Source organism: Pseudopodoces humilis, chromosome 4 (assembly GCF_049639895.1).
Source record: "Pseudopodoces humilis isolate 2021_Gansu_Grassland_sample_001 chromosome 4, ASM4963989v1, whole genome shotgun sequence".
Taxonomy (NCBI): domain Eukaryota; kingdom Metazoa; phylum Chordata; class Aves; order Passeriformes; family Paridae; genus Pseudopodoces; species Pseudopodoces humilis.
In genome coordinates, this window is record NC_142203.1 from 57,044,493 (window position 1) to 57,188,671 (window position 144,179).

At 38.6% G+C, this 144,179-nt stretch overlaps 2 protein-coding genes across 2 annotated transcripts; one reads left to right on the forward strand and one right to left on the reverse strand.

The window, feature by feature from the left end:
- Window positions 1–1,415: 1,415 nt before the first annotated feature.
- Window positions 1,416–64,473, reverse strand: RNF180 (ring finger protein 180). Its single transcript, XM_014258835.2, has 6 exons — window positions 64,372–64,473; window positions 62,083–62,178; window positions 57,502–58,449; window positions 23,402–23,627; window positions 18,734–18,859; window positions 1,416–2,229 (listed from the first exon to the last, which is right to left on the reverse strand). Exons 1-6 carry the CDS (start codon window positions 64,471–64,473, stop codon window positions 2,027–2,029), a joined length of 1,701 nt encoding a protein of 566 aa, XP_014114310.2. The 3' UTR covers window positions 1,416–2,026.
- A 71,554-nt stretch (window positions 64,474–136,027) lies between these two features.
- Window positions 136,028–137,448, forward strand: HTR1A (5-hydroxytryptamine receptor 1A). Its single transcript, XM_005530108.2, has one exon. The coding sequence runs from the start codon at window positions 136,043–136,045 to the stop codon at window positions 137,279–137,281; it is 1,239 nt and encodes a 412-aa protein (XP_005530165.2). The 5' UTR covers window positions 136,028–136,042; the 3' UTR covers window positions 137,282–137,448.
- The last annotated feature ends 6,731 nt before the right edge of the window (window positions 137,449–144,179 follow it).

Below are 144,179 nucleotides of genomic sequence, written 5' to 3' on the forward strand. Positions count from 1 at the left end.
GCAGTTAGAATGCCAATCCTGGCACATATGAAAGAACTGTTTAAAGTTACGGATAATATTTTAGCATACACACCCACACATCTGCATGTAGCCAAACAGGAGCCTATGACTTACACCCCCTAGCTTATAAAAGACTTCCACCAAATGTTTTATTACAGCCTTAAAGATTTTGAAACACTATGCTTAATGCTACTAATAACAGCCAGTCACTCTTAGTCAGAGATGAAGTAACTAAGTGGATTATTATTATTACAAAAAAGCATTTTTGTCAAAATCATGACTATGTGGTGATGGTGAATTTCAGTTCTTGCATCTCTTTAAATTTGCATATATTAAAAAAGATGAAAAAGATTATTTAGTCTAATCAGTAGAGTTATACTTGTAAGTTTTAATTCTATTCATATGTTCTTGAAAAGATCATTTTGTACAGCCTGTAAGAAAACTAAATATTATAGTTGATTTACTGCTGGTTTTCAGATTACGTGAAAGTTTCTGGTCCTGATCCCTTTATAGCCTGTAAGAGGCTGCCCATGCTGGAGCTGCTCCAGTAAAGGAATACAAGCTCATGCTTAATAAAACTCTGATTTCATTCCATCACATTTGGCAGATGGCACCTTCCACAACACATTTTTCCTTGTTCTCTGCTAGAACAGAGTACACCAGTACCGAGGAGTACACCACCTACTGAAAAACCACAGATCTCCCACACAAATTCTGATACTAAAGGGACAATATACCTACACTCACATGCTTTTCTAGATGAAAGTACAGTGTACTTTGAAAAGTCATGCCACTAGAAATAAAAACTTCCTTGTACCTTCCTGAAAAGTAAAGCCCTAAACTACCTTGTGCCATTCTTCAGCACCTGATTCCCACATTAATTTCTAGTATCTTTTACTATAATTTAATAGCTGCTCTTTCACTTTCACTTGAAAATACTGTGTAATGCAGCAAGTATCAAATGATTGTTGAACTGGCTGCAGTTTGGTACATTAACTCATCAATCTATATCTAAAATAACTATAAAGTGCTTTAGAATAGTTTCACAAGAAAGATGCAAATAAATACTGTGCCCTCCTATGTACTCTCCTGTGAGACATAAAGTCCTGGAGAACCCACATTTAAAAGTATCCTCAACTATTACAGCAATTTACAAATTATACTGATTTCTTACACAGCAGAATGCTTCTGTCTCCAGTATTTATTTGGGTCATAGCCGGCAGGCTGCTTGCCCTCCATTAGCTGTCTTGCTGGACACGAATACACTCATTTGAATGGGTAAAAAAGGTACAGTACTACACTGGGAATCTGCACAAAAATGGTACTCTTGGTGTGCAGAACTTGCGGTTGTTAGTTGATTCCTTCTAATTGCTATTAGCTGAAAAGATGAACTGGCAACACACTGCAGTATAATTTTTCTTTTTACAGGCTAAAATATCCACAGCGGAATTCTAACAGATCTATCAATTGTCAAAATTTCCAAGGATTTTGATCACACCACTGAAACAGCTCTGATGGATGTCTATATAATGCATGGTACAGCACTGCTCCTGCTCCCAAAAGATCTGAGTAGAAATGGGAAGAATCTTTAGTGCTTTTATGTATTACGAATTGAAGCACCAATGAGTGAGGGAAGTGTGTCAACACAGTCAAACCCCTAATTGACTCTATAGATGACAGTAGTCATTTGTAGTACACAGACCTTCCCTAAAAACTGGGAGTACTTCTACAGAGTAACCATTTTATAAATTAGGGCTAAATTCTTTTTCCATCAAAATCCCCTGAAGGCAAAACTCCCACTGAATGAAGTATGATGTGGATTTCACATTACATTTGTAACAAAACTCGAGTACTTTGTCACATATAGCAGAAGTATCAAACAGCTTCACAGCATGCTTGATGCAGTCTATTCCAATTCTGAATTATAAAAATGCAGTATCAAACATTTTACCTTTTTCAGTATTTTTCTATTCACAATTTTTTGGTTCACATGACTGTCATTTTCCTTAACTGTTATTTCTACAGCCTATAGAGGGAAAAAGAAATAACAAAGGAAACAGAAAACAATAAATCCTATTATCCAGTTGACTGAATAAATGTAAATGATCACCATGTCCATATCAAAACGCCATCCACGGCTATCATCCTCGAAGTCCATATAGTCCATCCTGTGAGCAGCATGTGGGAAATGCCTCCTTGTTACAGTATTTGAGCGTCTCCGAAAACCTGCTGAAAAACAGACTAGGAGATAAAAATCTTTTTAAAAGGAACCAGATTGACTAGCAAAAAAAAGGTAACACTCCATCCTCCAGTTATCAAAAAGACAAATAGAAGCAGGAAATCTCACACCTCACTGCTAAGTTTCATCACTTTGTCGGACAAGAAGCTATCTGTGGAATTGATTTTCTAAGATTTAAAAAGTAACACTGTGTTCCATGTCTAGAAGATAATATGTTTGTTTGTTTGTATTTGGAATTCTCTACCATTATAAAGTAATGCTATCTGCTTATGTTATCCAGATCTATGACCATCTGTCAATTGGTGCCTTCTTTCACTGAGTTTAACTCAGTGATCTAGAAGTGAAAGGCTCCATATACTATAATCAATCTCTTCAGTAATTAAGCAGGGTTCCCTAAGTCTACTCATCTGAATTCTTCAGTAATCAAAATACATCCAGATTTGCACATACATAGTTCAACAACTGAAACACATTTGAATTCCTACTTCTAGAATCCGAGATTCTTTTTCAAAACTGTCTTCTAAATAAATTGTGCTTACTTCAATATGATGTTTATTATGTTTAATATAATGCAGACCAGGTTAAAATTCAATTTTTAAATCACTGTTTGTATGCTGATAACACTGCAAAAATATATAGGCAGATGCAAAGAAGGAAGTAAAAATCCTGTGACTCCAAGATGGCCTGAGTGCAGGGTCCTGCCAAAATGTCTGTCCTCTTCATTGTTCCCCAGACTTTTCCATGTAGCAAGAGAAGTACTGCAGAAGCACAGTTCTTCCCTATGTCAAGACATGAGGTTAGAGACAAGTCTGTGCAGCTGTGTCAGACAGTATGGTGTGACACAAAAAAAGAGCCTGGGAGCTGTGGTGCAAAGGCAGACAATCTGTCCCAGCCTGATAAAGGACAGCTGTACCCTGGATTTCTGCTCTGTTTTCATGTAATGAGCAATTTTTATGATTTCTATATTCTTTAATAAATTCTGACAAGAAAAATGCCTTCATATGTCTCTATCTCCAGCTAGAGTGGAAATAAACCATGTTTTTTAGCCACCTGCAGATAAAAGCTGAGAGCTGTAGAGTTCCTCAAAAACTGAACAGCAACGTGGAGTAGGGGTTCAAATTACGAAACAGAAGACCTAAGGGAGTATCAAATGCCTTCTAACATATTTTCTACTTCTTGAAAAAAAATCCTATCATATATAATTTTAATCCTCAAATAATACAGTCCCCAAATAATTTATTCACAGACATATATTTTTGAAAAAATGTATTTTATTTAATTTTCTTGCACATGCCTGCGTTGTTATACTCTGAACAAGAACTTCTACTCAAATCACATGAATATGCATGCACAGTGCCAGCAGAGTCTGGCAGACTGTTAGTGGGAACCTGTTACTAGATAACAAAAACAATGTTGTGTGCAAATCACACTTTTATATGCACCAAAGCATGCAAACCAAAAAGGATTTTCACTACAGCATCAGTAGGCACATCTGTTGTACTTTGCAACCTTCTGTTGAAGTACTAGCAAAACACAGAATGAAACTACAAAAAATTAAAATATTCTCCTAATTTTATAAATTGAGCTACTTTTTTTTTTTTAAACTTGAAAATAGAAGGTTTCAGATAGAAAATTTTACTCTAGAAATGTTCTCAAATGAATAATATGCAAGCTACAATAGCCATTTACATTATAAGTGCTCATGTAAAATTAAATTACATATGAACAAGTGTTCTGAGGTTATCAGATATACCAAGGTACATCATTTTGGCAGTCTCTTCTTTCTGCAGCAGATAAGATAGAGCTATTGAAAGACTGTGAGAAAAAATGCAAGTATAGACTGAGACCTTCCCATATGTACCCTTGCAGCACCTGGCAGCTCAGTGCACTAGATCTTTGGAAGCTGTTTTCAGAAAAATGTGTTAAACCAGCATTACATGTGTCTCTGCATGACTTTGGAGAAGATCTCACATTGACTTCATTTACTGCACTTTGTGTCCCTTGGAGTATTGGAGTAAATAAATTGTTTTCCTTTCAGGTAAAACTAGAAACAGAAGATGAACTCTAAGAGCTAAGAAGTGTTCCAGTAAAATGCTTCAACCACTAATGGACATCTAGCCCTTGGGATTGCAAGTTGCCTCACATGCAGATATAGATATCTGACCTCACAGCATCAATTTTTGTGCTCTATTAGGCTGACATAATTGCTAATGCAAGAATGCCTCTGAGAGACAATGAATAATCTTTCCTAAAACATCTTTATGCCATTCATAATTCTACAGACCTCTTGCATCTGTCTTCTCTAATATGCTTTCTAAACAAAAGAACTTTTGAATTTCCTTGGCATGGAAAACGCTTCTATACTTCAGACTATCCTTTTCACATTATGCTTCACCCTGCTTTATCCTTCTCTGAGATGATGTAATCTCAAATTATATGTAAAATTTGAGTTGTGGATCACCAAAAACCTAGGCAATGACATAATAGTTTCCATTTTGTTATGATTTTAATAATTCCTGCTTACCTTTTTACTGTAGCTGTGCATGAAATGTTTTCAGATTAATCCCAGTATTATCTAAATGTCTTTTTTTCAAATGGCAATAGCTAATTCACAGCACATCACAGTGAATACTATGCATTACAGAGGTGCATAATGCCTCTATGGGCACCTGCTCCATCATCACCTGACTGTCCTCATAATGAAAAGTGTTTTTCTTACTTGCAAACTGGACTTTCCATATCTCTTAATGTTCATCCTCTTGCCATGCACCACTGCAAACAGCTGGTCTGTCCTCTTGGTGGTCTTCTTAAAGGTATGACAAGGTTGACTGGAGATCCTCCCCAAAACCTACCCTTCCCCAGACTGAAGAAGTTAGTTCCCTCAGCCTCTCCTCCTGGGTCCCTGTTCTCCAGGCCTCTGAGCATCCTGGCTAAACCTGGGTTGCTCTGTTAAACCTGCTCCAGTCTATTTCCATCTTCCCTGTACAGGGGAGGAAGGCAGAACTGATTTAGATGTGGTGTTTTGGGCAGTAGGGGATAAAAGCTTCATCTACAGTTTTTCATACATCATATTCCTCTTCACAAAGCCCAGGATGCTGCTGCCCTTCTTTGCTGCCAGGGCACACTTCCAGCTCATGTACAGCTTGCTCTCCATCAGGATGCCCAGGCTCTTTCCAGAGATCTGTCCCCAGGCTTTCATGCCAACCTGCCTCATTGCTGGGGCTCTTTCTTCCCAGGTGCAGGTCTTAGCATTTGTCATTGTTGAATTTCAGAGTCCTTCCAGAACATTTCTACAGCTTGTCTAGGTATCTGAATTGTAGCCCTGTGCTGAGTCTATCAATCTGTCTTTAACTTTCCTGTTCTCTGCAAGCCTGATGAAAATGTATTCTGTTGCCTCCTCCAGGACACTGATCAAGAGAACTGTTACCTTCAAGTTCATATTTACTATCTCCAGTGAAGTGAATCATTTAATATCACTATAAATTTCACCAGCTGTATATGTATCACTTTCCCAAATCACATATGAATGTTCTGAACTACACAGACCACCGTGGCATTCCAAGAAGGTCTCAATTTGGCTTGCTAAGTGCTCTTTTACACTGTATTTTCCATCTTATAGTTGGGTCTTTTTTTCTTTTTAGGTGCCTGGCAAGAGGGACTTTGTCTGATGAAGCACCTGCATTTCTCCAACTTCTTGTTCTCTCTGAATAGCAGCCCCACTGAGTCTACCAATTTGTTGACACATGCAGACTTGATGACAGCATGGAGGAAAAGAACAAAATTTCTAAGTATTCTATAATTTTTCAAGTATACAGGTGTTTTTATGTTGCTTTTACGCTTTCACAAATGAGGTATCATCCCAAACTTCTTGCATAAATGCCAGCTTTCTCACATACACACATTAAGAGGCATTATATTCTGGTTATGAAAACGTAATAGCTAAATTGCAAGATTTTCTAGTTAAGATGAACTGTGAGATTTGTATTTCAAAGAAAGATAATATATTGCCAGAGAGGTTTATGAGAGAATAGCAGTTATCCTGTGTGAATGACTGCAGGCATGTCCCATTAACTTCTCATCTCATGCCCCAAGCTCTAACTCAGCCTAAAGCTCTCTACTGAAACTCAAGTTCCCAAAATATCCAGTTCCTTCCCCAAACCAAGGTCATTCAATGCAACCACCATCCTTCTCAAATCCAGGGATCCATGTCCTCTGTATGAAAAGCCTGAACCTTCACCTCTTGCCTCAGTATTTCAGCTTCACACACCTGTTGTCTCAGAAGTTTTTGTTCTAGAGAGACATACCAAATTACAAACTCTTCTTTCTCCAGGATGCATGCCAGAACCTTCAGCTTTCCTATGTTAAAACTTCTACTATCACCTTCCAAGACCTTTTCCACAGCAAAATAGTATTTTCAACTTCCCTCACTATCCTGCTCTTACCTTCTGTTCACTTTCTCTCTGCTCTCTTTGCATATTTCTCTGCTCTTGCCCTTCTGATTTCACCTGTGGGCTCTCACTGGCTGCCAGCACCTTATAAACATGACTAAACTTACATGATAGCCTAAACATCTCTCATTTTCCATCCCCAAAATCCAAGTCCTATTTTCTCATAGCTGTTGGGCTTTAGAAAACCTGGATACAAAATGTACTTAAGGTGTAAAAATGTACTTTTCTTTCCTGAAACAAGTTTTACATTTACTGTGGTCTGTCTTACTAGTTATAGACTTTTGCTGGGCTTTTGGTTTAAGTGTTGAATGCTATGAAAGTCACAGAGAGGTGAATTGTGTTTAAGCAGTAATTTGTGCATGCTTAAAATGTGATTTATTGAACTCACTGTGCATATGATACAGGTGCCCCTCTGCACACGAACAAATCAGTTGCATGCAGGCAATTTAGTGAGGAACACACAGTAACTGCTTTCTAACGGTGCCAAAGAACCCTGTCTAAAAAAGTCTAGATAAGCAACCAGTTACTGTGAAAATCTGAAAAAGCCATGTCCTGAAGGCTTTCATATGGGACACAAGACTCGATTCCATATGGGACACTCCTTTCTATAAGGCAGAGTTGGGAACCACTGTTACAGATAGATTTGTGACTTTCAAGGCATTGAACATGAAAAGAAGAACAATGCTACAGACAAAACTATGCAGAAATCCCTAAATGTGGGAACGTCACAGACACACATTTCATGTGTCAAAACAGAAAGCTTGTAAAATCCTCAGTCCTACAGAATCAAACACCTGGCAAACAATGCCTCTTGCTGTCTGGTATGAGCAAAACTATTGGCACTTATATCTAAGAGTAGTCTCCCCTCTTTTAAAACTTTATGAATCCTAGATGGATCTGGGAAGAGAATATGCCAAAATGAACCAGAAATATATGAAATAGAAAGGATTAAAAAAACCCAACCAAAACAATAAAAGTTTCTGTAGCAATGACAGCTCTCAAAAATATTTATTTCATACTGCTCTAACTTCCTATATTATTTTCAAAATTATAAGTACAAATTTTTTTTGGTAGCTCATATCAGAGTTTTTCAACAGAGATATGTATACAAAATAAACCCAGAATTTAAGGTTATTAACTACAAATCAATATATAAAAGCCATACTTGAATTTAGCATTTCTTTGGATCATTTATGGTGAATCCCTTAAATTAATATGCCTCAGACCTTTAGGACAAAGTGGAGGCAACTTGTCATTTGAAGATTTTCCTCTGTGAAATACTGTAAATTGCATTCCGTTACAATTACAATTGTTTTCATTTGACAGAGATTTGGTAGTTTTTCTCTTGATTGGAAATAAATATAAGATCTTTTTCCATTCAAATAGAGCTTGTCAGATTTCAGTAAGAATTATTTATAAGTGAAGTCTTTTGCATATTCCTACTATTAGTTTGAATACTAAGAAAAAATATAGTACCTCTTTACCAGTTAACAATGATGTTCAGAATACTAAGCAAATAAAGAAATAAAAGGTCTGAGGGCAGTTGCCTCTTGCTATTTTATAGCTAAATAATTCAGTTTTTACCAATTAAAATATGAACCCTATATGAACTATATAAGTTAGCTTGTATATCACGACAAATAAACAGATTGTTGGAAAAGAAAATGAGGAAGATTAAAAATCAGTGTAAAAATCCATAAAGCCACATTAAATGCATGCATACACATTTTACATTGGCTATTTTACATAACTAAGAATCTCATTCATTTATTAAGTAAGAAATATATTTACCAGTTTTATGAGAATTATTCAATAACTACTATGATGTCCAGTCCCTCTCACAATTTCAAAGAAAAAGTAGAACGGCTCAAAATTTCTGTCTTGGGCTGCCTATTTTCCTGAAAATAAGGGAATCAGGAAACCAGAGTACTATGGGAGGGCATAATGAGCTTAGAAAACAAGCTGAAGTCTATGATTATTATCACAGAAAATATAATCATCTGTGATTATTCTATAATTATCAATACTCACAAATAGAAGCCACTTGTCTGGCTTAACTGCTAGGATACATACTAGAATGGGAGTAATTAATCCACCTGTCACAGTGTAAAAGTCACTTGACTTTGGAACACTTGAAGGAATTTTTGAAGATAGTCAGCAAGCAAATGATTTTTAATTTTTTTTAAGTAACTAGGTGAATTACTTGTTTGCTTTTTCTTTCTTCCCCTACACCATAACACAAAAAGTATCAAACAGTCAGGACATTATGTAACAGCTGAGGATTGATATCAAGGAATGAAGCTGCATGGTCTCATGCATGTCATAGAGATCTAAATGCATAGGTTGCATACATTCTAGACCATAAAATGTCTTCCTTTAATTGTAAAGGTAGGATTTGTACATGTACATCGATGACATTGAATCACAGTTATGGTAATTTTCATACATTTGCCTTTAAGACAGGGAGTAGTAATCTTTTGTTCACATTTCCTTGTAAATAAATTGTATCTTAATTGTATCTTAACAGTGAATTTAACTTGTGGACAACTTCTCTCTTTGCCATGACAATGCAGACAATGAAAACCAGGGAATCCAAACAGCAAGTTGAGGTATTTAACTTTCTGTGGTATTTACATCAATAATGTGTAAGAAAAAATAATTTGAAAAAGTATTCAGAATATTCTAAATCATGTTTTTTTCTTAATCTACTTCCTGTTTCTCTTCTACTCTCTCTTCACCTAATCTCTTACTCATCATCAACATTCATCCCTCTCCTGCTGTTCCTGCATTTTATCACTGAACATTTCTGTACATCATGCTGTATTTGTCATCTTCCCAGATGACCAAAAACGGTATTTCAGCTGTCAGCAACTCTTACTAAGTTATCATCACAAAAGCCTTCACCTGTTTGTGTCATATTGCTGTAATGACATTGGCTCCCTCTAGTTCATTCTTTAGTTTTCCTTTTAGTTCATTCCCTCTAGCTTTGTTCTTCCCTCCTTAAGTACTTACATCCCTTTAGGCTCTGTTTGTACAGACTACCACCGCACAGTATATGGAGAGGCAAACACTATTGATATTTATAGCTAGACTTATTATATAATAAGAAATGACTGAATAAGTATAAAATAGCATTAAAAAAAAAATATGTCATATTGTTTCTTGTCTTTTCTGTGAATGCTACTTGGCCTGCTGCTTAATTCTCTCTAGATTCTTATTTTATGACCCTTATGATTGCTGTATTTTGTTGAAACATAATGTTTAATATTAATGATGATTTAATAAAAACTCTGCTGAGTTTTGTAACTACTGTTACAACCCTTTCAGTGCTTAAGGCTTTAATGTTTTAAGCCAATGTTAGTGATAACAGTAGATAATAGTAATGGAAATACTTTCTTAAAAATAAATTCATGAATTGGCCCTACTTCTCTTAAGCCGGAGACAGTATGACAGCAAAGGTCAAAGGGAATACACATAATAGGCATGCCTCACCATACCCCTCTGTAAGACAAGGTTCTGCACATTTACACAAAACATTTAGTTTATTTGCAAATCTGGCAACATGACTCCCTTAATTTATCCAGAAAAACTGGTGAGTGACCTATCTTGGAGCCATGCCACTGTCTTTAAAAAAGGGCATATTCAGCTTTTAGCTAATGTCAATGCCCAAAATTCCTATTTCACATCTGAGAAAGCAAAATAAATATTCCTCTAGATAACGGAAAATACAAAGTACAAGAAGTACAATTATCTTTAGAAAGTTGGCACAGTTTTTCTGAACTGAAAGTTTTCTGATATTGACAGTACTTAACCAGTTTTTAGGAACTTAGCCAAGATTTCATGGAAAGAGCTGTCTAAAAAGCCTTCATAGATGTTCAACAGAAAATTAAAAATAAATTTTCACAAAGCAGGGTTATTAAAAAGTTAACAAGAAGCTATTTGAAATACAAAGAAAATGCTTATGAACTGTTAAAAATTCCCTCCTTTAATCCTTAATTAGATGTGTAATGGTTTTTATCTCTGATTTTTTCTGATGCCATTTCAAACATTCAACTTTATCTACTCAGTGAGTATATTCACCAAAGCTCCTGAATTTACTCTGCTGTTTGCACATCTCTGCCTTCTTTGAGAAGGTGTGCCTAGTCTGGCTCTGAACTAATTAAAATATGATCACCTTTTCTTCCTTATTATTCTCAGACACTACCTTGAGTGCTTTCATGGTTCCTCTTTTGTCCTTCATCAAATTAAAATGTCAGCTTTTATTTTCACTTTAAAGTGTCTCTGCAACTCTGTATTGCCTAAAAAATGGTGCCTAACTTTTTAAAATTATGCTGTGCTATAGTAAAGTCAGAAAGTACCTCGGACTTCATTAGCATAAGAGATCTGATAGACAAGATGCCTTGGCAGGAACAAACAGAGCTTTGAAGATTGCAAGAAGATTGAATGAAGTAGAAATGTTGTAAAATGTGCAAGTTTGTCGTTATGTTTGTATGATATTTAACCCAATCACTGTAGTAAAAAATTACTAGCATTCCTAGAATGGTATATAAGCTTATGTATCCCACAGTAAAATTGGATTCTGATCATCATTCAGTTATCCCCATCTCTCTCCATCACCGATACTGTGCAATCACCATATTCTTCCAAAAAACTTGTCAGGTTTCTGTCCAATAAATGCTCCAGGATCAAAGTGAACTTGTGTTTATATCCAAATTTGGAATGGGCACAGAGCTATCTGTCACTGGTACAGACATATGAAATAGTAATCACAGGCATGTTAGGCAGGAAAAACACTGTACATGGTTGTCCTGCTCTCTTTTCTGTCAACTCATTGACAGTGATGATGCCAACTGATATATCTACCATCTATTATCAATCAAAAATTATTATTTTATAGCAAACAGGGTTTCTGCAAGGTATCAAATCAATGGACTGAACACCAGGCAAACTCAACTTTTGAGTTAAGATGTATTTACACCAGCAGAGTTGAAACTCTTTAGTGGCTACAAACTGCTCTCCTAGACACTGGAGTTCAGTGCTGGGCAAGAATGCACAAAATAAAATTTACTAAACATAATAGTTAACAGCTATAGCTAACAGCTAACAGATAATTAAGAATAAAATATAACAATTTTTTCCCTATTCCCTGTTCTTCTTGACATAGTTGGCATGGATTATTCCCCACTTCCATTAAAACACATAAAAAACACACACTTGCTAATTCCTGCCATTGGTGAAGAAAAAAGGCATCTTTGCTTTGACTTGTTCACAGAGACCAATCCAAACCTGAACTAATTATAGAAGAATTTTACACAAAACATAAATATTAAAACCAAGAAATACTTTATGCTCCGAACAAATTCTGTAATGAAAGACTACCACTTCAAAAATTAGTAATTTAAAGTTTACCTAACATGGTTAAACTAAGATTATGTAGTGTTTTCAATTGTCTCTAGAGAGCAAACAGCAAATATTTACATGCTCTTACTTAATAAATAAATAAAATCCTTTTATAATGGCTTAAATAAAATTGCAACGGAAGACGCTATTTTATCAAACTGCAGAACATCTTATAAAACAGGAATACTAAGTAGTCTAAAGCTCTTCCTACTCTATCATTCTTCCTCTGACAGTCAAGTTATGAGGAATTGGTTGGGACTGAAAAAATGTAAGAACAAGGCAAGCATATTCAATAATTTTCTCTCTCAATCCCAGGGACTTGCATTTCCAGGATCTCTGCTGACAAATGTGGTATCTTTGAGTTTAACAGGAACAAGAATACGTCATTATTTGAACTCATGCTTTGGGGTAACAATAATTTTATTTAATGTCTTTTAGTTCTTTTGCGGAGTCTTAGTTCTTTAATAATGAGACAGTGAATAACAGCAGCAGATACACTTCTGTCACGCCTTTCATGATCTTAATTGCCGCAGTCATTCCCCCTCTTTTAGTAATCTCTTTCTTTGTGTGAAGCATTCTAGTCTATTTACATATTCCTCATCAGGAAACAATTTAAAACTGACTTTCTCTTTTATCTTGTCTGTACCCTTCATGATAACTACCTTATTTTGTGATGAAAGGAAAACAATGTAAACATTGCTGAAGAACACTAGGTACCAAGACAGTCTCCTGCCACTGCTTACACTTGGTTTATACTTTATTATCCCAAATATTTCAGTACCATAAGCAAATGTTACATCTTTGTATCTTGTAAAAAATATGCCCGATAATACAAACTGTCATACAGGACCCATATGATACCTCTTCAGTGAGAAAAATTAATCATATATTTCTATTCTGTTTGGTATCTTTTAACTAGCTATTAATGTTTCAAAGGCCTTTCCCTCTTATCCTGAACACAGCTATATTTTATTAAGCATTTTTAGAAAAGGAACCTCTTAAAAGCATTTAGGAATTGTAAGCTGCAGAGTCAAAACTGTGATACCTTTAACTCCTCTACAAGTTCATTTGGCTGTCTCTGGTACAGCTGTGGGACCAAGGCTTCATAAGAGGGCCAAGATGTTCTTAGTTTGTCTCACTGACCAGTATGAACACTTAGTTGCAGGACTAAAGATGCCAATCTAACATCCATTCAGGGACATGTCAAATGGGGAAAGACTACAGTATGCTTTTTTTGCCATGGCCATTTTACCACAATCCTTGGTGCTGTATAATTACAACTATCAATATTCCTGGTAAACCAGTCTTAAAATGTCATGGTTAAATGGAAACAAGCAATCCTGATGACACATACAAATTAGTTAGAATTTTATTCCCTTCAGTACATTGATGAACCAATAGAGACAAATCAATAACCATAGTTTCTGCGCAGTAAATTACTCTCCTACATAGGCTAGTGCTGGAGGCAGTCTTCAGGACAGGAAAAAGGTTACAGAACACCCTTTTCAATTAGAATGTGACTCTGAAGGAGTCCCTAAAGAACAGCCTCTGCAAAACAGCTTAAAAGATAAACAAGGCTATTGATACACAATGTTTTGTACTAACACTGTTGACAAAATAACAGGGAAGGAAGTAGCAGATCTGAAGCTGAAACTTAAGACATCTCTGTGGCAATGCCCTTTTAATTTTAAACTCCCCCTTCCATTTTCTTTTCCTTTCAGATTGACCTCTACTTGGCAAGGTGCAGAAGGAGAGGCCTAAAGGCTAGCTAGAGCATGGGTGCTCCATGGGACCCAAGGGGAACTCTGGAAAGTTGCCATCAGTGCCATCAGTGGAGCCGACCTAAGACACTCAACCAGCAGACTTGGATTGTCTTTTCTGTATTAGTGTACTAATAAGCCTAACAGATACTCTGAGACAATGCTTTGCAGTGGTGTGTGTCTTTTTTAGGCAGAAAATTCACTTTATGTGAAGACTGCAGATTGCAAATGCGTTTTGTGAGAAATAGATGTGTGCAAATTAACTTTTTGTGATTTCACAAGCTCTACTGAAGAATCTTATGAGGAGAGGCTGAGGGATCTGGGCCTGTTTAATCTGGAGAGGAGAAGACTGACAGAGAAGCTCAATAACACATATAAATATCCCAAGGGTGGATGCCAAGAGGATGATGCCAGACTGTTCAGTGGTGTCCAGAGACTGGGAAAGGAGCAATAGTCAGAAACTAAAACACAAGACGTTCCACCTCAACATGAGGAAGAACTTTGTGTTGAGGCTGGCAGAGCACCAGAACAGGCTGCCCAGGGAGGTGTAGAGTCTCTCTCTTTCCAGAGACATTCAAAACTCACCTGGATGAGTTCCTTTGTCACCTGCTCTGGGTGATCCTGATGGGATGGAAAAATAGAACTTGAGAAAAATAGTCCAAAGTAAGGATTACTCTGGGAGACTTCTGCCAGCATTACTCTTTATAGCTAAAATTAAATGCTGCATCTTCTATTTTCAGTAATACCTATCTTTTCTTCTCAAAAGATCACAGTACTTGAACTTGAAAACCAGTATCACTTTTTTTTGTTCTTTCAAACAAGGAACTATGAACTTAAAACCCGTAATTCTGTTTTTAAAATCCTGCCTTTTTTGCCTATCAAACTGAAATCACAATAACAAGAATCTTGAATTAAGAAAGTAAATTTTATTATTGTACCCCAATTTTAAAGACACATACAAAGAAATGTACCAACAGGTATTATTAGGAGCTTTCTCTAAAGGAAATTGTTCACCATTTTCTCTAGTGAGTGATAACATAAAAGGACATGGCAGATGTCACCTACTGAGGTGGTGATAATTTCCACCTGGTTTTAGTAGGCTTGGAACACACCCTATTGTACAATCCTTGACTGATGCAGAAGTCAATGTTTTCATTAAGTATCTAAAGAGACGAGATCAGGAAAGGATCTCCACAGATTTCATAGTATGCAGCACTGGGGGAATGTTTTCTAGATTAAGCATTTGAAAAGACAGAAATAAATACTCTATTTTTAACTAGACTTTCAATTCAATTGCCATATTTTAAACAAAAACATCAGCAACAGTAACAGTTGCAAGGGACTCATATTAGCCTAGTAATAATTACAATTTCAAATAGTCACCAACAGCTGTAATTCAGAGGTTTCATAATCCCCTTCTCCTGTCCTGAACACCTACCTCTACTTTTCTTGAGCCATCTCTACAACTTTACCCTATAGCAGGCAGCCAGCATCCATCTACAATGCTACCATTATTATCCCAACTACTTTATCCTCTATCTCTTCAATATATTTCTATCTCAGACTTATGCAAAAGCTTTTGAAATAACACTTTTAGGCCCTTAGTGTACTAAATGTCTCAGTAATATTTAATTTCCGCACTTGATTACATCAAAATCATTGTCAAATTAAGTATCATATTTGCAATTAAAATTATCCTAATCATTTATTTTAGCCCATATTTGTGTACAAAATTACTTCTGGAGACTTACCCTTAGTTGGTGAATTCCTGTGATTGTACAGTGCACCGAATGCAATTCCACTTTAATGGCATACAAAGGCCATACTTAAGTTCTTCAACTATGAATATATGATAATAGGATCCAATTGAGTGTATTTACTATTTAACTCTCCTGTTCAAATGACACTGTTTATCTGTTTTAAAATCTACTTAAGGAAACCATTAATTGAGATGCTATTTCTATTGTGGAATAACATTTTTTTAAAGTTGCCAGTACTCAAAAGAATAACTAATATAATATCTTCGTTTATCTCATATGAAACAGAAGGTATTTTAGAGAAATATTTAAAATCAGCTTGTTAACTTTTCTATGTATTAAAAATCTGAATGGGAAAAGAAGAATTGCTTTCCTTCTTGAATAGTGTTTCCATTTTATGATTAACTTATCCTTGACCAAACACAGCACACCATACAGAGAGCAATAACATAAGTAATGTTTATGAAACAAATGGGAATTCTGTTGATTATCTCATTGGAAAAAAAAAAATACAGGGCAATACAAGGGCAAACTAATCTGGAGCAATTTTCATCAGCTTAAAGCCTAATAGTGCTGCAATGCTGAGGTTTCTTTCTTTTTGTGTAAGAACTGAAAAGCTATGGTTGGTTGTATTATTAAAGATAATTCTACAATCCTCGTAGAAAATCTTATATGAAAGAAGACTCACATGTAGATTACCAAATATATTTGGCTTAGTGAATCAGTTCAGGAAACAAATAAGGAAAAAGAGGAAGTGCTTGATTTTATCTAGCAGCCCTGCAATGTTCAGAAACATTGAAACATTAGACAGTCTAAATTAGTTAACCTGATAAATCTTGTAAATAATCTAGACTTCCTAACAGTCATCTTTCTCTCCTCATATCCCAGTCTAGTTCTGAGGTCTGATTTTATCTAGCATCTCTAATGAGTGATTTACTGGTTAAGGTTTACTATTTTTGTATCTGTGATAGTAAAATGATGTTGTGAAAGGGGTTTTGTCACAATGAAAGCTGGAATCATATGAAAAGGACTTCTAGATTCTCAGTGAACACTGGACCTGCTGGATATGAAGGTAAAAGAGCACATGCATTTCTAACATGGCTACATTTCTTCTTCGACAATTTCTTCTTCGACAATGTATTGCAGTATTTGGCAGTGCACTCTTATATAGAGGTCATTATTTTCACATTCAAATTTGCAAGATTTCATTGCTTTCTAAGCACTGTAATCATCCCCCTCTTCACTCCAGTCACTCTACTCATGTACCCATCCTATTTCTTTTCTAATTCTTTATATTTGTCTTCTGAAATTCTAACATCTTATTAGACTATTAGGTTCTTAGTTAAAAGAGAATTAATTTAAGTATCCTCTTTATCCCTTCAGATCTCAGTGGTACCAGAGTTTGCATTTGCAATGGAATCTAATATGGTGTCAGAAGACTTTTGCTGCCACTATTTTCAGTATTTTATGCTTATTAAGCTCCAAGCAGCCTCCTGAGCCAGAGAACACATGCAATTATGCAAACCAAATATGGAACTTCAGGTGTTGCCAAGCACAGTTTAGATATAAGCCCAAATAAACTGTCCAGGAAGAAAATACTATATATTTGCATTTTGAAAGCACACAAACATGCAGTAGTTTTTACTGAAATAAAAAGTCAGAAGAGAAACATGGCAGCAACCGTTTTATTTAGGAATTCAAAGACAAAGTTTCAGACAGCTTTCTGGTTTGTGTGTCATATTAACTAGATCTAACCATGGTCCCATTTAGTGTGGGACTTTTAGGCTACCCTTTGGAGACACATAGTTCCAGCATTCAAAATTACCTTTGCTGAACAATATGGCAAATTTTCAGGTAGAGCAATACTGAAACTGTATGACCTCTCCAGATGTTTCTTTTACTTCTAATCATTTATGCTTTGTACAATAGTTAGTATTGTGAAATATATTTATAAAAGGCATAATTCATAAAACACTACAAAACATAAAGGAATTATGTCACATACATAATATATATTAAAATAAACCAATAAGCTCAGCATTAACAAACATATCACAGTAACTCCTACTGGAGAAAACAGTCATCTTAGTTTATCCTGCCAACAGTTTCTTCTCTGAGTAATATCAAAGATAATTTACCAGTCCTCAGACTTCTCAAGTCTGCTATTTTTGATAGCCAGGAACATTTCTTGATATTTTGAGTATCAAATGCTGGCCTTACATGACATGATTTTATAACTGGAGTACCAGAATTTATCAAAATTTCACCTTTACAAAGGCCTGGGTAGACTTATACAAGGAATATAAAACGGAAGTTCTGTTTTATTTCTTCCACATACTTTTAGAAGCAATCTGTTGTTACAAACAGGGAAATTATATCTGCACACAAGACTCAGCACTATGAAAAATGTATACTAGTAACTATATAAGTAAACATACAGGAGGCCTAGTGAAGAAAGGCCATTAGACTGAAAACAGGGAAATATGGGTAAACAGTGAATCCTGCATTTAGGAGGTCTAACTTAAATGTTGTTCAGTCAATAATCAGTTAATCATGAAAATGTTTAAGTGTTAAAGTAGCAACAAGATGACTTTCTTTCCTCATATAATAAAGAGAAAATGAAACTAAAACACCCATACCCATTACTTTATTTTGTAAGCATTATGTATGTAATAATCTATATTATTCAAAAACTTTTCGTTTGACTTCTCTCACAACAGACTCATATATTACATTATCTCATAAGAGATTCTGGCTTTTTTTTTTTTTTGGGCGGTCTTTATTGACCACACTCAGAACTAGTAACATTTTTCCTAGAGTAATTTTCTTTATTCCACAATGTAGACACAAACTCTTCTAAGGAGGAAGCTTCATAAAATTATCCTGATAATGTGCACAGAATTAAAGATTCAAAAATAAATGAAAAGGTACATACACAATTGTCTTTTTACAGTTCGCAGTTTATCTTTAGATTCAGAGCATTGTGTATGAATCACCCACAAGAATTAAACTCCTCTCTACTTTAAGAATCATCCGTCTGTTTGCCAATGGCATGCATTAATTACAGTCTTATTTTCAAATATTACACTTGAGACTGAATGATATTTAGACAAAAATGAAAAATCTTACCTTCAAGAACTCTGAATGCTTTCTTGCAGCTTGGTAGAGGCCATTTAGCAGAATTGGATTTTTGAAAATTTTCCTTTAGATTCAAATATTCCATAGGGAAAAAGGATCTGGTAGAGTTATTCAGATCTACAATAATTAAGGGGAAAGAATACATACATCAATGCTCTAAATAAAGTGATAATTTGCATAAATTTATACAAAATAAAAATGCCATATCTACTGTGTAATCCTTCTTCTGATTATAACATCTGATTTTTTAAAAAAATCACATTTACCCAAGCATTTCCATATATAGTAAGAGCAAGTCTTAAACATTCTGTTTCTTTGAAAAAAAAAACATTAGAAAAGATGATGTCAAGTTCTGACAAAATTTTGTATTTAAGAAATCAAGCTATTTAACTTACAGAACTATGACCTCTATGAAGAAAAATGATATCCATAAAAAATGACTGTGATATTAATTCTCAGTTCATATTGCTTTTTGTTTAATATCACCACTCAGTAACAGTAATGCAAAGGAAGGGGAAGAGCCTGAAATATTTTTGAGATTTTTAAAAATACTTTGGATTAACAGGAACTAAGAAAACATTTGTAGGATGATTCACGACACATTGGAGGAGTTGGCATTATGTACTAACCTCAAGAAAACATCTTCTCAGGGTATAATTTGGTGAAATACCTGCATGATTGCAACTCAAAAACTGCCAAACTATCTATCCATAGCAATGCAATTGAAAACAATTTAAAAACAACAATATTTTCCTACCATAGAATTGATCTGCTGATAACAAACAGGGTTGCTAACCTAGTACTTAACAGGAAAAACTTCAACCCCCTGCCCATCAAACCCCTCACAAGCTGTGTCTCCAAACCAAGATGGGTCAGGTAAATATTAATAGTAGCTGTTACCATAATTCTTCTTGCACCTTCGAAGTAAGAAAAGACATGCACTGGTTTTTTTTGAGAAGGCGTATTACTTTATGTAATGGAACATATTTTTATAATAACAAATATTTTATGAAATGATGAAATCTTTTTCTCTGCAAATTTAAGAAAGCTAAGCTTTTTTGTGAGCAGGCTCAAAAAAGAAAAATTCTTTTGCTTCCAATAGTTTTTTCTGTGTAAGATGAAGATATTAGCAGATTTGAAGTAAAAAATCCATGCTGGTCTTATTTAAAAAATTATCCTTTACTTCACCAAGTCACAATGCAGGTGGAATGAGGCTACACAACACATGAAGAGCACAGAATTTTTAGATTTTCTACCTCATTATTTGGAAACAGAGCTGCTGCACATACATACTGCTGTCACTGGAGGCGAAAAGCCCTTTTTCTCTTCTAAATGTAAAATGAACAAACATTTTTCACCGGTGTTTTTAAATTTTTATGAAAAAGCTATACATGCTACTGAACATATTTGGATTAAGTACTATTCAGATCCAGGCTTCTGATGAGACTCTGCTTGCCTCTCATAGCATAGACAGAGAACATTTTAATTTCTGCTACAGACGGACGGACAGTTCTTTCAATTTTATTCAAATTTAAATACTGAAACCTCTGGTGAGGCATCAAATTCCTGATTTTCACAAAAGGCAATTGTGACAAGCCTTACTGGCTTCTAGAAGGCTGTTTGGCTAGGCTTTCAATTAAAGATCCCCTCAGGCTGGCCAGGTCACCTGTCCTGTACTTACATGACCCTATTTCCCTGCCATGTCCATGCCTGGACCTCCTTTGCACAACTTCTACTCTCAATCTCCATTTTTCCAAAGTGGTGGATTTGTTGCACATGTGTGTCAGATCCGGCCCTTCTTGCAAAAAACACAAATGAAACTTCATATGAATGGAAGTGTAGAAGATTGCTCTTCCCTGTTAAGTGAAACATTTAAAAGATACTTTGTAACTTAGAAAGTTGCTTGGTGGAATCAGCTCCAGAGCTGTTTTCTTAGCTGTATCCTGGGCATGCTATCATCTGATCCGATGTGAGTTTATCCTGATGGGAGAAGGGCTTCTAAGAAAGCCTTTAAGAAAGATGGGAAAGCATAGTAAACACCATCAGAGCAACCTGTATGGACTGGAACTCATGTTTAAGGGATCCTGTAAACAAAGCTCAGTTGATCAAGGCAACTGGCCGAGGAATTACCCTTGCGAGTCAAATATGGCTTTGTAGCTCTCAAACACTGTTCTTCTCCATAATTGATGGATAATCTTTTTTTTTTTTACACATAACATGCATCCTTCTGTTGCAGTTATGTTCAGTCTGGAAAACTGTACAAGCTAAAAAGTTAACTTCTGAATATATCCTTAATATGCACATATGCAAATGGAAAGCTGCAGAAAGCATCCAAAATAAATTAGTGAGGGAAATAAGACATCCCAGCTGCAGTATTAGAGAAGTATGTAAAGATTATAAGCAACTTTGCTTTGCTGCCTGCACAAACCTATAGCAGCAGTGACTTCAGCGTAACTTTTAGAAGGCTTAATAACTCTTCTGAGTGAAAAAAAAAAAAAAAAGACTATGCTTTACATTGCTCTGGCACCAGCCATCTTCTTAATGTATTGATTTTATTAATTTCTCTAAGGATACAATATAATCATCAATACCCCTTAGTTAATTAAAAAATTGTTCAGTATGCTATGCACTGGAGAATTTCAAAATATTTTTTTTAATATATAACAAAACAAAGCTAAATGAGCATCCCTATTTTTAAATAGATAGCTAAGTCAAGCACATATTGCTATATACTGAATAGCAATATACAAATAGCTGCAGATTTCTCTCATCTGAAGTTGTTAATACAAAACATACTATATACTCTTATGGTCCACTGTTTATAGTAGACTCTACTTACATATCTATGACACCATATTTCCTCCTTAGCCACATAAATATTTGCCCTCAAAAAAGCTACATACCTATTTAATATTTTAGTAGGGTGGGTAAGGCTGAATGGAATGTCTTGAGAACAGCTAGTCCAACCTGCTCAAGCAGGGTCAGCTACACAGGTAGCCAGAACCATGTCCAGATGGGTTTGATGGGTATTCCACAGCCTCTCTGACCAGCCTGTTTGATACCCTCACATGAAAAAAAGTGCTTTCTTGTGTTCAGATGAGATCTCACATATTTCACTTTGTGCCAAATGCCTCTTGTGCTGGCACTCAGAAAAATCTGTCTCCTTCTTCTTCATTCCCTCCCACCTGGCATTTTTACACATTGTACGTTAAGTACTTAAAGGCTACAAATAATCCTAGTAATATTTCATTTAGATAACTGTAACATGTTGAAAAGTTTTACAAATACATTTTAGAAAGCACATTTATTCTCCTTTTGTGCTCTTCCGGTAGTAATTTTCTGCAGCAAATCTGCTAAATTGCTTTTTTAAAATTTAAATAGCTGTAGAAAAACCTAACTCTCTATCAGTGAAACACACTTCATCTGTACATCAAATTGAAGGGAGCACCAAACATTAGGGAAATGAAGTGAGAACAGCTTGAAATCTCTATACACCAGACAGGCAGGGGGTTGAGAGTGCTCAGGCTGCAGCTTTCCATCCATTTTCTCTGCTGCAGTACAGTCAGTGCAGGGATAGCCAGTCTCTATCCCTGGCCACCAGCAGCTGCTCAATGAATCACCTTGGGGCAACAGGTTCATCTGAAGAATGCCTCCTTCCCACCCAAATGAGTTCTTATTTATTCCAGTCAGTTCCTCAAACTGACCTGCCATCAAATCATACAAAGTTATGCCTGTACAAAGGCAGAGTCTGTGCACAACCAGAAACAGAAGGTGGGCAGCTCTGCTGATCAATGTGAAATCATACTTCAGTCTGCATCCCTAACCTCTCATCATCACAGCATTCACAACAGCTTCAAGAGGATCTCTGCAAGATCTCAGTAGCATCTAAAATGAAACAAACACTCCTGCATGGCTGAATCATTTCCATTACTTTGTGATCTGTCTATACACAGTTTTAAGTGTTGTAAATAACCTAACTCCTGATACCATAGTGCAATTTTATCAATGGTACTTGAATCTACCATATAAGTTTTGGACATAAAAGAATGACTCATGCTGTTCCAGATATTCTATCTGCAGGACTACTTAACCTTCCTCTATTTCTATACCAAATCTGACACCAAACACCCCCTAGCCACCATATTTTCCTACTGTTAAGAGTAAGGAACACAGGAGATGAGGGTATAAGAGGCTAGGATGGGGGAATATGAGAAGATTATCAAGGGTTCTGCCAGCCTTTATTTTCACTTGTGTCCAAATTTAATGTCATAAATGAAAAGAGCGCTTTTTTTTATGTGTCATTAAATGAGTAATTTTAAAAACACTTTTCCAGTGGAATAGTTTGAAAAATGTTTATTATGTTTAAAGCTTGTTATTATTCAGGAAGAAGAAACAAAAGAAATCTACCAGAATTCTACCAGAAAAGAAAACTACCAGAATCTCACTTCTAAAATAAAGTTTGTAAGTACATGTCCAGAATAGCTTCTTGACATTGAAGAGAACCTGTATGGAATGTTCTTAGGAGGAGTTAAATGGAAAGAAAATCTCACAGTGGATTAACATTACCAAAATTTGCTCTGAACAATACAGAATACAGGAAGGAAAAGTGCAAATATGGGTACTTTTTTTTACTATGGGTAAAAACTTTCATTTTTATACCTGTTTGGAAAAAGACTGTGGCAATTGTAGTACGACACAGTGGACATGGAGTGCTGGCTGGATTGTCTTTGGCAAGCATCCTTAAGCAAGGTTCACAAAAGATATGGTGGCATGGATAGCACATGTAAGGATTGAAATAAACATCCAGACACACAGCACAGAGATAGCTTTCTTTATCTCGTCTGAGTTCATGCTCATCATCTGCATGCAGGTTATCATTTTCAGGCTGCAAGAAGAAAAAGAGAACATATTTTCACATTCAGCTCATAACTATTTTTGACAAACCAATTGTCTGGAAGGTCATTTTCAGTAATGCCTAAGAAGATAGTACACACAGGTGGCATTCTTAAATTTAATACCAGTTACTTTTAACAAGATGATAAAACATAGAACAGGAATGTCAGAAAAAGTCTTCAGTGGTAAAGACAAAAAATCACAAGACAGTAAAAGAAGGAAGTAATAAAACCAAAAAGGCTGTCTAAAACTGTATTATGATCAGTTTTCTTCTTTTAAAATGAATTTTAACAATCTATATTTATCTGCATTGCAAAAATCATAGAAACATAGAATGGTGTGGCTTGAATAGGACCATGAAGATCAGCTAGTTCCTACCCTCCTGCCATGTGCAGGACACCTTTCACTAGACCAGGCTGATCAGAGCTCCATCCAACCTGGCCTTGAACATTTCCAATAGTGGTGCATGCACAACTTCTCTGGGTAACCTGTTCCAGTGCCTCACCACCCTCATAGTAAAGAATTTTTACCTAATATGAGATCTAAACGTACCCTATTGCAGTCTGAAGTCATCCCCCCCTGTTCTACCACTACATGCGCTTGTGAATAGTCTCTCCATCTTTCTTGTTGGCTCCCTTCAGGTACTGAAAGGCGACAATTACGTCACCCTTAAGCCTTCTCTTTTCCAACAAAATACCCAACAAACCAAGAACATTTTGAACAAACAAAATACTCAGTCTTTCCTCAAAAGAGAGGTGCCCCATCCCTCTGATTATTTTTCTAGCCCTCATCTCAACCTGCTCCAGCAGGTCCATGTCCTTCCTGTGCAGGGACCCCAGAGCTGAGGCAGCCCTGCAGGTGGGGTCTCAGCAGAGCAGAGCAGAGCAGAGGGGCAGAATCCCCTCCCTGGCCCTGCTGCCCACGCTGCTCTGGATGCAGCCCAGGACACGTTTGGCTCTCTGGGCTGGGAGTGCTCATGGCTGGGTCATGTCCAGCCTCTCACCCACCAGCACTCCCAAGCCCCTCTGGGCAGGGCTCTCTTGATCCCTTCATGCCTCAACCCTCATACAATGTTTGCTCCAGCCAGATCCAGTACATTTCATTTGGTCTTATTAAACACTCATGAGATTCCTGTACACCCACTTTTTGAGCTTGTTCACGCTCCTCTGGATGGCATCCCATCCTTCAGGTATGAAAATACCTTTACTTTGCCAAGAAAGTCAATGCAAAATAAAAATCTCTAAAAATAAACTGTGGATTGTTCTGCCTTTGAAAAGTATTTGTGAAGGGCATGTTCCAGCAAGAATGAGCTGAGACTTTGTTACAACAAAGTTGTAATTATTACTACAAAGCACAATAAAAACCTTAGGGCAGAAAGTCTAGGAGCTCCTACTATCTTTGGTAACTGCTTGCTTTTATCAGCACATGTGCTTCAAATTTCCTTGCACTGCTATATTTGCAGGAAGACGTAGCTGGACTTCCCAAATGGTGCTCACCCCATATGAATGTAACAACTTGTGTGTATTTCCATGCTCCTGCTTTGCTCTTGTAAAATGACTGAACTCTCACAAGTAAACTGAAGATCTGGTATTAATGGCACTCCGGGTTTTTGGCTGCCGTGATTTAGGAATGGTACTCCTCAATTTAGTGCTCCCACTGAGAATCTCCAAACCATGTGCCACTCACTCACTTGTTCCCCCTCCCCTCTGCGGAAGGCTGGAGGAGTACTGGAGGCATAAAAGGTAAAGATCACAGGTTGAGATAAGAACAATTTACTGGGAATGGCAATGAGATAAGAAAATGAACAGTAACAGCAACAATACTAAAGGCAGAGAGTATAAGAAAAAAACCCTGTTACTGCTCCCTGTGGCAAGAGATAGTGGCAGACCCTGACAGGAGACAAATGTCCCACCATTCCCTCTGGCTCAGCACCAGTGCCACCTGACTAGCCCCTCCAGCTTGGAACCAATGTTATCCAACTGCTCCCTCTGGCTCAGAACCTGCACCTTGCTTACTCAACTGGAAGGAAACCCTTCTCTTTGGAACAGACTCCCTTCCCCTGACCCCAGCAATAACATGAGGTGGAACAGAACAATCCTCCTAGGTCTTAGCCATGACCCCTCCTGGCTACTGCTGATTGGAATGCTATTCTGCTGCTATTCCAATTGGAATGAGGATATTAGCTTAAAGAAGAAACCAATTTTTTCATCTTTATGGGAGACACTCAGGAGAAATTTACTATGCCCTACCTCTTCTATCCATCTTGTTTGTTTCTGGTTTTGGTTTTATCTTTCACTGCTCACAGAACCCAATATAGTCCAATAATCAAGAAATCCACCAGGAAAAAACAAGACGGGAGCATATCAAGACACTTCTGAGTGTCAAAACTCTTCCCTCATGCCCTCCCAGTCCTTGCCTCCCTTATACAGCTGCATTGGGAAGTGATAGAGAAGCTTTGGTGGGTGCCTGGTATCCATCCAGGGTCAGTCCACCACACTCTGTATTACAGAGGCCACTTCTGACACTCAGGCCATGACAGACCACTACTGCCTGACACTGTTACCAAAAGTTAATGAGAATCGTTAATATTGTGGTTACTGTAGATATGGGAATTTCTAGATGTTTCAGAGAAGATTACATTTATGGCTTATACTGGTTTGAATCACAGTGTCTGTCATTACTCCCAAAGAGTATCTCTCTCTATCAGAGATACCGAACTCTGCAAATAGTGAATAAGTTCTGAACAGTATGGGTACTGTGGATTGCATTAAAAATACAGAACAGAAATATTTAGCCAGGATGCATCAGTTCTGGACAAAAACTTGTCCTGTCATTCTACCTTAGCCTTTGCATTGCGCTTTCCAGGATAATATGTGGTAAGAGGGCTTGTAAATTCTGAGCTGCTGTGCCAAGAATGCATAGAGATAGTTTTGGTTTATCACTGTGTCCAAATGCAAGCTCTTGTACAACCATGAATGTCAGTAACTGTGCGTTCTCTTACCTTAGAACTTAATACTCCAGTTTGATTTTCTTCACTTGACAGGGCTGCAGAAAACTTTGCTGTATACAGAAATTTACTACACAGGCAACTAGGCTGTACTCATAAGTAGGAAGCATAGGTCTGGCTGGACTAACATCCACAGAAGCTAGTCACACAGGAACAGCTTGGGACCATTACTTCCAGCTCCATGCTATAGGAAAGGCTCTTAAAACAACATTAAATACTGGAGTATTACAACTATCAGTAAAACTGTTTAACTCAGACTGTCTCTACACTCAGCAGAGAAAACCCACGCCAGAACAGAATGGCAAAGGGTAACAGAATCGATTACAGCTAAGCAATTTTAGAATGAGGCTTCATAATACCATTTCTTTGGAAAAAAAGTAGAAACAATTTGGTAGAGAAAGTGAGGAAAGTAATTTCAGGTAATTACATGACTGGTGCCTTCAGCAGAAATCAGGAAACACTAATACAACGTGAAAGTAATATTCCCTCTAACCCTGCCATGTGGGCTTGGCAGTGCTGGGTTAGTGATCACACTTGATGATCTTAAAGGTCTTTTCCAACCTAAATGACTTTAGGATCCTATGTAATGTTAAAATCATAATTAAGATCTAAGGGAACAGAAAGCTTTTGCTAACTGGTTTTGATGAGCATTGTTTGGAAAGAAAATATACCACGTGTCCAGAGGAGCTGACTGCAATTAAGTAACTAAGAGAGCTAGAGGCAAAACTGATGAGGACTCAGGGGTAATGGTTGGGTCTGAGACAGGTTTGTAAGCATGGTAAGATTCACAGACAGAGGTATCTCAGAACCAATTGCAATTAGAACAATGAAAATTATTCTAAAGTGCAAACAAGATCTAGTAGGAGAAATTTTCTTAGTGGTAGAGACATCTTTTCTACAGCTTTGTACCCCTTTTCAAAAGACCTATGTTGGCACATGGCATTATTCAGTACTGCAAAGCCAAAACCAGAGCAACTTCCTTGTGCAAGAAGCTAATGCACAATAATTTAAACAGTACTTATTTACTTGGTTTGCAATTAAGTGGTGCCTGTATATATTACTAGAGACAGGGCTTTAGTGTATGAAAACTCTTCAAGCATAAACCAGATTGTTTTTCTTTCAGGATTGTAGTAGGAACAAAATTGAGAAAGGACATGTAAACATCAAGGACAGTGAAAGATTGCTAAATAATAGCAGAAAGGCTTGAAAGCAAAACTATTACTCCTAAGAAATGAAGGAAAGGTAAGAGCCTTTCATCTTCCCACGTTGATTGGGAACTGCTAATACAGCTTTGACAGTAACCCCTAATATTTCATAGGTTGGACATCTGAAGGATATTAACAAAAGGAAAGAGAGGAACAGTGAATCAACTTCTGCTTGAGAAGCCTATAAAGCATGTTAAGTAACAAGGAGTCTAATATAGCAGAGGTTGAGAAGGGGCATGAAGATAGAAAATATGGGTATCGGAGCTTGTGAGAAGCCACTGCTACTGGCCTACAAGAAAGTATTTGATTCAGTTTCACATTCAGAAAGAACACATGCACCACTGAATAATACGATATCTAATGTATGATTTACCTGCAATCACGTGAAATACCTAGACCTAGTGGTTGTATACCAAGATAAGATATCTTTCAAGGTAAGATTTTGTATGAATGCTATCAGTAAAAGGCAGTTCAGAGTAAAACCTGTAAGTACAATCAGAACAGTGATAAAGCCAAATAAGGCACATATGACATTTGACAAAGACAACACATTATGAAAAAAACCAAGTTGCTAACCCCTTCATTTTGAACTGACCTATTCAGAATACTTTGTAAGCTCAAAAATGTCCACAGCTGAAAGGAATGATGACTCAGGAAAAATCAGTTCCATATTTCACATGATTATCTTGCAAAAAAACCTGGCTCTTGAATGATTTGCAGCTCTAAACCAGACTTTAAGTCTTCAAATATGATGCAGAATCACAATCATACACCTCAGGTCTGAAAAAGTAAGAAATAATTAATATTGATACTGTTTTATACAAAAAAAGAACAAAAAGAAATAAATGCTTCTTGGTTGTTGCTGGACAAAAATATCAGTAGATTTACATTGTCCTACAACAGCTTTTGAACCTATTAGTCAATTGCAAACAAATCTGGCACAAGGGTTATTACATGAGGTGCATTGTTTCCTGAAAATTTCTTAAAATTGACAGGTATATTGGCTACAGCAGCTGAAGTGACTGTCACAGTTATGAGAAAATCCTTAAGTGTTCTGTTGCTTCAAACAGAATTAATCTAGCCTTTTTTCTATAGAATAAATTAGTGACTTTTAATGGCATTTTAAAAGTAAACTCAGAAAAAAAACCCAAATCCAATATTAAAATGCAGAAAAACCCTACCAAAAATGTTGCTAGCTATACCAGCAGAATTTCTTCCAAATCAGGCCATAAGGTATGCCAGGGTTTATATGCCTTTGAACACTTTATTACAGCTGACTGATTTAATGAATACAAAAGGACATATTTTCAGGTGTATGGCAAAAGCTTGAAACACAAAAATCATCATAGGGTAGAGAGATTAATGTCCATGGCTTAAGCATCTTAACAAATCAATAACTGAGTCTAAACTCCCTGCACTCTAAGTCTCTCCCCATACAACATTCCAGAAAAACTCAAAGGCAAGCCAAAAGCTTCAGAGCAGAGGTCTGTGGAGCCACCTATTACCATGTCCTCTGCTCAGAATCACAGAAGCACAGGATGAGTCAGGCTGGGAAGGACCACAGTGGTTCATTTCAATCAACCTCCCTACTCCAGCAGTGTCATCCCAGAGCACATGGTGCAGGATTGTGTCCAGACAGCTCCTGAGTATCTCCAGTGAGGGAGATTCACAACCTCTCCAGATGACCTGTTCCAGTGCTTGCTCCCTGGCACAGTGATGAAGTTCTTCCTCATGTTCAGGTGGAACTTCCTGGGCATCAGTTCCTGCCCATTGCTTCTTGTTCCACTACTCAGAAACTCTGAGAAGAGCTTGGCTTGGATCAATCCTATTGACACCCTCCTGTCAGACACCTGTGTACATTGATAAGGATCCCTCTCAGTCATCTCTTTGAGGCTGAGTAGGTCCAGCTCCCCAGCCTTTCTTAGTAAGAGAAATGCTCCAGCTCTTTAACCGTCTTTGTAACCCTCTAGTGGGTTACAAAGACCCCAGCAGCTCCATGTCTCTTCTGTCCTGAGTAGCAAAGAATTGGACACAGCACTCCAGGTGACACCTCACCAGGGCTGAGTACAAGGGCAGGATCACCTTCCATGACCTTCTGGGAATGCTCTTCCTAATGTCCCCCAGGACAGTCTTCTTGGGCAGTGCTGGCTTTTTTAGACCCTCTCTGCTGCATTTGGAATTGATAAATTGCTCTAGGGGAAACAACTGAAAGACATTTTTTTTCATTATTTTTCCAGAGGAACTTTTTTCTAGAGCTAAGAAACAGTGGTTTTTGTTTATTTGGGTGTTGGGTTATTTTGGTTGTATCTTTTTGTTGTAGGTTTTTTTATGAGGGGGGAAAGCTGGTTTGGGTACTTCTGGTTGCTTGGTTGTTTTTTTTATTCAGCCTCATTTAGAAGTTGACTTAGGCATTGGAGTTGTTTATCAAGGACAAATACAGGTTGGATAGAGTTCTGAGTGACCCAGGCTAATAAGCGGCATCCCTGTCCATGGAAAAGGGTTGGAAGTAGATTTCCTTCCAACCCAAAGCATGCTATGATCTTGTGTGATTAAGTGTATTATAAACCAAGGCTTCTAAGGCAATTACTGGTAGGACATATATACTAGAGTACCTTAAGAAAGAAAAAAATATAAAATGACTGAGACAGCAAGTTAACCAATATGTCTCAATTAAATGTTTTTACTTTTTCAGGAGATAAAGGCTTATTTTGTTGAAGAAGTGGGAAAAAAACTTAGAAAAAAACAAAGGGGAAGAAAATGATCTAGTGTATTTTCTTTTTATTCCTGTCCATACCTCTCAGAAAAAAGAATGACTATTTTTATTTACTGCTGATTTATATTGTTTTAATCAAGTTGAAACAGGACACACAAAACTGAATGTTTCTTATGCTATGGATATTATGCACTTATCCCCTTTTTTTCCAAGTGTCTTATATAATATACTTCAGCTCCCTATTATGATAGATTTGAAATTATTTAAGCCTTTTTTTTTTTTTATGTAATTTGGTTAATCTTTGCAGTTTCTTCTATGGAGTAGAAGCCTTTAGGCTTTGGAAATATGCATCTAAACTGGCAGCTCTATGTATTATTATCCTTTTGGAAATTTCTCTTAGAAAAATCATATTTAAGGAACATCTGTAAATGAATGAACATGAATGGCTTTTATGAAAATATCTTGAAGATCCCTGCAGCTACTTTATAGACTTATCATAAGGTTTTATTCCTTATTATTATTATTTATTAGTAGTAGTATTAGTATTATTATTAAAATAATTCAATTATAAAGAAGAATTGAGGAACAGGCAACTGGAATAAATATTACTTAAAGTTCTTGCACTGCAATCATCTGAACACTTTAGTATTTATAACCACCTTTAACTAGTACATAAGAAATTAGTGCCATGCTACAAGTTTATCTTTGCTTTTATATTGCATTTCATAAAATACATACATAGTTTATACAGGCATGTAAGACAATGCCAGCATTATAGTTAAGTTGCAGATGAAGCTTTCCACCAAAAATAAACATCCAGACACAGCTATTTGTGTCACTAGATTTAAGAATAAAGCAAATATTAACAATTATTCATCTTTATTGTAACATTATTTCAAACAAAGAGAAGGAAAATATATTCCTAGAGGCCTGCAGAAACTTCTCACAGAGCCTTGATATGATGCCTCAATGATAAATAAAAGGATCCACTGGCCCTTCTGGTGTGAATTCCATGCAGAGAAAACGTGTTTTTTAACAACTTCTTTTCTTTTTTTACACAAGTTGTAGGGAAGAAAATGAGATTATTTTTCCCCTTTCGGTATTACATATCTCCTTTGCATTTTGGAAGCTGAAACAATACAGAACTGGCACTATCACAAGCGCTAAACTTTCTGCTCTTATTGGAACTGGAAAGTCAAATTAGAGTCCTAAAGAAGTAAACTAATTGGGTTTTTTTGCTAGTTAGAGCAAAACAGTTGCTATCTATACCTTAAGTCTCCCATCTCTATACAGTGACAGTGCAACTCCACTCTAGAACAAACTTGTTGTTCTGGTTCCTGGTGAAAAGATTAGTCCTGTCAATTTACATACACACTGAAATGAAAACTCAATTAAATATTTTTGTTTTAATATTAATTTTATACCTGCAAAACCAGCTTTTTAAAAAAAAAATTTAGCAAAAATATTTGCATCACTGAAATAACAGATAAATGCCTATTTTCATTATTTTTCTAGGATTTATGTGAAAGTATACACTATTACTTTTAGGGAAAATGCTCATAACAAAATGTCTGTAAAAGAGTATCTTGAACAGTGCTGCTACATTTTAGCAGCTTTGCTTAAGTATAATACAGGAAAGAATGCATCTGAAATGCTTCTTGTCATTCAGTATGAATTTAAGGGAAATTACAGTGATACATGACACAATCTGAGGTAACAGCATACAACAGACACTTACTGAAGAATACTGACTCAAATCATTTACAAAGGTCTCTTCCCCAGCACTATACAGCAGAAAGTGGAGTAGGCAACATGGAAGACTGTTGGTCAGATGTGGAGGTTTGCTCCTGTTCTGAACAGCATTTATAAACTGTTTATAACTTGATGTCACTCCATTTATGAAACACTGCTTTCCAAAATAGTAAGATAAATGTATAGATTTTTAATTTCCTACCAGTCTCACTGCTCCTGGCATTTGCCTGCTCCAAGGTAAAGTTCTCTCTGCTCATAAAGTCTACAGTAACTACAAAGATTTTTCTGCTAGCAATTAGCAAAAGATCAACATAATGAGAGTTACACAGAGTTTTTAGATACAGTTACAGAAGACTTCTTACCATTTGGGACAAAAAAATGAGTTTACTGAATTGAACCCTCAGAACAGGTTTTTTCAAAAATGTCTTCAAATGGTTTTTAAACAAATTGCTCAGTATTATTATGTAGCCATGACCATCCTTTCAGTCACCAGCTGTGGTGGTTACATGATCACTCAAATTTTATTAATACAATAGTAACATGTTTACAACACAGGCTAGGATAGAAGTCACAAAATTCTTGCCTTTTAGTCATCAGATAGAAGAAAATTTAGTTAGGATTCATACAAATGAGGTGTTTAACCCAGATAAACTAACTCTGCTTTATCTTTATTCACCAGGATGTGCATTATGGTATGACCAACTCTGACCCTTCTTTTGGTCATCTGTGGAATGTGACATCCTTCTTTCTGAGGTGGGTGACCACTGTGTGCCTTAGATTAAGCTCACCATTCACCCTAAAATCAAGAGTTATGGATCTACAAGTATCCTCTGTTTCCACAACTGAGATATAGTTTGTGAGATATCACATTAAACCTAAGATTCACCTAGTGAGATGAATTGCTTTAAAGTAAGTTACCCTAAAATTAGAAACCTAAAGCTATATTTAGACAATTAAAGGACTGTCCCAGTTTTTAAAAGTTTCCTTATCTGGCTGGAGCAACTGGGTGATCATCTTCCTTAGAATAATCAGGCCACCTATTTAAAGCATGTTGACTAAGTTTTTTGAAATCAATTTAAATATTGATTACTTAAATAAACTTCATCACTAAAGAGTGTTTAGAGTATAGCATTCAATTGCTCTGAAGAAAAATAAAGACAAGCAAAGGGTTTCAAAAAATGTATGTGAGAAACTTAGGCAAAGGAAATCAGATTGCATCATTGTTGCCTAATTTTTTATAACTACTGAGATGACTATGGAATAATTCTAGCTTCATCAGAATTGAATATTTTAATTCACTTCTTACACAGTTCAGGATGACTTGAAAAATTCATATACAGTTTTCCCTTAGAATTTAAACAAACAAAATCACCAAAATACTCAAGTTATCTGTTTCTACTGTAAAAAATATAAGGAAAGTTCCATTACATTTTCAATTACTACAAACTTACAAGAAGTACAAATCTGTTTGATTTCTTGCAGATGCTGTTTTGCCTTTCTGGAGATCTTCTCAAAGTTGTAAATGACATTTTTAAAAGTAAAAAATTTATTTAAGGTTAAGACTCTAAGAACCATCAACAAGACCTTTATCTCCATTTTCATCACATAATTACCTGCCTCAGTAAAACCTGTAGTTTGTAATCCATCTGTGGTAGACTTTGCAATGCTAATTTAAAATAATAAACAACCAAAATACAAAAGTGTTTGAGATGCCCTAGGAAAAAAAGTCCCTTTTCTTTTTTCTTCTCATGCAACCCTTGGAGACTTACACTGAAATTTGATCCTGAGCTGTTGAAAAAAATAATCCAGAGGGACCTACAGTAATAAAATGCAGCCCAAATATTGTGTACAGTTTTTTAATGTCAAATAGTATCTAGATGTTCAGTTTGATTAATCTGTATCTCCTCAACACTTAATTTTTACGATACTTTGTCAGAAAGTTTATCAGAAATAGTATTATAAGCTATGGTTCTATATTGGCAGCACTCAGCAATAAGCAGTATATTCTTTCCTTGGTATTTTATTTGGTCATATCCAAAGTCATTCAAATTGTGCAAAAGCTTATTTTCCTCAAATGTAACTGTTAGATGCTACAATCTAAAAGTGCTAAACATGGATGAATTCAAAGGGGTCAGCTGTCATTATTCTGATACCTGAATAAATCCACTTTCCAGATACTTAATTCAATCTGTTGTTATATTTTCTGTCTGATAAACTGAGCAGAAATGATTGCATAAATAAATTGCTTACATTTCATTTCATAGTACAAGTGAAAAATTTTGTATGCATGCATCTTTCTGTAATTATTACTAATTTCATACACATGTCTAAAAACACTTCATTTCATGTAGAGAAAACTACATTCCCTGAATGGTGTTTGAAACATTGCCACTTTATTTTATGCAAGGCATAAATTTTCTCTGTTGTATAAGCAAGATATTGCACCCTACTTCATTTTCCCCAGATGCTATTTATGAAGATAGTGAGGCCATTTTAAATTTTAGGGTTCCATCCTTTATCACGAGCTTCCCACAAAAGCCTTGAGGGGTCTGAATAATGATCTCTGAAGATGTCAGTATTTTTTCTTTGCTGCAGTTTAACATAGCAGAGTTTCCTTCTAATGAAGTATCTCACGGGCTTTCAGAAACTGAGCTTGAAAATCCACCCTCCCAGAAAAAAAAAAATTAAAAAAAAAAATCATCAGAGTGTGTAAAGCTTTTCTTTGAAATTGAAGGATGCTGAAACAGAAAAATCAAGCTGTACTATCAACATGTACTATTTCACATTTCTCTGCCTGGATTGAAAAAGTAGGATGAAACTACAAATGTTTGTACAACACACCAACAGAAAATGGAATCTTAGCAGTTACCACTTACCTTTCAACAAAGACAATGTTACCACAAAAAATTATTTGATTTAGATGAAGGCAAAACTCTTGTTAGAGGGTTAAAATTTTTCAAAAACTAGACCAAAAAAAAAAAAAAATCACCATAAGCATTATTATCTTCTCACATCTAAAATGAATTTGAACTTTTGGATTTAGCTTTGCACTGGTAAACCTTATCTAAAAAGCTTAACTGCTTGTGCAACAAATTGCCATCTACATACATTAAAATTCTCAAAATACATGGATTTACTGAAGTGAATGCACTGCCCTAATACTTCTCCTATTTGACCCAGCTTGGATTTGGCTATGATAGCCAACATGCCAAATAATTAATCACCGGAATACAAGGCATCTCAAAAATTTCACTGGTGACATCGTAAAAATACTTGCAAGACTGACATCGAGAACATATAAAAGAGTTTGGAAATTTGTAGAAATATAAAGAAACTAGAACACACAGCTTACAATGTTTTCATGTGAAGAACAGTTCAAAATATATACAAGAAAAAAATCCAGGAAAGGTTGTTTCAGACTTATTGTTCTACAGGGTGTAAAATAAACTGCTATTTATTTTTGTGGCAAAGTACTGTGCTATAGTTTGATACTAGAATATCTATCCCCTTTCTGAAAAGTTCAACAGACTTCTAATACTTCCCACTAGTATTAACATAATAGTTAAAGATTGTTTAATTTTTAATTATCTATACTGTCATTAAATAAAGACACTACTTCATAATTTGCTTCTAGTATGTAACAGTGAGGGGGAAAATGTAATTACTATAAAAATAATCCTAGTAGACTGAGGCAGAGGACAGACCTCACCCAAGAGCCTCCCTGATAATCCTAGGGTAATCCTAGGACTCTCAAGGGAGAAAGCTTAGAAACTTTCTGATATTAGCTAATAATTTTCATCTTCTTAATGTGGGCAGCATGCTATGTCCTACTTTACTAGAACAGACCATGTTTTTCTAATGAGGAAACATTACAGGCAAAGACAAAAGACCCAATACAGTGAAGCACACAAAGCAAACCAATGCCACTTATTTCATTGTGCTGGGTTGTTTGCCTCCTTAGAGTAAGTTTGTAGCTGACAAACTTGTGAGCATTTTTAGATGTATTATTTATGTCAGTTCTTCAGGCAAAAGCAGGGCATGTTTGGAGCAACAAAGCTCACTTTTACACTGTTCAAAAGCCTGCCAATCTTACAAAGAGTAAAACTTGTTCAGCTACAAACTTTTCATTTTATGACTTTCACAGTACACTCAATGCAAGGGTAGCACTTAATTTTGGATCTTAAAGGACACAAGCTAAACCCTTCAGGCAGAAGATGTAACATAAAGCCTTTATGAAGGGTAAAACCAGCACAAATTCTTAGAGTGCATGACAAATCCAAATCTAGCACCTAACATTCTGTTGCTAAAAAAAAGTTTTAGTCCTCATTCTACCGATAAACCTTCAAAAGTAATAACATTTAACTGATGGAGACAACCTGAAAGAAAAACTCAGTGATGCGAGCTCTGTCCTGCTTAAGCCTGAGTGCAGTCTTAGCTCTGAAGTCCATCACTGTCAACTCTAATAATTTAACCATGATCATTTAGTAGATAACCCTGTATGAAACAGATTTGGGAACTGCAGAGGCTGCTGGGAAAATGCAGAAAAAAGCTGGAAGGTGTGTCAAAAAAACTACTACCAAATGCAGAAATAAAAAATTTCTTTATACATAGTATAAAGATATATGGCATAGATATATATCTGTGCTTTGTATTTGTGGCCAAAACAACAGCTGACAGCAGACCTCTGTTTTGGCTATTGCTTCATTCCTTGGAACGCTGTGTTTCCTATTTCAAACAGGATGGGACTGAGTTTGAGGTTGGGAGCTGATAGAGTCAAGACAGGTGACCCATACAACCAAGTGTTATGCTCAGCAGTTAATGCTCAGGGAAATGAGGAGGAAGGGTTGAATGCTTGGGGTTATATTTCTCTCTGCAAGCAACCATTGCATGTGCTGAAGCCCTGATTCCTAGGAAGTAGTCGGACATCTAACTGCTGGTAGAAAGGAGTGAATAAACTCTTCTTTTTGCCCTGCTTGCACATAGAGCTTTTACCTTCCCTGTTAAACTGTCACTATCTTGATCCCGGAGTATTCGCACCTTCCTTCTATTTGACTCCACAGGAACAGCCCCCCTATTTGCCCTCGCAAGAGAGATGAGTGAGCAAGGGGCTGGGTGAGTGGGTGTTTGGCTACTGGCTGGGGTTGGCCTATCACAGCCCTGAAGGTGCTGAGCAGATATTACTAAGTGTTTAATTATTCTCCCAAAGGATATATCTTGTCAGGAATAAAGAGGCATACATAAATAATGTTATTTAAAAACAGAACAAGACAAAAGAACCCACAAAACCCTCTCAAAAATCCCAAAAAACTGAAAACCAACCCCCCCCCAAAAAAAACAAACAAAAAAACCCCCAAAAACAAAACCAAAACCAACAACTGAACTAAACAAAAAAACCACCAAAAAATCCTCAAAAAAGCAAAAAAAAACCCAAAACCCACAAAAATAAAAATGCAAATAAACAATCCTTCCCAAATCAACAAATCAACCAAACCAAACCCAAACAAAACAAAATAAATAAGTCACTTTTTCCATAATGATGGAAAATAATTGTACAACAAAATTATAAGAAACCATTGTAGCACTAGGTTAAATGATGTACACAAGTTTTTAATAGCTCTTCAATCACATTTCATTCACACTGCTTCTTACATTACTGTATGTAAACTTTGAATTTCAACAGTTATTTTTTCAATGTCAGAAGAGACCAATTCATATTAAGTGCTTTAACACATTATGTAGAAAGATCTTATCAAAAGCCCAAACCAATTCTATAATGTAGTAAAACCCAGTGAAATCTTACTTCTGTGATTTTCATAAAACCCATCACCATAAGCCCCCAAACTAAGAGGAAGGAAATCAATGACAAGTAACATCGGAAAGGAGCCTATGAACTTGTCCCTAGGTCTGAACTACGTATCAGCTTTTGCAAGTTCAACCTGTGTTCTTCCTAACACCAAAGCTAGTCACTAAGATACTCCTGAGATTGCAAAGATAATACATCAACACAGAATCTTATATAATGCAGATATATTAATGCCAAAATATCCCTGCCTTATCCATAGGTGTTGTAGATTTCCAATGACTGGTGACTTTCTGATTGCCTAAATGTGGTACAAACTAAAACTTAAATTAAATAGTGTAAACAATGCATCTCTGCCTTGGTAGCAATGACACTGAAAAGAAAGGACCTCAGACATCAGCCTTGACAAAGAATATTACCTTTTTCTCATTTTTCACAAAAAGAACATTTAATTTTCTGTGTTTACAACAAAAGCACATAATTTGACAATCTAAATGATACAGTTTTCTAGGTCTGTATTTCAAAAGGACAATCTTGCAGAAGTTTAAAAGGTATACACACTAACATCAAACAGTTGCTGGTGTCTCATTTTTCTCTTTACACTCATTTATAGAACAGATAGCATCATTTAGCTCTTGTATCAAATGAGATTACTTTAAAATGGAAAAAATACCTTATAATGGAAAAAGTTACTTCATAATGGAAAAATACCCTCAAATATTATTTCATAAAATGTGTAGACACATCATAAGAATTTTCATATGGCTATCTGATATAGTTCCTTGTGCTAGGGCTGAAATTCTTTTAAGAACCCAAAGGTTAACAAGATTCTTAGAAGAACTATGACTCATTTCAGTTAAAAATTACAATGATTTTTACACGGCATAAAGAATCCAGGGAAAATCCTCAGAGAACACAGGCTCTTCCAGGTTTGGGCATAGCTGTTTTAACTTCAGTTTTCAGTATAGCAAAACAAATGTTTTTATAAACTATGCTTATAGGCAGCTACTGTCTCTGGTTCTAGACAGTCAAGTGTGAATTTGTTTTACCGACTTGACAAAGGTTATTTGACAATTAAAGCTTTAAACAAAATTACTTATTCCAAAGTGATTTGCAACAGTAACCTAGCAAACAATCAATCTCTTGAAATTTAAAATCTATTACCTGAATCAGAGACTCTTAAGCACTTCAGCATTTTTAGTTTCACATTATACTCATTTTGAGCATACTGATTTATGAATATCAGATATTCACTTAAAGCTTTCAAATACATATAACAGCCCTTTGAAAGCATAAATCATGATTTATAGCATAATCAATTAAAAGCTATTTTACCTGTTTAATGAAACTAAATTAATAATTCAGACTGCTCCACATTACCACAATCAATGCAGCAACTTTACTGCATCTGAGAAAAATACTACATAAAATTACAATCTTTCAAATTGGAGATGATTTGTGGTTTGCACCAGACATATACTTATATACATACATATATACAGAAGACAATTCTTGCAATTGGGTAAGATCATCATTCAATCAATGCTTGGATTTTTCATAGTTTTTGACCCTTGAAATATCCCAGGATTCATAGTGCTCTGATGAAGTACCTACACTGCACTCAATACTGAAAAGAAAATACTGCCTGGAAAATGTGACATGCTTAGTTTTGCATCACTTCAAACTTAAATTTGAATTAGCATACCCTGGTCTTCCAGCCCACCATAGCATTGTTTTCACACAAGACCCTAAAACCTTTTTCTCCAGCTGTAATCTCACTGAACTGTCTAACGACTGGTCTTCAGAGCAGAGTCACTAATATGATCAGAGGGCTGGAACAACTCTCCTTTGAGGAGAGTCTCAGACAGCTGGAGTTTTTCATTCTGGAGAAGAGAAGGCTCCAGAGACACCTTATAGCACTTTCCAGTACCTGAAGGGACTTAAAAGCAAGATGGGGAGGGACTTCTTACAAGGGCATAACGAGAAGGAATGGCTTTAAAACAAAAGAGGGTTGATTTGGATCAGATATTTGGCAGATATTGCTTACTGTGGAGGATGCAAGGCACTGGCACAGGTTGCCCAGAAAAGCTGTAGCTGTCCCATCCCTGGAAGTGTTCAAGGCCAGGTTGAATGGGGTTCTGAGTAACGTGGTCTAATGGAAAGTGCTCTGTCAATGGCAGTAGGTCTGGAAATATATGGCTTTTAAGGTCTTTTCTAAACCAAACCATTCTGATCCTATGATTTCCACAACACATTCTCTTTTTCAGAGAATGTTTTTAATTTTCCGAAATTCTGACATGACACTAAAAATTTTCTACAGAGGTAAAATTAAAATGTCATTGACTCTTAAGACCTGTAAGTTCTCTGAAAAATGCCTGGGCAATTTTTCTGCTATCAAATGTTAAAAAAAATATTCAGTTCTATAATTTCAGTTTAGTTTTAAAAAAGTTTGTATAGAGAAGAGTTAACTCTGTAGTTCACATGCTCATGATGTACAGCCACGTCCACTCAATGCAAATTTAGTACAAAGCAAGGAGCCAAAAACAAGAGTGAAAAGACTATCTTTCCTAGAATAAACTGAGGACTAAGTTCAGTCTTAGGGTACAGACTTTGGTTATCTAACATGTATCAGCATGCAGGCACAACTGCTAGGTAGGATGCTCCTTTACATTGTTCTTGTATCACTGAGTATAAATTAAAATGTATCTCCCCCAAATATTTTCATATTTTAGGAAACACTGGATTCACCAGATACATAATTTGCACTGTACTATTGTTATGTTACCACACCCATTTTTTAACCCAAAAATATGATCAGTGCCCTGTAGAAAGAGGGCAATTGCATGACTAGATGAGCAGGCTGGTTTCAGTGCCTAAGAAGTGATGTCTAAAGCAATCACTGTTAAATACTTTTCATTACAGAAGTGGAATAGACAGGTGAAACTAGGGGTTCAGATGTGCCCTGTCAGAACTGAAAAAATAAATACTTGTATAAATATCTTTTATAAATGGTACTGTTCAGGTGCTTAAACTGATCTTAATTAAAAAACAATCAACATACTTTTCCACAATACTGGTTCTCCCTATTCCAAACCTCCCCTTGTCCCTCCTTCCCACCTCCCTTGTATTTTAAGATTTCTTACATAGCATGGGAGGAATTTTAATTTCAGAGTTCTTAAAATTTTAAATAATGTTTTAGACTCTGTTGCAGAGAAAGCAGTCCTTCTCAACACCACCCCCACCCAATAATCCCTATCATTTCTATAGCATAGAAATGCATAAAAATGCTAGAGAGGCAAAACACAAACTTTGTGATCATACAGCAAAGCAATGTATCACTGTATATGCTACGTGACTTAAGCATGGATTGTTAAATACATTAAATATGTGAGCCTAGAAAAGCTCAAAAGCAGATACAAAACTTCATCTTCAAAATTTAGAGAGATAGAAGCTGGATCAGATTAATATTCACATTATAAAGTCAGGGTTTCAAAACACGATGATTATACTCTAGCCCTCAACTTAATTCTGTTCACAGCAAATCAGCTCTATATAATGTCTCATACACTTCCACTGAGAATAATTACATTTTTATAGCCATCATAAGAAACATCCACCAAGTGAAGATGATTTGCTCATAGGAAATAGTATGACTCCAAACAACCAAGACTTAAACACAAGAACATTTCCTATCAAGACTGTTAGACTATGGAACAAATTAGTAGCAGAAGTCAAAAGCACAAGCCATATTTTCATGTTTCATGCTCAGCTGTTCTACCAGGTACCATTTGTTTACCTCCAATCACATTGTTACAAATATGTTCTTGTGCTGGCTCCAGCAAACTAGTAAACCTAACATGATCTGATGTAGTAGAAAAAGCAAGAGAGAAGTATTTAGTTTCAGGTTTTTTCCCTCTCTGAATGCAGGCAGCATGGGTCAGATGAGACAAGTTCTGGCCAGAATTGCATGGGGGCTGCTTTTCATCCACTTTAACATGAAACCATGACCTACACTGCCTATGCACACTATCATTTAAACTGAAAAAAAAATCAGACACTGGAATATTTTGGCACTGCCATGTGCTTCTGATTGTATGGGTATTTTGAACAAAGCACTGTGCAAGTTTCCCAGAATGTAATTTATAAAACTAAATTGCAATAGTGTATCAGTGAGATAGTGAGTCATATACCTTTCATTGATGCTCATGCTTGACAAAAGCAAAACATAATTCCTGGAAATTTCTGGTTCAGTCACAAACACCCTGTGCCTGTCCACCATTCTGACAGACTGGTGTTGTTCAGACAGTCTAAAAAAAATCACTAGTAGGAACCCCATAGGAGGGAACATGATGCAGCATAATACAATATCATACCCTTTGTTCTTTCTTGTGCCAAAAATCTAGCTTGCTTAGTAAGTTGCCAAAAAAACCAGCAAAGTAGCAGGGATCTTGAACTAGTGAGCTTCCATAAGAATTTGCCATTGAAGATGCATCTTGCACCAACAGGTTCTAAATCAGGAGAGGTGAGCTACTGGCATTGATAACAAAGTTGTACTTCAGCACAAATTTTTGATAAAACAAAATTTAAACAAAGCACTGTTTTGTTTCTGAATATATTTGACACTAACCACAAAAATTTAAACATAAACATTCTACCCTAAATTAGGGAGGCGGCATCCTTAGAAAAATTCCTTTAATCAGAAAAAACAGGTGAAGTTCTGGTGCAAACTATGAAGTGGCTGCACTCTGTCTTTTACTAATACGTCTTCTTTCTTAAAAGTAAAAAGATAGAGCTAAATGAATAAAAGAAATTCTCCATCCTGTGTGTTCCACATACACCCACAGGTTCCTAGTCTATTACTTTAACATCAAGTATAAGTGCAAATTGATGGGCACCACTCTGTTTTCTACTTAGATTTCACTCATGTAAGTAGTCATAGCCTCCAATGAGCTTGCTCCCTCCCCTTATCTTTTAATAGTCTGGCTTCACAATAAAGCATAGTAGAGACAGGGAAGATACAAGCATTTGCACTCAAGCTCCACTATCTTTTCTTGTTCTTCCATCTCCAGCTGCAGTCCTATGCATCATAGCAAGAGACAGCTGAAGAAAAAAACCTGAATTCATTTTCTTAGGTTAAGTGGTCTCACTCTTGGATTCTAGAGGGTTGTCAATGAACTTAAAATCAGCTCTGTCCATGCCAGGTCTCTTCCCACTCCACACATAAACTATAAACTAGAATGGGACACAAAGGAGTGCAAACTGTGATGTGAGCTACATTTGGGCCATAGTTCACTAGCTGAGAGGTTTTGCTGCAGTTTCTATACCTACAGCACTAAAATGTAACAGTTCACATTTCATACACCATGAATATGGCTGGAAAATACTGACAAAGTTTTTTATGGTATCCATTTTTGAGGTTGTCCTGGGGTGACTTTATGATGCTTGACAGAGATATAAGAATTGTTTTCTTCCACAATGTGCAAAATCCCATTTTCTGCCTGTTTTTCCTAAAGAACTACTTGAACAATTGAATGCTATTTACAATAGATGATGATAAAAAGCACATTGCATACAAAAGTAAAACAAGTCATGTCTGTTCCCACAGCACATGCACAACCATATTTGAAAAATGACAAAAGACTGATGGAAGACAAGTGGAAAAAAATACCCCAACTTATTTAAAAGTTCAAATAAGAAACTGAAGATAAGATGCTGAGAAAACACGTAAGAATTCATAAATGTAGCTGCAGTGGTCCAAAGTCTTTTGATACGGTGTCATGTACAGCCATGGAAGGGCAAAAAAGACAAACTACTGCCAAGAACACAGGTAGAATATTAGGTAGAGAAACTTAGGACAGATAAACAGATACTGCAAATCTCATCTAATCACAGCACTGGATGTATTGAGAGTCAAAATGCCAAATGAAATCTGTCATAGAAGCAAGAGAACAAAGTGTTTTTGTAGCTGTAACTAATGAAACAGTGGTATAAAGAGAAACAGAGAATAACATAATGTTCTGCTAGAGACAATAAGATGTTCACTGCTGCTGCCCCTAACAGGTTTTGCATAAATTCAATCTAGAGAAAATGCAGAGAATGACTGGGAGCCCGTCTTAGGACTCTGGCTGAGCAGCTATATTCTACTGCATCTTTCCATTATAAAATAAGATTATATTATACTAATAGTGGTTTAAGTTAAGCCAAGGAGATCCTCAAAACATTCTGTCCCCACTGTGTTGGGTCACATACTGTACTTTTTTGAAAATTCATTCATTTTGAAAATTCAGACATTTCATAGAGTAGTCAGTGTTACATTTATACTTAAGGTGAAGGTATTCAAGTTACTTTTAGAACAAAAGGACCCCAAAAGACGGACATTCCCACAGTGGTTAATACCATTCTAAATATAGATTCCATAGATTAACAGATTTAAATCCAGAAAGATTAATCTAGTAGTGATTCTAATACATTATTTATATCCTCCTAAAACAGCTTACTTTTAGAAACCAGATCAATCTGTTGTGCTGTGCTGCAGATGGAAACAGCAGCATATTGTCACAGCAACTACAAAAATGGTGCTCTGCCTTTCAGTTTAATGTTTCCCTCCTGATGAAGAGAATTGAACATCTAGCAGAATTCTTTCTGTTCAGCAGTTTCTCTAATGCATAAACCCAAAATTCAGTTTGCTAATACACCAAAAGCAGTATTCCTCTTTAGTGTAACAAAATTGACATACTCAACTCAGTCTGGATTTTGGACCTACCTCAAAAGAAGGTACTTAACAGTACAAACTGCATCATTATGCAGCCAAGAGGAACTACCAGCTGTGTCCAGATCTACTCTTTAAACAACTTTTTCACAACCTTGTCTGTCCTGTAGGAAGTGAAATGGACCACCAAACCCACTTCATGGGTTTTTCTGGAAAAATGCAAATGATAAAAACCATTTCAAATTGCCCACATGCAATGCTGCCTTTTTCTCTTTGTTATTCTAGAATTCTATTTTCCAATATTTTCAATAAAACAAACAAGTAGTTCTCTAAACCACATATTTGATATGCATCAGAGTAGAGGAATAAAAGCAAATTAATCTGACTGAAGGATAGCAGGTCCTATGCAGGAGGACACGTTGCTTCTGGTTGTGCCAGTGCTGACTGGTCTGCTGCAGTGGGGCTTGGTTTCTACAGATTTTTGCCTTATGACTTGTATCTGTCCCTATTACAAAGCTCCTGTACAGCATTTCACATTTAGGAGTCCCCTGTGTATACTTAATTTCCTAAAATTTCCTAAATACTAGCAGTTATCTGAATAAAACTTACCAAATTATAAATTTTAGCTGGAATGAAAAAAGAGATCAGAAAACACTGAGGAAACACACAAAAAAGGAAGATGGTAAATTTGTTTCCATACAAATAATCAGCTCACAGTTTTTAGCTTTTTCTAGAAGAATGACTGGCACACCGTTTTTACCTTCTCCCAAGAATCATAAGTGTAATGTTTCATGCTATTCATACATGTTTGTTTGTTATTTTTTTTAACAAAAATTTTGCTACACCCAATTGGAACACAGTCAGAATGCTCCAGAACCATCTATTCTTTCTGGTTCAGGAAGCCCACCCAATTTAACACTCCACACTGCCTGGTTTCTTTCACTACTTAATGTATTTTAGTTCCCTAATCATATGTGACCTTTTTGATGTTTTAATGAATGTTCTTTGCTCTGTTTCTTATTAACTAAATAGTTTCTGTGACTTATTTTCTTAATCTCTAAATTGCTTGGCTTGAAAACTAGTATGACAAGAAAAACAGTGGGATAAGCAGACAGATGGAGTTTTGTTTTTGTAGTAAAGAGCATTTCAGAGTTGCACTATAATTCTAGCTCTCCTTTTCTTGAGACATACTAATTTTAATCTGAAAATGGAAACAGATATTTTAGATTACATCTTTTTTTGATTTTCTAATTTAACTTTTTTAAAAGTCCCTGAAATTCTTGTTTCTTATACATTTTTGTGTGTTTGTGTATTTGTTTTTGTTTGGTAGGGTTTCTTTTGGTTAGTAAGTTCTCAATTTTCTATAAATCTTTTACTGAAACATGAATTAAATTTTTTGCTTTCATAGAAGAAAGTGAGAATCATCTTTCTTCACCAGTTGCTTCCTCTCAGCTTCCCTTAGGTAAAACCCCATATTAGTTCCCAAGCTGCTAGCTAATTATTTTCAATTTGCTTCAGGATCTGTATTAGCAGTTCACTTTAGCAAAAGGTCTAAATCCAAAGCAAAACTCGAAACAGCTTTTAAAACCTATTGAACAAAATACAAATGAAAGAGACAATGCCATTACATTTGGGAGAAGCATCAAATTACTTATTTAGTTGAGTGTTCATAATGTCAAATATTTATTTGATTGCACATAGTTCTACTAATCATACAAGATTGATTAGTCTAAGTAGTGCAAGCTCTCCTAACAGTGTAGACAGAAGAAAATGAGATATACCAAGTATGAAAATGAGTTCTCCTCAACTTTTTGACCTACAAATATTAAAATTTGATTAACCTTTTGTCAAAGTTTTGGATTTTTTAATAAAGACTACAGGGATAAGGCCTTGTCTGTCTAGTGAGTAAGTTTCTTCAGACTGGTAGCATTTTCAAAAAGGTAAGATCATTAACAAATCAGGACATTTAATTTCTTCATTTTCAATATGTCCCTATGTTTTCTTGCTCATACTCCAATCTCCAGCCTTTAGAAACAATACATCCTATCTCCTAACGCTCAAATGAAAGGTAAAATAACTATAAATAGAAATTTGATTACAAATTACTAATAAAGGGAACTGACAAATTTCCAGCTTTCTCACATAAAGCAGATATACTCTAGAAAGCAAATTAAAAGAGAAATAAACCGCCTCATAATTCTAAATTGTATTAAATGTGAAACATGTTTAGCTAAATAATCTATAAAGCAAATCACTCCCATCTGATGTGTGATCATTATAATTAGTATAAATTATAATAAAACATTAGTGGATCATGTGAGATCAGAAAAAGCAGTGTTTCAAATAAAATCTTGGCAACAGCTAGCTTTAAAAAATTATGTCTTTACAGCTTTACAGACGTAAAGGTGCTACATCATGGCATAGGAAACTTTTGTTTTATCTAACTTTTTGGTATAAACTTGTTTTTTTGATGTTCTTGTGCCCAAAAGACTGACAGTTTCTTCAGAAGTAACAGTAGGTGCTATCTTTTGTTACTTCTGAATTATTTCCTTAATTCTGAAATGCTGTTACCATACAATATCTCTTCAGTATTTTGCAGTACTATATATAAAAATCCCTTTCATTAATTTGTTACTTCAACTTTGCAATCACCTACTAGAATCACTGCTTATCAACTGCAGAAACTGTTTATATGAAATCTGATCTGTTCTATTAGCATGATGTCTTTTGGATGTGTACAATGACTTTTTCTCAGTGACTGCCTGCATAATGAAAGAAATGTAAAGAAAAAAATTATTTTCGGATAGCATTATTTTCTCCCAGAAGCAGGCATAATGAAAAAGAAATGCTTTGGAGTTGAATACTACTAAAGTTAATGGGAGGTTGTGGATTAAAAACATTCATAGGCACGTTGACTGCTACAAAGCATAAAGAAATGGCTGCGGTTTCCTCATCCCTGGAAGTGTTCAAGGCCAGGCAGGATGCGATTTGAGCAACATGGGCTACTGGAAGGAAGATAGAGGGATAGAGGGGTGAAAATGAGATTATCTTTAAGATCCCTTCCAGTATAAACCATTCTATAATTCTGATACTGTAAAATAGCAGAGATCTTTAATTCTCCCAGGTTGTGGGATTTTTTTTTTTCCTTAAAAAAAAGTAAATTTCAAGAATCCTCAAATCTACATAAAAACCACATTTAATTTACCTCAGTTAGATGTATTCAGAGAATTTAATACCCTGAAAACTAATCAGAAATACAAACCTACTCAAACTCTTAGTCACTGAGAATGAGTCAGTAACAATTCACAGAAAGGAAGAACTAGGAGCACAAAATTCAGGGGTTTTTTTGTAAAATTATACCTTAAATTCTCTCCTTACTGTGTATTTGACGTTGTTCTTCTGGTTACACACAGTAAAACTCATAATATGAAAGCACTCTTGTATTATTGTTCCTACCATTGTTGAACTTTGATTTTCATCTGCCACAAAGCATCTTACGTAACTGCAATTTAGTGTGCTCTTCACTCTATCTATGTAATAAGAATCCCTTCTGAAATCATGGGATTCACCTAACTGCACAATACTGCAACCTACCTCTGTGAACAGGTCGTTGTGTTTCTCAGCTGAGAGACTGCAAATTTCATAAATTCTTATGATCTAAGCTGTCTGTGAGCTTCTAGAGAAACTAAAATAATAGTTGCTAAACTTTACAGTTTATAAAATGAAAAAAAGCATACATCTATGGTTCTCGGCTGATCATCAGTATTTTCTTGGAATAGCAATCAATATAGCCTTGGAACAGCAGCAAAGTTTCTGTGGTTATCTGTTGAAAAAACACACTTTTTTTTTTTTCCCCCCAGACAGTCAGCAATAAGTTATGCAATTCATTTCAGTGGGCTGTTTCTTTCTTTTGTTGCTTTCATTCAGCAAGATGCAGTCCCTGTGAGGATGGATCAGGATCTTATTTGTGGCATGGGCCATTACCCCAGCAACTGACCCTTTGGTTGTAGCACTATGAGTACATGACAACTTAAGGCAGAGGTGGCTGCATTTGGAGACTTTCCAGTACCTTTTCAAGAATGCACGAGAAGCATAAATATGTCAGTGAACATTACTGCCTCTTCTTAGCATACTAACCACCAATGCTGGCCTGGCACAGCAAGTAGCTGATGATTCCCTCCTTCTTTTGCAAGATGTGCATATAATGCGTAAAAGCTCATGGAATTTCTCTGCTGAAATCATTCTATACTACCTATATATCCTAAAAGCAATTTATAGACAATAACTTGCTGTCTTAATAACATTTACTTCATTTAAATGAACAAATAAATTCACAGCACAGCCAGCTATTTTGGCCTTTATTAGAGCTACTGACAGTGCAGCTACACTATATTCTAGTCTAAATAATCTAGCTTCAAGATGGTCGTAAAATATGTTGAAGTACATACAGATAATCTCAGACAATCCTGATATAATGTTTTTATCCAGTAGCATCCTGAGCAATTTTCCCTCCTTCCCAACACAAGTGCCAACTTGTTTACAACACAACTCATAACAAAATGCATGCAAAGGTTCTTCCTGAAAATTTGCTAAACTATCTATTCCACTTGTTATTATTAACACCAAATTGTATATAAGACATATCAAACAGCAGAAGAGGTCAGGTTAGAAAACACCCTCAAAAGCTGTAATCACAAATAATGGCATAAAAAGACTGCAGCTGAAAGTAATTAAAACTCTAAAATGTTGACATTTAAATGCTTGCAACAGGAGATTCAAGTGCACCTCAGAAAACAGTAGCTTTTATATTCTATTTTACTCAGATACAATTTTCACAGAAATCACAACAGTAGTTTTACAAAGGTATGTCATGCATTTGGGCACGAATGCATCATTCTTAATACCTTCTTCTTAATCCAATTATGATCAGTAACAGAATGAATGTGCTAATAACAAAGGTCACCATGTAGCAACAAGTTACAACCAGAGCTAAAGCAAAGAGAAACTTTGGCTCAGCAGCAATGCACGCCTGAAATTTCTCCCTCCTTTTATCAAAAAGTTAAAAAAGACAGTGCTTCATGTACCCGCACAGCCCTGAAATGCTGCATTGCTGCTATAGGAACAACCACTGGCTCAGCACTGAACTTGAAAGGCATCAAGGCTGAGGCTAGCCATGCTTGCTATGACTGATTCCCCTTGCCTTGCTTGCTGCTTGGCTTTTTACTTTGTTCAGCTGTGACAGCAATTTCTCTAATTAACCAGATGTCTGCTATGTTATACTTATCTTTCTGTGGTACAACAACTAATAGTAGTTATTCCATGTATAAAGATAGTTGCATTGCTAATATAATGATATAGGGTAAAGAAATGCAGAGCTGCTAACAATAGCAGAGGTCCTGAGAAATGGAGACCCAAGACATGATTTGGAGAAGTATATGCATGGGGTCACACTGGGGTTGGCACTGCAGACTAAAACAGTTATGAGCAACTTCTCAGAGGTCTGTTAAAGAAATGCAGGCTTGGCACTGCACAGAATTGGTTTTAAACATAACAAACAGAATATAGTCTTACATGCATAAAAGGCACCACATAAGGTACTTTGGATGTGGCATGAAGTTGTAGCTCAGTAAAGAGAGAGTGAAGGTACAAAAGTGTGTTACCAAACACGCATTCTGGGGTAAATAAAAAGAAACCATCAACATTAACTTAATTTTACACTCAGTGAAAGAATTTAAACATAAGAGCTTCCCCTTTTGCCCTGTATATCCTCTTTCCTTATTTTAAGTAACTTCTCCAGGACTTCATATTTCCCTAACAAAGGTCTTAATTGAAACTTTGTAAGTAGTGCTTGCCTACTCTAGCTGTGGTTTCATTTCACTTAATTCTCATCCTGCTTTGCTTTGGTGGCAACTCTAAATAATGTTTTTAGCCCCCCCCAGCAATCAGCTAAGAGATCCATAAGCAACCTGAGAATAAATCTTGTTATGAGTATCATCACAGAAAGAGTGAATGAAATCCAAGTACATAAATGCACAACAAAACACATTAAGGATTTACAATTTCAATAAAAACATGACCATGCAAGAAAAAGAACTGTAAACCAATGTGTTCAGGAAAAAGAGATTTGTATGACGAAGATAACTTTGGTCACAAGTTAAACCTTGAAAGCCTAGCACTTTCACTACAAGACTGGGAGCTGCTAGAAGGTTATGAACTTGAAAACTCAAGGCTGTGGTGCCAGCAAGATAACAGCACCTGACAGTGTGGATAAACAACGCTGTATCTCACCCACCTGTTTATCCAGAGTTCAGATTATCATTGGGAGCATGAAGAGCAAACTGACTTCTTGGAAACTGACCACTAGACATCTTTTTCAGATAAAACACTGCTGTTTTCAAAAAGATATAAAAGAACCAGTGAAATGTCATTAAGAAATGAAGCAAAACTGCCAGTATTCTTCCCTACAAATCAGGATCCTTTCCAAGAGGATACTTCAGTATTGAAGCTGGCTACAGAACCTTACTCTAAGTAAAATGATTGTGAGAAAAAATGCAATATAGCTGGAGATGTCACAAATGGTATTTTTCTGAGACCTTCCAGAAAACTAATACAAGCTTCCTCATTAGCAAACAATGTAAACATATAAGATACACACAAAATGGAATTTATAAAAGAAATACTTCATCTGCTTAACAACAGCAACCATAAGAAGAATCATTACTAATACTGGCAACTCCTAGACTTAAGCAGCTATTATCACACCCTAACAATTTACATAATTAACACATGCTAACAATATAATCATACCCTAACAGAAGCCTAGAAGTCCCCCATGAACACAGATGTGCACACACACACACACAAAATGCAAGCAGCCCCTGCACAGGAATGAAAGAGCTGTCCTTTGCTGAACAGAGGAAGTTGGGTCCCTCTACTGTTAGCTAGCTAGTTCAGACCTGCACCTACACCTCAGAACCTGCATCATGCAAGCCTCTGGAGGAAGCACAGGTCAGGAGCTCACAGAATTGCTCCTATTTACAATTTAGGTTTTATATACTTCAATTTAATAACAGTGCATTCTGCCATCACACAATGTTAATGGCTGAATCTGGCTTTTCTGCAAGACAGAAGAAAACCTTTGACAGATATTTATCACGTTACAAAACAATATTGGTAAAGCAGCCCTTGGATTTACAAAGAAATTCCAAAGTCTGAACAGGTTTGTTATCTCAGACTGCTTTTTAGAAAAGCTTTAATTAAAGATAAAAGTGATATACTCAGTACTTTTGAGACACCTTTGAAAATATTTACGTCATATCAGGGTCTGCTGCACTGAAGCAATTCTTAAAAGTGTACTTAAATATACTTCTCACTGCCACTCCTTAAAACTCCTTCACTCAATCCAGCCCAAAAATCTCCCAGAGATTTATGTTTTGGTTTTCTTATTGTTGTTTGTGAAGTTTTACTGATTGCTTAAGCATATATAGTATGTTAGAAATCACGGTTACAAAGTACCACAGATCAGCTTTCTATTGGAAGCACCAGAGTGACAAAAATCTGCATTTTTACGAGGATTGTTAGAATACCAAATAAAGGAATGAAAAGTAAAACTTGCAAAAAAAAAAAATAGAAGGATACCAGACTGACATGAAAGGCAAGCAGCCATGAAATGGAGTACATGGCAGAGGACCATTCCCATTTACATGTCAGGCTGCACACAGGATGTGACCTTCTAGACTAACATTCTCCTGGAAAGATACCTCAGCACAGGGAAATACAGCTGTACTAGACACATGTGCATCTTGACACTGTCTAAGAAGCAGACCCATTTAAATATTCCATGCCATGCTTGCAAACTCTCACCAAGGACAAAATAATCAATCCAAACCAAAGTATCTTCTTCTGAAAGCTGCTACCTGAAACCGACCACTTAGTTTACACACTAATTTTGAATTTTTTGTATTTTGTAAACTATATGTTTACTGATGAGAACTAACAGATTTATAAACTGTTTATAATTTTCTATATAGTATTGTAAGTGACTTAAAGATCAAAATTGTCTCAAAGACAGCTAAGCTCACCAAAGGATTTTGCTCATTATAGCAAACCATACCAAAAGGCAACTGCTCCTTGGTGACTGCCCTGGCTCCCTGGCCCCCACCCTGCCGCTGTTGGATAAGCCTTTGTGAATTCCAGGAAATCTCCACAGTAAATGAAGCCACACAGCAAGAACTAGAGAAAAGAGAAAGGTGGTAATTTTGTCCAATAATCTCAGACTAGGAAGAGGTAGACAAGCTGGGGAAGCACTGATAATGAATACAAAGAATCCAGAAGGAGAGCCAGCTCAGCAACTGTGCTGAAAATCAGCTCTGACTGGTCCAGCTCTGAAGAGGGATGCCATGGCCCACTGACTCAAAAGAAGAGGAAGACTGAGCATGGGACTAATCAGCACTGGAAACAAGCAAATCATTTAACCAAGAGAACAGGAGCACTGTGTACCCAATGAGTATTAACACCTTTTTTTTGCTAAAGTGTACTAATGGGGAGAAGTTTTGAGTGACCTTTGACCCCCACTACTGAGAAGACCAGAAGAGGACCAATGGGGTGACATCTAGAACCACAGGTGGTGATACCTTTTTACTTAATCTGCCTCTCTCAGTCTTTTTCACTCCCCTTCCCTCCTTTTCTATTTCTTTGTATCTCTCTCTACCTCCCATTTACTGTTAAATGAAACTCATACTGTTGCCTTCAGCACATGGTCTTGTTTGCACCTTAGTTTGGGTAGAGGTGTCTCTCAAATAATGGGATGCTAACATTATTTTATCATAGTTGGCACTGATCTGAATGGTCTTTGACAATAGTACAGTTCCCTCTAGGGGGGTTGTGTTGTTCCTTCCCTGGGAAATCTTAGAAACTTTGTCACAGCTTTCCTCTAAGGAAGTTTATGTGTTTTCTCTTGTGGGAACTTTAGAAAAAAAAATGGCTGTCCAGGATGGCCAGTGCAAAAAAAGTATTTTGTTACCTTTCCTTGAAAAATTTGTTAGTTTCCCTTCTACCCCACAGATGGGTTGACACAAGAAAATTGAGTTATTGGTTCCTCATAATGAACTATTGGTTATTCAAAAATCTGAAGATGAAATACCTTGTGAAATAAATATCCCTACAAGATTTGGTGAAAGAATTGTTAAGTAAGTTAAATAAGGAAAACGAAAAAAGAATACAAGTAGATGCACTGCTAGCTGTCAAGCATGATGATGCCCAAGAGCTTTGGAACGTGCATGAGACGGAGAATCTTAGGAGAAAAACTGCAGGATACAGAACCTCTAACATTCTCTGAAACATGATCTTGTAAACTGACATTTTTTGTTTAACGGAGAAGTTGGGAGATAGTGCATGAGTCTGCTGTTCTGCTAAAGAGCAAAACATACCGTTTGCATTGGCATCTGATAACATGTTGATGCTTAATTAAAATTGAAACCACAATTGATTGCCAGGATCAGCAAACAGCTACTGGAATGGTGCCTTATACAACTACTAAGATATCAAAGTCTAGCCATAAATCAGGTAAGATTGAAAGCCATTAATATTAATGCACTGGGATACTGAAAATCTGGGTATGCTTCCAGGATGGCAAAGAGGTAAAATCGTTGGAGTAAACTGAGCCAGTGTTATCTGCCAAACTGTTAAGGTTAATTCATGGCCCCCGGGTAAGAAGCTGAAGTCTGCTAATCTTAACCCTTAAAGAAATCTAGGTTAAGCAATTAAAGCACTCCGTAATTCATAAGTAGTGACACTTGTCAAATTTTTACAAGCAGTCTCATTCCCTCCAGACATTACATTAAATGGAGGAAATCCCTGTGAAAAGATGAGGGAAGCAACAAGAGGAGTGCACCAAATGCTTCATGAAACAGAAGTTAAAACTCTCTAAGGGGTAACCTACCAGGGAAATTTGTGTTGCTTTCTTTCTCTAGGAGTGTCAGCACTCTGACGGGACTGAAGATCTAAAGAACCAGCTCAGAGTGGATGAAACAGTGGATTTACATAAGAAAGCTCACAGAAGTCAGCTAAGAGGATATGATACTTTTCTTTTAGGGCCTTTAACATTTGTGGTAGATACCGGACATTTGAATCAACACTAGATGGATTTTCCATCCTCTAATAATCTGTCAATAGTAGGCTGAATTTTCACTTTTTTTTATAGGAACCTGCCAACATATGAGACTGAACTGCATGGAACCGATGAAACTTTTCATTGCCATCATAATTGCTTGTATTATCACCTTATTAATGTTTGTGATTTGTTTGTGTTTTCATTGCAAGTGAACTAGTTGGGAGACCATATATTAGTCAAACCATTTTATGTGTTTTTAGTTTGATTTTTTGCCAGGTTTATTTTGTCTTTTACTGGGAAAAAAATTGTGTGGGAAGAGTTTTAACTTTTGTCTCATGAATGTGTAATTTTGTATAAATTAAATTTAGCCTGAGAGTTGGCATAAGAATTTATGCATATTTGGAATCATACAAATATGTATTAATCAGTTCTGCCTCAGAAGGCTTAGATTTATGATGATTTGGCTAAATTTTTCAGAGTTATTAATGAATGAGCTGAATAATCCTAATGAAACAAAAGAAAATGTTCCATGGGAAATGGGTGATAATTTCCTTTCTAGACCAGAAGGACAAACAGCCATGGACTGCAAAAGGGACATGGGTAAAATGTGTTATTGTTTATGCGGTTTTTGTCTTTTCTTGTACTGCACACTATTTCTATCACCCCACGGACAACCCAAGAACTAAGGAAAGGTCCCTGGAATACAGTGTTTGAGCCACAGGGTGGTGTAAGGAGAGCCAGCTCAGCAACTGTGCTGAAAATCAGCACTGACTGGGTCCAGCTCTGAAGAGGGATGCCATGGCCCACTGACTCAAAAGAAGAGGAAGACTGAGCATGGGACTAATCAGCATTGGAAACAAGCAAATCATTTAACCAAGAGAACAGGAGCACTGTGTACCCAATGAGTATTAACACCTGTTTTTTGCTAAAGTGTACTAATGGGGAGAAGTTTTGAGTGACCTTTGACCCCCACTACTGAGAAGACCAGAAGAGGACCAATGGGGTGACATCTAGAACCACAGGTGGTGATACCTTTTTACTTAATCTGCCTCTCTCAGTCTTTTTCACTCCCCTTCCCTCCTTTTCTATTTCTTTGTATCTCTCTCTACCTCCCATTTACTGTTAAATGAAATTCATACTATTGCCTTCAGCATATGGTCTTGTTTGCACTTTAATTTGGGTAGAGGCATCTCTCCAATAATTTTCTTAGCTATCGAAAATTCAGAAAATCTGTACAATGGTTTATTATTGCAAAAAACATCTAAAGATTAAAGTGTCTGGAGAGACTAAGTGACATGATGGTGAAAATGCTCATATACATTGTGCTTGTACATCATCATTTCACTTACCAAAACAATGGATCTGGAATTTTTAAAGCCATTTTAGGGATCTAGACATCTAAGAATTTTTATAGACTTATTAGAAAACAAGTATTTTATATGAAGACATCCAGACTCTTAGCTTTAGAGACACATTTTACAAGAAGAAGTTTTCAAAAGGTCTCAATACCAGTTTAAGTCTTAAAGCAAAACATAAACCCTTCCCAAAGAAGAAAGAATATATGCATACTATACTGAGAAGACTCACAATATTTCCCAGACCCATTACATTTTCAAGCTAGGTCTCACATACAATTGAGGGAGACACTCTCTAAGTATTCCAAGTATTCTAAGTACTCTCTAAGCTCTTAAGAGAGCTTAAGTCTTGAATTCACAATGACAAACCTACCCAAAGCAGGAATAAATTGCTTAAGTAGATACAACTTCTCTTATTAGTTAGCATGTTTGCTTTTGATTACCACACAGTTGTTTCGCTGCAGGAAATTTATGATGAGAAATTTTCTTTCAAAGGCATATTATCATTAGTCATTCTACTAAATTTGAGAGCGAACCAAAACTGTGTTAGTCATTTTGTAACTTTACTTCCCAGCCTTCCACCAAAAGTTGTGACTGCCTATGGCCTTTAATTCTATTCTGCTTTAGATGGTTTAAAGAAGGAAACCATTACTGTACAATTGATAGGAATATGTAAAAGTTTGTGTTAGATTGCAGACAAAGTATTTATCTACTAAAGCCTAACATTTTAAATAGCAGTTACCAACTGTTTACTCAAAGAAAAGTATTTGTTCTACAACAAATAATTAATGCATTTAAAACATTCTTAACTGTAAAGTTAACTCAAAAGGCCATTAGTTTAAAGTTAGAAAATTCTGACATGGTAGGGTTTCTCATTTAGAAGATTCAAATATTTAGTTTTTCTTTAATCCCACTGATGAAATTTCACTATGTTTTTCCCCACTTCAAATTTACAACTACATCACAAAATAATAAGAATGACAAAGAAAACCCATCATGTTTTGACTTTGCACAGAAAGAAAACTGGATACGATGAAATTAGAAAAAATCTACCCATGGGAAGGGGTCATATATCTTTGCTTGCCTGATACCTGACTGTAGACAGTTCCACATTAAATCAGTATTAAAAGACAACATGAAAAAAAAGTCAGAATGATTTCTAAAAGTAAGTCAAACTTTACCAAAAAACAGCATAAATAATTTTAAACACTTACTCGCTTCTGTAGACATTGCTCTCTCATTCTCTGTTTTCTCCTCAGGCTTTTTGACTTGTCTCTTTCTCTCTTACTCAGCTTTTGGTTGAAGGAAATACTGGTAGGCTGTACAAGACCACTAGGTGTGATGTACCACTTGTCTTCTACAGCCCTTGTAGGCAATGAAAGATTCATCACAAATGGGGACCCATCAGCAATGACACTCCCAGAAGATTGCCTGGTAACTTCAAAATCACACTCACTTTCTGTTTCTCTGTGTAGTAATGTGGTAATGGAAGTAACTTGAAATTGGTTTTGTAGTAAGTCAGCACTGGAACTATTCAGATCCTGAAAAGAACTACCATCTTTCCTATTGGACCCTAATTGAAAGCTCCCTTGTATGTAAGTGGGTGGATTTTCATTTTGGCCAAAGTAAAGTGTTCCCATGTTGCAAGTTTCATATAACACAGGTGACAAAACAAGTCTTTCTCCAGTATTTAAATCCAAGCTACGTGATCTTCTGTGAAAAGGTTTTGCAGTGCATGCATCTTTTAAAGGACAGGAAGAAGGGAGATTTCTTTTTTGATTAAATGCCTTTAAGAGAAGTTTTTTGCTTTCTATCTCATATCTGGGAGCTCTTACTTCTAGACAAAGTGCTTCTGTTAATCTGCCAGCTTCATTACTACTTCCAGCTGCGTAGGAAAGTCCTTGATTTTTGATTTCTAAAGTTGCAGTTACTACTTCATGGCACTTATCCTTCTTAAAACCAGACTGAATTTTGAGAAGCAAATGTTTTTCTGATGTTTTTGACAATTTAACAGACAAATGTGGCTGATGCTCAGTCCAACTTCTGCAGAAATGTCTATTTACTAGCTGTCCACAGGAACATTCTTTGTTGCAAACAAAGTTAAAGCCCCCTAAGCAGGCCTCACAGAACGGACAGTGCAGTTTTCCAATTGTCCACTGTGCCTATTGACAAAAAGAGAAAAAAACAAAAAAAAAACCATACAACATGTTCACTGAAAATAAATTAGCAATAAATAATTACTGGAGTTATTTTCTCCCTTAGTAGGAAGACTTTCTTCTTGTTTTTCAAACACAATAAAAGACACTTCACAGAAGAAAGCAAATCCATGATAAATAATGTTCTGGTCAAATCTCTGCTTGCTACAGTGATAACTAATTCTGAGAAAACTAAAACACATATTGTGAAATGTAGACACTTTGAAATATGTTTAAAATTTATTGACAGATAGCATAATACTGCAATACTAATGAAAACATTAGGTCTTTAAAGCAGTGAAATCAATTTCCCAAGTTAATCTGGAACTGGCAAGCACAGCTTTTCAGCTGAGTGTTCTGAGTGCTGATACATTTGTTGCATACTAAGTACAGTGGAAGGGGATTTCTTATGAAAAGAATATGGCTTTTCACTTTGATTACCCCACAAAAGCTTAAAATGGTATTTTTACTTTGGTGTATGTAGCATAACAACATAATCTCTGTGTAGATACCATGACAAATCCTTAATAATCTATATATAAGGAGACAGTTATTTTCATTATTTATAATTCTATTAATTTCTTTTCAACCCTGAAGGCACTTTTTCAAAAGGAAATACATATCAAAGATCTATAAATGCCTACATATTAATACAACTCTTAGTCCTCCTACATATTTAGACAACTATTAGTATTTTCAGAAATTATGATCATCTGTCAGGAGCACTGTTGAGCACTAAAATTATGCAAGTGTTTGTAGGATCAAAGCCCAGGGGAGAAAAACATTATCAACTCCAGTCATACTTCACTAACTTGAGCGTCTAAAGAACCATGAATATGGAAGCTGCCCGACATTTCCAGTTTAAGCATTGTTTTCAGTTACAAATGTTCTTCAAGGCGATTTGGAAAGGTATGTCCATAACATAAGGATGCTTGTCCTATTGAAAGCTGCAGAAAATGTCAGAAAAACCAATTTAGCAGTTTCATAAAAAAACTCCAGCAACTTTTGTGGAAAAACCACACACACACAATGCCAGAAGTTCTGGAAACACTTACTTGAGAAACTTACTCCTGCCTTGTGGGTTAAAACCTCAAAATTACACAAAATATCAAAGATATATCTTTCATTGCACCAATAAGAATCTATTTCAATCTGGAAAGGTTTGTAGCTTGGAGAAAAAATAATAGTTTACATATAACCAAAGGCTTTAAAATTCTTGAGAATTCAGTAAACATGCACAATCCCTCTCAGTTTATAAGGCTGGCCAGTGTGTACACAGGCCATGCCTAAAGAAGAATTAAGCTTGTTCTGAGACTTAGTCTTAAGTCTCCCACACTCCATTTCCCAGATGCCAGGGTCTAGACACTAAAATTAGGGGAAAAGCACTTTCCAGTGACTTTATTGGGTCTCTCTAGCGTAAAATAGCATCCTGAATCTTCAAATGGAGAAGCAGAGTGATTCACGAAAATTAAGAAGGCTAGAAGCCTGGAAAAAAATGGATGTGCAAGACACAGTATGGAGGAAAAAGGACATCTCTATGTCCCATGTGTACAGAGACTGGGAGATGAGGTGTGGTACCAAGGAGCCTGGGACTGATTTAGCATGAGTTTGGCAATGGAGTGTGGAAGCACTGACTCAGTAAAAGATGTAACAGCCTACTAGTGGAGGAGGTGGTAGGGGGAAAATCAGCAAGATCTGAAAGGGAGCTGAGGGTACACAGATTTAGTGATGGACTGCATAAAGAGGAAAAAATGGAAATGGCTGGAAAAAGAAACCAAAACAAGGGATAAGTGATGGGTAAAAGAAAATCCAGGTCAATAAAGGTCACTAGCAGCACTAGCTACATATTTATAATTATTGAAGATTATCTATATATTAATATGTACATGAAATCCAAGGAGATTGGTTAAGAACAGGGACAGATGGCAAAAAAGAACTGTCTGGGAAGCAGTGGGTTTTTACAGCCTGCAAATAGATTTTGCACTTATGTAAAATGATTTAGCCTTTGATTCAGGAGTCATACAGGAGAAAATAACACATGATCGCAAAATTATTCAGAGCCCAGGAGGATCTGGAGATAAATCAGAATTGTTTAACACCCCCACACCCCAACATTTATCCATAAAAACACAGGATCTTGCCAGAGGAGACAAAGTGAATGAGGCAAGAGTTCCAAGGATAATAAGTGATACAATGAACACAATGATGTCTAAGGTGCACACAAAAAATTGCATTGTCTGCCTTTCTCCCCTGAGGAGAACTGCTCCTCTGCAACCTTAAGTAAACGTGTCAAGCAGTCCACAGGCTTTGTATTTCCTTGGTCCCCAATTTGACCCTCCAGGTTTTCAAATGCAGAAGCTAAAGGTCCAAAAGAATAATTTAAGAGCTAAAGGTGAAAACAATATTACTATCAATATTGAATCCAATTTTACTGAAATAATTTAAGAGGCAAAAAAACTGTAAAAAACTGCCTCATTATTGAAGAGTCATGATTAGGCAATATTGTAAAGTGAGGAAATAACTCATGAGCTGTAATTTTCAAACACACCTCCAGGATTAGTGTTTCTGAACATAACTATTCTGTTATGTTCATTGAAGTAGAAGAGACAACTAATTTTAAAAAGTTTAATTAATTTTTAACAAAAAACCCAGATAGAGCAATACAAAGAAGGAAAATGAAGTTTTTAAATTTTTTTGAATGCTTAGTTCAACAGTCATAACAATATTTTGTCTTTATGCATCATCTTCATGGGTTTGCTTAGGGCAGAAATTACTTAAAATATAGTAAAATTTTATACTGAAGTCTAAGGAGAAAGGAATGCAAACATTATTTACTTATCAAAATCAAAGATTCTTGAAAGAAAATCTGTGCTGCAAAAAGTACAGCTTCTGCTTATTAGTATCTAAGCCCCAACATTAATTTCTAGATCTAAAACAACTTTAAGAAAACACCAACAGAAGTAGTCAGTACAACAAGAAATTTATGAGATGGTTTGTAATTTCAAATGTGCAGTTAAAACTCATAAAAGCTGTGACACTGGCTTGTAATCAGACCTTTGAATTTTCAGGAAGGTATCTACTTTCTATATGTATGACATAAGTGCACATTAAGTATAAGAGACTTAAATATAAAATACATTCCAAAAACTGATCTCTTAACAAACCTCCAATCCACTTTTATGGGGAAACATGCTTCTGTTGTCACTGTCAACCTACATGTTAGTACTGCAAGATATGATGATCAAAACAAAGCAAACCGCAAAGCCTAGGTAATAAATATAATATCAAGCATTAACAAACATGGAGCGATGCCCATGATATTTATGGAAAACCACAGACACATTCATCAGTTAAAGAGCAGGAAACAGAATTTATCACTTGTAGCACTTCTGCATATGTTAAAAACAAAACAAAATTAAACAACATTTAAGAGAGGAAAAGAAATCTGTAAATGGTAATGATAGAAGTTCCTCAGAAGAATTCCCTCAGTTAAAAGGTCTCTGTAAAATACATGGATCTAGCCAGAAAAGTGTCCTTGAAATTTGTCCCCTTAATTATTTTACAAGTTGAATAATAAAGATGCAAGAAAAAAATATCTACCTTTTCAATGACACATTTCACCCACTCTGGAATGGCTTCTAAGCTTACATGCCATGCATTGCAAGAATTCTGAACAGCAGCTGAAAGTTGTGATATCTGTTAATAAAACAATTGTACTGGTACTCAAAATTTATGTAAGCTTTTTTTTTTCTTTGAATATAGCCAGAAGTCAGCTCCCCAAAATCAGTAAACATTAAAAAATTATAAACTTCAAATATGATGTGCTTTTTTAAGCTAAAAATCAGGTAGATACTGTCAATAGTTCTCTATTTCTGTATCTAAGAACATTGGGCAAACTCCACTGAGGAAATGTAGGTGTCTGGAGGTGGTTTTGTTTTGTTTAAAAGAGCAGAAAGTATGCAGTTGCAGGCCTTCTAAGAATATTTGGAAATTGATTTTAGAATCAGTGTAAGCCTGCATAATTTTTCAGTAAAGACAGAAAATATAGTTTACATGAAGACTGTAATCAGCAATGCACAAATGCAACAAGTGGAATTAATTTTCTAGTGCTTTTTAGAATAAATAACAGAGTAACCAGTTACTCTGGTAACAGTCTAAAGTCTTTTAGTTTAGACTTTAGAGTTTTTACTGCAATAATGTGATCAACTGAAGAGAAAAAAAAAATCTAAAAGCCTGTAGCATTTCAGTAATTGATACTAAAAAAAAAGCAATTACCTAACTAAAGTAGAGATACAGGGATGGCTAAAATTATAAGGAAACTCTGGTGAGAAAGTCCTTAAAAGCAGTTGTTAAGATTTATGAATATGGAAAACTGTGGATTTTATAAAAAAAAAAAAAATTAAAAGTCATTGGAATAAAAATTTCATTTTGCTAAAAATTAAAAGTGTGACTACAGACAGAAGATAGAAGCTTTTAAAAATTCTCCAAGTATTGATAGAAGACAGATAGATCAATATATCTATGCTATATGTCTATGCTGGATTTTTTGTCCTCTCTGTGAAGACTATCTGCACTTCAAAATGGATACAATTATTAGTGTTTATACTATGTTTGTAATTTGCACATTTGTTTTAAAATTTGTTTTATATTTTTTCATTCATAATTCAGCTACGTCTTTGACTGAAGGTCTAAAATTCACCTGTGAAAACATGCTGAAAACATTACTCTTCTTATCATAGTACTGTCTTTGCCTCCCAACCTCTTTAGATACAGTGCTAAATTATACTTTTTTATTTGCTATCTACATAACTGGAGAAGAAGCTGCTTCAGTCATGTGCACAATGATGGGTGGACCTCCACTCACAACTGAAAGCTCCACCATGGGGAGCTTGAAAAAAGATAACTCCTTCTTTTCACTACATTTTTTCCATGGAAGCAGGTGGAATTCATCCCTAAAAATCACTTCAACCCACACAAAAAAGAACCATCAAATATAAAGTGTGAAAATTATTCCAGAACTTCAAGCTCTGTAAGCAAAGTGATTAAAATGGGGTTTATGGATAATACTATCTTGACCTTAAAAAGTAACTTAGTTTCTACACCTATTGGCTGTACCCCTCTCTAGTGCCAGAAAGAATGTTGTTGCATTACTAACACCTTAATAAAAACATCACCACCTTCTCTTCTATTTGCTTTTTAATTTTGATTCAAGAGGTTGTAAGCCTTTTTGGCACATCTGGAAAGAACCTAGGTCTTTATTAGTAGCTGCCATTATAAAACAGTAGGAAATAATCTTTCATAGTTTTATTCTGTGTAATTATCCTTCTGTTTATTTTAATAAAGATAATATAAATTACTGAGCAGGCCATAACCCTGCTCAGGGCAGACTAATCTTATGAACTGTTCTTGTGCACAGACTATGGCCCATATTAAAAAAATGAATAGCAAAATTTTCCGATTCTACACACAGTTAACCACCACAGTGGAAATTAGAATCAGTCTTAAAAATACACCTTAGACACAAATAATTGTCCTTTAAGAGATATTAAAACCAAAAAAAATAACTGCTTTGAAACCATCAAAACCAAATCGAAAATATATTTCTATATTACAAATGGTGATGCTCTATACAGGCTAGTAGTCAGGTGTCCATGAACACCAGCCTGCACGTTGCAGAACATGAAAGTTATCATTGGCTTGTTGAAGGTTATCATAACTTGGCTTCACTAAAATTACTTCCTACACTACTCTCTACAGAACTCCGCTACTCTCTACGTAACTCCACAAGAGATTAATTACAAACTGAGGCTAAGTCTAATGTTTCTTGTTAATTTAAAATAAATGGCACCAGAAGAACTTACAAACTCCCTCAAAAGAAGCTATACTTACTTTGGATGTTTTTTTCCCATTACATTTTGCAAGAAAAACAGAATTTGCTATACATTTCCTACATCTCCAGCAACGTAGAACACCAGCCTCTTGGTTGTTCATTATGTCAGCTTGGGATTTTTGCACTTCTGTATGCTGACCTGTAAAGACCACAAAACATACAATTTGGTCACCTGTTGAAACACCACTTTTGTCTTGAGACCCTGAAGTCCATAAATATTCTCACCACTGTAGAGGAGACTAATACTTTACTTACAAACATGCTCTGATCTTGTATAGCATGCCATCTAGATGTGTTAAACAGTCACATGAAACAGCTGGTTTTATTTCTAGGTTGCACAAAGAACTAGAAAGCAACAGCAACAAAACAATTAAAACCAAAATAAAATAAAACAAAACTGGCCAATCGATCAAATAAAAAACTTGTCCAATATTTGGACAAAAGAGAACTCCAGTTTTTCTGGAATATGTTCATAGGAATAAGTCATTGCTATCCTAAGCAATAAATAAACATACACACATATAATGCCACATAAGAATAATGAATGCCAACATAAAACTATAAATGACAGACTCTTTTCTCAGCATGTCCCTGGAGGCTTGCTCCCTTAAATTATTTTGTGTAAAAGGATGAGCACTACTGGTGCGACCATTTTTCATGGACGTGTATTAACATCCTTGTGAAACAGGACCTAAATTAAGACAACCACAAGGACAAGGCAAATATTCTATTTTTCTCTTTTTGTGTCTTGTTGTGTCCTGAGTGTCTCTCTGGTCTTCTCCAGCTTGTTCCGAAGTCTTCCCTTTTTGTCATGTTTTCTCCAAAGATCATCCAACTCTTCTTTTGAAGGACTTATGTTTTTACCCCCTTGTGCTAGCTACATAAAAAAAAAATAAAAATTTCACCTACATGGCAACTCAAGCCCTATAACAGAGTTAGGCCTACTCAGAATGCTGAACTAAGTGTACAGCGCTCACTGACGGGCATACTGGAGTATAAAACTAAAAATCAGTGTCAAAATTTTCAGAGTCCAAACATCTGACTTTGCAACTATTTTAACATTTAAATTTTTTCAGTTTTCACTACAGAAACTTTAAGATATTCACTACAGGCTGTCTGAAGTGCAGTTTGTCTTGTTGAAACATACAGACTTGTATTTTCCCCATTTCTACCTTTCCTTTTTCTGCCTTGTTTTCTGATTTAATCAAAGACAATGAAACACACAGAGAGGTTACGTAATACCTTTTATTTACATCTGACGTCTTCATTCATTCACATTTTTTACTTTTCTACAAAAGCAAAGGTCTGAAATACAGTTTGACAAAGACAAGCAGAAATGTGTGTACATACAGCAGACTGTGTGGGATATGGGGTTATAACTGTTAAAACTTGTAAAAGCTTATGTTCACCAGAGGGCCCTGTGTGAAGGCACAGCTGCAGGACAGATGGTTAGAAGTCACTTAGTTATCTTGGGGGGTGAGATATAGTTATGGACAAAAACATAACTATATATGGAATATATAGGTGAGATATGACTTGTCGACAGCACACTACAGCTGTGCCAGCCAATAGGTGCCCTTCTCCTCTTATGTTTTGGTTTTGTCTGGTTGAGACTAAAGGTATAAAAGGGGGGTAACTTCTACATTAAAGTGATTTCCTTTGCATGCACAAAGAGGTCTGTGTCTTTGCTCCCCATTGCTACAACTCCGAGCTCAAGTGTACATTTTTAATAATCAGATCCACTCTCAGCTTAAAAAGTGAAATTAAGGAAAACAATAAACATTTTCTTGCAATATCACAATTAAAATGAAGTTTTGTTAAGGGTCTATTAACGAATCTCAGGAAAGCCAAGCATAAGATCATGCAAACTAAGAACTTATACTAGTAACCTGTCTTGTTTTTGACAAAAATTGAATGATTCAAATGCTTTGACTTAAGCAGAATTTCAATTTTTATGTAACTTAAACTTTTTACTAACCCACATATGACAGTGCTGATGCTTTTTTATCAGACAAATTTCAAAAGTGGCATGTATAAAATAACAAACCTGTTTAGGAATGATTTTTAAAAAGTAAATTCATTCTCTGATGATTTTCACAGATGCTATCACTTTGTTGTTATAACATTAGGCAACCACAGGGTATTGAGAGAATGATTATCAGTTATGAATTTCTTCATATCACTCACTTTAAAGCTGTTCTATATTTGGAACGGTGAAGCAGTACGAGATGACTCTCTTAGCTGCATTGTCCAAGAGAGCAAAGTTCATTATTATTAATCTTCTTCTATACACATGTTCAAGGTCTGAGAGGTAAAACTCTCATTGGTCATTAAAGTAACACATCACCAGCATTGGTTAAATGGAACACCACCTATTGACTAAACAACACTTGCAAATTGTTGTCCTTTACCAAGGACTGCTTGGATTCCTTTGTATGCTTTCCCAGGCCAGAGTGAGAAGCCCATATGACTTAGTTTCGCACAGGCTCTGTTCCCTGCTTGCTTTTTGCATTTAGTATCCACACCGTTGTAATTAATTTATTCTTCAAAAATTCATAACACACTTCTAGAATGAATTTAATTTTACAAATGTCCAGTGTGAGCCTCAATCTAAGATCAATCAGGATGGACTGAAAGACATTTCGCACGCACTTAGCTCAGACATTCTTTTTAGGTACAGCCATACCCTCATCTACTCAAATATCTTCTTGAAATGAGGTGATGTATACCCTGCAAAACTTATTATGCTGTATTTTTTTTAATCCAGATGATATATTGTCTTTGTACATTCTGTTCCCCTTAGAGAAAAGGATGTCTTGTTGAACGGCCGCTTCATTTGAAGCTTATGACTGGAGCAGGGCAAAAACCACTTGGTGACGAAGACCTCTCAACAATCAGATATAAAACTGATGAATAAATGCACTTGCTATATTTAAAAGACAGGATTCAAGTCATACGAAAGCTCTCTAAGGATCACTGCCATTTGAGCTGATGTAAACATCCTTCTCATCCACATAATATCTTACAAGTTTTACTGCAAAATAAAAGGTCTTTTATTTATTTAGTTAGTTTAGTTAGTTATACCCTTTGAAAGGTTCTTAGTTGAGCGTGTATCTTTAATTTAAAATTACACTTACATAAGAGAAATAAGTGCATAGTATAAGTGTAATAACACACATAGCATGGGGTGTATTTTGTGTAACCAAGAGGGCTGACAGTGAACCACACATGGAAAAAATCCAACTCAAATGGATACCTTTTTAGTATTATGGTACAGCAGGCTGAAGCATTCCTCTGGCCTAGCAGTATTTAAAAAGTAAAATTCCTGCAGGTGTATTAAAAACCTGCATGTGTCTTTTGCAATTCTTACAAAGGACGGAAGAAACTCTACAGATGAACATTAACACATTGCAGAGGTTTCTCCACATGTCATGTTTCTCATTTATCACATCAGCACTTACTTTTATTTTGTTTTGAACATAAGTTCAAATAAACGCATATGAACACAGGATTTGGAAGTGGGTTTTTTTGTTAAATGCAGTTTAACCCTAGTGTTTCGGATATATTTTTCTATGTTTCATTTGTCTTGGTTTGCATGTAAAATTGTTAAAAGGCATCTTGTTCTCCGTCAGCAAAAACGTTCTACATAAAGATAAAAGTTTTTCATTTGGAACTCCAAAAATAGTGTCAGGCCCTGAGTGGGCCTTTTCATCTTAGTACTAGGTCCTGTGTGTTGTGGCTGTGCTGCTTTCAAGTCAGTTGCTTTATGTGAGCTCATGTTTAGCTCCAAAACAGCATGCAGACAGATCAGAGTGTTAAAAAAATCTATATTTTTCCATGGCTTCTATCTGATGACCTTCAAACTCTTTTCTATTTTTTGGTAGCAGCAAAACCAGTAGCAGAGTCCTAAGGCTTTCTTTCCAAGCCAGTTTCAGTTCCCTCTCCTGGAAATCATTGGTCCAGTCTCTTAGAGACCTTCAATGAAGATTTTACAGCCTTCCCAAACTATTTCATTGTCTCTTTATCTTTTATTATTAACTTTTCCCCTAATACCGAAATGGAATTTTCTTGTAATTTCCTTTATTTGCTGTGAATGGAAAGAACAAAATTGCTCCTTTTCTTCTGTGCAGAACATTTTACAACTTTAAACACATATATTAGCTCCCCTTCAATCCTGTCTTTGAACTAAATACTTTTTTCTCTTTTTCCTCAGAGATAATGCTTTCTTGATCTCTAACTGTCACTGCTATTTTGTGAGCTCCTTCAAATGGGTCAGCTATTCTTGCTGAATGCAAGTTCTGGATGCAGAACTCACTGAAGTTTTACCAGATGAGGAGACTAGACAGATTACATAAATTTTCAAGGGAAAAAAAAATCCTATTTATATCTAAATTTCTTATAAAATCCAAATTGTATAATGTATTATATTTTGGTCTTTCTGTCTTCAAAAAATATTGCTAAAAAACATGAAGTACAACTCCAAGTAAAAATTCTTATATGTTCACAGTGAAGAACTAAACACAATCCCATAAATTTCTGTTGAAATCTGGCCTAGAATTTCAACTAACTTGTCCTTCATTCATGAACACATAAAAATGGGAAAATGAGTGTAGCACCACAAGCAGTTATCAATGTCATTTCTTCAAAAATCACCTGCGACCCCTTCAGAATACTGCAGCCATGAAAATTACAATATTAGGTTGCAGCAAGAAACTAGGGCACTAAAACTTCAGCAATAGTTACTTAGAGTCTTGAAAAAAATTAGGCGTCAGCTTTGTAAGAGGATGAAAGAGAAAAGCTAAATGAGCTGTCCTAGCGAACAAGAGTCCATACCCCAAGTTCCTGCTCCCAGATAAGGAGGAACTGATAGGTTACCAGCCAGAAAAACAACCACGGAAGACATTAGGGTACATTTAAAAACTTGTGGCTAGTTTCTGATCTCCAAAGTATTTCTGATTAAAGAAGCGCATTAAAAAAAACTAGTTCAACAATGTTTTTCAATAAAATAGCACTTAAGATGGGGAGACAGAAAAGAAAATTTAAACAACTGTCTCCAGGCTGCCAAAGATAAGCAGAAAGATACACCATCTGCTTTCCTGCATCTCCTTCTCGTCTAAGAACTCTCCTACCATTTCAGCCATTGTGCGATCAGCTTCGGTATCATGGAAGTTAGTAACAGTGATGACTAGTGGATGTCAGAGGGTGGCGAGTGTGATACTTTCCTTTGTAGCAAGACTAACCCCTGTAATTATAGGAATTAAAAAAAAAAAAAAAAAAAAAAAAAAAAAAAAAAGTACTTGCAACGTATTTCTTGACTTGCTAAACCCCCTAGTGCATGCTGCTTAAGTCAACAGGTCTTCCAGCTAGGATATGGAGTGTGTAAACAGCCTTGACAGGGAACAGACCTGGCGGGTCACTGGACGACCACAGATCGGCGTGTTATCTCGTTTTACCCAAGAGATCCCAAGATCAGAGCCGTCACTAATAGGGTGCCCTTGTCTCAGCATAGCGCGGGACACCAGGCTGGGCGCTGCCGCAGCCACTGCCTCGGACACCCCCGAGCCCACCCAGGCCCGACCGGGCGCGCCGGGTGCTGAGGGCCGGCGGCGGCCCCGCCGAGTTAATCCCGGGCAAGAGGAAGGCACGGACAGCCCGGCCGCTCCCTCGGCTGCGGGAGGGTGTCCGCACCGCCGCGCTCCCCCCGCGCCCCCCGCGCCCCCGGCCCGGGCCCGCCTCGGCCCCACGGGCGGCTGCGGCGCCCCCCGCCGCCCCGGCCCCCTCAGCTCACCGGGCCGCGCCGCGCGGGGCTGCGAGGAGAAGGCGACGGCACTGGAGCGACCGGGCGGGCGGGGAAGGGGTTGCGCAGCAGCAGCTGCTCCCGCGAACGGGAAGAGACGGGAGACAAACGGCGGCGGAAAGCGCTCCGCCAGCGCGGCCCCTGCCCTCGGGAGGCACACGGCAGCAGCCCGGGCGGCCCAGGCGGCCGGCGGGAGACCCTCGGCGGCGGTGAGGCCAGCCGTACTGTCGCGGGGACGGGGGCAATGCCCGCTCCAGCCTGCGCCGCGCCGAGCCTCGAGGCTGGCACGTCCTCTCGTCTCCTGAGTGACAGAGATGGAGCGGGGTGGGGTCAGCGCTGGCGGCAAGCTGTGACCAGGGAGAAGGGAGGCGGAGGGAATTAAGGTTAAGGGAATGAGCGAAAACTTTTCAGCTGGGACAGTGCCCATTGAAATGGCCGTTGCCTCAGGCCCGAGGAATAATCCGATACCCAGAAGTCGTACTTTCATACAGCGAGGCCAGGGACATCGCAGGACTCGGCGAGCGCCCACCGGCCGTCACCTGCTAGGCTGGGTGTCCTCAGCAGCCCCCGACTGTCCTAATGTGCAGCAAGAGAAAGGAGGAAGCATTACATGAAATGGGGAGAGTGAATGAAGTACGCTTATGGATGGGTGTTGGAAATTGCTGCGCATCACGCGGGGCTCCATGGAAAGGAGGGCTGCCGGCGGCCCCCTGTGCCGCGGCAGCCAAGAGACGCGAGCTGGCGACTTCCAGCCATCCGCGCGGCGTCTTTTGCACCTCGGAGGGGATTTGGTCTCTTGCGGTGGCACTGTGACTTGACCTGGAGCTGATACGTGCTCGTAGTTGACAATCTGCTAATGATGCTAATGCTAATGTCAATCTTCAAACACAGGAAGGGAACAATTTTAAAGCAATGTGAGAGTAAGAAAGGCTGGAAGATTGCTGAGGAAAATTAAATTAGCCTCTGTTCACTTCTTCGCCTGTGGAGGTGATTTGGAAAACTGAAACCTCCATTTCAGGCTTTCTCCTATATTTATGATATATAAGTTCTGTGATCTTTCTTGCATTTCAATCAATATATAATCCCTACAGTTCAAGACAAGATTATATTATCAGGTAGCTGTTTTGCATAATGTACAACTAACAGTAAGATCTGGGCTCTCACGGACACCAAAGTGCACTGCAGGAGATTACATGAGATGTTGTGCTAATTGCTACTTTTTCTTCCTTTGTGTGGACCCAGTAAAGAACGTCATAAGAAGGATGCTCCCAATAGTTAAATTCTGTTTTACTCTGCCATGTACAATACAGTGACTACATGTAGGAGAAACAAACATTTATTTTCAAATAATTTATAGTGTGCTACAGGATGCTCAAATTTAGACTAAAATGATTATTAGAAAAAGCAACATTTATCAGTCATAAAGAATTGCTGTTCATAAGGCATGTTTTAGCAAACTTAATTGATAAAGCTATAGAGAAACACGTGAAATAGATGAATGGAAGAAATAAAATACAGATTTAAATAACAAGTTTAAGACATTTGAGGCCTCAACTTCTGACATAAAATAATGTTGAAAATATTAGGAGAGAGATGTTTTAAATTTTTTTCATCCTATATGCTTCAGTTTAAGTAGGATGTAGTGTTGGACTACTTGAATTTAATATAATCTCACAGATAAAGAGAAATAGTCGTGAAAGTGGCACTGAGGGTAAGAAATGAAAAGGACCATATGGCTCATGTTGCAGCAAATGGAATGAGGAAAAATGAAACTTTACTGCTGGCTACAAGACTATATTCAGAGCCATTCAGCTGTACTGTCTGGTTAACTCTATTGATTATCTTATAGATAATGTTTGTCTATCATTGGTAGCTGGACTGTGGAAAGCTGGAGAGGATTAATTGTGCTGTGGCTTTGGGACTCATGAAAGGCTGATGCCGTAGTTAATTCCAAGGCAGGCTATATATTAAATGTCTTTAGCTGGAGTAGCCCCTTAAGTCTATGGTAGGAGTTCAAGGATCACTGCCAAAATCACACAGTAAAGTCATGAACCAGAGAGTGTCTTTGCTGTTGTGAGGCATTGATTGTGTCTCAGGAAGACTGCATTGAAGGTCTGTGCAGTGGGTCATTGAACACTCAGGCACCCAGCAGGGCTGTGGCATTTGGTGCATGCAAAGTGGCACATTCTGTTTTCATGCCCAGGACAATGGAGACTGTATCCGGCTTACAGGTACTCTATGAGAACCTCTAAAAAGTGGTCATGTATTCCAATAACCACACCAGGAACATGTAATTTCCATTCCAATTGTGTTGATATAACTGCCTAGGGGAAGGGATGGCCTTGTTGTCATTCCTGTGTAGCGGAAGAGTTTCTTTCTCTACCAAAATACTTCTTCAATACAAGAAGTTACATTTTCTGCAGCTATTCAGGAGTGCACTAATGACTACTCAAGGCATTAGCTCAGGCTGTAAACCTGGTTCTACAGCCCATTAGGCTGCTCCAATATGTGGGATCATCTCCAAGACCTGCATAGCTATTATTTGGTCATTTGTTCTGGAGTAAAGTGTCTTAGGACCATTAGGAGAAAAAAATGAAGAAACAGGAATTGTTGGGTAGAACTTTTGAGACTTGATACTGAGCACAGAAGGAAAATCATCTTTGCCATTACCTGTTGGGGTTTCTTTGGTTTGGTTTTGTTTGGGTTTTTGTCTGTTTGTCTGCTGTTTGCTGGGTTTGTTTTGGTTTGTTTGTTTCCCCCACTCCCACAGCCCCCACCCTCCTCCCCCCCCCCCCCGCCTTTTTTTTTTTTAGTTTCTAAGCTGTTTGCGCATTTGAACAGCTTTGTATCAGGAGAAGCCCAATGGGCAACACTGGCCTTTCATCCTTCAGTGTAGGATTAATTGTTGGATAAACTTTGTTGAAACTGGGCACTACAATAGCCATCAAGCAGAGTATTTTTACTTTATGGAGATTATATTTTTGTGCATTATTGTCCTATTGAGAATACAGCCTGACTTTTAATTCAGCACACTGTTGAAAATGTGTTCCTATTTCAAGGTAAATTGTAAGAAAATGGCATCTCATACCTCTTTACTTGAAGATAATGGTTTATATTTGATTTGTAGGTCTTATCATACTCCTATAAGAAATGTAAAGTCTATACAGAATATCCATCAATTAACAAAATGTTTGCTTTGCTTTTGGTTCTTTTTGAAAAATAATCAAATCTATCTAAAATTGTGATGATAGGCTAGATTATAGCTAGGGAAAACATTTTTTAAGTCACATAGATAAAGCTATAGAGAAACATGTGAAATAGATGAAGATCTAATAAAGTAATTCTTAATACACTTATCTTAATTTGTGGTTTCTTATTCCCTGGAATGGAATCCAGAGCTATGCAAAATGTAGGGATCCTTTCTGTGCTTCACAATCCTGCTGGTCAAGGAATCCTGATACCTTGAGAGAGGACAAGAGAAAACATTAAAAAATGCATATTGCAAATATAGTAAGTCATGGAGCTCTTTTGCTTATCAGCTGTTGAAAGCTGGTTCCTAGAAGGGAAACTACTTACACAGAATAGAGATTTATCCCACATTTCCCATAACCTTGGAGAACATACTAGTTATCCAGCTGAAAATAAGAGCACTGGGGTTTTTTTCCCATGGTGTCAAGGATTCAAAGAATTTGTAATCTATGGGAATATACAGGACGGAGAAAAACATGTCTCTGCCCAGAGAATTGTGGAGCTTATATCAGAAAGGGAATGTCAGGGATCTTCAGGGATCCATTTTTCACTAAACAGACATAAAATTGCACTAACAACCCTTTGAAGGTTTTTTTTTGCTGTGTTATTTTTAGTTTGTGGAAATAGTACCATTAAGCCAGTCCTTGTAAATTTTGATCAGGGCTTTTGATTAAGTTGTTCAGTTTGGTTTTCAGTAAAGAAAAACAAAAGTATGTCTTCAACTTAAGTGCTTCACTTATAAAGTGAGCTTAGATAAGCTAAAGAAATTCAGCCAATCTGAAATTCTTAGGAATTTGGGGAGGATACCTGAAATTCAAGTTAAATTTATTTAAAAACCCAAGAATTTATATCCAAGCAAGGATAATACTTTCAGAAATAATGTTAGAATTAAATGGATAGTTACTTGAAGCAGTATTTTCAACAGACTTTCAATGAACAGAAAAGAACAGAAAATAATCAAAAGATACTGATCAGCAGATGACATCTTTTTTTCAGAATGTGGAGTATCAATTAAAACTGCATAAACTGAAGCTAGATTAGAACTTGCAAAGTTAACTTTATAGCCTTGGCTGTTAGAGAACTGGAAAATGAATGAGATTCAGGTAAATAATATACAAGGCTATGCACTTTGAGATTGCTTACAAGAACTTCTGCTGTCAGGTGGTGACTCATCAATTGGAAGCAATAAAGAGGTTAAGTAATGGAATATATTAATTGATCACAGGGTTTCTGTGCACTGTCTGTGTGATGTAGCTCTGAAAAGACTAATTCTGCCCTGGACTGTGGGTGTATTTCTAATACATGCAGGTGAATATCAATGCTCTGGTAATTTTAAATTTGAAATAATATGGAGAATGATAGTAATAATTTTTTAAAAAATTAATTTGGGCTAGAATAGACACAAAGAAAAACACTAAAGTGATAAAAAGTGGATAGAGCCTGCCTTATGGGAAAACAGAAGAGGCTTTGCTTACTCTGTTCAACAAAACAAATGCTGTGAAGAGTTTTTCTTGACAGGTCATCACTGAAGAAATAAAATATTATTGCAACCTTGTATAGCTTAGGAAATGTATTAAAAAAACACCAAAAATACCCTCTAAATTAATTGACCAATAAGAAATTTAGATGTTGAAAAGTTGTAGTTGTACTACCAGGGTGATTATTGGAAAATCTTCCTAAGAAAAATATTAGAGAAAAAAACCCCTACTAACTTGAAAGTCTAGCTGTATGATATGAAGTTTACCAAAGTTGGTGGGGACACATTTAGTTTTAATTTTATACTTTCTGTGAAAAGGATATTATCCTTGGTAATTTGCTACCTCATGACTATCTGTATTCTTAGTCCTGATTTCCTTTCCCATGACAGGCACTGCCTTGTCAGTGCATAATATGTATATAAACATAATATTTCCTAAGTAGTGTAAAAATATCTGTTATATCTTTCAGAGGGAGTATAAAGAAATTCAGGTTTTTTTCAGTGTTGCTGTCATTCAAATATTCTGAACAGCTCTGCACAATAATTTCTATTTGGTGAAGTTAAATCTTTTGTAACACTCCAGCATGATCATCTGTTTTACCATTGTCTAAATTTAATCTTTGTAAATATATTTTTATTGCAACATTATATGAAGCAGTTTGAAATGCATTTCTTTTCTAGAATTATCAGTTTAACTTTTCAGTAGGAATCGGTAGAAAAGAGTGAAAATTTCTTTAGTCATTAGTGCTAATACCTACATGTACTAGGCTTGTTCTCGGGCTGAGATACAAAGAAATTCGCTACAAAATGGTTTGGATTGAAAAGACCCTTAGAGATCATCTGGTTCCAAACCCTTCTGCCATGGGCAGGGACATCGCCCATGAGACCAGGTTGCTCAAAGCCCCATCCATCCTGGCTTTGAATACTCCTACAGATGGGGGGCATCCACAAAGTCTCTGGGCAACCTATTCCAGTGTCTCACAACACTCACTGTGAAGAATGTCTTCCTACCAGGTTCCAGATGACTGGAAGCTGGCCAATGACACCCATTCACAAAAAGGGTGGGAAGGAGGATCCTGGTAATCATAGGCTAGGCAGCCTGACTGCAGATCCCAGTAAGGTAATGGAACAGTTTATATTGAGTGTCATCCTGCAGCACTTACAGGATGGCCAGGGGATCAGACCCAGCCAGCATGGGTTTAGGAGGGACAGGTCATGTTTGAACAAACTGATCTTCTTCTATGACCAGGTGACCCACGTGGTGGATGCTGGAAAGGCTGTGGATGTGTCTATTTGGACATTGACGCTGTCTCCCACAGCACACTCCTGGAACAGCTGGCAGCCCGGGGCTTGGACAGGAGCACTCTGTGCTGGGTTGGGAACTGGCTGGATGGCCCAGAGAGTGGTGGTGAATGGTGCTGCACCCAGCTGGTGGCCAGTCACCAGTGGTGTCCCTCAGGGGTCTGTGCTGGGGCCAGTCCTGTTCAATATTTTTATAGATTACATGGATGAAGGTATTGAGTCTTTCTTTAGTAAATTTGCAGATGACACTAAGCTGGGTGTGTGTGTTGATCTGTTGGAAGGGAGGAGGGCTCTGCAGAGAGACCTGGAATGGTTGGAAGGATGGGCAGAGTCCAATGGGATGAAATTTAATAGATCCAAGTGTTGAGTCCTGCATTTTGGTCACAACAACCCCCTGCAGTGCTACAGGCTGGGGATGGTGGGGCTGGACAGTGCCCAGGCAGAAAGGGACCTGGGGTGCTGGTGACAGTGGCTGAACATGAGCCAGGCTGTGCCCAGGTGGCCAAGAAGACAAATGGCATCCTGGCCTGGCTCAGCAATAGTGTGTCCAGCAGGAGCAGGGGGGTCATTGTCCCCCTGTCCTGGGCACTGGTGAGGCCACACCTGGAGTTCTGTGTCCAGTTCTGGCCCCTCAGTTTGGGAAGGATGTTGAGACGCTTGAGCGCATCCAGAGGAGGCAACGAGGCTGGTGAGGGGCTTGGAACACAAACCCTGTGAGGAACAGCTGAGGGAGCTGGGGTTGTTTAGCCTGGAGAAAAGGAGACTCAGAGGTCTCTAGAACTTCCTGAAAGGAGGTTGTGGTCAGGTGGGGGTTGGTCTCTTTCACCAGACAGCAACAAGGGGGCACAGTCTTAAGCTGCACCAAGGGAAATTTAGGTTGGATGTTAGGAAAAAGTTCTTCATGGAAAGAGTGATATGGAAATGGTCTGCCTGGGGAGGTGGTGGAGTCACCATCCCTGGATGTGTTTAAAAAAAGACTGGATATGGCACTCAGTGCCATGGTCTAGTTGAGGTTTTGAGTTGAGGACATTGTTTGGACTCAATGATTTTGAAGGTCTCTTCCAGCCTAGTCATTCTGTGATTCTGTGAATAGATATCTAAGCCTGCTCTCTCTCAGTTTAAAACTGTTATCCTTGTACTATAGACTCTTGTTATTGTAAAAAGTCCCTCTCCAGCTCTCTTGTAGGCTGCCCCCTTTAGGCACTGGAAGATGCTATAAAGTCTCACTGGAGCCTTCTTTTCTCCAGGCTGAACAGCCCAGCTCTCTCAGCCTTTCTTCATAGCTGAGGTACCTCAGAATTCTGATCATCTTGAGTCTGATCTCATTACAATAGAATATTTCCTGTGCTGGGACCCCAGAGCTGATGCAGCCCTGCAGGTGGGGTCTCAGCAGAGCAGAGCAGAGGGGCAGAATCCCCTCCCTGGCCCTGCTGCCCACGCTGCTCTGGATGCAGCCCAGGACACGTTTGGCTCTCTGGGCTGGGAGTGCCCATGGCTGGGTCTTTTCCTGCCTCTTGCCTAGTTACTATCGCGCTAAGCTAAAAATTGTTTTGAGTTAGCTTTTCAGTAGTGTTTGTCTTTTTTGTATGCTTAATGTATTTATTATTATTAATTACAAATATTAAATAGAGAAGAAGTAGAGTGAATTATTAATTTGTCTAACTGCTGAAGAAAACAATGTAATCCATTTTTGATTTAAGAAGACACTCCAGCTTAAGGAATCACATTATACTTGAGAACAGATCAAAACATTATTTTCATATGACTTGTTTGAGTGGATATATACTGTGAACAAAGTATTTTTGTAGAAATAATGATTTACACTGAATTTTATGTTGTATTAAATTATCTTTTTATTCCCTTTTAATGGCATTCTGAACTCTATTCTGTGAAGTTGCTGAAACATAAAAATAGCAGATAAAAATCCTGGTACAGAAGAAATCAATGGGAAATAAATTAATCTCTAAATTACTCTGGAATTAGCTTGCTCATGAATGTGTTCCAGTTTCAGTTATGTAATTAAAATATTTAGTTATGGAAAACTTGCTTGTCTTACACTCAGAAGACAATATCCTCATTCAGATACCAATGCAGCTGAAAAAATAAATAATTTTGAGATCATTTCTAGCTTTACTTTTTTGAAAATTATTTCTTTTTCAAAGTTTCTGATTTGAGAATTGTGGTCTGAAAAATTCCATGTTGCACTTGCTATTTGCAATTTGATGGCATAACACAACCAAAATGGAGATCTTTGAAGCTTTCTGACATGAGACTGTGTTCAAATACTCTTTTGTTAAAGTCGAAACAACCTCCCACATTCATCCTTGATTATGCATAATATTTTCATTATTACAAATATGATGCCTAGGAATTCTCCAGACAGATCTCATTGAGATCAAAAATTCTTACCACAGAGTAATCTAAAACATGTAATATAATATGATGCTGCAGTAACTAGTGTTTTCATTTCAGTTATTTATTTGTTACCAGGTTCTACATAAATTGCTTCCTCACTGCTTTTACCATGGAAGTCCTTCTCCAGTCCTTGAATGTAAATTCTGGTTTTATTCAACAAACAAGCCTGTTAAAGAAACCATTTAAATTGTCAAAACTAAGTACTGATGGCAAGTACTGAAAGGAAACTCTCTTCTTTACCTATGCCTCTTGCAGGGTCTGTGCAGAGTGAGATTCCTTAAAATGTTCTCTGTTCCAGCATTGAGCAGGGTGCTGCCAAAGCTCTCAGTACGAACACCCAACCATGTAGCCATGACTCCAAACTTCAAGTAGAAGCAGTAATGCTACAAACTAACACTGCAGTTGCTTTTATTCCCTTTCACATGGTTTAGTCACACTCTCACTTCAGACTTAAACCATAGGACAAATGCTTAAGGAAAAAGCTATGTGCCCACAGTCTCTGAGCAAGGCATTAGGCTTAAATAGTTTAAAAATCTTGTAGTTTATATTATGGGCATTATAAGCTGCAGACAATTTAGGAGCTGCTTGGCCATGGAAATCTGATTTTCTGGATCTCTTGTGATTTTAATACAAGGCTTGATGGAGATACCCACACATATGTCTTCAGTGCTACTTGAAATTCTCACTTGTTTATCATGTTGACAGATAGGACATGGTCCTCTATAGCAGCAGTTAGAGGCCAGGTTTTGTACCTGAGAGCATCTCATATGGTTCTAAGAGTTTATTTATGGGCAACTGAACTGTCCTAATACTCCACTGAAGTGTATCTGAGATGCCTAAAAAGTAACCGATCTTCTTTGCCTAAGCATTTCAATTTTTAAGAAAGATGACTGAAAACAAAAGAAAATAAAATCAGAGAATGCCTTTTTTGGGCATCAGTTTCCAGTAGTGAGCACCTCTGCAAATCTCTGAAAGTGAAATTTGTGTTTCTACTGAATCCAGAGCATTTTCTGTGTAAACTATGCCTTTGTTTTTGAGCTTCCTAACAGGACTCATCAGGCCCCATAGACAAAGCCTGGAATTGTCTGTGTGGGGAGTGCTTGGGAAGTGCTTGGGGCCATGGGGAGCTAGATAAATGTCCCTCCTGAGGGACTCTGCTGCTGTTGTGCTGGCAAAGGGGAGCAGCTTCTTGTCCTCAGGTTTCTCTAGCCTGCTGCAACACACAAACATGGTTGTGGAGACCTAGTGGAGCTGCCCATCTGCTGCAATGCTTGCTTATGTTACTCCCTGCTTTACCAGTTCTGCCTGGGATGCATTGAGGACAATGAGGAAAATGGAGTTTCCTCCTGTTCAGGCAGGCTGTAGACACCAACATTTACTCCATGGAGTTAATTTTTGGAGACGGCTTAACAGCACCCTCAGATCTGTCATTTGCCAGCCACCAGGATTACCAGGTGCTGTGGGACAAGAGCCCAGGATTTACATGGGTATCTTCCAGCCTGATGTCTTGGCAAGCGTTTTCTGGGACTGCTCAGAGATCCTTGTGGCCTTGCTGCCCTGGCTGAAACAGTTGCTGTATGGGGCCACTGGTGGTACATAGCTTTGGCCACATAAATGGCTGAAGAGTAAATCTGTGGTGCTGGGTGAGGACACTTTGGTTTGGGAGTTGCAGACCTTTCTACAAAACCAGACAGCCATTTTTGTGTGTCAGCTCATCAACAAGTGTCCCTACAAGGAGGAGGACCAGCAGCCTCAGACACCTCCTGGAGGTCATGTCTCTGACAACACTAGGGCAGTGAAACCTGCAGCAGGTCAGCAGCTGGGAAATGGACTGGCCCCTAAGAGGAGCTGAAGGCATTTGTAAAAGAAGAATATAAAACTATGAAAACTGCAGGAAAAGCCTTGGTCGTCCATTAAAATAGTGCAGCTGCTATTGCTATGCCCTCTTGTGAAGTTTTCTCCTCTTTCTCCAGGTGCTGTGCATACCTCTCCACTCGTGTGTCTGCAGCAGCCTGAGATTGGTGGGGCCTGTCTTTTGGGATGGGGTACAGCCATGTACTCCTTTGCCAGGATAAGGAGGCCTTCAGGTCCAGCCTCTGCCTTATTGCTCATGAGCCCAGACCTGGCCTCCTCCATGCCTCACTCTGTGCTGACATCTTGAAGCTCTTCTCCAGCCTTTGCTATTCACTGCAATCTTGATATGGTTACACTCATACACAGAAGCACAACTTTGTGCTGGTTTGTGTAGAGCTGTCACTGTACTCTCATGAGGTGAGCAGGACTACAGTAGAAACACCATGGCTGCCTGGTCAGCAGGAAAAGTGTTGTGGCAGCTCAGCCTATTGGCAGTCCAGCTCCGGACAGAGCATGCCTGAGCAGTCTTTCTATGACTGCAGAACCTGCATCCTGCTGCTGGTAATGGCTGTGGCCTGATCCTGTGTTATGGGGCTCAGGGGTGGGGGTGCAGGGTCTCCCTTTCCACCCCAGGCATGTGGAGGCCACACAGGGTGGGGCTCAGATCCTGAGAAGATCAGAGGCACAATCCCATTTGCTTTCATCTCCTGAGCAGAAGATGGGAATGATTTAAACTAAACTGCTCTTCAGGGATGCTCTGGATTTAGCAGAGGTGTTCTTCATTGTAAACGTCTTCCCAGCATCATCTGGGTGTGTTGCAAGCTGTCTGGGGAAATTTGTGTGGAACTCTGCTGTAGAAGCACTTTGTGGTGTGTGAGAAGAGCTTTTCTAGCCAGGAGCCTGGCAAGAGTTCTGAACATATGGGAACTCACAGCATCTGCAATCAGTATGTACGGTCTTCTCATCTCCCCAGTCTTTGCAAGTGTTTGTGTGGCCTTTTATGAGGAGAGACCTGCTGTTTCCATCTTGTTTTTCAAAACCAATGCTTGCATCCAGAAATACCATGCTTGGGAGCTTGCTGTCACCTGACAATGGAAAAACCTCTCACTTCACAAAAGCCTAGGTACTCGATCTGTACCATCCTGTGGTCTGTCCCTTATGTCAGCCCCCAAAAGCCAGATGTCTCCCTGTCTGCCTTCTCAGGAGTGAGAACACAGGGACATTGTTCTCCTCACTGAAGCTATTGACTATTGCATCATTTTTGAAAGAAGGTGTCAAAAATACACCTTTAGATCAATAAAGTAGGAAGACTTGCTGTTTTGAAAGGAGTTTATATGTGGCCATGTATATCCATTAGCAGCAATAGGAACTCTTTCCTGGGTTTATTATACACAGAGAAAATTCCAGCAATTGCAAAGATCATACAGAACTTCTAGTGCAGTTTGGTATCACAGATAATTTCCCTCTTTTGTGTACATATTAAAAATACGGCATTAGTTTTATAATGAAACTTATTATGCTAAGACTATGAACTTCACTTAGTGTCAAAATTTTTAACAAGGCACAGAAATAATATCTGCTGTTAATAGCAGGGGCAAATTCTGCTGATAAAAATCATTACAGGGAAGATAATGAAAATGTTCCTCTGTAAGACAAGAGTTGTCTGCAGTTAAGTTTTATTTCCACCTGCTTTCATTCCTGTGATTTCTGCTTGCTTTGCCAAACCCAGACTTAAAATAGACTGAGTAACCTGAAGTTAAGCAGCCTCATTAGTCCAGTAGAGTTGGCTGTATGCATCATACATTTCATACTATCATAAATATGCTTTCCTCTCATGTCTCAGGTCACAGATATTGTTGAATGAGCCCAAAATACATAGCAGTTAGTCACAATATTTTATACACAAGACTTTCCAAATATGAGAAAAATATCAAGATTTACAGTGAGCTGATAGGTGATGAAGATTTGATACATTTCAGCAGAGTCTTAAAATATATGAGGCAGATATAGCAATATCTGACATAGTTATTATAATATTGACAATAATATTGATAAAATTGTATAATATAGACAATAGCAGACTTCAAGAAAATTTTCCTGTCTTTTCTCATATGCTTGAAACTTGACCTAATTATCATGCTTACCATAAGATAAATAGATTAGAAAAAGGAAAGGAGGAAGAAATAGAAAAGAAGGGAAAGGCAAAGGAAAATTAGAAGAAGGAATTGAAGGAAAAATGAAAAATAAAACAATTCCTAAAATCTCTTTATGTGGTAGCATGCTCTCAGATCCTGGCATATAAAATACTGTTGTATGTGTTTTGGAGACAAAAAAAGAAAAGTTGTTGAACTTTAAAATATGGGAACTGCTCAAAAGAAATTAACTTTGGTACAAGAAGAACATCCAGACACTCTAGTATCCTTAAGTAATCATGGTATTTCTCAAGTTTTAATAACAGAGACATGCTCCTTATTAAAAAAAAAAAAAAAGTGTTGATTTTCAAATCTATATTTTCTGTTGGGAAAAAAAGAATTTAATATCATAGTCTTTTTTTTGTGACGAATCTGTATGTTTTGATTAAAATGTACAGATTTGATAAAAAGAGATTTTCTTTTTAGAATAACCATTCAAAGACCTTACTGATTTTTACCATGGGAAAACAAATCCATCAGGAAAATATGTGTTAACACATCCAGTAACAGTGGACAAGGAGAGAATTGAGGCACTCAACAACCTTTTTGCCTTAGTCTTCACTGACACTCTCTCTTTTCACATCTCTCAAGTGGATGGAACTCAAGGCAACACCTGCAGGAGCAAAGCCACAACTACTGTAAGAGAAGGTCAAGTTTGAGACCACCTGAGGAAATTGAACATACTTGAGCTTATGGGACCTGATGAGGTACATCTCAGGTGAGATCATCTTGCGTGAATTGGCCAATGTAGTTGCCAAACCTCTCTCTGTGGTATTTCAGAATTCATGGCAGTCAGTGCCAGTGCATGGTGATGTCCTGGGTGTGTAGAAAAAAGGCAAACATGGAATGATTGTTAAAAAGGATTAAAGGAGCTACTAACCTGTCAGCATCACTTCTGTGTCTGGGAAGATGACAAAACATCCTTCTAGAAGCTGTGCTAAGGCACATGGACAACAAGGATGTGTTTTGAGACAACCAGCATGGCTTAATCAAAGGCAAGTCCTGTCTGGACTGAATTAACCCAATGGTATTCTGTGATCGAATGACTGTGTCAATAGACAAGGGAAGAGCTACAGATGTCATTTATCTGGGCTTCTGTAAAGCCTTTGACAGGGTACCCCCCCAACATCCTTCTCTCCAAGTTGGATTTGATGGATGGGCAGTGGATAAGGAACTGGCTGGATGGTTGCATCCCTAGGGTAGTGGTAAAGGGATCAGAGATCAGTGGTGATTGGTGTCCCCAGGGGTCCGTACTGAGACCAGGGCTGTTTAATATCTTGTTGCATAGACAGACCAAGTGAACCCCCAGCAAGTTTGCAGATGACACCAAGCTGAGTGGTGTGACTGATACACCTGAGTGATGGAAAGTCATCCAGAGGGGCCTGGAAAGGCTTGAGGAGTGGGCCCACAGGAACATATGACTCTTTAAGTCTATTATATTGGACAGATTAGATGCCCCCAGAAATATCTAAGTTCATAAATACCTGCTACAAAAAATAGGTGGGAAACTGAGTCTGTTCACAGAATCACAAAGTTGCAGAATGGCTGGAGTTAGAAGGGACCTCTGGATGTCATCTAGTCATCTAACACCCTGTTGAAGCAGGTTCACCTAAAACATGTTGCGCAGTGTTGTGTGCAGTCAGGTTTTGAATAATTCTGGGGAGGGAGACTCCATGGCCTCTGTAAGCAATCTGTTCCACTACTTTGTCACCCTCACAGTAACGAAACACAGAATCACAGGATGGCCTGGGTTGGAGCAGACCTTAGAGATCATCTAATTCCAAGCCCCCTGCTCTGGGCAGGGATACATTTCACCAGCCCAGGTTGCTCAGAGCACTATCCAACCAGACCTTAAACACTTCCAGGGATGGGACAACTACATATCCTCTGAGAAACCTATTTTAGTGCCTCACCATCCTCACAGTAAATATTTTTTTTTTCATAATATCTAACCTAAACCTACTCTCTTTCAATATGAAATCATTGAGGTGTCAAAGAATCACATTCCCCACCTTTGTCAAGCTGGCAGTGAGAGTGCATTATTTTTTGTAGTACTCCAGGAATACAGCTGGAGAAATCTGTGGACTAGAGTTCTCCTGCCTAGACACATGCTTGCCGTGGAGTTTTCTCTTTCTGAGTAGTCACTGTGTGAGGGCAGCACATCTGACACTGCTCTGGATGCTTCTGAATGATCCTGAGACACAGGCAATCCATCTGTGCTGAGGCCTTCAAATAGCACATCATTGACCAAAAGAGTTAAAGATGCTATTTCTACATCAGATAGATATTATTGTTTCACTCATGTCCATAACCATGTTTGCACATCTTCTAAGATGGGAAGTCAGATGCTTTGGCATTTTTTTAACATTACAATTTTGAAATACACATGTCAGGAAATTTGAGTTTTCAGCTATTCATATTCTTCCCAGAAGCTGAATTGTCAATGACTGAGAGCAGTACAGCCTTGATGTAAGCTGATGGTTCTGCACAGTTAGGATCCTGCACTACACAGGATACATGCATTTCTTACCTTGCCTTGTAAAAAACACATGCTTGGGGTAGCCACAGAATCACAGAATGGCTTGGACTGGAAGGGTCCACAATGATCATCTAGTTCCAATCCCCCCTACCATGGACAGGGATGCCTCCCACTAGACCAGGTTGATCAGAGACTCATCCAACTCCACTCTGAACACTTCCAGAAACGGAACATTGACAGCTTCTCTGGGAGACTAGTTTCACTGTCTCACCACCCTCATGGAATATAATTTCTTCCTAATATCCAAAATTCCTGAGCCTACTACTCTCTTTTCACTTTAAAGCCATTAGCCTTTGTTCTAACACTACTTGCCCATGGAAAAAAGTCCCTCTCCAGCTTTCTCGTAGGCCCCTTTAGGTTCTGGAAGTCTGCTGTCCAGTGCAGGTGTGTTCATTTGTGTTTTGTTTTTTAATTTTCCACGTTTCACCTAGGCACTTCTGATACCTACTTATCTTCTATGTGTTTTCAGTAGTATCTGCTTTAGAACAATTTCTCTGTTCCATTTGCATATATATGTCTTATTTTGGCAAGGTGCTAATATTCCTTTGTTCTGGTTTTTACCTTCCTTTTCTTATTTGCATTCAATTTTTATTTTTTCTTTTAGTCTGGCAGTGCTTTTTTATTTAACTTATTTAGAAAGTATATTTTTTTTTCCATTAGACTTCTCTCTCTCCCCCTTAATTTCTGAGCTGAGCAGAAACAAGTAGACCTTATCTTTTGCTGATTATAGCAATACATATGAGATGACTGCTGACTGTGGTTTCCGTGGGCCACCAACATATAGGGAAATATAAACCCCCAGTTGAGATCCATTTGATAAACGCTGGATTGAGATTGCATTAAGAGCAAGAGGCTCGAATATCCAGCAGAGGGAGTGATTTCCTCAGCCAATATCCCTCTGCTCCTGATGCCTTAAGCCTCCAGCCTCAAGGAGAGAGCATCAGCGTGTCGGCAGAGGCATGAAGGTAGAGCTTGTGAGATATGCAGCAAAAAGAGAGAGCTAAAACACAATATGTAAACTACCTAAACAGAAAGAAAAACTGTCTTGAAATGGCTGTATTTTTTATTTAACTAGTAAAAAAGGTTTGAAGAATTTAGGAGATAAGGTTCAAAAACAATGATTAGCTGACATGGTGGTCTAACCCCAGTGGACAACTAAGTACTGCACAGCTGCTTGCTCACTCCTTACTCCCCATTCACTTGGTGGGGAGGAAAATCAGAATAAAAGAAAAGTTATTTTGCATTATGAGTTAAGAATAGCTTAATAATTGAAACAAAATAAAATGTTATTACACTACAACTACTATTACAAGTACTGCTGCTGCTGCTGCTGCTGCTACTCCTCCTCATCATCATCATGAAAAGGAGAGAGAGAAAGTAATAAAAACCAAGAGAAACAAGTGACACACAATACACAGGGTCTCACCAGCTGCTGACCAATGGCCAGCCCATCCCCCAGCAGCAGTCAGCCCCTCCTGGCCAGCTCCTCGTGATTTACATTCTGGACATGATGTTCTGTGATCAGGAGCATTCCTTTGGCCTGTTCAGGTCAGCTGTCCTGGCCATGCTCCCTCCCAGTGTCTTGTGCACTTGTTCACTGATGGGGAGTGGGACGCTGGAAGGTCCTTGGCTAAGGGTAAGCACTGCTCAGCAGCAGCTAAAACATCAGTGTGCTACCAACATTACTCTCATGCTGAATCCAAAGCACAGCACTATGTTGCAGTGACTAAGAAGAAAAATTAATCTATGCCAGCCAAACCCCAGCTAACTAGAAGTGTGAGATATTGCACAAGAAATATTTTTAACCAGTGGTAGCGATATTTATCTTCATGATTGCCACAAGTCAAATATTGATGAAGTGGAATTAAGTCCACTTCAGGGAGATTTATTTAATTACTGGAACGTGTAATTTATCATATCAGTTCATTAAAGTGTAAACTGCAATACTACTCTTTTAATTGAAATACTTTTTGGTTAACAAAAATTTTACCACTAATTATGATAATTATGTAAATAAATTATAAAAACAAGCAACATATAAAAACAGACCTATGTAATGACAAATTAATTCACTGGTAGTGCCTGGAACTTTTTAATCTCAATTTGATCAGTATGTAATGACCAAGTAGCAGGGTAAAAATCTCTGAGTGTTTTGCAGAATGTTTGTTATTAATGACTCCAAAGATTTTCCTGAGGTAACTTCCTGGGAATGAATGGAAAAGTCAAGTTGATTTTTCCATGGGCTGTCAACATTTTGAAAGCAGTCATTGATCTCTAGGTGTAATTAGCATTAAGGAAGGTGTTGGCTATACTGAAATATTTAGTTATTCCTTTCTCAGTTTTGACTGGAAGGAGACAAGGGTGATTACAGGTGAGACATCGACGAAGTGGACTGACCTGAAAAGCAACCCAACAATTAAGTTGACCCAAATCAGCTTTTGTTTATGTTTGATATCCTTCTTCCCTTCCATAATATATTTAAATTAATTTTCAGTTCTGTAAAAAATAAGGCTGCTGGGCAGCAATTCTTTAGTACCTCTAGATTGGAAACAAAACTTGGAATGAAACTTGGCTATTGTGAACTAAAAATTATTATCCAAACTTTTTTTGGAGAGGTAGTGTCAAGATTCAAAAAAAGTCAATGTTAGAAACAATACAAACTTGTTAATGATTCAAGTAACATTTTAATGTATGGATTGCCAATGTTCTAGGATGCCATTTTAGATCAAAACACAACATAAAAAGAAAATTACAGAAGTGTGTTATTTTCAAAAAGCATAGTGTAGCAAAGTTTGTTAACAGTAGGGAATACTAAGTCACAATCTAAAACACACCTGTTGCGAGTTCTGGGTAAGTAATCCAATCTGTAATATGCATAGATTGATTGAAACTTGGGCAGAGTAAGAAGGCTTATTCTCCTTGATCTTTAGGTCATGCCAAATCCCAAAGTAATATTTACCTAGACTGTTGTCACTGGGATGGGTAGTAGAAGGATATCTTATTTGTCTGGAGAAAGGACTACATTGTTTTTATAGAATTTATAGCATTATCAAAACCATGTTATAAAGTGTCCGCGACTATTACTCATTTAATACTTGGAAATACTTCAACACAAAGCAGATGGAATAGCAAATTTATTTGGAAATTTGCAACATTGCCTACTTACTTGCTATGTTTTTGTTTAGTACCTGCCACCATAGAACTCAACATGGCTTTGGTCATTAGGAGCTACTTTAAGGATATCTGGTATTAAAATTCAAAGGGAGAATACAGAAGCATCTTGCTCACCATAATTATTTGCAAAATATTGTGGTAATTTCACAGTAGCCACAGCTGAGGCAAGGAGGCAGATTGTGCTTCATTCCACATCAAGACAGAATGTTTCTCATAAAAATCTTATCTGAGACTGTGAAACATCAGTGAGTAATACAGGTATTGTCATCCAATAAAATAGAAACATTATATCAAGTGATGAACACCTGTGACTTATTTTCACAGTTTGTTGCAGTCTGAAAATAAGACTCAGAATTAGTGGTTTGGTAGCATTAGCCAAATTTGTATCCCCCTCAGAAAATGAGGGTGATACTAGGTGATGTTTTCTTTAATTTCTTTTGTTGACTAGAACACCTATAATCTGGATCTAAACAGAAAATCAAAATTTCAAAAATTAAGGGAAATTGAAATTGTTAGCAGTGAAAAACAATTAAACTGAAGTACTAAGACTATATGCAAAGACTATATGCACTGGAACTTTCAAAAGGATGTGATAATTACCATGAAGATTTCTGCATTACACAATTGTGTCTGGACAACATGTAAAATTCACAAGAGTAAACTGAAATACTGGCAGAGTGATAACTAGTGGGCGATGCATTCTACCTGCTGTAATTACTTTTATATAGAATTTTATATAGAATTAAGGAAAGCAATTATTGTGATTTTTTTCTTAATATAAATATGGGGTTTAAATATACTATGATATTAATAAATGAAAGAATGTTTTGATAAGGTGAGTGTTTGGAAGTGTTTTGGCAGCAGGTGTCATTCTTAAGATATTTTTTAGATTTGAGAGAATTTCTTTATTTTTTAAGGGGAGAGGGGGAACAGGTTTCTGAGGGAGGGTTTGATATCTTATCTTAGGCTAAATTATATTATCAGAAAAAAAATTAAACCGTGTTTTGGAAGGCTGCTCTTCTTTAAAACTAGGTCTAAACAGACTGAGCAGAGCATCCCAATACCATGATGCAAATGACTTAGGTATATGCAAGAGCAAGGGCAAGACAGAGATTTTAGACTTTATTGAGACATGTATCTGTACTTCATCTTTATCCACAAGGATATTTTGACAAACTGTATGAATTTTTGCTGATTTTCAATCCTCAAAAAGCATCTTCTGCGGTGTCATCAGAAGGTTAATTAATTTTTTAATAGTTGTGTAATGAAATACCTTTTTTAATGTGAAATATATCAATGACATTCTAATCATATATGTTAGTTCTAATCATTGTCTCATCATCAAACTTCTCCAAAATATCCTCTGAAATACAGAATGCACATGGCATTATGGCATTGTTTATATTCTAGGGATACTTTTTCCAAGGAAAATGGTGTATGTTGGAGAAGACTGCTAATGAAAATTGATCAAAAAACATATATTCAACTTTTGTATATTTTCAAGAGGAAAAAAGAATGTATGATTTCTGAAATTATACACATTGGTTCCTCCCCTCCACCCTTCCCCCCCCTCCCCGCCCAGGAAATTACAGAATCACAGAAGAAGCTACCATGGAGTCTGTACTAAATCACAGAATCACAGAATCACTAGGTTGGAAGAGACCTTCAAGATCATTGAGTCCAAACAATGCCCTAATACCTCAATAAACCATGGCACTGAGTGCCATATCCAGTCTTTTTTTAAGCACATCCAGGGATGGTGACTCCACCACCTCCCCAGGCAGACCGTTCCAGTATTTTATTACTTTTTCTATGAAGAACTTTTTCCTAACATCCAACCTAAATTTCCCTTGGTGCAGCTTAAGACTGGGTCCTCTCATTCTGTCAGTTGTCTGGTGAAAGAGACCAACCCCCACCTGACCACAACCTCCTTTCAAGAAGTTCTAGAGAGTGATTAGGTCACCTCTGAGTCTCCTTTTCTCCAGGCTAAACAACCCCAGCTCCCTCAGCTGTTCCTCACAGGGTTTGTGTTCCAAGCCCCTCACCAGCCTCGTTGCCTCCTCTGGATGCGCTCAAGCGTCTCAACGTCCTTCCCAAACTGAGGGGCCAGAACTGGACACAGCACTCCAGGTGTGGCCTCACCAGTGCCCAGGACAGGGGGACAATGACCCCCCTGCTCCTGCTGGACACACTATTGCTGAGCCAGGCCAGGATGCCATTTGTCTTCTTGGCCACCTGGGCACAGCCTGGCTCATGTTCAGCCACTGTCACCAGCACCCCAGGTCCCTTTCTGCCTGGGCACTGTCCAGCCCCACCATCCCCAGCCTGTAGCACTGCAGGGGGTTGTTGTGACCAAAATGCAGGACTCGACATTTGGATCTATTAAATTTCATCCCATTGGACTCTGCCCATCCTTCCAACCATTCCAGGTCTCTCTGCAGAGCCCTCCTCCCTTCCAACAGATCAACACACACACACAGCTTAGTGTGTTTACTAAAGAAAGACTCAATACCTTCATCCATGTGATCTATAAAAATATTGAACAGGACTGGCCCCAGCACAGACCCCTGAGGGACACCACTGGTGACTGGCCACCAGCTGGGTGCAGCACCATTCACCACCACTCTCTGGGCCATCCAGCCAGTTCCCAACCCAGCACAGAGTGCTCCTGTCCAAGCCCCGGGCTGCCAGCTGTTCCAGGAGTGTGCTGTGGGAGACAGCGTCAATGTCCAAATAGACACATCCACAGCCTTTCCAGCATCCACCACGTGGGTCACCTGGTCATAGAAGAAGATCAGTTTGTTCAAACATGACCTGTCCCTCCTAAACCCATGCTGGCTGGGTCTGATCCCCTGGCCATCCTGTAAGTGCTGCAGGATGACACTCAATATAAACTGTTCCATCACCTTACTGGGATCTGCAGTCAGGCTGACTACAGAGCTATTTTTTAGTTTAGTTTATTTAATTACCAGGATCCTCCTTCCCACCCTTTTTGTGAATGAGCATTACATTGGCCAGCTTCCAGTCATCCGGAACCTCACCAGTGAGCCAGGACTGTTGGTAAATGATGGAGAGCGGCTTCATGAGCTCATCTGCCAGCTCCTCCTCACCCTGGGATGGACCCCATCTGCTCCCATGGATTTATGAATATCCAAGTGGCTCAGCAGGTCTCTGACTGCCTCCTCCTGGACAACAGGGGGACCATTCTGCTCCCTGCCACCATCTACCAACCCAGGAGAACAGTTGTCCTGAAGACAAGCCCTCACCCCACCAAAAAGTGAGGCAAAAAGGCGTTAAGTACTTCTGCCTTCTCCTCTGCAGTTACTTAGTTCCCTCCCTTATCCAATAAAGAACAAAGGTCGGTCTTACCTTTTCTCTTGCTGTTAATTTATTTGTAAAAACATTTTTTATTGTCCTTTACAGAAGGTGCCAGTTTAAGTTCAAACTGAGCTTTGGCCTCTCTAATTTTTTTCCTACATGATCTAGCAGCCCCCTTAAATACTTCCTGAGAGATCTGACCCTCCTTCCAAAGATGATACATCCTTTTTTAATTTCTAAGTTCCTCCAGAACCTCCTTGCCCATCCAGGCTGGATGTTTACCTTGTTGAGTTCTCTTTCTGCACACAGGGATAGTCTGTTTCTGTACCCTTGAGATCTCTGTTTTGAAGCATGCCCATCCTTCCTGGACGCCTTTGTTTTTAAGAGCTACTTCCCACCCAAGGAACTCTCTGAATAAGCCTCCTGAAGAGGCTAAAGTCTGCCCTCCAGAAGACCAATGTAAAAGTCTTATTTTTCTTCCTCCTGATTTCACTATGTATTGAGAATTCTATAATTTTGTGATCTCTGTGCCCCAAGCAGCCTCCAACCACCACATCGCTCACTAGCCCATCTCTATTTGCAAACAGCAGATCCAACATAGCCCCTCCCCTGGTGGGCTCACCCACCAGCTGCAACAAAAAATTGTCCTCCATGCACTCTAAAAATTTCCTAGGCTGCCTCTTTTCTGCTGTGTTAAGTTCCCAGCAGATGTCTGGCAGGTTGAAGTCACCTACAAGAACGAGGGCTGGTTATCCTGAGACGTTCTCCAGCTGCTTATAAAATAAGTTGTCCACCTCTTCTTCCTGGCTGGGTGGATGATAACAGACTCCCAGTAGCATGTCAGCCTTGTTGGCCTTCCCCCTAATTCTTATCCATAAACATTCAACTTGGTCATCACTAGGTCAAATACCTGTGGTGTCATAACCCTCCCTAATATAAAGGGTCATCCCTCCTCCTCTTCCCCGTTCCTGTCTCTTCTGAAGAGCTTGCAGCCATCCAGTGCAGTGCCCCAGCAATGGGAGTTGTCCTGCCATGTTCCACGATGGTGACTACATCACAGCTTTGTTGATGCACCGCGGCCTCCAGCTCTTCTTGTTTGTTACCCATGCTATGTGCATTGGTGTACGTGCACCTCAGCTCGGCTACTGATTTCACCTCTAACTCAGGCTTTCCACTATTGGGCCTACTTCCACACAGCCCAGATACATCTCCTTCCCCCTTCAAACCTAGTTTAAAGCCCTCTCAAGGAGGTTTGCCAGTTCATGAGCTAAAAACCTTCTTCCCTCAACAGAGAGATGGAGCTCATCTGGTTCTAGCAGGGCAGGTGCCATAAAACTTGCCCCATGATCAAAGAACACAAAATTTTTCCGATTACACCAACTCTTGAGCCATTTGTTGATGATGTGGGTTTTCCTATTCCCTTCACCTTTTTCTCAGCCACTAAAGGGACTGAGGAAAATTAATAACATGTTATTTATTAAATACTGGGGCAGGCTTAAAGGGATAGCAGAATCTACTGAAAGAAATGGGAAAACCTAGTGTTTATAAGTCAGTATTCCCAAGTGCAACAAATACTAGTAAAAATTGGTGTCTTCAGACGTATTCAGGTGTTATTCTCCTATTATAAAGCTATATATAAAGCTCTTTCTGAAGAGCTTTCCATGCACTGTCAGTCATTGTTCTAGATAGTTACCTAAGGTATACTTAGTGGTTTTGGTTAGATTTTCTGTAGTCAGCATTTATATTTGGTATCATTAGCTGTCAGCTCAATGCCAGTAGTACTTACCTGGAGAAAAACTTGTAGCTTAAAAAGAAGATAGATGTTATGACTTGCTTTGTAACATACAGCCATAGAATCATTATTAAGGTTGGAAGAGACATTCAAGATCATTGAGTCCAACTTTTGACTGACACCACCATCAAATAAACCATAGCACTGAGTGCTATGGGGGGACTCCACTGCTTCCCTGGGCCAACCAGTTCAATGCTTGACAAACCTTTCAGTGAAGAAATTATTCCTGAAAATATGCTGACTTTTATGTCAATCAAAAAAATTTATTTAGTGCCCATGAGCACACTGTTAGTAGGAGTATCATGTGGTAGCAATATGTTTGCAGAGTACAGTAATTGTGTAGTTTCTAAAAGCTCTAAGGGAGCAATCTTTAGGAAGTTAGGTCCAATAATGAGAAACACTCAAATAACCAGTGTGTGAATATATGGTAAACAAATACCAGCACACATAGATATCAGTTAAACAAAAATCTTGCATGTCAGTGAAAAGAATGGATATGGGTTAGCAGTCCTTTTCAGAATGTCACTTATGTCCTTTTGTAGATCAGGCAGTATCTTTCAGGAAAGTAAACTGTCCTGGTCATTCTGGTGTTCTTTGTATGGGCTCTTAAAGGTTATGACCTGCTCTAAACTATAGAGGTATACCAAATCTGGCCTGAAAATCAAGAACTGCCCAATCAAAGCAGCATAAAGTTAAGAACCAGTATTTACCAGGGTAAATTCTTTTTCTGTTGAGCTCTGTGACTGTGGCTAGACTGTCAAAGGTTACTGAGGTAGTTTCTTTAAAGCTGTTGTGATGATGGCCAGTGCTGATGCTGAATTGATGCTGAATGGTAATGAGTATGCACAGAAATGTATAAACACCATTGCAGCAGGCTTTCACTCTGAATTGTGGCTTACATTTCTGTTATTTTAATCAGTTGAAAATTTATCATTATTTATAAAGTGCACTGATAAGGAATAGTGCATTCAGTTTATCTAGAGCATTTAGGTGAGGCCCTGTTTTCAACTAATTTTTGACAGAATTTACCCTGTGGCATAAAAAGTGCTTTCAGATGTTAGACATCAAAAATATAAAAAACTTGAAAAATAACTCTTTGGAAAACACTAAATATCGTGTGTCCCTTTAAGTACAAACTGTAATGTGTCTTGGTATGGGATGCTCCAAGTGTATATTTACTAATTTTACTGTCTCTGACTGGTTTCCTGTGTAGTGTGTATGGATCCAGGTTCACTGTGATCGGCCTCTCCAGCATGTCTGCTATAAATTTAGCATTTACATTACCCTAAACAAACAGACTAATCAATACGTAATTCTTTGATTATTAACTCTTCAATACTGTCCAGAAGTCACAGATTTTTCTGTGAATAGAAAAAGACCATGATGAACCATCAATAGTGTGCAATGAACCTCTTTCCTTCCAGATTATTGCTGAGGGAAGAAAACTAAAGATGGGTGCCCCTTTTCTTCAACAAAACTAAACCAAGTGGCTACCAGGACTGGTGATGGCTTTTATGGCTCATCTTAAAGTACTTCATAGCTCAAAACAAGTAACACCACAAACAGAGTTGTTTTTTAAGATACTGACCATCCTTCTCATTTTGAAGATATGCAGGAGAACACTGAGCCGTAAGTTGTCTAATAGACCTCCTTCACAAAATTCTAAAATTGATAAGGAAATCACAGAGGTCTTCTAGGCTGCTTTTATTGCAAGAGTATTTCTGACTTTCAGTGAGACATTCCAATTCTTCTTCTTATTCTGAAACCTAATGAAAGGCCTTTACTTCTTCATGGATTTAGAGGTATATTTGTCTTCATCTTTGGCTGAATGAGTTTGCCTTTTGGCTGCTCCTTCCCCATCTGTAGAAGTCAACTACCTGAATGAAGAGCAACACAGACAAGAAGGGGATGAGGGCTTGAGAAAGAGTAGAAGTAATAATACTGCAGCTTAGAATGAAGAGGCTCAGGGAAGACTCCTGTCTTACAGTGCACCCAAGAAATCTTCTTGAAGTTGCCAGCAGTCTTATGGATTGAACATGTAGCTAAGTGCTGATATTAATGCTAATAAATGCTGATTTAACATGAATGTTCTTAAAATTTTATGGTGGTCTTTCCCCACTTCTTTGGAGACTTCAAATCCCAGGGCACAGCATATGAAATACTAGAAAACTAAATCAATTTGATAATTTCTTTCATATAATTTTAACTTCTGGTCAGATACCATCTTCATGTTAGGGATGAGTGCACCGCTTATTGCTCTTCTGGAACCTGTCTGGATTCATTACACTGAGACCTAACCCTTCTTGCATTCCAATAGAGTAGTATCAGTAATCAAAACAGAAGGATGGTAAAATTGAAGGAGCACATATGGTAATAAATCCCCTGAAAAGAACACAAGTTCTAGCAGAAATCTACCATCTGCTCTAAGATTTACAGACTCCCTTTTTTGCTTAGTAGATGGCAAACAGATTACCCACCCTATTAGCCTATGCTGAAAAGAATTTTTCTGCTGTGTTGTTATAAAATTAGCTGGGCTGAAATTTGCCTCATACCTGGCCTTGCTCAACTGAGCTTTCTCAGTGCATGGAAGAAATTTAATGTGTTAAATCTAGACAACAGTCTCCCTCCCACAATGAAAGTTGTTACTCATAAGTCATTGTAACATCTAGTGGTTTCTTAAAGCATGGTGAAAGAGGGGCTGGGCAAGAGTATCTACTAATAAGGCAAATCAGCTGTAAACCAACATTTACAATTTAGAAAATGCAGAAATGAGAGCACAGAAATGAGAGTGGTGTCTTTTTTAGATTATACTTCACCTTGCTGTGGGTATTTTTTGAAACCGGGTTCATGGCACAGTAGAGTCTATTCCAGGTGTTGCCCAGCAACATAATGTGCTTGCTTCTACATATAGGTAATATTTACATCTGTGCAAAAAGAGATCAATTCAATACTTTCCAAACCTTCAGTTAAAATTACTTATTTTTGAGGTAGGTTCATGCAGCTGAGAAAGACCAGAAGGAAGCTATTTTCCACCTCTTCAGGAGTGGTTGCTTCTTATTTGCCTTTTACAGAATCTTGCTCCATGTGCATGAGTTTGCTGTCAGAACTATCAAAAACATGGAATAATCTCAGTGTCTGTAGAAGAAATTTTAATCAGTATAGCCAAAGCTTAACTCTTCCATTTCTATCCTCTGTTAACTGTTAAAATTAACCAGAGGGCAGGAGTCCCCAGCCCTGGGCAAACACACCAGTGTCACATCTACATTTCCTCTACTTCTGGAGCTGGTAGTTGTATTCCAAGTGAGACGTTAACTCCCTCAAGGCCTAATGATTTATCATTCCCCCTGAAATGTCCTTTCAGATTAATTTCTCTCATCCGAATATAATATAATTAACACTATTGGTATTTCAAATGTCTACATTTGACTCCAGATTTAAGACCTCAGACATAGATGAGCTGTTTGAAGTTTTGTCTCAGAACTTTTGTTCCCCATCAGTGATCTGCATTCTCATTTGGATCACACAGAGTTTTCAAGCCCAGAATCACAGCTGCATATAGAGGAAATAGAATTTGAAAAGCCTGATCTGCAAGACTGCTAAGCATACAAAATTTAAGGATGTCCTGATAGAAATCTTTGAAATTCAGAAAACATTGGGAAGTTTTTCATCTTCAGTAAAAAAAACAAATGAAAATAAAAAGAAAAAAAATAGAAAAAGAAAAAAAGGTGCCAAACCCCAACAAACAACATAAAAGAGGAAGCAAGAAAGTTTTGTTTCTAGGTAGAATTTTAAGATACACTAAAAATGTACAGATAGACTATTGATCTGTTTGGTTGAACTGGATTTTCATAACATTTGACATTTATCTCTCTTACAGCACTTTCTCAGTGAAAGCATCATAAGTAAGAGTATTTTATTTCCTTTTCTGTCTCATTGAAGGTTTCTGTTGGAAAGCTTATTAGTTCTACTTTTTCCTGGTTTGAGAATTCTTAGGCTCATGTGAAAATAGGAAGTGGCCTAGAAGATGGATGGGAATAAAATTAATTCATTTTGAGTATATTCTTTTCATCTTTAAGATACTTTTTCCTTTTAAATACAATTTTAGCAGTAATACCCCAAATGCTTTTAACATTTAGATAAGCAGCAAGGGCATGGATCATAAAGACATACTTAAGTCAGTTAAAAGTTGAACTTCTTTAGTATCGGCCCTTTTCTTTTGCACAGAATACCTTTGGGGATTCAGGATGTTTCAGACTAGATTTTCTTCCCCCTCTCCCTTCTGTAAATTCTGGAGAAACTCTGGAGAACTGTTACTGAGTAAGAGACTGCCTGGTTCTCTGGCACCCTGCATAGGTGTGAATAGAAATATTGGGAAAAAACCTCTTAATACTATTTACCATGTAGGTACTAGTATTCTTGCACAGAACTGGTATGGAATTTCTCACACAAGGTGCAATCATAGCTATCAATTTCTTGTAGAGAAAAACAAAAAAATGTGATTCCATCTTCCTTTCAGTGTGATACCTACCTAACATACCTCTTGTCTTGTGTGATTGTTATTACAGGAAGTAAGTGTAGCCATTACTCTTCATTCACAGAGGCATTTGCATCACTGTCTAGATTATGCAATTAATTGTATTAACTGAATAAACTACCTCAAACAATTCTAAGGGACATAAGAACATCACTGCTATGAGTTGTCTGTTTGAAACCTTCTAGTAAGTTGAACTGTGCTAGGGAGTGCTTCTGAGAGCTGAAATTCAAGTGTATATAGTGTGAAATTTTTGCTGTGGTTCTGCTGGGGTTTAACAGCAGTCAGCAATCAAGGCGCCACACAGCCACCTGCTCAATTCCCCACCAGCAGGATCTGGAACAGAATTGGAAGGGTAAAAGCTGGAAAACTCATGGGTTGAGATAAAGGCAGCTCAATAGGAAAAGCAAAAGTCATTCACACAAACAAAGCAAAACAAAGGATTGAATTCAGTGCTTCCCATGGGCAGGCAGATGTTCAGCATTTCCAGGAATGCAGAGCCCTATCACATGTAACAGTGACTTGGGAAGACAAACTCCATCTCTCCAATTGTCCCCCCTGTCCCTTCCCTCTTTTTTCTCCCCACTTTATACACTGAGCATGATGTCATATGGTCTGGAATATCCCTTTGGTCAGTTGGGGTCACCTGTCCTGACTGTGTCTCCTTCCAATGTCCCAGGCACCCTCAGTCAAAATATCCACATCTCCACCAGTGTGGCAGTACGAAAGGCAGAAAAGGGATTGGTGCTGTTTAAGAGCTGTTCAGTGACAAAAAAAAAACCAAACCAAAATCATCTCTATATTACCAACCCTGTGCTCAGCACATATCCAAAACACATCCCCATGCCAGCCACTGAGAACAAAATTAACTCTCCTCTAGCCAAAGCCAGCACAAGTCACTAGTCTATTTTTGTCCCACATGAGATTGCACTATTCCAAATAATTTCCAAGCTCAGTTTGTGATATATTATGGATCATTTTCACTAGTCATTTTGCATGTCCCCAGGCTGCTTTATAGGCTAAAATTATTTAGGAGGGTGGAAATAAGCTGTTGTCTCCTAGTTGGTGTCAGCAACCGTAACTCAGGCACATTTAATTAAACTTACAGTACATTAAACATGTCAAGAACTACATAATTTTTTCATTGGAATAATGAAGGGCTTGTAACAATATCACTTGGTAAGGCTCACTTATTCCGCCTTTCAGAGTAGCCAGCCAGAACGACCTTGTCTCCTTGACATCTGGCTGAGCAACCTAAGACCTGTTGATACACAAACCTTCTTATCTCCTTCCCTCTAATCTCAACTAGAAGTAATGATTCTCATTTTAAAAACTCTTTGCTTACTACGACACAAGAAACCTGTTACCAGCTCTTAGTCATAAGATTTACTAGTGTGAGATTCTGCTTCTTAAATTGCATCTGTGAGTGCATTTTCTTACTCAAACTAAGCAGAAAATATCAATCTTAAACTGCAAGTGTACACTAAAAATTACAGACAATATAGGTTATTGCAAGAAACTTCATTAGGTCTTATAAGAGAGAAATCCCAAAGACATGAACCAGGCAACATAAAAACTATGTTTCTGAATATCACTTTAAAACAGGTTCCCAGCTGTTCTGTGCATACCCATCCAATTTAGGTCAACTACTAAAAATGCTCAAGGTGCAAACTACTCTGACATAAGGGACTCCGGGGAGATAAATCAGTTTTACTAAAAAACAATTGCTGATACAGTGATGTAGCTGAATGAAAATAATTAACTCATGTTCTCAAGGGCAATTTCCTACATGCTTAAATATAAAGGTATCAAAGAAACTCTTATACAGGTAGAAAGCAAGATATTTACAAGTTAATCACACCTGCCAAGTTAAATAGGTTCTGCAAAAGTCTGAGATAAGTAGTCAAACATTTCATGTCGTTGCCAATGATAGTAATGGAATTCCTATTTTAAGACACCAGTCTCATATTGTAATTGCTAATTATTAAGATATTCTTTATGCCTTTTCCTGATGCCTTCTTACATTCTGGAGAAGCCTCATTCCTTCTCCTGGATAGCACAGTATTCTGCTTGTCATACACTACATTTGTGGAGTTGCAGCTCCTAATTAGAAAAAAGTAAAGTGCCAGATAATGAAGGTACAGAATCAAGAGTGGCTGGAACTTTATTGCCATAAATGCAGGAAGTTCTGGGACTATTTCTGGACAGTATTTCCTTGTCTTGTGTGGAAAACAGTTTTGAAGACTTTAGTAATTTCAAGGATTATCTGTTTGAAGATACCAGTTTCAAATTTCTTTTCCTTCTCTTTAAAGGTAATTAATAAAAGTATAGACAAAACTGGAATGGGGATTGCATATTAGTGTGGTGTCTGTTCATTGACAATATATGTATTGGCCTTTAATCTGCATGATATTTTCTTAAAAGTTGAGTGCATTTCCTTCATTCCGCCTTATAATGAAAGTAATGTTAAAAATGCATAGGGCTGAGTATTGGGAAGACCTGTGAAATACAATTACTTTCTCTTGGATTTGACAGAAAGGGAGGCAAAAACATTGTAATTCTTCTGACTGCAAGTCATATATTCCACAAATAACCTCAGAAAAAGTACACAGCCATTTCTGTTATGCAGCTGTTCTTGCAATCCCTCCTCAGTTTTATCTTTTCATCATTCTCAGACTAGTGTATCCTGAAGAGAAGCTAGAAGCAAAAACAGTTGGACTCACAGATAGAAAAGATTTGGCACATAAGGAGAGCTCTTTTGATCCTCCTCCTCATGTCAAGTGTGCTGTATAGCTCTGGAGAGATGACCTGGAAGCTGATCACCTGTAGCTCAAAACATTAGTAAGAAATATTGAGTCTCCAGATTAGGAGAACATAAGGAAAAGACAATGGATGAGGAAAAGAAATGCAGTATGTAGTCAGTACACAGTCACAAATGCTATTTTCTTTATACGGCTACATGGATTATGAATTATAATTAAGTGACTAGTAAGTTTGTCTCACTGATGATTTTCACTGAACTCTTGACAGATTTGAGTTTTGTCATTATGGTTTTGTGTTACTGACATCCATGGGAGTCAGACTTTATATATGATCTAAGAAGTCCAAAGAATAAAAAAGCAAACATCCTTCTGTTTTTTAAATGAGAAAGCACAACTGTGCAGAATCCTAATAATTGTTTAGTCCACTCTTATATAGAGCAGCAACCGTATTATGTTGATGACTGTCTTGAATTTGAGTTATAGCTTTGTATACAAACATTGATATTTTTATTCTTTAATTTCTGATTTTTAAAGTGGTCCTTCAAGTAATTAAGTCAAGACACTGCATTACGGCCACAAAACAATTTGAGCACTAAATATCCAGGTAAGACACTCTTAAAAAGACACTTTTTGGAACAACACACCAGTTTTTTTATTGCAGCCTTGGTTTGGAACTATCTGTCTTACCTAACAACTCATTTGAAGGGCAAATTTACTAGGGAAATAATAAGTGACAAAGAAACTTGTTCCCATCATTTTGCTTAAAGTTGCAGTGGCATTGAAGTATCCTTTTTGTTGTTTCATTTAAGAAACTATCTGTGAGGACCAGAGTTCAAACTTTTCAAATGTTCCATCAATGTTGCTGATTTCTGACAAAGTAACTGTGAAGGACATAAAAAAGCATTGTAGAATGAAACAAATAATGTGAAGAATGATCTCTAGGTGATGGAACTAGATAAAAATGGCAACCATCCAAAATGAAATATGGCCTGAGAAAGAGAAGTTATCAATAGTTTTTCTGTGTGGAAGAATAAATTATAAAGCTTCTCTGTATCTATTGCAAATTATTTTCTAATAGGAAAAGCAAGAGATAGTTGCTACATGGTTGAACATGTTCTGATTTCTCTTCTTCAACCCAATCTGTTGGAGTTTTGCTCCTTCTCCTGCTTCTTCAGCTTTCACCTGGTCTCCTGGTAAAGAGCTGTAGACAATAAAGTTGACAGCCCTTTGGACTCTAAGCATCATTCATTCATTCTAATTGAACTTAAGGATTTGATACCACATGGTTTCTTCTATTTCATGCTATTTTAATATCAAGTTTCTGTAGTTATAGTAAGCATGATACTATAAATATTTATTATGATTTATGATTATGAAATTATAATAGAAGATTATTATTTCATAGAGTCTTAGAATCCTAGAATATCTTGAGTTGGAAAGGACTTCCAAGTCCTTCCAACTTCTAGCCCTGCACAGGACATCCCAAGAATCACAGAATCACCATGTGTCTAAGAACATTTTTAAATACTCCTCAAACCCTGGCAGACTTGATGTTGTGACCACTTCCCTGGGGAGCCTGTTCTAGTGCTCAACCACCCTCCAAGTGAAAAAAACTTTTCCTAATTGCTGGTTTTTCAAGCAAGGCAAACACCCTAGTCCAGGAGCCAGCCCGTGGCCTCTCTCCCAGGCCACCCTGGCCAATCTACCCACAAGACATCAATATGATGGATGGCGAAGCAATGGCCTTTATTGCAGGGGAATTTGACAATTTATAACTTAGGCTCATTGTGTTACTCCCATCTGCTCACATCACACCTAAGTGCTATTGGCTAATTACAGGAGGTTTTACTATCCTAACAGAGAGGGGTTTTTGCTAACTTTCCGTTACATCCCGAAATCTTCCGCATCGCCGGGCCTTAAACTACAACATATCCCCCCTCTTTATGAATAATTAATTTGCTAAAATATAAGGTATATTAGTCTTGAAAATTCTAATGTTATTTTTTATATACGTATTTCTAAACACTATCTAACTTAACTATATTATAAAAGTTTTAAAAATGGATAATATAAAATTGAGTAAAATATAAAATACTTAACTAAAAGGCTAAAAACTTATAAAATTAATACTACAGTTTTCATTAGTAAATATGAGGCACAAGCAGTGACTAAGTATATTTTTAAAGCATTTGTTGCCTTTCTATAAACAAAATGTTAACTTTTTCTAGTCGGCTTTTAACAAAGGACACAAGCTTATTTAAAACACACGGTCCAAAGATTAGCACGAGTAAAATCATCACAACTGGTCCAATCAGGGTAGCCTGGTTAGCCACGGAGATTGGTTAAACCAGGATTGGAACCAGCTTTGCTGAGCTTCTCTCTCTGCCTTCCGTTGAGACAGCCTGTCTCGCAGCTCTGCCATGGTGTCTCTCACTACTCCGGTGTGGTCAGCGTAAAAGCAGCACTCTTCATTCAGGGCGATGCAGAGGCCTCCTTGCTGCATGAATAGAAGGTCGAGACCTCACTTGTTCTGTAAAACAACTTCAGAGAGTGAGGAGACTGGTTTTTCTAGAAAGGATATGGATTTCTCAATTCTCTGTAGATCTTCATCTACAGTCATCTGTAGCTGAGAGAGACTCTGACTCTGGGTTACCAGAGTGGAGACACCCGTGGCTGCTCCAGTTGCTCCCAAGCCAAGCAGCATTGCTATTGACAGTCCTGTCAACAGCTCTCTTTTCTGAAGGCGGCCTGCTCGCTCAAGGTACTGGTTCACTTCTTCTTTGGAGTGGTATAGGACCCTGGGGATGATAACAGCTAACACACAAAAGTCAACAGAGGAATTAAAGCTTTGGGTATAAATACAAGGGCTTAGCCCACTGCGGTTGCAAACCCACATGCCAGACAGGGGGGCGATTGCCCATCTCTTGGACTTGTCCACCTGCATGGTGGTCGCACAAACTTTTTTGTCAACAACAGTGGCTTTGCCTACGCAAAATCCTCACCCTGTCATGTGGCTGATGGTGATTCTGCGAGAAGGTGACTCACTGCGGCACTGAATTGGGGCTTGTGCATTAACCCACAGTGGCTGGTTATTAAGGGCCACAGCTTCATAGTAAGGGGGCTGTGTGTCATAACACAGCCAGCAGGATTCTGTGGCATTAGGGTTAGATTGATTCAGAGGTAAAAAGGTGGCATCTAACATTCGATAGAGCGAGTTAAAAGCAGAGGCTTCAGATCTTTGGGGAGTACTTTCTTGTTTATGCAGCGGGTATAAACTATTAGATCGTGGGTTCTCAGCCTGTACTACGAGGTTGGGGCCAACTGCTTCAGGTGTCATGACTGGGTCTGTGCCCATTAACCGTGGCAGGCTGGAACCATGTAGTGGATGGTCTGCCCCAGTTATTTGGGCTAGGTATCTGGCACAGTTATCTTCCCACTCTTGTTTAAAAACAGTCATTCTTGCTCCATCAAAAAACATTCTGCAAGTGTGTTTTATATCAAAAGGGAGCAGGTCGTCACCTCCAAAAAGACCATCGATAAGGGAGGTGACCATGGCTGACTTAAGCCCTTTTTCTGAAACTGCTTTAACAAGCGTTTTAACTTCTTTAGGATTTATTGGTGAATAAACCCTTTGCCCCCCCTCAGACACCCCGACTGGGAATACTAACGCATCTGGGGCAACCCAGGTGGCACATTCTGCTCTTATCTGTCCCCAGTCTGTGAGAGGGGTGTCCTCTCTCAGTTCTTTTTTAAGGTGTGGGGGGGTGTTCTTGTTTATCTTTATTGTTTCCTCTTCTGAGGAGTCAGGCTCTGAGCATTCATCACTAGTATCTCTGTCGGAATCAGAGCTGGACTGCCTAGCTACTTCCTGTTTGCCGTGCCTTTTTGTTGGGCTTTGGCCCCGCCTACCACTCCTGTGGGCGGGCTGTTCCCTCCCCCCTGGTTCCACTCCGCCTCCACCCCGCCTCTCGCCCCACCTTTCCCTCCGCCCCTCACTCCAGGCTCTAACCCGCCCTTTGCCACCCCTCCTTTCCATTGCCTCTGCATTCCAAGCATTCTGCGCACATCCCCCGCTTTCTTCTCTACATCTCTTATCTCTCTCAACCCTCCAACTGTACCCATCTTCCAAGGCCAGCTTCTGTTCTTTGTTAAAGACAGATTTTTCCTGCTCTGTAACATTTTTCTCAGCGCCATCTTTAAGTCCAAGGGGGGATGTATCTCCCCTTACTTTCTTTGCTACATTTCTGGCTTCTTCTGTTAAATTTTTCCAAAAATCTCTTGCTTACTGTTGCCCTTCTGAGAGCAGCTCAGGGTTTGGGGTTTTAGGAGGCATATCGTCCTCCTGTGTCCCCTTTTGCTCAGCTGAGCTACTCTCATCTGGGGATTCTAAAGTTTGTGTTGTAGCACTCACCCCTAGTTTTGGGGTGACCAACAGACATCTTTTTGCTGCTGTCCAGGCTTCCTGCTTTTGTCTAGCTTTTTTCAAGGCCTTAACGACCTTCCCCCATGACTTAAAATATTTCATAATACCAGAATCTACAGTTTCATTAGCCAGAGCCCTGGTACATTTCTGCCACACCTCAGGGTGAAGAATGTCCACTGGTCGCTCTATAATACCCATTTGTAAAAGCTGTATAACAGCAAGCTTAAAATCTTTAGATTTGCAGTCTACACCCCACTGCTTATATAGTTCAGATACGACCTTTATCAAAGATTCCATCATCGTTGAAGATGCAGGGACGTCTCCCTCGTCAGGAAGGATCCAGCCTGTCCTGACCGCTGTTCCTGTTTTTTCAGGGATTCCTCGCTTTCTGGATTTTTTCCAGCTTTTATTCCCGGGTTTCAGCACCAATTGCTGGTTTTTCAAGCAAGGCAAACACCCTAGTCCAGGAGCCAGCCCGTGGCCTCTCTCCCGGGCCACCCTGGCCAATCTACCCACAAGACATCAATGTGATGGATGGTGAAGCAATGGCCTTTATTGCAGGGGAATTTGACAATTTATAACTTAGGCTCATTGTGTTACTCCCATCTGCTCACGTCACACCTAAGTGCTATTGGCTAATTACAGGAGGTTTTACTATCCTAACAGAGAGGGGTTTTTGCTAACTTTCCGTTACATCCCGAAATCTTCCGCATCGCTGGGCCTTAAACTACAACACCTAATATCCAACCTAACCATCCCAACACTGCCTTATGCAGTTCCCGTTGGTCATATCGCGTATATCTATCATATCTAGTCACCAGAGAGAAATCAGAGCCGCCCCTCCTTTTCCCTTCATGGGGAAGCTGTAGACTGTGATGAGGCATTCCATCACTTTGCTCCAGGCTGAGCAGACCAAGCTGTCTTGCTCAAGCTGCTCTTCAAACAGTCTGCCCTCAAAGCCCTTCACCATCTTCTTTGCCCTCTTTTGGACACTCCTAATAGCTTTATGGCCTCCTTCTACTGAGGCACCCAAAACTACAGATAGCACTCAAGGTCAGCCTCTGGTACCAGTGCAGAGCAGAGTGGGAAAATCACCATCCTCTGCAGCAATGCCGTGCTTGATGCACCCTAGTGATTTTCCACATAAGGGCGAGCACATAGCAACGGATTTGCCTGGCTGGCTTGTCTATATGCTTGCATACATATTTGAATTTCCTCTTTGTGCCTACCTCTTCAAACCATTGCAGTTTGAGCCAATTCTTAGCTCAAATTGCAGCAATCTTGATTCTTCCAGTTACAGAAGTCCTTCATTTTGTCCTTGTGTGCTGAACAGCAGACAGCCTTTGCAAACTGTGATCCTTTTGGGTTTTCCAATATGCAAAATGCTGCAGTAGAGCAAACTGAAGCTTTCGTGGAGCAGTTCAAAGGCCTAAAAAAAAAAAATTGAGGTAATTACTGTTTAACTGAACTAACTTAGTCTATAAGTTACTTGTGCAATACAGATGTAAACACGTATTCAACTAATTTAAGTGTCTCTACATTAAGGGTCTTTTTGTAGTGTGGTGACCAGTATGGAAAAATGTGAAAGTGCTCATCTTCAGAGGCTTAGAAAATGGAAATCCAGTAAATATGTTTTGTACTTTGGCTTTAGAAATCCAGTCTTATTAGTGTTAATTAACAGAAGTACACAGGAGCAAAATGTTTTCCAAAGAAAAATGTTGTCCTTCTTAATCTGCAGTTTAGTTAGAAATAAGATAAGACTGTGCTGATATAACAGGCTGCACTCAATAAACCATATAAATCACATCTTTTTTTTACACTTACAGACTCTGCTTCCCTGTTTTCCTGGTTTTTGGCCAGAGCAGAGTTAATATTTTGCAGTAGTCATGAGGAAGCAGAGATTGGAGCTGTGTAAGCATGTCTAGGTTGGCACTCCATACATGAGGTGTCATGTCTCCCCTGGGTTCAGAAGAAAAGGATTTCTTGCACAGACACAGAGGGTCCATCCATCATGGTTAACTATCTCAGGGTGGCATTGCATTGGATCAGTTGGTGAGAGTATTTTCTTGTAACTCATGCACTTTTTGTATACGTTTCAGTATTTTTTCTGTTATTGTTTGTTTGCTTGTCTTGTTGCTGTTTCCAGTAAATTGTTCTTATCTCTCTACCCATTATTTCTGCCTTTTTTCTCTCTCACTAGAGTAGCCAGGGGAGTAAACAAGCAGTGTGTGGTTTGGGCGAGCCTTGTTTGTGGGGGGACTCAGATGGAGAATGCCATTCCTAAACCATGACACCTCCATGGATGCAGGGCCTCAGATGCCTCAACATGTTCTTCACCAGGTGCTGCAGGAAATTCGCAGCTCCAGCATCTGGATTACTTCCTCCCTTCCTTCTGCACTGGCCTTGTTGTCTACAGGGCTGTTCCTCTCACATATCCTCACTCCTTTCTTCTGGCTGAGATTGCACAAAGTTTTTTTCCTCCTCTTTAAAGCGCAGTATCCCAGAGGCACTACCACAGTCGCTGATGCTCCTGCAGTGGGTATGTCTCAGACCCAGCTGGCCCTGGCTCTGTCAGGCATGGAGGAAGCTTCTTGCAGCTTGTCACAGAAGCATCCCTGTAGCCTCCCTGCTACCAAAACCTGGCCATGCAAACGCAATACACATGTTTCCAGTAAAAGCTAGCTTTCTGCAAAAGAATTCCATCATATTTTTATTTTTCTGTAAGATAGATTCACCCATGGAAGATACAAATTTTGATATCTTTTTAACAGTTAAGTATCTTAACCAATAGATTGTTAATGGGACTTTCCAGGATAAAAAAGTAAAAAAGAAATATTCAAGTAGGATAAAATAGAAGCATGAAACCTCTGAAAGTTTGGCCAAGGAAGGCATGTTAGTGCTGCTGTCATCAGCCTATCATGGGCTTTGTTCTCAAGTATTCTTGGCCTGTGAGTTTCATCATCTTTATCTAGCTATGAAGACAAAGATGCTCTTAATGCCCCACTATCTGTTCACAAGCCTAAAACTGAGAACACGTTTTCTAGTACATGAGAAGCCTGAAGTATAAGAAAATAATGAAAGAGTTCTTTTATTTCCCAATGCTCTGGAAGACAGTGACCTTTCTGCTAGGATTTGTTAGTATTCAACTGTCAAGGACTAATTTCTGTTTTTAAAATTTTTATGTCAAGTTAACTTACCCTAATGTCAGATACTATTCACTTTTTTTGAAGTAACATTTATAAGGGGAAATATCAACAGAACTTAATGGAAAAATGACTGAGTTTTTAATAGTCATCCAAAAATGTACCATTATTTGAATAAAATAATTTTGGAGGGATGTCTTTCTAGAGTACAAATCATATCTTGTTTGAGCAATTTCTGCAATCTGATTTTCTAATTTCTTCCTCATTTTCTTCACTTTTGCATTCCATTGGACTTTCCCAGGGAATTGCTGTTGCTCTAAACAACTCCTGGCATCATGAATCATAACAGATGTCTGAATATTGAAAAACTGGTTTTTTTATTATAAGATAAGAAACTGTTGGGTCAAGAAGACTGTCCAACTTTACCCAAGTTTAATTCCAAGATCAGATTTTTATTTTTTCTAAGCTAAAACAGAAAACTTTTTATTTTTTTTTGAAACATCGTGGACTCTTCATTTTCTAACTGGTACAAAGAGTCAAGTTAAAGATACAAAAAACCCTTCACTTCATAAGGATTTGTGCCACATTATATTTGTTAATGGGCTTTATGATGAAGAAAATAAACCAATACCTTTGGGAGAATAAGTTGATTTAGATTTTTTCAAATGATAATTATCTAAAGGTGACTGGACTTTAAAGGTAGCAAAAGTGTGGCAAATGCTTACCACAGAATCATCAGGGAAAACTTCCTACACTTGGAGGGAAGTCAAAAGACCAGTTTTCAAAGGACAACCTAATCTTGCTCTCTAATTTTATGACTCTATGCCAGTGAACCGCATAGAAGAAATTACTCTGGATAAAATAGAGGTGAAGAAAACATCAATGTGTATCATCCATGAATTTTAATCAAATAAAGGACAAACGTGCAGAATCACATTTCTGTTAATGCATATGAGAATTCTGTATTAATGCAAAAGTTTACTCATCTGTGATCTAAAGAGAATAAAATTTTATATTTTGGATACAGATAAAAGTTTAAAAGTATACATAGATTCTGCTTACATTTCAATCTTGACTAATGATTTTAGTGATTTCATGAAGATGCAGTAGAAATTGATTCATCACTAAACGTGAGCTCTACTGCAGAGACAACTATACAATGGGTGAATAAATCTATGTTAAAGAATAGACCCTTCCCCCCACGTGATGCATGGCATGCAGCTGTACATTATTTCCATAATCAGTAAATACTGCAGAGATTTCTAAAAGATTAAATGCCTCTGAAAGATATTGCTGACAGCTTTTAAGTGTTGCATAGAAAGAATGACTCACCACTTTTAGGCGGACAGAAATTACAAACTCTGAGTGTCATTTTTCTGTTCTCATTTAAGAAATGTTAAATAGAAACTTCTTTATTGCTACATTTTATATTAATATTTGATTCTTAAAAGAGTAAGTTGCTATTATCGTGCATAGATAGAATGGTATGCATCAAAGCAGGAGGAACATAAAATACATCATCTGATATTTGCAACATTTTAGCATTTGCTATGTATTATTTTAAAGTGGAGAATTTTATAGGTAATAAAGGATAAAATCATCCACAAAAAGAGAAATAAGTTCTGTTTAGTACACACTTATGCATATGAGTTATTCAAGATGATATACCTTTTTAATATTTGAACATTTGAATATAGTCTGTTCTGTCCAGTTACACTGGGCATTTATGACTTACATAGCATAAAAACAAAACACTATGTTATAAAAACTTGTCCTTTTGGAGAGGAGAATCCAGAAGTATTTAGAGACAGATAAGCAATGTTTTAAGTTTTTATCAACTGGTCTACCCTGGAGGGGTGGTAAAACTTGGGTGCTGCTAGTGCTCAAATTAGTCTTGTTGAGGAAATGTATGTATATGGATTTTTGAACAAATCTGCTCCTGAGCAAAGTCCAAATCTAATGGCTCCATACAGCTGAGATGTGTAGTAGTCCCGAGCAAGTCCCCACAGTTGCATCCCTTCAGCAGTTGAGATGATGTCACAGCAAAGCCAAACACCTTCCTGCCCTAACCTTCCTGCCTAGCTCCTTGACAGCACTGTTGGCTTTAAAAAGCAAATCCACCTGACTGCTCATAAATCAGCTCGCTTTTAATTTAGCCTACCAAATTAATGAGAATATTGCCTCTGTGAAATACCACACCAGAGCAGCTTACTTGCCAATCATGACTGTTCTCCCAATATATAGCATAATACATAAGTAACCCACAAACTGCAGAACTATTATCTTTTGGCTGGAATCACCTGTGTTTTCTTGAGATAAGGGATAACATAATTTCTTCTAAGTTTTTTTATTGCAACACACAATCCTGAACAAATCTGGTAATGTTCTGAATTTAGAGTCTTTTCTAGGAGAAACAAATAAATAGGAAACAACTAGTTGGGAAACAGCTGTTTACTAGTAGGAGTAATATTTGCTAATGCATTGTATCAGAGAACCAACTGGAATAACAATATTATTGAAGAAAAGGAAAATTCCTTAGGGAAGAGGAACTACCCCTCAACTCAAGTAGAAAATGTTTATATTCACATATTTAGTACTCATAACCATGAATGTAGAAGTAAGGATACAGTTACACTAGAAATTGGGAGTAATTTGATAGGAGACAGAATTCAGCTGTTCTTATGTTCCTGAAAGGAGACCTGATTGAAAGCAAAGAGCTAGTCAGTGGGCTCTAGGCATGATCATTTAAAGGAATATGTCAGAGAAAATAAGTGTAAAAGAAACTTTATTGACATCAGAATGGCAAACTGACCTGCCGTGAAGGTGTGAAGAAAAATGAGTAACAAATTATTAGAAACAAAAATTAGTAACAAAAAGGAAGAAATATGGTTGCGTGTGTTGTTTTTTAATGGATGACAGAAACCAGATATACAAGGTCAAAATTAAATAGACTCAATGAGAATAAATGAAACAAAACCCCCCATTGAGAATCAGGCCTTATTTTGTAAGAGAATGAAAGAGAGACTTATTCTGTAAAGGGGAGTGATGGTTAAATAATCATAGTTGAGGGAAAGGATGAAACAGCTGTCAAAGTGCTGTTTATTACCACTTGGATAATGAATTTTCTTTACAATGGTAACCAGACCATAACATAAAGAAAAATAAAGTATGTGGATATGCTGTATGACTACAGGTTGCAAGGCCTGCTGAAGCTCAGTTCTGTTTGTTGAAAAAATGCTGAGCAGTTCTGAAACTGATCAAGATTATTGCTTCAAATGTGGAAAAAATAAGTCATGTATGGAACATAACTTGAAAATCAACGAGAAAGAGTTTGAAGAATTTTAAGTTTTTCAGCCTGAAAAGCTTAAACCTTTATAGCATTGGTTAAAATTCTAGAACAACCACTTTTTGTGAGTGTCTGTGGCACCAAATACCAATTAATTATCCAAAGTAGATTTCTCAATATCAAATAGTGGAACACAATGTAATTCCTCTTTTGGTAGAAAGGGCTAGTAAACAGGGAACAAACAGGCTGTGTGAGATACTGGCTTTTGTATGTCATCATTCTGCTTGACATTCTAATTTGTAAGCTAAGGAAGGAAGGTCCAGATGAAATAGTCCTCCAGGGGTGAAACACTCTACCCTTCTCAACTGCAGCTCTCAGTCTGGGAAGTCATTCTAGTATTGCATAAGCCTGTCTATAGCGTGCTTCTGTTCAAGATTTTCGTTAATGGCCTGGATGGTGAAAACAGCGTATTGAGAAGGTCTGCAGATATAACTGGAATAATGCAGAATAATGTGGGTTTTAAATGTTTTGGAGGGAAGAGAGGAGAACTGGCATTCAGAGTGTTCTTTTTATAATAGAGCTGAAACTACAATGGACATACCTTGATGCATTTTTGAATCACATTCAAAAAACAAACACAAATAATATTACCATTATTTGTAAAGGTTATACTGTTAAAGGTTTACTTTTCTATAGATTAATGGCATGATTATATAAACACTAGGGAAAAATGTCTTAATTAGCAGTCAGTGATCCTTGCAGGACTGAGCAACCCTGGAATTCACTGCACTAAACCCTACAACAAGACAGAGATATCTATATATTTTTTGAGGAATACCTGCATGAGATTCCCATTATTTATTAGGCATGAAGTGTTTTATTTTAACCCAGAAAAACAAACCAGGCTGCATAGATGAAATAAACTGTAGGGCTCATTTAGGAACAAGCAATCAAGCATAATCACATATCATATGATCACAGAAATACAAAATCACAGAATATACTGAATTGGAAGGGATCCGTCAGGATCATTGACAGCAAATCCTGGCCCTGCATATATAAGATATGTGGGGAAAAAAATCACAGAACTGCTTATCTGAGGGGAGCTACTAATGGAATGTGATGGGAAGTGAACAGAAGGGATAGAGTCTATTATTATAGGACGACAGTGAAAAAGCAAATTTAAAAGAACAGCTAATGTCCTATTCTGCACAACAGACCATGTTGTTACTGCTAGGGAGAGGATACATAAACACACCATCAGGTTGTCTAAACTGGCAACACCAATTTATACAAATGGAGAATAATTTTATCACAGTAAAACAAGATATTCCTGATATTTGTTTTTCCTTTGTGGAGTTTCTCTATGGAAAAAAGCTCCTGAAATGGACTGTGAACATTTTCCCAATTGTGTCTGGTACTGCAGACTCCTTTTGCACTCCCCCAGTGCAGCTGCATTAGTTTTCTCCTCAGAAATATGTCAGTGGAGACTCAGGCATGTCTGACCGCCTACCAATCGTGTGAAATGGAGGAATACAGTCGGCAGTGGTGTTCCCTGAGGTGTGACTCCAAAGCTTTTCATTAGAATAAACAAGGATGGGGAGCTCCCTTTAACATTTCTATCTGTAAATTTTATGTGTGTTTGTTTTCTGAGGGGGCAAGATATCAGGGGAACCTTATGTTCTTTTACTAATACATTAGATTAGTAGAATCCTTGGTCCACTTTTCCTGTGGGGGCTGTAAAGAGAGTGATTTGAAACCAGGAAAATTGTGTGGATGAAAATCTTCCTTCATCATTGTGCTAGACTGCTCCTTTGTGAATAATGTGAACAATAATGATCAGAAAGATTACAGAATTCTTTATAAGATATAAAGAATCTGCTATTTGAATTCATGCTAAGAAAGGGTAAAAGAGTGCAACAGAACATTGTCCTGCTTATGCAATGCCTAACTCAGAGAAAGATTCCAGTTTATTGTACCCAATCTGTACTTGAGTAGAAAAAGTAGTGGATAATTGAAGTATATGTATGTGTATACAGCAGAAAAAGTGGAGTTTGACTCGACCACCTCCTTTCCCTCCTAAACTCTGTATAATTGGAAATTTTACCACCTTTTCCTGAAAATTCATGTCTGATGTCAGAGTTAAAAAAATAGTGAGATAATTGTACTGCTGGCATCTCTTTAATGACTGTTGCTTTAAAGTGTATCACTCTAGAGTGAGACTACAGTTTCATAGTCATCAATACTAAGAAACCACATTATTGAATAATTTATTTATAAGAAGTTGATTCAAATCAAGCATGCAGTTTATGGCTGTGTTTATACTGCTTTAGCTAAAGCACACTGTGAAATTTGTGACGGCTTTTATGCCAAAAGCCACATATAGGAGGTCAGATAATACTGGCCTTATGGTACAAAGTCAGCCTATCAAAAGGGGTAAAAATATCTCAAGCTGCCAATAATTTGTGCTGGTTCAGTGCTTTTTGTCATGTGGTAGTACTGATTTTGATCTAGTACTGGAAGGTCTAAAGGCAGACTCAGTGTGTCATGAAACTCTGGACTAATGCCTTAGTAGCAGTTATATCCACACGTACTTCCCAACTGGTATAAAAAAACTCCTCCTTTCATGTGTCATTGTTTAACCCACACCTGAGTACCATGCAGCTGCTTGCTCACTCCCCTGCTGCCTACCTCCCCTCCAGTGGGGAGGAAAATGGAAAAGTAAAATTTGTGGGTAGAGATAAGAACAATTTGATAATTGAAATGAAGAAAAATTCCATTATTACAATAATATTAATGACAACAGTAATAATAGTAATGACTGTTGTGAAAAAGAAAGGGAGACTGTGAGAGAGGAATAAAACCCAAGAGAAACAAGTGACACTCAATACAAAATCTCACCCCCTGCTGACCTGTTCCCAGCCTATGCCCCATCCTCCTAACCACCTTCCCTCAATTTACATCCTGAGCATGATATGCTACGTTATGGAACATCCCTTTGGCCGGTTTGAATCAGGCCTCCTGACCATGCTCCCTCCCAGTGTCTTGTGTGCCTGCTTGTTGATAGAGAATGGGAAACTGAACAGTCCTTGATTTAGGGTAAAAATAAATTAGCAATAGCTAAAACATCAGTGTGTTATCAGCATTATTCTCATGCTGAATGTAGCACTGTACCAGTTAGTAGGAAGAAAATTATCTCTATTCCAGCCAAAATCAGGACAGGATGCATGTTCTTATTTCTACATTGCAGTTTGTCACTACTCACTTTTGCCATTGCCAAAATGCACGAGCTGGGCTGCACCCTGGGCATTAAGTGTATCCCAAAAGGTTATTCCTTGTTTACTCCTTTTTAGACAAGAAAATTTCAGTGGGTCAGTGATTAAATCTGTGGATTCCACTAAGCCATGCAAAACCAAATGAGGTGTGATGACCTGTGGTATGAGGTAGGAATGATGTGTGTACCACATCATGCACAATAAAACTAAGAAGCTCTTCTGGCCAAAACAAGATTTATTGTGGGAGAAAAGGTGCAAACTCATATATGACAACTACTAAAATTACCATGGAAAGAAAAAGGGAAGGGACAGTGTTACATACTACTGACTTGCTTGGCCTTGGCTTGGCCGTGAGTCTACCAGTTTTCAAACTGCTTGAAATGTCCAGTACTCTGCAGATGACCAAAAATCCTCTGCAAAGCAGAGTAGTTACTGAACATCACAGGTTTTTTTCTTAATATTCAGAGAAGTCCTGTGTATGAAATACGCATTTATCATACCCAGCTAGTGTAAATATAACTTAAAAGTGATTATATATTCACAAACTGGGAAAGGCTGTTAAGGTTAAAAATTCACTAAATACAGATTTTCTTTGAAAAGGTGGTTTTGAATGGTTTTATTTTTAAAATGGGTGAGCACTTTAATGATCCAACAGTAAACCAGGGCAAGCATCTGAATGCTTTTGAACAAATGTAGAAATACCTCCAACCCTACTGGTGAATATGACTCTTTATGGAAATGTATAGTGAAATAATGTACCACCAAATTTTAAAAGGTTTTTCAAAACTGGGAGAGATGATTATTCTAAAAGTTACTATAATTCTTTAATTTTCCTGCTGTGGAATATTCTGCAGCTAAACACTCTCTTCTCTGTCTATAAAAAAAATAAATTTACAAGTGTAATTGCTGTAAATTAGAACTTGAAGCTGAAATGAGACTAATTAAAACTGGATGTTGAGCATGGGCTGTAACAACAAAAGTGTGAAATATTGGAACAAACTATCAAAGTTTTTTGTTTTTTTTCAATGATGAAATGCCTACAAATCAAAATTATTTGAATGAGTGTTGGGGTAATTGGCAGAAACAGAACAGCCTGTGCCATGTAAAAGACCAGGCTAAATGATTGGAAATCCCTTCAGGATTTAATTTTATCAGTTTCTGGAAAAGGTATTTTTTTTCCACTACTGCTAAACCTGCATTTCGACTAGCTGAGGATCCTGCATAACCAGCCATTGCACATTTTCTCATTTTATGGATACTGCTAATTTCAGTAATACCCCACTGCGGCAATCCTGTGCCAAGGCTGCAGCCTAGTCTTGTGCCAATGTGAAACAAAATGAACAGAAGAAAATCTGGATGTGGAAGTGAAGTAGATTAACAATATTTAGAACTATATGAATTTGTATCTGTTTAGATAAAGGAGCAATCCCTTCTCTCTCAGAGTCTGGGCAGTTCATAATGGAAAATTCTTGAAGCATGCAATTTAAAGTATTCAGATTTGTATACAGGGGTGTGTATACGACACATTGGGCATCAAGTTACAAATATAGCAGTACACCTGAATTATCCACTGCTTCCCAATTGCTAAGCAGTAACTAAAATGTGCCCATGACTGGAATCTACTTTTCCTCAGTACTTCTCCCGGGATGCATTCATCTTCCGGTCTATTCCTGTGTCTCTGTGGTGTTACTAAAAGACAAGACCTATTGTATCAACTACCACCTTCTGGGTGCCAGAAGTTTGTCAGCACAGCTATGGGCCTCTTCACGCATCTCATTCCAGTGCCCAAGAACATTACAATTTAATTGACTGGAAGAGTGTGAGCTGCCTGCCCTGGTTTATACTGAATGTGGTTATGGAACTGGGTGCTGTCAATGGCTGATGATTCCCAAATTGTTCAAATTATTAATAGAAACTAATAACTGAAGTTGTAATTAAATGCGAATAAATGCCTACATGTTCTGATACTACCTTCTTTCTATTAGATAAACACTTTTAGTTATACTCAGTGTTAGCCTATTTTTTCCCTGATGTCCATAAAATTCCCAGTCCATAAATATTCATCATCTACAAAAATGTGTGTTTTACTTTTAACTGTGACTCCACCTCTCAGAATGATAAACATTGGATATGTGTAGCTAAAAATTGATCAGACATATTTCTGTCCATTTTCTCACCATTTGTCAAAACCAGCCTGGCTTCCTGAGGGGAGGTGATCCCGGAGAGTACACAAACATGTGAGCTTGCTGTCCTAGCACACAGCCAGACTCTACAGTGTTTGACCTCTATACCTACAGGAATGAGAATCTTACTGAGTATGAGCAGAAAGGGTTTGTGGCCTTTCTGTTTTTGACTCACAAGCTCCAATATTTGCATATATACCATATATGCAGCTATAACTGCTATAACCTAGATGGAGTCATTCTATCATTTCCTTTTAAAGGAAGGTTTGTTCTTTAAACTATGACTTTATTTGATGGTAGATTACATTCATTCCAGCCAAAAATTTTTACTATACTACTTTCAATTTTAGCTGTAAAATGCATGTAGCATAAACCCTTCACCAGGGTATTAAAAGTTCAGTTACCAATAACTTAGTGACAAAGTTCTCCACAATTGTACAATTCTGTTATGCTCACAGACTTACTTGTATAAGAGATTAATATCCTACCAGCTTTTATTTGTTCATTCTTTTTTTTTTTTTTTTTTTAGTATTTCCACTCTGTGTATACGAGGAGCATTTGGGAGGTTCCCAGCTAAACAATGACTTTTAGCAGCTCAAGTCAGCCAGGACACTTCTTTCACTAGAGTGCTGATGAATTGTTTCTTCTACAATATGAAAACTCTTCTTGCTGTTTCTACTGTCTTTGTGAAACTGACTTCCTGAAATCTGTGATCAATTGGTTAGGTTCCTCTTTAAACATTTACTAACCTGTACTCTCCCAGTCCCATAATATCAAATATATTTTTTATTTCATCAACAGAAAAGTTCCCCTTCCCAGCCCCAAATAAACAAGTTGTCTTTAGAGAATATGACATAAACTGAGCTCATTTGATACTGAGATCTATTTCAATGTATTTCACTGGTACCACAGTGCTTGGACCAGATCTGTTAAAACAGAAGTGGTTTATCTAAGTTCCCACATCAATTTCAAGCCATTTCAGTGGTTTTAGGTGCACATGAGGGTATTGGCAGCATCTCTGGCAATTCTTTGTACCTCATTTCAGACCAGGCAGCATCTGAGATCTGGTTTAATTTTAGGATTACTAACCTGAACTGAAATGATGACTAAGAGAGAGCAAACTCTATAGGAAGATTACCAATTTCTGTTCATCAAGATCAAAGCTGGGGAGTTTCATCCTGGAACTTCTGAGGATTATGAATTACATACTCCTCATACTACTACATACATTACAAGGCTTCTTGCATTTTTCCCATTAACTGATTCCTAATCAAAGGCATCTGAAAGAAAAAATTAGAGATGCCTGTCTGGTGTACCACAATGTGTTGGTTTGTCCCAGCCACTGTTTGCACATACATATTTAAGGGGCAGTCTCACCTACATTTGTTTCCAGGCTGCATGCTTTAGTAACTCCCTACTGTGTCCATACCACCATTTAATGTGCTGATCTGATTTAGAGATTTGACAGATTTATGTGCTTCCCTAAGGCAGAAACACCACTGAATCAGTGAAGAGTACTGTTCTGTAACATCAAGCAGACATGAACCTATGTGATTTCATTCAGCAGCACTTAAAAAGGAAATGCCTGCCAATTTCAACACTTTTATAAGTATTTTGCTGAATCAGGAGTTATCTATAAGCATTTAAATAGTCCCACTCTGGTCCCTGCAATCACTATATGTTAAAGGATGTGTTTTGCTACTCTAATTATGGGCTTCAAAACAAGGCTTGCCAAAAGCAGAACATCTACCATTCCACTTCAATCTCCACATTATACCTTTTTGAAGGCAACTGGCATAGCTTTTGCTTCTTCTATGCTCCTTTTCATAGCTATTAGCTGAATTCTAAATGGAATTCTCAAAATTTGGATTGCCTTCCTGCAGCTGAGATGCACTTAAAAATTAATTAAACTGGCAGTTTTTGATTGCCAGCAAAAATACATTTAACACACTTCCATTCAATTTCAAAAGATGGAGTTCCTTTCTGACAGCTTGTTACCTAATACATTCCACCAGACCAGTGTCTTTCCAGCAAATAAAATGTATTTTATCTTTCTAAGGATATGCATTGATCTAACTTCCAGTGCTCCTGTTTGAAATCTTGCCTGCCTTTGACTTAGAGACTGCTGCTCACAATCTGTATTTGATGCAGAATTTTAACCTAGTGGAAGTGTATGAGAACTTTGAATTTCAGTTGAACCAGGATTTTATTCATAAGTTTCGTACTCTTATCTATGAGATTATTTTTGGTCCTTTTCTGGTTTCTTTCTCTGACTTACAGATAGTTTGTGTCACAAATAGTGTCTACAGTGACATCTACATTTTCATATGCAATTGTATGTTGGCAATTGTTTGACATATGAAGTCTTTGCAGAAAAAAAACCAGCTCTGCATAGTTTTCCTGGGCAACAAGTAGGACATTTACTCTTAGCTATAGAAACCTTGATGGTAGAGCTGGCAGACTTTACTTCATTATTGTTGTACACTTTAAACTGCTGAATGCTCCCTGACATTTAAAGTATAATGTGGAAAAATACTGTCATAGATAGTGACTTGTAAATTACACAAGACTTTGCTTAAAAGAAGAAACAGTAATGACAGAACTATAGGACAATGATTTTTAGAATGATGTGTGCACTCCAGGGTATACATAAGAAAGTCTGTTAGAGTGTGGAAAGAGAATATTTTTTGTACTGTTAACAAATAAAATACTATTTTGAACTGTCTTTATTTTATTTTATTTTATTTTATTTTATTTTATTTTATTTTATTTTATTTTATTTTATTTTATTTTATTTTATTTTTATTTTATTTTATTTTATTTTATTTTATTTTATTTTATTTTATTTTATTTTATTTTATTTTATTTTATTTTATTTTATTATCATGTCCAGTTTTTGCAGCTATGGGCTGCAGCTTGATATTTTTGAAAAATACAAATCCTACTACACTTAGTATCCAGTGAACAGATAAAGAGGTGTGACCACATTTCTGCACTCAGGAAGTATTAGACATTTAGTCCAATTAAGAATCCTGGAAAAAAAGAAGATTTAGCTTGTAGATATCCAAAACTTCTGGTCTCTTACACAAATCATGGTTTACCAGTCTAAAATCATGAGTGTCCATCCTGGACCTTTGAAATCAGGCCATTACCATGACAAATCCAGAGAGAGATGTTAAATTACCACAACTGATCTGCCAGGAAGAAAATACCTGGCTTACTCTAAATTTTTGGGAAAACTCAATCCTAGTGCAGAAATGCTGATTGCAATGACTGTGAGATGTGAACCTGCTGGAGCCAGTCCAGAGCTGATCAGAGGGCTGGATGACTTCTCCTGGGAAGAGATTCTGAGAGAGTTGGGATTGTTCAGCCTGGAGAAGAGAAGGCTCTGGGGTGACCTTGTAGCACCTTCCAGTACTGAAAAGAGAGATAGAAAGGGACTTTTTAGAAGGGCATAGGATAAAGGGGGATAGCTTTAAAGTAACAGAGGGTAGATTTAAATTAGATAATAGGAAGAAATTCATTACTATAAGTGTGGTGAGGCACTGGACCAGGTTGCTTGAAGAAGTTGTAAATGCCCATCCCCAAGAAGTGCTAGAGGCCAAGCTGGATAAGGCTCTGAGCAACCTGGTCTACAGGAAGGTGATCTTGCTTGTGAACAGCTCTCCCTGTGTACTAATAAATCTTCATTTATTTACAGAAAATAAAATACTTTTGATCAAGAGAAAACTAGAGAGAGAAATTCTGGTTCTGTACTTCTTTTACTATTCTTATCCATGTAAGAAATGAGCAATCAGTGTCAACTAGCAATGATAAACATGAAAATAAAAATGTTGAAAAAAACCTGTCCTCACTTAAGACAATGAAACGATCTTCAGTGCAAAACCATCTTGTTTTGAAAATGATCAGAGCTTAACCTATTGCTTCTGTCTGAATTCTGAATATTTTTGGGGGAGTCAGCTTACCTATATATATCAGAGGGACATACCCATGCAAGCAGAACTATATGTTTCATGAGTAAAATATTTTGCAAAAGCAGCATACTCAGTTCTCTCTGGCTGAAATAACTATCAGTTGAGAACAGAAGAAAATAATTTGTTTAATGATGACGACTCTTATTCCAAGAATCCATTTATTAATTGATTTTTGCTTACCTCAATCTTTATCTTAATGTAGTCTTGTAGAAAAATTGTATTGAGAAGCTGTCTATATATACTTGGTAAACCTGTTGCCCTTAACCTGTAGAACTTACACTAAAATGAGTGGTAGTTTTCCCAAAGCACAAGTTGCTTTAAGTTATGACTAACTACATTCCTGCTGTGATTATTCTGTGAGCACCATCCTATGAGGAACTGGAAGATCCACCTCAGGTATGAAGGAAATAGTGGTGCAATATAGAAGAACTAAACTACTAAAGATTTGCTTTCAGTGAACCTCTACAGAAGACAAATAAAAAATGGAAAAATAAGTTAGAAAAAGTAGCATGTACATACCATAACCAGAACTTCTTTTGAGATGGCCTTCATCACAATGGTTCCCAAAACAGCAGGCAAACAGATTTGTATATAGGTGTTACCACTGAAGATCAATAGATCACGCGGACACAGGTTGAGGTGTGGTGCAAGAAAAGAGCAGAGTTTATTTTTCCTCCCAGGATTTATAGGCTTCTTACCATGGCCAGGGATTGGATGGTCAGGATAACACTTTCTCACTGCACTGGCCATGAGAAATGCCCATCAGAAGGCGTGTAACAGAAAGAATGTACACATATCTATGTTTACAGTTACTGTCCTGGGAAAGTCTTTAGAAAACTATGTTAGCAAGCTCAGAAGCTGAGTTTTCAGGGCGACATATAGGTCACAACAATTATAGAGAAAGTATTAGTTAAAACTAATAACTAAAACTAATAATCAGAATGCCATGAGAAACATCACAGTAAAAACTGGTATATGCCCAAAGTCAGGAATGTAACTCTAACAGAGGTGATCCTATGGGTGAATAGTGATGAGTTCAGGGTTACAGCCATCACAGAGAAAAATACCATGATTTTCTCATAGCACAGTTTGCAGTTATTTTATTGGTCTTGGATATATGTATTTTTACACTACCTGTGCTTTAAAGGAATGACACATTTGCACTCAGTATCATGCATCTGATGCAAGATCTTGCATCTTGATCGGAAATCCTTCATTTGCATCTTATTAAGAAAGGTGGAACATACTTAATTAGATGAAAAAGACGTGACTATTTTTGTGGTAGAGAGTAAGCAAGAATCAATCCCACAATAGTTTTTTTTCTTTTTACCTTCTTTCTTCCATTCATCCAACTTAAACGTGGAATAATGGATTGTTATGTCCAGAAGCCAAGATCTTCATCCTACACTCAATGACCAACTTCAATGGCAATAAGTATTACATTTTTGTCTGTGTCCATGTGACTGAGGAGAATAAATTTTAGCTGTCGCAGACTCCATTGAATCTTACTATGTCCTCAGGTTTGTGGCCATTACATTTTGACTTAACCATCCAAATTTACAGTAGCTAGGAAACCAAACTCACATCTCTTAATAGTTAGATTCATTCCAACTAAATTCCACTGTTCTTAATCCAGGAACATTTTTTCAAACTTTTTTAATTTAAGTACTGATATTAATTTCCATCTGCCTTCTCAATTAAAAATTTGGCATTGAAATGCTTGAAATAGATTTCTCTACCTAACCACCAGAAGGATGGGTGCAAGAAAAAACAAACATTATACAGAAATAAAAGCTTGCTCCAAACTATCTGCACTGACTAAGGTAGTTTGAGGAGAGAGAAAAGCTGTTTATAGAACTAGCTACAGATAATACTCTTATGAATTTGATACTGGAAACAGTAACTAAATTACTTCCTCAGGTGAAAATTTCACATTTATCAAAGTGAAACCTCTCAGGAAAAAGAACTTTTCAGGCTTTTCTTCTAATGGGACAATGTTTGAAGAATCACAAGAGAAGAGCTTAGAAAGTTTCCCCATGAAGTGGAGGGAATTAAGTAATTCTGTTCAAACAGAAATTTATAGAAAGAAATATGAGACATAAAATAGGGATATAGAAGTTATTTTTAGGCTTTTCTTAATGTAAAAACAGAAAGCTTGCTATTAAAATGCAAAAACTCATTTATAATCCTTTACACAATATATAATGAAACTATTTAAATTTTGCTAAATATTAAATAAGGGCCAAGACCAAAATATCATTTCTTTTTGAACCTGATGTTTTAATGACCTTAATTACATTAAGGCAAAAAATGTATAGAAAGAGATGTGAACAGATAATGTCTTGTTTTTGAACATACATTAATCATTAACTGTGCAGGACTGCAAAATCTCTCAAAATTTTTCCAGTAGGTATATTGTGCATAATTGTCCAGTGGGGGCTTATGCCCTCCTACTGAACTCCAATTTGTGGTCACTGAAGCACCATTTGTCTCAATGAGTGGAGCTCCGCTCCACTGCAGTAATTTCTATACAACCAACTTGACTTTTTGCATTCAAGTGTTGGGAAGAGACACAAACAGTGTTTGGATCCCAAGAGACTTAAAAGGATGGATTCCTGGTGACAGAAAGGAAGGATAGGCATTTATCCCTTTTTGAACCTTATGTACTTACCTACTGGTTGGTGAATGACCAAGTAGAATCATAGAAACAAAGAATCATCAAGGAAGAGACCTCTAAGATCCATCATGCCCAACCATCTGCTCAGCACCACCACTGTTACCTCTAAATCACTAAACCATATTTATTACTAAACCAGCAGATCCAGATGTCTCTTAAACAACTCCAGGGATGGTGACTCCACCCTCTCCCTGGGAAACCTATTCCAATGTCTGACCTCCCTAACAGTGAAAAAACATTTTCTAATATCTAATCTGAATCTCCCCTGTCTCAGCTTAAGGCCATTTCCTGCAGATCTGTCACTGCAGGCAGTGTAGGAGAGACCAGGTCCCACCTGGCAGCACCTTCCTTTCAGGGAGCTGTAGAGAGTGGTGAGGTTCCCCCTGAACCTCCTCTTCTTTGGACTAAAGAAATGCATCTCCCTCAGCCATTCCTTGTAAGACATTTTCTCTAGATGCTTCATGAGCCTTGTTGCCCTTTGATGGACATGTTTTAGCACTTCAATCTACTTTTCAAATGGAGGTGCCCAGAACTGTACACACTATTGAAGGTGAAGCTTTTAGGGGGATGATCACTTTAGTCCTCCTGGCTAAACCATTCTTGATCCAGGCCAGAATGCCACCTGCCTTCTTGGCCACCTGGGCACACCCTGGCTCATGTTCAGACACTGTCAGCCACCATCCCCAAGTCCCTTTCTGTCAAACACTTTTCCAGCCGCTCCTCCCAGATCCTGTGGTGCTGCTGTGATTCAAGCACAGGACCCTGCACTGGGCCTTGTTGAACCTCCTGCAGTTGTGATCTCAGCCTGATGGAGTCTGTCCAGGTCTCTCTGCAGCACCTTCCTACCCTCGAGCTGATCAACACTCCACCCAAATCAGCCTCATCTGCAAATTTACTGAAGGTGCACTCAATTCCCCAGTCCAAACCACCAACAAAGATGTAAAACAGGACTGGGCCCAAAACTAAGCCCTGGGGACCACCACTAGAGACCAGCCACCACCTGGATTTAGCTCCATTCACCTCCATGATGCTCTGGGCCTAGTGTTTTACCCATCAGAATCCACCCATCCAAGCTGTGAGCAGACAGTTTTTCTAGTGAATGCTATAGGTAATGGTGTCAAATGCTTTTGTGAAGCTACATAAACTTCCTCTGCAGCCTTCCCCTCATCTACTTAGTGGGTCACTGTGCTGCAGAAGGAGACCAGGTCAGTCAAACAGGACCTTCCTTTCATAAATCCATGTTGGCTGGGCCTGATTCCTTGGTTATCCTGCATGTGCAGTGTAATGGCAGTCAGGATGATCTTCCATAACCTTGCCTGAAGCTGAGGTTAGAGTGACATACCTGTCGTTCCTTGGACCATCCTTCTGACCTTTCTTATTGATGGGCATTACATTTGCTAATTTCCAGTTCCAGCTGGAACTCCTCCAGTTGACCAGGACTGCTGGTAGATGATTGAAAGTAGTCTGTGAAGTTCTTTCACCAGTTTTCTCATTACTCTGAGGTGGCTCCAACAAGGGCCCATAGGCTTATACACATCTAATTGGCATTGCATGTAATTAATCATCTCCTCCTGGATTGTGAGGGCTTCCCTCACCTCCCCATTACCAACTTCCAGCTCAGTGAGTGGGGTAACCTGAGGACAACTGGTCTAGATTATGGAGACTCAGGCAAAAAAGGCATTAAGTACTCCTGCCATTCCTCAACACACCTACATTAAGCATTAAGCAAATGATGGAGACACTCCTTGAATCTCCTTTTGCTAACCATGTACTTATAGAAGCCATTTTTGTATTTAAGTGTAGCAGCCAAATCTAGTTCTAGTTAGACATCGTTCCCTCTAATCTTTTCCCTATATGACCTCGTGACATCCTTGTAGCTGTCCCAAGTCATCTGACCTTCCTTCTAGAGTCAAGAGATTATCTTTTTATCCCTAGGTTCCAACCTAAGCTCTCAGCATTAATCATGATACTCTTTTTCCCTGGTGCCTTTTCTTCCTACACCTTAAGACAGATGCTCCTGAATATTTCACAATTCCTTTTTAAAGTACATTAGACTTCCTGGTCTCCCTTGACTTTCAGAACTGACTCCCATGGGACTCTGTGAATCAATCTCCTAAACAGGCCAAAGTCTGCCCACCAGAAATCCAAGGAGGAAGGTGCCCCTCCTACCTCCTTCGGACAATATTGAAACTTCTAACATTTTTGGTGCTCCAGACAGCCACTGAGTACATCAGCCACCTGTCCTCTGCTCACAAACAACAAGTCCTGCAGAGGCCCTCCTCGGGTACGCTCATTTTCCATTTGTATAAGGATGCAGTCTCCCAGTCACTTCAGAAACCTCCTAGATGCTTCCTCTCTGCTGTGTTGTATGTCCAGCAGACCTCTGGCAAGCTGACATCGCCCGTGAGTACAAGGGCTAGTGACTGTGGGGCTTCTGGCAGCTGCTTGCAGAACACCCCAAGTGCCCGTTCTCCCCAGCTGGCCAGTCTGCAACAGAGTCCCCACAGACCTGTGCCCTGCTGACCTTCCCCAGTCTTCACCCAGAGGCTTGCAGCTGTCATCTTCATCATCACCAATTTCAATACAACCAAAGCACTCCCTAACATACAGTGCTATCCCACCACTTCCCTTGCTTCCCATCTCTGCCAAAGAGCTTATATCCACCCATTGCAGCTCTCCCGTTGTGCATGTCATCCCAGTATGTTTCCATGATAGAAGCCACTATAGGGGAGGATGCAGCCACAGTTTAAAACACGAATCCCTAAATGAACATACAAGACTTGCATAAGTAAGAGAAGGGATAATTATTTTTCCCTGTGGTGCTCTGCTGTGTGTTTAGAGCCAGATACATTATTAACCTGAATGATACTGCAGACACAGAGTCATAAGTGACATCTTCTGCAGCTGTAGTGTCTCCCATTGTCCTGCAATAAATAAAAATAAATACAAGCAAATTTATCCCCATGATGACAATGTTAGTCTGATAAACAAAAACAGTATGTGCATTTATGCAGGAACATTTTTTGTTTGAAAAGCCTTAGCCAGCATAATTACTTACTACAGTCTTTGCACAAACAGAAATGGAGAACAAGCAAAATGCAATTGAATTCAAGGGTGAAATCGTAATATTGATTTCTTGCTAAAATGGAATATAGTGCAGAAGAGGACTGGTAGAAAGTGAACAGTAGATGTGTGGCTCCAGTGTTAATGTTCATGGAGTCATCTTTAGAAAAATCTAAGAATAGCTTTGTACAGTTAATGAATAAACTACGTTTTTTTCTTAGTTTACATAATCAGTATAGACTGGGGAAAAATAAAATATCTCACAGGGGAAGAAATAAAAAGGCTTTTGCCATATTCCTATTTCTTCTAAAGGATATGGACAGAAACAGGTAAAAACTGGCATTTTACTCTCCCCTCTGGAGAAGTGGAAAGATAGAAATTAATTGGTCCTCTCAGGGACATAATTCTACTCTTCTTTACAGTAATGCAATTGTGATTGCATCAGACTACAGGTTAAAAAAAGCTCATCTAGCTTTTCATGACTAACATAAAATTTGTCTTATCATGAAAAACAGTGATGAACCTTGAGGGACACATGATGTACTGGATGCATAAAACATATCGTGACTCTTTTGTATGAACAGTCATTAAGAGAAAATTATTGGAGAGAATGGAGAGGAAGGGTCTGGTTTATTAAAATTTTGTTAACACCTTGCTTTCAGTTGTTTCTTGTTTTTGCTTTTGTTTTTGTTTTTGTTCTTAATAGTGGCAAAGATAGAGGTGCTACAGTGATGAGTTCTTTAATGTAAGTTATTTGAGACAGCCTATAACCAAATTAGTAAGCTTCTAGCTTTGCAACTGAGTTCATTGCATTATGTGCCTATGAGCAAGAATTTATCTCTCAAAAAGCCTACTTGTAGTAGGCGATTCCTAGAAGTTTTAGCAGGATATAGCACTACAATTACACAGTTGTAATGTGCCAGTCAGAGAGTTTTGAGGGCCTCAAAATCTGATCTCATCTGTTCAGGTGATACTAAGACCAAAGGACCCCTACTTAGGTGATCTCAGGGTAAAAGAACCCATCAGTTTTTACTTATTTTGAACTTAACTGAGTGACAACAGAAACTGTGCAGAGGGAGTTCAGATGACTCAACTAGAAAAGGAATGTTGAATGTCTGCAGCATGTGTGGTGGAGGTCCTGAGAGAACAGAAATTTTGTTTAGAGTTTAGGAATTTATCAAGAGTGATTAATGGGATAGGAGACCAAAAGGACAAAAACAAAACAAAACAAACAAAAACACTGGGAAAGAATTGATGTCATCAAGAATAGCATCAGCCCCCAAGATATAGCATGAAACCACCTGTACTCTTTCACTAGAGTTAGGATTTGATCAAATCTCACTTCAATGTAGCTTCACGAGCTTTCTTCCATTGTAGCAGACAGAATCTGCCTTATCTTGATAGTAAACTCAATCATTAGGTTATATAATGTGTTACTCTTTTTGTGCATCCATATGCCATGATTAGCCAAAATACTTATTTGCTCTCATTGTATGGTTTCCTTTGCTGATCTCTTTTAAGGCCATCTGGTGAATACAGTGGAAATGAGGTTGGGACAGTGGCCTGGCCTTCTTCACTGTTTGCTTCCATTGTCAACCTAAGAGAGCCCACATTGTTGCTGTGATGAGTACTGAGAACTGATTGTTTCCTAGCAACACTGAGGACACATCTAAGATCTGTCTGGATTCACAGACTGAACTATGTCCATCAGGTTTATTTCAAACTGACTTAATCCCATACAAACACAGCCAAGACAAGGTAGCACTGCTGCCTTTCATCACTCTGTATCCAAAGCCCCAGGATTTTTAAAACTGTTTGAAAAGAGACAATTTCCAGAGTTTTCTAGCTCTGCTGATGTAATTGGGTAGCTGAACTGCTTTGGTAAGAGCAGGCTAAGAAACACTCTTTTTAATATTTGATCATGGAAGGATTAAGAAGCTGCATGCTCAAGGCATCAGCTTTTGCCGATCTGTTTTTAGTGGGTCACTCAATTTGTTACATAGGAACACCAGGTAATTAACTTAACCTGAAGCCTGTTTAGGGTGCTTAAACAATGAAACTTAAGCAACCATTAATGAACCTTTATAAACTGGCAGCAGGTAGGGGATGCTGCTGAGGGGGCATTTCTGCCTTATGCTATTCCTGGCTGTACTCTCCAGTTGCCCCAAGTACTAACATTTTTGCATGGCACAGAAAATGTACCAGGGAAAGTCATAAAGAAAAAGGAGGCATTGGCAGCTGAGTAATTCCTCAAGAGCACGTTTACTTCCAACAACAAACCCCACAACTTTTCTCCCTGACAAGGCCCCCGATTCTTTGGAATACATGGTGGTTTACTACTGTGCTAGCTAATGCCCTAGGTAAAAGAGATTAATAGATCAGCAAAGACAATATCCTCACTGCCTTTGTCAATGTCACTTTAAAAGCAGAGTCTGTGTGGGCCTCTCTAACTCCATGTGACTCATCTCCGTGTAGATAAAACAAATTGTTTTTCATTTGAAAGGATAAAGTTAGTTTGCAAAGACAAGACATTTATTCTCTGCACATCAGCCCTACTTTTTCCAAGCTGTATTTTTAAAATAATAGTATTATATTAATTTCAATGTGAGAAAATTGAAATGAAACCATAATAACATATTTTTTACAAAATTGACATGGATTAATATACTACTGAACTGCAGCTCAACTAATGTTGAGCTCCAGCCAGTATGCATAAAATTGGAGAGTATATATCCTTTATAAGCAATAATTTTGAAACTCTAACTTCTGTCTTTGTTGGTAAGGAGACAACAATGCTACTTAATTTACTTTTAATCTAATGTAGTATTGAAGTTCTGACATGATAAGAGCAGAAGTCATCAGTAGTTATACCTGCAACTCAACCTCAATTGTAAGATTCATATACCTTAACTTTGTTTTGGAAAATACTGATAAACTCATTTAGATTGGCCTGATAGTTAAAGGTGAGGCCTGTAGAGGTCTACCTAGAGATATTTTTTCATAACTTATTGTTCTTATAGAATGATTTGTTTCTTTGTCTCCTCTGAAGGGAAATACAATGCATATGAAAAAATGTCAGAAATTATCTTTGCAATAAAATTCTTTAGAGCATAAATCTCCTTAAACTAAAATTGATTAGAGAGACTTTTAATGTGAATTGTATTAAATTCATTCTCACTTAGAAGGTAGTCTTTTTTTGGAGGAAGAGCATGGGGTAGGGATAACAAACCAAAAAACTTCAGTGTGTCTGCTGAAATGTATTCATAAATAAAGTCACTGATGAGATAAAAACTAGAAATTATTGCAAAGCTTGGAATATATTGGCACTCCTTGTTTAAAAAGTTATGCAAATATTGTATAAAACCTGTGAAAATTGACTAAGATCTAGAATACTTAGAATATTTGCAGAATATGTATTTTCTGCAAATAGTTTAAGGTAGTTATGTATTGTATAAGATGATTGTGAATGTTAATAGATGAAACATCTTAATTAGCCATAATAAAAAGTCTGATTTAACTCAGAAGTTCCTCAGTTCTAGTCAGCAATTTTAGAATTGTATATTGGATGTTAGTAAGATGATTTATGTTGCAAAAATTGAGAAAATATGAATTGCGAGTGAGTATTTTAATTAGATTGCAAATATCAGAACACAGTTTTTAAAAAATCATTCAGGCAATATTCTGGATTCTTGGGACTGCATTGCACCACACTGTGCACAGTGATTCTTAACCAGCTCCTAATGTGCCAGTTCTGTGCATTGCTGCCCCTTGTCTCTGACACAGCTGTGCTGATAAAAACCTCAGTAGAGCTGGAACATTGCTTTGTTCCCCACAGCATGATTAGAGATGACTAAGTAGATTCTCCCAGAGTTTCTCTGGAGTCAAATTCATGCTTAGCAGCTTTAGTATCAAGAATGTGCACAAATGGTTAAAAGACATTTGTTACCGCTGAAGATCAATAGATCACGCAGACACAGGTCGAGGTGTGGTGAAGGAAGAGCAGAGTTTATTTTTCCTCCCAGGATTTATAGGCTTCTTACCATGGCCAGGGATTGGATGGTCAGGATAACACTTTCTCACTGCACTGGCCATGAGAAATGCCCATCAGAAGACATGTAACAGAAAGAATGTACACATATCTATGTTTACAGTTACTGTCCTGGGAAAGTCCTTAGAAAACTATGTTAGCAAGCTCAGAAGCTGAGTTTTCAGGGCGACAGACATTCTCACAGCTCTTCCTTCATCACAGCTGCAATGTGTTACAGAAGGGGCAACACAGAAAATATAACCTAAATTCAAGTTTTCACAGAACATCAAAAATCTGAGAAGTTGCCATAAACTTACAAAAACTTATGCTCAAACAAACATACTTGATAGTCTCTTTACTTCGCAGAGGGAAAATATGAAAGAAAATATATTTTAAAATTTATTTTATACTTCAGGACTTGCATAAAAGCTGTCCCATGATTCAGATAGTAGGCATCTCTAGTAACAGTTTCACTTCAGTGATATTGCTTGAATATACATGACACTCATTTTAGATTAAATGTTTACCTACTTTTCTATTACTTCTAAGAGTGTGAGGTGAAATGGGTTATCCCCTTTTGCAAGCCCTGCTGAGTTATGCTATAATTTTAGTTACTACTGTAAGCACTTGGCATAGAAAGGCAAAAGTACCAAATAAATATGCGTGTATGCTATAAATAGTTTCTGTCTTTAATAAGAATGATGAGCATAAGAGTTGCTGTAAGGTAGCTGAATGGCCTGAGAATAGGACACAGGAACTTGCCATCAGCCCACTGTTTTCTATTGTGACAGTTCCAAGTGGAAATCAATGGAAAATATGGTCAATACCATGGGGGAAAAAAATACACATTCATTTCAGCATTCTGAGATGGTAGTTATTCCTGCTGCTTACAGATTATTCCTCTGGGTTGACAGACACAGATTACTGATCTGGTTCTAAGTATACAATAAACAGGGAACAGAAATCTGACTGACTTTGGTGCAGAGCCACCAGAAGCTGAAATCACAGGATGTGAACCCAGCTGTACCATCCTCAAGGCATCTCAAAGCCATGAAGCAGTGCTGCTGCTTAGACATGTCTGGTATGGAGCTAACAGACCTTTCCAGCCTGACCTTGGGTGCCTTTGGTCTGTGTTTGCAGAACTGGGAGCATTAAGGAGCAGCTTGAGAGATATCTCAGTACTTTCCAGCACCAAACTCAGCGCTGAAGGTGTGTGATGTGCTCATGCTATAGTCTCTGTTACACCTCAGGTGATTCTTGCAGGACCACAAGAATGTCTCATTGCTGCACAGCTCCTAGAGGATTGCCATGTTGCCGGCTCTTGGCTGTGTGGACAATTACCCACCCCACTTCCATGCTCCAAAAGAGGAATAAATATTACAGTGGCACAAAGGTGATTCAGAAGTTGAAAATTTATGCTTCATTGTTGTGTTATTGTACTGTCTTTGTAGTGTATTTATTCTGATTAGACTAATTGTAGGATTCATTTATTTTTTTCCCTATTCAGAAATAAAAGTTTGACTATCCAGGATTTCACAAACTAGCTATACCCAGAGACAGGACACTGGGAACTGTTCTTCTACTGGTATCAAAAGTCACTTAGTTTCCTAGCTGATTAATTTTGTCCACAAAATCAGGACTAAACAGTTTACCAAATCTGGACTATTTTGATCCTCAATTCCTTGGCTGAGAGCTATCACTTACAACATTAGCTTTGGCCTTAAGATTTTTGGTCACATTCTAATATCTTTTGGTCTTTTACAGGAGAAAGCTTAAATTTTTTAAACTATCGTGAAATATTTGGTGCTTTATGAAATGTGGGAACAAATATCCTGAAGTGGATCTTACAGTTGAAATGCATGTCCTTGTGTGAAGAGGACAGGTTTCAATGATACAGCCACTTCAGACATTAAGTTCTTGTTTGCTTTTCTGTATTTTAAAGTTACAGCTGTTTCTCAGAAGGTTTTGCTGTGTGGAGTAGTAAGAATTCCTTTTGACTACACTTTTAAGATGCCTAAATGGAAAATTCAAAAAGGCACTATTTGGTAGCTTGCCTCATGTCACTTGTTTCCTTTCATCTTTTTGGAGGTTCTCTCACAGAAAACTGTACACACTCTTTAGTTTCAGTGACCTGAAATAATTAATTCCCTTCTCTCTATAGTTCCTTAACCCTTTCATTTTGAAAGCATTATTGGAATATAATTTCTTGAATATCACAAATAGTGTATTTTATCATGGTGAAAAGTTAAAAAAACTCCCCAAGATTCAAATCCTTTTCAAACCAAAGTGTAATATGCAACCATGGGAACAAAATGCTATCATCAATTTGTGGCATTTCAGTTTTACTTTGACAAATAGATAATACTGTCATAATCTGGGACCATCAAAAATATGTAGCCTCTTCTTTTCTATTTTTGAAAAGTGTAGAATGAAATTGCTCAGAAAAGAATGTTCTGACACCACTGTTAATGCTTTCATTTTTGTACTTACTGAGGACCCCCTTGTTTGCTGCAGCTGTATCTTAACTGAATAATGTTAATGTTTTAATTTGACTTTTTAAGGCTCTGCATGTTAAGTTTTCATATACTCTCAAGTCAGTTTGGGTTGTATGATATGGTTTTCCTTAGGAATTTGCGTAAGTGCTTTACCTAGGTTATCTAAAGACAGTAGGACATCACTTAGTTGCCTAAAATTTAAGTTGAATTTTGGTGTTTAAATGCTTAGTAGGATTAAAGAAATTCTCACATCAAAAGAGTGAATTTTCCCTTTGTCTACATCTCCAACTCCCTCCCCTTCATCCACGGTTGCCTAAATTGCTTCTTAATTTAATTCAGAGAGAAATGATTTTCAAACCCTGGAAAAAAAATTTAAAAATTAAAGTATTTCAGTTAAAAAGGGATCCTGTGAAGGTTTTCTCATTGGGTTTCTCACCAAAAGTATCTGAGATTGACTTCACTTGGCCGTGTCAGCATCACTGGAAACTGTTTCCCCAAGAGCCCCCATTCTCTGTTGCTTTGAAACACTAATTTCAAGATAATCTAATTAGGCTAATGACTTGTCCACGACCATTCAAGAAAGCTGGGGAAAATTTCCCTGCCTCTCAGACTCACATTTCTTTTTTATTAATTAATTAATTAAAAATCAGGCTGATACTAAACAGCAAAAAGCACAAACTTTGATTTCACAGAAGTGAAACCATACCATGCACTTGAGGAGACATTAAAAAGAAAATAAATGTGCATAGTGAAGCTGTAGTGCATATTTATATGTGATAGACATCTATTACATTTCGTGTGTGTCTCAACAATATTAAGTCTTCATTCAGTAGAGCACGGGGCTTGAAAATGTTAGGGAGATCGGCTGAGGCAACAGGCATGCAAGGGTGCAGCTCTGATCTACTAATCCAGCTAATCTCTATGCTTTGATGATTTACAGAGGGGATCGCAAGCCTAGGGGCAGAGAAATGCAGTCTCGACCCCTTGTAAAAAGGAACTGACCGGAATCTGTCCAAGTGTTTTGAAGCTGTAAATTCAACTTGAAGTGTTGACTGAGAGAAGATGAAGGAAACCTGAGTGTGTGCAAAACTCTGTGAACCTCATCTCAAGTTTGATTGAGTTACAATCAGAAGATCTTCCTATTAAGTAATTACTTGTTTGGCTTTTTGCATTTACTGAGGTTACATGGCAGAATTACAGAGCAGAATGAAAGATCTCACATCACTAAAAATACTGAGCGGCAAGATAGAAAAAGTGTTAAAGGGTTGTGTTGGCGAGCTTTTGTTTACCTTTCGTGGACAGAGTTAAGCCTATAAACAGCATCACTTTTTTTTTTTATTTTTTAAGGACAAATTCTTCCCAGGTTTTTGATTGTTAATTCTACTTACTGTATAATAACTGATTAGCATATGATGTGCCAATGTGACACTCTCTTATTTAAGATTGTTCTCAGTAATATGTTTCTCATTTCTCTTTCAGACACAGCCTTTCCCCTCCTATCGGACTGAACTACAACCTACAACGCTTTTTGTCTTGGGATTTTTTTAGTAATTTTTGCCACTTCTTTTTGATGCTGTCACTGTTGTTATTGTCGCGAGAGGACAGTCATTTCTCTAGTGTGCTGTACTGTAGTTCACCCGTCGGAGGGCCGGGGAGCAATGTTGCTGTTCTACCGAGAACCGAGCGGGCAGGCGGGCAGCCGCGCCGGCAGGGCGCTGAGCCGAGGGCATGAATCATCACCAGCTCGGCTTTCATCGCTACAGCGCTAGTCAGCGGCTGTCGGGCTATACAGGGATCCTGCCTCCCGCGCTCCCGCTTCCCTGCCCGGGCACGGCCGGCGCCGCTCTCCGGGCACCCCCGGCAGCTCGCTGCGGCTCCCGGGCAGGGGAAAGGTCGAGCCGTACGGCCAGGCCGGTCCCGTCCCGGCGGTGCCCGGCCGAGCCCCGCGCCCTCGGGCGGCCAGCGCCTGCCTGCAGGTGGCGATCGGCGCCTCCAGCGCCGCCCGCTCGGCACCCCAGCCCCGGGCAGCCCGGGTGTGCGCTGCCCCCGCCGCAGCTGCGGTGCCTGCTCACGGAATGCCCTCTCGCCTTCCCTCCTCTCCCCTCCGCCCGGCGCTCGCCCGGAGGGGTAGCCCGGAGTCACCGCTGCCGGGCGCGGAGCTGAGGAACAATTTGTAATAGGGCGGGGGATACGAGGGGGAGTCGTGGAGAATTTATCTGCGATGTCCCTCCAAACGGGAGGGGGCGAAGGGGAATGATATCTGCCCCCACCCGACGATGGCGACCCACCGAGACCACCGCGGAAGCAGGGGGGAGGGGGTGGACGGGGAGGGGCGAGAGTGAGGAGGGAGGGAGGGGAGGGAGAAAGCTCGGGGAGCGCGGAGAGGCAGAGCAAGGGGGAGCGGCGCGGGAGAGCGGCAGAGCGAGGGGCAGAATCTCGGCAAGCGGCGGCAGGAGGGCCGCCCCCACGGCGCGGGGCTGCGCGCTGGGCAGGGGCGGGGGGGATGGGGGCGCCGGGGGCGGCTCCGCCAGCCGCCGTCCTCCGAGCTTCGGCCGCCCCCCGCCGCGCTATATAGGGGAGGGAGGGGTGGTGGAGTGGGGGGTGCCCGGCGTGGCCAAACCGCACGGGGCGCCGATGCCTCCTGCCAGGGGAGCGCACAAGTGACCGGCATCTCTTCCCATGTTCTCCTGAAGCGACCCCCCCCCCCCATCCCCCGCCCGGCATGGATGTGACCAACAACACTACCTCCCCAGCGCGTTCCCCCGAGGCGACAAGCGGCCCCGGCCTCGCCGAGGTGACCCTGGGCTACCAGGTGCTCACCTCTCTGCTCCTGGGCACGCTTATCCTGTGCGCCGTGAGTGGCAACGCCTGCGTGATCGCAGCCATCGCCCTGGAGCGCTCCCTGCAAACCGTGGCCAACTATTTGATCGGCTCGCTGGCCGTCACCGACCTCATGGTGTCCGTGCTGGTGCTGCCCATGGCGGCCCTCTACCAGGTGCTGAACAAGTGGACGCTGGGGCAGGTCACCTGCGACATCTTCATCTCTCTGGACGTGCTTTGCTGCACCTCTTCTATCCTGCACCTGTGCGCCATCGCCTTGGACCGGTACTGGGCCATCACGGACCCCATTGACTATGTTAACAAGCGAACTCCCCGGCGGGCGGCCGTGCTCATCAGCCTGACCTGGCTTATCGGCTTCTTGATATCCATCCCGCCCATGCTGGGCTGGAGGACGCCGGAGGACCGCTCGAACCCCGACGCCTGCACCATCAGCAAGGACCACGGGTACACCATCTACTCCACCTTCGGCGCCTTCTACATTCCGCTTCTTCTCATGCTGGTGCTCTACGGTCGCATCTTCAAGGCGGCACGCTTTAGGATCCGCAAGACAGTAAAGAAAGCAGAGAAGAAAAAAATCGCTGACACCTGCCTCACTCTCTCCCCCGCCACCGTGAAGAAAGGCAACGGGGAGCACGGCAAGGGCTGGCGGCGGACTGTAGAGCCCAAGACCGGTGCTTGTGTCAACGGCGCGGTGCGGCAGGGCCAGGACGGGACCGCCCTGGAGATCATCGAGGTCCAGCACTGCAACAGTTCCTCCAAGACTCACCTGCCGCTGCCCAGCGAGGCGTGCGGCTCCCCACCGCCGCCCTCTTTCGAGAGGCGCAACGAGAAGAACACGGAAGCCAAACGGAGAATGGCTCTGTCCCGGGAGAGGAAGACTGTCAAGACCCTGGGCATCATTATGGGCACCTTTATCCTCTGCTGGCTGCCGTTCTTCATCGTGGCCCTGGTCCTGCCCTTTTGTGACAGTAAGTGCTACATGCCCGAGTGGCTGGGGGCAGTCATCAACTGGTTGGGCTACTCCAACTCCCTTCTCAACCCCATTATCTATGCCTATTTCAACAAAGACTTCCAAAGTGCTTTTAAAAAAATTATCAAGTGCAAATTTTGCCGGCAGTGAAGCCCACCACTCCGGGACGGGGCAAATGGGATCCTATTACTTCCTTCACCCGCCTGCCCCGAGCCGCAGTGTCCCCCTTGTCCTGCCCCTGCACAGCGCCGTTCGAAGAGCGGGGGACTCCGGCACCCCCGCTCCGCGCAGCGCGCCCGAGTCACTCGCTTTACGCCCACCGGACAAGCCCTGCGGGTCACAGCAGCGCTCCGTCGGGAACGACGGGGGATGCCCGTCCCGGGAGGGCTCCGCGGCCGCTCTCGTCTCTCCCGGCCTCCGCTGCCGGGCGCCGGCGCTCCCGCCTCCCTCCCACTCTCCATCATTCTTGGGTAGACTTAGGGTTTGCAGGTCGTTGCTTGTGGTGGCTGTAAACCACAGTGTCTGCCCGAGTAGCATCGGTAAAACAAAACCACCCTATGCAGGAAACCGCCTTGTCGGGGATTATTCTTGGATTTACGAGGCGACGGCAGTGGACTGAGTCCGACCTCGGTCTGGCGGTGTGAGTATGGAGGCTGAAGGCGACTCCGCGAGGGGAGGAACGAGCTTTGGGCGCGTTTCTTCCCTGTTTGTGAAACCCTCAAGTGGATGTTCTTGGGGGAAATCCGCCTGTGTCTGGTAATTTTGCAAAGTACTTACAGCAACGTCCACATCTGCGTTACGTGTGCCTGACAGCTCTTTTGGTATGCTAGGACCTGCCAGCCCACCGGGGTTCCCTTTGTTACAACACAGGGAAATAATGGGACTTAAAACCCCAACCGCACGCCTCATTATATATGGAGATTTATGGGGATTATTTTTTTTTTAAATGCCTTTGACCGAGTGTTTCCCAAGCAAGGAAAGTCTTGGCGCCGTGCGACTGTCTCTGAATACACCGCGCACGCAACGGGACAGGGAGTTTAAGCAGTAGCCTTTCTTTCTTTTTTTTTTTTTTTTTTTCACTTTTTTTTCTTCTCTTCCTTAAGCCGCTTGAAAGTTTCTCCTGAGACGCTGCGGTTGCTTTGGAGGCAGTCAGCTGCGGCACATTTTGCTCGGGAGAAAAAAAAAAAAAAAAGAGAAAGAAAGACAAACAACAACAAAATGATCCAAACCGATCAACCAAAACATTGCCATGTGCTCCGTGGCAGTAGGGGAGGGGCCGAGAGCATCAGCCAGCGGCAGTCGCAGGTGGGGAAAACAGCGTCTCGTCGCAGACTGGGAAGGGACAGGCTCTCTCCTCTTCCGGGCGATCCCCGGTAGGGGTAAGCACGACCTCCTCGCAATCTGAGAGCCACGGCCAGAAGTAGGCAGTGTCCTGAGGGCTCTCCTTGCCTGACCTGGACAGTCCCGGGGCGGAACTGTAAGCTTCCGCCCGCAAAGAGTCCCCCCTCTGCCGCTAGCCCAGCTGCTTGGTCCCGGGAAACGCGGTGTACTTCCCCTTCCCCGCCTAGCACGGGGTTGGGGCAGGGCTGCGTTGCCCGCCGCAAAGCCCCTCTGCCCGTCCTGCCCCTCCACTGCCGTGCCCATGCCTCTCCCTCCGGCTGTGGCCGGGACCTGGGGCCGCTTTCGGCCCGGGGAGGAGGGAAAGGCGCCGGGCCGGATATCGACACTGGGCCGGCTGCCGCTTACCCCTGCGACGGGTTGCCTGGAATGAATGCTTGACCAAATATATATATATATATCTATTTTTCCTGTTTATTTTTGTGTAATCTGTGTTGCTTGTAAGTAAAAGGGAATGTGAAATATGTGTGTCACGTAAATGTAAGTGTCCAGTAATTTCTGAACTTCAACCGCTTACATTAAACGAAAATAGTGCTTTTGACAACCTCCGATATGTAGCTGGTTTTCTGAAAATCTTATTTGGCCTCATTTTCGCAATTAAAGTGATCTTTGATCTTATCTCTTCTTTGATCACTCCTAACCACGCGTGTCCTAGATGTTCTCTTAAGTGTCGGAGTGTCAGAGGAGTTAGCCTAGAGCGATTAGAGACGAAACTACTCCTGGGGGTTCAGGTGCCCGGTGACTTTGGGATTACCCCGTTCGGCGGGCGGGCCTGGGCAGAGCCGCCGGGCATCCCGGGGCAGCGAGCGGGGACGGGAGGGCCCGTAAGCGCCGGCGGTGTGTGGGGATTGCTGCTGTGTCCAGCACAGGAGGGGTTTGCTTCTCTCAGTGCCGCCTTCCTTGGATCCTGCCGACTCCACGTCGGCTCCTGCACGTTTTGCCTTTTCGCAATTTTTTTTTTTTTTCTTTTTAAACCTTCCTGTAAACTTCGCGGCAATGTGTCAGCTGGGACAGCGTGTCCGCCCCCGGGTCCCGCACGATAGACCGCGCGGGGTCCCCGCTGCTCTGCGGGGACTGGTTCCTGACTTCGGGGTGGGTCGGGACGGGACGGGGCCATTCGACTTGGCAGAGAGCTCTGGAAGCAGGGCGGACCCCGAGCCGCATGCGACAGGGCGGCCAGAGGGGTGCCCCTTTCTGTGCTCGCTGTATCCCCTCGGCGCGCCCGCGCTGCAGGGCTGCGGATGGCGGGGTACGAGGGCTCCCCGGAACGCGCGCCGCGGGCAGTCTGGCTCCAGGCAATCCGGCACCTTCTTGAGAGTCCCGGAGCCTGGAAGCGGAACTGCCTTCGGCTGGCACCAGCAGGCGGAACGCGCCGTTCCCTGCCCACCTCTGCCCCTGTTTCCCCGCGCGGTCTCCGTCCGCTCCTTCCGAGGACAGGACGCTTGGGAGCGGCCCCGCACCCCGCCACCCTCCCCGGGGCAGCGGGTCCGCCACCAGCCTCTCACCTCGGCCGCTCTCCGGACCGTGGCATGGCCACACGGGCCGGACCCCGGAGACTCCAACGCCGGGGAGGCAGCCACGGTGCCATGGACGGCTCCACCGCTTCCCCATCGCTCCCGACCTCGCGGCGCTCCTCCAGCCACGATGGAAGAACCAGCCCAGACCTCCGTGGGACTGTTTCTCTGAACAGTTTTAAGTTTCTCCTTCCTTCTGTTGCCTTTTTTTTTTTTTTTTTTTTCCCTCCTTTGCAATAAATTCTATAATGTGGAGGAAGCTATCTACTTTAAAAAATGGAGTTTTTTGTTTCTGTACTGCGATTTTCAAATTCTTAATTTGATTTCCACTACAATTTAAGAGAAACCCAATAAAATCAAATCCCTAAAAACCAACTAACCGACCTAGTGTTTTTTTAAGAGAGAAATCCATTTTGCATTAAATCAATATTTGTGGTTAGCTGCAGTATTTGGTCCACTACCAAGCAACATTCTTGCAGTTTAGACAGGTTCATTTCAGTTTTAAAGGTCCTATGGAAGTTCAAGCAATGAATAAATAAAAATCCAAATAGCAAGCAAAAGATTTTATATTTTAAACAGAGCCATAGAAAAATTAGATTTAACTTCAGTCAGTTATGAATATCTAAAATGGGTACAGATAAAAAGGGTTATCTTCCTTTAAAAATGCCTCTTTAGACTGCTGTGAAACAAGAAGAGGGTTTTATAACTCTAAATTTTCTCTGTTCTTTGGCTCCAGTTGAGGCTGAATTTGGGACTGAATCACACATCTGACAAGAAGTGGTGGCAGAGCAATTAAAGTATACTTACACTGGCCAACAGTATTTATGGTTGGGACTAGAGGGATGAACACATATAGGTATACGGAAAAGGCGTGTAGACTTAAGGTGGTTTCATCCAAACTGCAAAATAGATTTTGAGATCATAAAATTTTGCCTGTTTAAATAGAAATTTTCAACATAAAATTCTTGATATGCTTTCCTTTCCCCACTCAGTCCCATCCTGACAGAAACATACCTGGTAAAAACAACAAAACTCCTCAAACCAATGTCCCTAAATATCCTCACAGTTAAAAAATCTGGTCCCTAGGATCCGCAGTTTCAAACATTTTTCAGGACAACCTTGTGAATCTTGCACTAAAACACATAGAAAAGTGATTCATCCCCAGAGAGAAGAAACAAAATGATGATGCAAGCGAATTTCTGTTTTACAGCTGCCCAGTTTTAACAGATTCAGTTTTAACAGTGATGGTGACTATGATGACCCCTTTATATGTGGCTGGAGAAAACCCAAAATGGCTATAATGTAGCATGCTAACAGTCCTGTTATCTATCTAGAATATCTAGATATCTAGAAATCTAGAAATGATCACATGTCTCAGAGTTTTGGGAACAACAGTGTCTTCTGTATCTTTGGATCTCAGTCCAAGTCTCCCTGTTTGGGTATATGCTGCTATGAGCCTCACCTTACCATGCTGCCCACAGCTGAACTCGTGTTCTCTCTGAGTAACCAGTGTGACTTCAGGGGCAATTCCACAGCATGAAATATCTTCTGTTGGACTGGAAGCAAAAAACTTTTGGTGAATAATCCTTTCCACAGCCAGAATTTACTCTAAACTATATAATGTAATGGGGTAGTTTGTTGACTTTGGGCAGTGAGTGATGCAAGATTCATTTACCTCTTGACTAAAAAATGCTCAAGCACACAGAGAACTCTACTTACATGTGGCCACAAGTTCCAGCCTTGCAAATGTCTGTCCCAAGTTAGTTTCTATTGTCCAGTAGAATGAAGATGAAGGATAGGAGACGGATTATAAAATATTCTAAAAATTACTAAACCTGAAAAAAATTTGATCAGGCAACAAAATCCCAACCTAACCCAACCCAACTCAACCCAAACCCAGAACCCTTCAAATACACCCCTCCCCCCCCCCCCCAAAAAAAATCAGATGCACATGGCCATCCAAATAGATTCTGAAATCTTCACAGAACTGCTTAATGTAGTGAGTTATTTCTTAAAAAAAACCCAAAACATTTATTGCAAAAAAACAAACTGGAAGAAATTGAAAAAGGTACAGGAGTCATGTTGAAAATGCTAGCCAGCACAAGCAGAGGTCAGTATTTCCTCCTATTGTAATAACATCCTTTTTTATTATTTGTACCAAAAGGCACTTGAAGCATCTTTTGCTATTAACCAGAGTCAATATAATCCTTTCAAATTGACTTTCACATTTCAGAGCTATTTACACCCACTGCTGAGCCATAGGTTATGTACACACAGGAGCAATGACAGTGATGTAAGATAAAGGTGTTGTCTGCAGCCTGTTTTAACTTGTGCCTTGTTCTTAACTCTTGGCATCCCTACCATGATTGGTTTGGTGGGCAGACATAGGTCTAACGGATTTGGTACAGAATGCATAATGTACCAAATTCTGTGAGTATCATACACCATATGCTATACCATTTCAGACATATCCTCACTAGTGAATGCCATGTGTAATCCAGTATTTAAAGGGAAATCTGCTTGGTGAGTTGACTTATTCTATAGTCTTTTTTTCAAGTGGCACAGAGAGAAAATGTCTCTCTTCAGTCTGATATCAAAACACATGGCTATGATTTTAAACTATCCAGTGCCTATATATATATATATATATATATATATACACATACACACACAAAATTTATACAGTGGTTCTCTGCTTGAACTTCTATAGTCCAATATGGTCCAAGCATAAATTTTTGAATCAAAGTGAGTTGTGAAATATATGGAAAGCTATTTAATTTTACATGTAAATATTATGTCTTTGGAGTCAGGATCTCAGTAGAAGACAATTTCTGGTTGGCCTTTGGAAGAATGCTTCCAGGTGAAGTGAAGGTGGTTTGGACTTGAAGACACACAAACCAATGAAAACAGCATCTGGACCACACTCAGAGTGCTGCCTGTACTCCAGTTTGTCTGGCTGCCTTTAACCAGACCAGGCTCAGGCAGTGGTTGTGGTATCGTCACATCTCACACAGACAATACTCGGCTGGGTGTTGCCTTCAAATTGATGGTATTCAGTTGCCATCGTCTTCCAGCCTCTTTGCCTGACTACCCAGAAGTGGTGAAAACATGGGCAAAGTGCAGGTAAAAGCCCTGGGGGAGAGCTGGTGGTAATAGTCTTTAGGACTTGCTCTAGAGGAGTTTTTCTGAAATTTCAGTGTCCAAAAGGCAAGAAAGAAGCTGTCAGGAAGTGAAAGCATTCAGGACAGAAAATCAGCTCAGCTACTTTCCATGGAGGAGGCTTGGTACTGAAACATATTTTCTGAAACTTATGCTCCTGAAATGAATATGGCTACTCTCTCACATTGGGCAGATGATTACAGAACTCAGGCCAGGCCAGCACTGAGCCAAAGAGGGTCTGATCTCATCAAATTGTCCATTGAAAATTGCCTCCAGAACACTTTGCTCTTTGCCTTTTCTCTACCCTGTGGTAACAACCACCACCAGCTTTGTGCAAGCCAGTAGCTCCTTTCTATCTGTCTTTGAATGCTCATTCATTGTCTATATCCCAGCCCCAAGAAAAAAAAGTCAGGAAATTAATTGGTTCAAGTCTTTCTATTGAAGAACACTATTGTCTTCAAAAGAATTGCAGAGCCATTAATTCAGTTTATTATTTCTTGAGCCAGCTGATGTGCTACCATATTGTGACATAGCTAAGTCCACATACATTTAATCAAAATACCATAGCGGTCCAAGAGGCAATTTCCCCCACTGTACTTCGCTTACACACAATTTTGTGAAAGTCCTTGAGCTAGTTGCCTGAACATGTAATTTTCTGTAGCCCTTGGGATTTATTTCCCCCATTTCCCATTCACAAGTCAGTCAATTTCTCAAAATTGCTGAGTAAAAGTTTTCTAGATTTTCAAATTACTACCATTAAATTGCTGTGAGATCTGCCTTTGAAGCCCCATTATCATCTGCAATTCCATAGACTTTTTTTAAAAATTGTATCTTCACATATTTCTAACCTGTCTTCACTAAGGGAGACAGAAGGGACCAATCATTCTTTCTCTTTCTCTCCATCAACCCCCTTACTGAATTCAAGGAACTGTATGCGGAATGTTTTTAAGCATATTACAAATTTTCACAGTGTCACA

Excerpts from the sequence above, each read along its gene's own strand:
- HTR1A (XM_005530108.2), top strand. The coding sequence starts at position 136,043 with ATGGATGTGACCAACAACACTACCTCCCCAGCGCGTTCCCCCGAGGCG.
- RNF180 (XM_014258835.2), bottom strand. The coding sequence starts at position 64,473 with ATGAACAACCAAGAGGCTGGTGTTCTACGTTGCTGGAGATGTAGGAAA. Across the intron at positions 23,628-57,501 it reads AGCAATGTCTACAGAAGCGA|CCTGAAAATGATAACCTGCA; the intron begins GTAAGTGTTTAA and ends TTCTTCTTGCAG. Across the intron at positions 18,860-23,401 it reads CACAGTCTTTTTCCAAACAG|ATCTGAATAACTCTACCAGA; the intron begins GTATAAAAATGA and ends TAATTATTGTAG.